General features: G+C 45.0%; 2 protein-coding genes, 1 long non-coding RNA gene and 1 other non-coding gene across 19 annotated transcripts; 1 reads left to right on the top strand and 3 right to left on the bottom strand.

The window, feature by feature from the left end:
- Nucleotides 1-489: 489 nt before the first annotated feature.
- Nucleotides 490-2,087, bottom strand: PCBP1 (poly(rC) binding protein 1). Its single transcript, XM_032352356.1, has one exon. It carries the CDS (start codon nucleotides 1,904-1,906, stop codon nucleotides 836-838), a length of 1,071 nt encoding a protein of 356 aa, XP_032208247.1. The 5' UTR covers nucleotides 1,907-2,087; the 3' UTR covers nucleotides 490-835.
- Nucleotides 2,088-2,171: 84 nt separating this feature from the next.
- LOC116595711 lies at nucleotides 2,172-114,643 on the top strand. Of its 16 annotated transcripts, none has more exons than XR_004287830.1 (11): nucleotides 2,172-2,779; nucleotides 3,116-3,236; nucleotides 4,069-4,184; nucleotides 16,566-16,766; nucleotides 18,959-19,080; nucleotides 24,323-24,504; nucleotides 39,015-39,151; nucleotides 76,948-77,087; nucleotides 105,934-106,091; nucleotides 107,786-107,857; nucleotides 112,869-113,369. It is a non-coding gene; the product is annotated as an uncharacterized LOC116595711 (long non-coding RNA). The 16 variants fall into 16 exon arrangements; XR_004287831.1 differs by lacking the exons at nucleotides 2,172-2,779; nucleotides 3,116-3,236 and adding exons at nucleotides 2,786-2,999; nucleotides 114,117-114,643 and having other exon boundaries at nucleotides 112,869-113,859; XR_004287829.1 differs by lacking the exons at nucleotides 2,172-2,779; nucleotides 3,116-3,236 and adding exons at nucleotides 2,786-2,999; nucleotides 114,335-114,643 and having other exon boundaries at nucleotides 112,869-114,242.
- Nucleotides 29,932-30,038, bottom strand: LOC116596636. Its single transcript, XR_004288224.1, has one exon. It is a non-coding gene; the product is annotated as a U6 spliceosomal RNA (small nuclear RNA).
- Nucleotides 110,459-110,898, bottom strand: LOC116595710 (60S ribosomal protein L35-like). The gene has a single exon (XM_032352358.1). The coding sequence runs from the start codon at nucleotides 110,858-110,860 to the stop codon at nucleotides 110,519-110,521; it is 342 nt and encodes a 113-aa protein (XP_032208249.1). The 5' UTR covers nucleotides 110,861-110,898; the 3' UTR covers nucleotides 110,459-110,518.
- Nucleotides 114,644-116,885: the final 2,242 nt, after the last annotated feature.

Here is a 116,885-nt window from a genome sequence, read left to right as displayed (position 1 = left end):
CCAGCCCTTTTCCCTCCCCCACCTCTCCTCTGGGTAACCCCCCCAGGCTCCTCCCACCTTAGAACATTTTTTTTGTTTCTAAGTTTCCCCAGTGAGATTGGGTTGGGGGGAGGGGCTGGCTGGTCGGCAGGACACACTGCCATTCATTAGGGCTCCTACGGAAAGGGCTACTTTTTCCATCTCAGAAAACCCTCGTTTTCTACCAGAGAAATGGGCAGAGGCCTCTCTCTGGAACTTAGCTGGAGGGATGTCACTCTCCGGGAGAGACCCTCCGTCTGCAAAATACCCCAAAGCAGGCCCAGCCTGCCGTGTTCCTTTGTTGGGACAGAAAGGGAATGGAATTTTACCAATAGGTGAAAAGGGCTAGAGAACACCAAGGATGGGCCCACCCTTCTTCCTACAAAGGCCTAATACTAAAAGGGAAGGGGAAAAAAAACCACCAACAAAGAGTTTAAGATAGTAGTCCCAGCTTTTTCAAATATGAAGCACTTTTTAACCAATCCATTTTTTAATTTTTAAATTCTTGACATTACAGAACTAAACTGAAATTTATTAACATTCCACTCTTACATTTCTTATCGACAAACAGAAATAAAATTCATGAGCCAAAAACCCAAACAAAACTAAAAACAGGGAAAAGCTTATAAAACTAAATATGGATCCCAGCATTAACAGCTGAACAGAGAATGTGATTTTTAAATTCTTAGCGGATGATAAAGTTGTGTAGAAACTGAACACTTACAAATTATTTAAAACCTGGAATCACTGACCAGAAATTACACAGTTGGATCATGGGAAAACAGCAGAAAGGGGTTTTAAGTGAACCTACACTGTTCTAGCTGCACCCCATGCCCTTCTCGGAGGAAAGCCTGGCATTGATTAGATACTGGGCCAGACTAATACTGGCAGCAGAACCAGTGATAGTAACCTGCCTACCAGAGGAGCCTTCCACGGGATTGGCAATTTTGATCTGGGCCCCGGACATCTGGCGGATCTCATTAATGTTGGCGCCTTGGCGCCCGATTATGCAGCCAATTAAGTTATTTGGAATGGTGAGTTCATGGGTGGTTTGAGTAGATGCATCCAAACTTGCCCAATAGCCTTTCACCTCTGGAGAGCTGGAGTCAATTCCGGCGAATCCGGTCCCGCCGTGCATCATGGCAAAGTGAGACTGTTGTCTTGCCACCTGGTTCAGCTTGGCCAGATCGAGCGGAGAAATGGTGTGTTGTCCTTGAATCGAGTAGGCATCTAGAGGTGGTCCCTCCAGGTCATGGGTGGCATGGGGGTAGCCCGCAGCGTCGCTGCACCGATCTTGGCCGCCCGCGCAGATGACTGGAGAGCTGGCCGGCATGGGCTGGTACGGAATGGTCATGACTCTCCCTTGCGGAGACTGGGAGAGCGTCTCCAGCATGACCAGGCAGATCTGCTTGACACACTCGGTGACAGACTGCGGCACGCCAGCAATGGTGATGGCCCGCTCAGTGGAGTTGGGCAGCATATCCCCCGCCACCTGGACCTGGGCCCCCGTACTCTCGCGGATCTCTTTGATCTTACACCCGCCTTTCCCAATCAGGGAGCCGCACTGGGTGGCCGGCACCACCAGCCTCAGGGTGACCGGGGGCCTGCTGGCCGCCGTGCTGTTGGTCATGGAGCTGTTGATATCTTCTTCCAGCTTATCGATGATCATAGCGAAGGCCTTAAAGATGGCATTGGTAGGGCCGGTCAGAGTGATGATTCTCTCCGGACAATTCCCCTCCGAGATGTTGATCCGCGCGCCACTCTCCTCGCGGATCCTCTTAACCGACTCCCCTTTCTTCCCAATGATGCTTCCTACTTCCTTTCCGTGCATAAGCAGCCGAATGGTGAGAGTCACATTTAGTCCACTTTCAGTCACACCGGCATCCATGGCGAGCGGCGGGCGGCGTTCGGGGGAGTTGGGCTCGTTACGTGGTCAAGTCTTTGGTGGCTGGCGGGGGGAGGGGAGGTGTAGGCCCAAAACTGCCGGCGCGAGGCGAGCGAGGGCCGCGGGAGCGAGCGGGCGCGGGCGGGAGGCCGCGGCGTCGTCGCAGGGGCAGGCGGCGGCGGCGGAGGGGGCGAGCGGGGCCGGGAGCGGCGGGCGGGCGGGTGGGCGAGGGCGCGGCGGTGGCGACTCCGGCGGCAGCCTCGGCGGTCTGGGCGGGGCGGGAAGCCCGCTTTCAACCCCGCGTACCCTCTGACCCCGGAAGTGCTTGCCGCGCAGGACCCCTTGAAAAAAAATGAGGACCCGTCTTTTTTAGGTCACAAGATTGCGCCAACCTCCACATGGTAGTTTTTAAAAACTCTTTTTAACAGCCTAGCGTTGAACATAAAGCCCCGATGGGCAGATGCTGTGAGCCCGGCAAGGTTTTAAAACAACGTGCATTTTATTAACTCAAGCGGCACTGGCAAATGTTTTGAAATGTTAGTGTTGTGAATGGGGCTGAAACGTTATTTTCCCGCCTTGCAAAAGGGGTTTGGAAGCGGAGCGACACGGGCAGCCCCGGCAGTAACTGCAGGCGGCAGCTGGGACGCCGCGGGTTTAAAACGTGCGCGTGAGGAGGCTAGAGCGCGTGCGCGAGGGTGTGGGGAGACGGGAGGGGCAGCGGCGGTCTTCCGGGGGGGAGGGGCGGCGAGGCGAGGCTTGTGGGGCGGGTGCGCGCGCGCGAGCGCGCGCGAGCAGGCACGTGGGGCCCCTTCGTCCCCGGTGCCCGGGCGCCCCGCGCCAGCCCCCACCCTTGCCCCGGTCCCCCAGCGGCGACCGGTGAGGAAAAAGACCGAAATCCCCCCTACCGCCGCCCAAGTTGCGGCTCTGCACTTGATTTCTGGGGAGTGTTGGAAAACATGGCCATAAAAAAAGAATGGCGTCCATTTACATAATGCTTTGTTTGCATTTTGCAAGTTTCTTTCGGTTGAATCTAGAGAAACCCCACCTCCTAGCGTCTTTTTAGTTGTGGCAGTCTTGTCAGACATTTAAGACAATGGTGTGCCTCTTGGGAACCGCATTTTTTTAGGGGTCCCGAGTAGTGCGGGGGGGTGGTTCTTGCGATTTTCCCCGTTCCGTTTAAGCTCCCGCTCTGCCTTTCTACTCTTGGTGCAGACGCCGCGCCCCGCTTTCTTCGGGGGCGGCCCCTGTCGGGCCCCGCCATCTTGGAAGGCCTTTCTTGCAGTTCGCCATCGCACGTTCTTCTCGCTAAAGAAAAGTCGTTTGGGTGGCTCGTGTACGTTTATTTGTCCGTTTCTCTTTACTTCGGCTAAGCCAGACACAGAAGGCACCCAGACAGACGTGTGCGCAGCGTGCTTTAGGATCCCGCAGGGAAAGAGGCTAACGTGGCTGTCCCTCCGCCCCCCCTTCCTTCCCCACGGGGTGGCCGCCATGTTTCCAGAACACAAAATGGCGACACGTGTCCTGGATTTGTCGCCAACGAGAAATTGGGGTCGACCCGAAAGCTCCAGAATGCCCCCATCCCCATCCCGTGCGTCTTGGCTGCAGCCTTCCCCTCGCAGCGAGTGCTCTGCCCCCCCGGGTCCAAACCTCGGCTGCCTAATTTTAATGCATTTCCTCCATTAATTTAAAATGGAAACGTTTATAACTAAAAAAATGAAGGCATAATACTGAGTTCTCGTTAGTTTTAAATTTAATAGTGAGTAACGAGGGGCAGTACCAGTGGTTAATTTGGGCCCCCCAGTACCGAAGCATTTAGGAATTGCTGCTTTAAGAAATGAGCTAGAAAGTTCCTGATTTCCTAGACTTTCATCTCAGGCCGGTGTGCTGGAGAGACCAAGAAATGGTCTCATAAAACAACTTAAAAAAAAAGATAATTTCCATAAAGCCATTCAGATACCAGTGACCTTTTTCAGAGGGCAGCTGGCTGGTGAACCTCAGTTTACCCACACCTGGCATTCACTTTTAGTGTGGAGGGACAGAGACGAATGTTACTGTGCATTTACCAGTGCCAGATGCTGTGCTACCATTTTACTGCATACTATCTTTAATTTTTACAATGATCTTCTGAGGTAGGTGTTACCTCTCTCTCTTTTTTTTTTTAACAGACGAATTCACTTAGGCCCAGAGAGATGAAGTGACTAATTCAAGGTCACACAGTGTGGAGGATGGAATCCTGACCTTCTGATTTCCTTATTGGTGAGCACATTTTCAAATTTTTTTGGTAAGTTATGGTTTTAGAATTCAAGTGCTATTTCGATGTTTAGGTGAGCTTGTCATTTAAAGGAACCCCTCAGGTAACCTTTTGGTGCATAGTTACCCCCAGTTTGTATTTGGGGATTCCCAGTTTTTCCTGGTATGAGCTATATCTGTAAGAGGCTCAAATGCTATTTTTTTAATGAGGTGTTTGGGTGACGGTAGGGAGGGGGAAATGATTCAGCCCTACCCAAAGGCTGAAGTATCTGTCAGTCCAGCCTTGTCTGTGGCACATTTAAATCTACCTGGCTCTGTGGGAGCAAGCAGTTTCTGTGTGTGACTCACTAGCTTCCTTCAGCTAAGCATGGGCATGACTTCCGCCTTCCTCACCCCAATATCCTAACCAAGTAAAAATAAATAATTTGACTTTGGCACCAAGCCTTCATTTCTCTGCAAATATTGAGAGGGCATGACACTATTAGGTAAATCGTTAAGTCTGTGAACTCTTGAGTTTAATGTAACAAATAAATTGTAGGCCAAACAAGGAATATGTATGTGCCTGAATAGGGCTCTACATGCGTGGATGTTAGAGATGGAGAGAAGGGTTTTTTGCTTCTTTTATGTTAGTGCCCTATGTCATAGTTTTTGAAGTGCTTTTGCATTACCGTATATAATTCTACAAACAACTTTGGTAGGTGGATATGTCATAGCAACAATGACAGTAATGGCACTAAGTGCTTACTATGCCAGGCACTGTTTGACGCTTTATTCTGTATGATAATTCAGTGGTTTTCATATTTTTTTATTTTAAATATTTTATTTCTAAGTAATCTCTACCCCCAGCTTGCGGCTTGGACTCACAATCCCACAATCAAGATTACATACTCTACCGACTATGCCAACCAGGTTTCTCAACAGTTTTAAAAGCAAACCACCATAAGAGCTAAATTTTACAAAATAACTCATATATGCACATATATATATGTATATATATATATATATATATATCATGTATAAAACAAAATCTTTGCAGAACAATACTTGTTCTTATGATGTGCAGTATACTTTGGTAGTTTCTGTTCTTTAACATGAAATAAAAAGGCACATCAAAACTAAAATAATGAGAAACCCATTATTAGGTTGTGACTAAAATGATTAATATACACATTTAATCCTCACAAAACCTGTGATGGGGGTGATGTTAATTTCCATTTTTCAGAGATACAGAGGGGTGAAGGATTTTGTCCAAGGCACAGTTATTAAATAGGAAAATAGGGGTTTGAATCTAGGCAATCTGAATCCAGAGTCTGTATATTTACCACTATGTAAGATGTGGTTTCTGCAAAGGACCTTGTCTTATAGGAGAGACAGAACTGTTTGGGGAATTAAAATTATTAGTAAATATTAAAAACTGAGGAGACAAAAAGAGAAATTATATATAATTAGGAATTATATCCTGATTCACACTATTCTGCTTCTCTAAATCTGCCACATATTTATTTTCCCTAAAGAAAATTGTATCCATTGAGTCTTTCTTCCCAAGGCTGCTTGTTTTAAACCTTTTTTGCCTGAAATTTTCCATTAGTTTTTTCTTATCTGAGTACCTCTAGGATTCTACCTTCTCCTGCCCCTCAATAAAGATATCCCCTTCCCAGCTCTCAGCCTCTTTGTTTCCCCTAGAGTCCTACAAACCCTCTCTGCCTGCATAGGCAACATGAGCTGTTGATTCAATTGTAATGTGTCTTGTTGTTGATAGTGTGTTTGTATAGGCTGCGTGCTGTGGATGACCCGGAAATCTGGTAAAGAGGGCACTGGACTTGGGAATCTGTGGCTCTGGCTGCCAGCTTCAGCTCTGCCACTGTCTAGCTTTGAGAAGTTTACAACCCAATTCAAAACTGGGCTTTGGTTTTCCCATCTGTAAAACAAGAGATTAAATGATGTCTTCTAATTCTGTCTAGGGAGCAATGATATTTGATGATTTTGGTTCTTTATCTCTGGAGGAGGGGAGGGTTATGTAAATATAACTTATGGTAAATTCTCCACTCCCTTCCCCAGACCTGCACTATCTTGTGGATATATAAGTGAATTCCACACCACCCATTTTACAGATGAAGCCACTAAGATATGGAACAATGGACTAAATAGTCACTGCCCCACCCCTGGAGCCTCATGCATGACTCTTCTCGCATTTGAATGACTGCAGGTTAGTGAAGGAGTTTAATGAGGTTGTGAAGGTGAGTCAGGCCTAGACTTTGGAAATTTAACCGCAGGATTTATATTCCATTCAGAGGAAGGATTTTTGCTTCTTTTTACTTCACATTGGCATGTTTCGTGAAATAATTTTGAAGTGATTTCATGTTAATCATCACAGACAACTTTGCCAGCAAAGTATTATTATGCCTATTTTTATGGACGAGCCATCTATGGATCAGAAGGGTGAAGTGACTTGCCCAAGGTGGCACAGCTTGTCAGAACCTGAGCTGGATCTCTTGAATGTTGGTTGTGTCTTGTTCCTCTTTTTGGCTTCTGATGCTTTGACACATGGAATAATTTTATCTTTAACTCAAAAAGCTTTCAATCTATTTTTTATTCTTCTGTCCTAGAGCAGCCAGTCCACTTACATTAGGTTCCTGATTTTTTTGGTATAAGAAAACCTCTATTCTCTTTTCCTCTAATGTTTACATTTATGGGTTTGGGGAGTGGTGGGAATTATTCCTCTGGAGACTCTGGAGGCAGGGACCACATTTTTTTCCCTTAATCTACCTGGTCCAGCAAGTATAGATAGGTTTTTAAATTTGCCCTACCAACATGCAACATTTTTTTTTTGTCTTTTTAAAAAAATGTATTTTTTTTTAATTCATTGTTTATGAACCACACCCAGTGCTCCATGCAATACGTGCCCTCCACAATACCCACCACCAGGCTGGCCCAACTTCCCACCCACCACCCCTTCAAAACCCTCAGATTGTTTTTCAAAGTCCATCGTCTCTCATGGTTCATCTCCCCTTCCAATTTCCCTCAACTCCCTTCTCCTCTCCATCTCCCCATGTCCTCCTTGTTATTTCTTAGGCTCCACAAATAAGTGAAACCATATGATAATTGACTCTGTGCTTGACTTATTTCACTCAGCATAATCTCCTCCAGTCCCATCCATGTTAATACAAAAGTTGGGTATTCATCCTATCAAATGGAGACATAATACTCCATAGTGTATAGGACCACATTTTCCTTATCCATTTGTCCCTTGAAGGGCATCTTGGTTCTTTCCACAGTTTGGCGACCGTGGCCATTGCTGCTATGAACATTGGGGTACAGATGGCTCTTCTTTTCACTACATCTGTATCTTTGGGGTAAATACCCAGTAGTGCAGTTGCAGGGTCATAGGGAAGCTAACATGCAGCATTTTATTAAAAAAACACAATTTCTTTTTTTCTTACTTCTTCAGAATTTGCTTCTCATTTTTCTTTTATTTCAAATTATAGTAAATTGGGGCTCGTGGGTGGCTCAGTTGTTAAGCTTCTGCCGTAGGCTCAGGTCATGATTCTAGGGTCCTGGGATTGAGCCCCGCATTGGGCTCCCTTCTCAGTGGGAAGCCTGCTTCTCTCTCTCCCACTACCCCTGCTTGCGTTCCCTCTCTCGCTGTGTCTTTCTCTGTCAAATAAATAAAATCTTTTTTTTTTTTTTAAAGATTTTTTATTTATTTATTTGACAGAGAGAAATCACAAGTAGATGGAGAGGCAGGCAGAGAGAGAGAGAGAGGGAAGCAGGCTCTCCGCTGAGCAGAGAGCCCGATGCGGGACTCGATCCCAGGACTCTGAGATCATGACCTGAGCCGAAGGCAGCGGCTTAACCCACTGAGCTACCCAGGCGCCCTCAAATAAATAAAATCTTAAAAAATAAAATGAAATTATAGTAAATTGAGAGGGCCTTGACCCTATCACTTTCTGGGATACTATAGAATATAGCTTAAGGAGTATTTGTATATATATGTATTTTTAATGACATTTACCCCTTTATTAATTTATTTAAAAGGTGTTACTTATTTTAGAGAGAGAAAGCAGGAGAACATAGAGACTGAGGGAGAAATGGACTCCCCACGGAGCCCCTAGTGTAGGGCTTAACCTCTGGACCCTGAGATCATGACCTGAGCTGAAGGCAGATCTTCCTTCCCCTTCCTTTTTCTTTTCTTTCTTTCTTTCTCTCTCTTTCTTTCAGATTTTATTTATTTGTTTGACAGAGGGAGAGAGAGGGCATGAGCAGGCAGAGTAGGAGATGGAGAACCAGGCTCTCTGCTGAGCAGGGAGCTTGATGGCAGGGTTCAATCCCAGGATCCTGGGATCATGACCTAAGCCGAAGGCAGACACTTAACGGACTGAGCCATCCAGGTGCCCCACTATCTTTTCTTTCTTTCTTTTTTTTTTTAAGATTTATTTATTTATTTTAGAGGAAGAGATAGAGGACACCCATGCACAAAGTGGGGGCGGAGTGGGCAGAGGGAGAAAGAGCCTTTTTTTTTTTTTTAATATATTTTTTAAAGACTTTATTTATTTATTTGACAGAGGCCACAAGTAGGCAGAGAAGCAGGCAGAGAGAGAGAGGAAGGGAAGCAGGCTCCCTGCTGAGCAGAGAGCCCGATGCGGGGCTCGATCCAAGGACCCTGACACCACGACCGGAGCCGAAGGCAGAGGCTCAACCCACTGAGCCACCCAGGCACCCCGGGAGAGAGAGTCTTAAGCAGACTCTGTGCTGAGTGCAGAGCCCAACTTGGGGCTCAATCTCATGACTCTGAGATCATGACCGGAGCTGAAATCAAGAGTCAGATATTTAAAAAAAATTTTTTTTTTAAGATTTTATTTATTTATTTGACAGACAGAGATCACAAGTAGGCAGAGAGGCAGGCAGAGAGAGAGAGGAAGGGAAGCAGGCTCCCTGCTCAGCAGAGAGCCCGATATGGGGCTCGATCCCAGACCATGACCTGAGCCGAAGGCAGAGGCTTAACCCACTGAGCCACCCAGGCGCCCAAGAGTCAGATACTTAGATGCCACCCAGGTGCCCCTAGCCTAAGAAATATATTTTTTTTTTTTACCCATTTTATGGATTGTAACAAGAGTAATAATATTAATCTCATATACTGATGATCTTGTGCTGCTGTTATGGGGTTATTACTGGATTTTCTCAGAAACATAAAAAATATATTGATGTGCTTTATACAAGTGCCCAGGAGGTACAGCAACATTCTTGTCATAAGTTCTCCTAGTTGGGGAAAGTAATGTCCATGGATTCCTCAGGGTTACTCTGACTGAAATAAGGCATGGAGAAGGGAGTGCAGAGAAAAGTTAAAAGGAAAATGAGAACAGAGTACAAATGCAAAGTATAGAAAGTAAGGAAGGGAAAAAGGTAAGAAAAGGAAAGAGAAAAGACTAGGGCAGACAGAAGAGAAATACACAGGATCGTTGGAAGAGATGTGAAGAAAACAATTCAGAAGTCCATTGGGTCCTCGTGTGGTGTGGAAAGCATAGGCTGCTGTCTTACACCAAGAAAGAGCAGTTGATACGACAACTCCTGAGCACCATGTCTCTTTTTTATCCTCTCTTCCCAATGAGAGGTTGGGAAAATTGCTTTGTTTTTGCTCTCAGCTGGGGATGTAATTAAGATGCTGGTAATTTTAATATTAGCCTCAGATCAGTTGGTATATCAAGGAAAATGTGCTATAAAGATCACTTCAGGTATTCTAGGTCAAAATTTATCTTATTCATTCAGTCAGCAAATATTTTTTTCTTTTCTTAATTTTCTTTTCTTTTCTTTTTCATGTTAGCTCAACTCCCAGCATGGGGCTTGAACTCACGACCCTGAGATCAAGAGTCTCATACTCAACCGACCTAGCCAGCCAGGCACCCCAGTCAGCAAATACTTACTGATTGCTTGATACGTCCCAAACACTGAGGATACAGAAATGAATGAGATCCTGTCCTTGTCTTCAAGATGTTTGTGACCAGGAGAGTGACACTGACAAATAAACAGATTCACAGTATAGTACATTACTATTTTAGAATATGAGTAAGCAGAGGATGCCATGCGCTTAGAAGAGGGTCCTTGATTCAGCCTTGGAGGGGATCCAGAAAGGCTACTTAGAGAAGTTGGCATTCAGGCCGAGTCCCAGGTTAGCAAATTGTAGGGTGGAGGGCAGGAAAGGAGAACTCTTGAGAAGGGAAACAGAGGCCTAAAGGCTGAGTGTGCACAGTCCGTTCAGATGTTGAAGACATTTCAGAAAGGATGCTTGCATGATCCAGTTTTTGGTGATGATTGTTCTGCTACTTCAGAAGTGTATGTTACTGAGACTTGATTGTGCTTACACACAGAAAGTTTAAGTCTTATTTTGTAGCAATAATTCTCATTTAAGATGTAGACATCAGAAATTGTATTTCTGGTCTAGAGATTCGAAGGAGAAAATGTAAGTAAAGCAGTTTTTGAATTAGCAAATGATTGTTCACCTTCTGTGAGTAAAGGAAAGAAGATACAGGGCTTAGTATTTCCCTTTCTTTTTTTTTTTTTTTTAATTTATTTATTTGATAGAGAGAGATCACAAGTAGGCAGAGAGACAGGCAGAGAGAGAGGAGGAAGCAGGCTCCCTGCTGAGCAGAGAGCCTGATGCGGGACTCGATCCCAGGACCCCAAGATCATGACCTGAGCCGAAGGCAGCGGCTTAACCCACTGAGCCACCCAGGCGCTCCAGTATATCCCTTTCTTATCCAAGTTTTGGACCTGGGTTGTGTTCTGCTTTGTTTTCAAAGGGGTGTGTGTGTGTGTGTGTGTGTGTGTGTGTGTAAATTTATGGTTTTTGTTCAGGTGGTTAGGATGTTTGAGTTTGGAAGGACGGAAAGGAGTTCAAGAATAACTGCTACTTTATGGCAGAACAAAAGAAATACATTTAAATAGCACATTTCTCTGATCCCACCTACTGAGCACAAGCAAGACTTAGTTGGGAACTTTGTTTCAGAGACACAATTAATTCAACCAGACAGAGCATTTGTTCAGCATTATTTGCTGTGTAAAATCTGTTGTGTCTGGATTAAGCACATTGATTTTTGGTTTTTTGTTTTTTTGAGACATGGTTATAGCTGCATTAAATAAAAACCTTTTGTGTATTCATTGGACAATACTGGGATTTTACCTGGATTAAAAGTAAAAAAGTACTGTGTGGAGTAGGAAGAACATGCTTAGAAAGTAGCACACAGATTCTGTGGTCATTTCTCAGTCATCTTGACCTCTCTGTGGCACCTGACACTCCCTCCTTGCACTTTAGTTTCATTTGGCTTCTACAATGCCACTCCCTTGGTTTTCCCCTGCCTCACTGGCCCCTCCTTCTCAACCCCATCCCCCTTTTTTGGCTTCTCATCCCCAGCCCCCTTTTGATTCCTCCTTATCTTCTTAGCCTCTAATGGTGGAGTGAGTACTCGGATCAGTCCGTGCATCCCTTCTCTGTTTACACTCATTCCCTAGGTGTTCTCTTTCAAGACTTTAAATGCCATTTGTACTCTGACAATTCTCAAGTGTATATATCATCAGCTTGGATGTCTTCCCCTGAACTCAAGACTCTCTTATCTGACTGCCTACAGGATATCATCTCCACTTGGTTATTTAATAGCTTCTTGAGCTTAACATATTCAGCAAATTAATTTTGAAACTTCTCTCAAATGTGTACCTCTGGGAGCTACCCATTGGCTCAGGCATTTGGGCATCTGGCTCTTGCTTTCAGCTCAGGTCATGATCCCCTGGGTCATAAGATGGAGCCGTGTGTCAGGCTTCATGCTCAGTGGGGAGTCTGTTTGAGGATTCTCTCTCTCTGTCCCTTCCTCTACTGGAGCTCGCGCGCGCTCTCTCTCTCTCTCTCAAATAAATAAATAAATCTTCAAATGTGTACCTCTGCCAGTTCCTCCCCATTTTAGTTTCAGGTGTATTGAATATATGGAGGACTCTCCCTTGAGTCCATTCTATTCTTTTTAAAGTTTTATTTTTTTTTTTAAAGATTTTATTTATTTATTTGACAGAGAGAGATCACAAGCAGACGGAGAGGCAGGCAGAGAGGGAGATAGAGGGAAGCAGGCTCCCTGCTGAGCAGAGAGCCCGATGCGGGACTCAATCCCAGGATCCTGAGATCATGACCTGAGCCGAAGGCAGCGGCTTAATCCACTGAGCCACCCAGGCGCTCCTCTTTTTAAAGTTTTAATTTATTTATTTGACATTGAGAGAGAGTGAGAGAGCACAACCCAGGGGGAGCAGTAGAGGGAGAGGGAGAAGCAGACTCCCTGCTCCCTGATGCAGGGCTCAATCCCAGGACCCTGGGATCATGATCTCAGTGAAGGCAGACGCTTAATTGACTGAGCCACTGAGGTACCCTGGCTCTCTTCTTTTTCTTACTTTCCTCATTATAGTCCACTAGAAGGTCCTGTAAGTTCTACCTTAAAAAACATCCAGGATTTGAACACTTCTTACTGCCTCACCTGCTACTTTTGGAATAGGCTTCCCTTGGCCTACCAGAGTAATCCGGTTAAGTGTCTATCAAATCGTGCCACTCCTCTACTGAGAAGCGTCGTCTGGGTCCCGCCCATGTTAAAAATTAAAGTCCTTACAGTGATCTAGGAGGCCACATAGGATCTTGAGCAGCACTCTTGAGGCTGCTCCTGACATCATCTACCGCATTCCCCTTGTGCTCTGGACACTTCTGGTTTCCTTGAAGTTGCTCCAACATGCCAAGCCTTGGACTTCTGTAGTTGTATTCTTTCCTGGAATACTTCTTCCAGTTACCAGTATGGCCTCCTCCCTTAACCTCCTTCAGGTTTCTGCTCTGTTGTCTAGTTTGTAAAGCATTCCTTGACTTCACTATTTAAAGTAAAACCGTCTCCTGCTCTCTGCCTTCACCGTTCCCTTTCCCCACTTAATTTTTTTTCCATAGACGTTATTACTGTTTGATGTACTATTCATTCATTATTCATATATTTATTGAGGGATGCCTACTATGTGCCACACACTGTTCTAGAGACTCTCTCTACATAGTTTGTTTATTATTGGTCACCTGCCACTGAAATGTAAATTTCATGATAGCTAGGACTTTGTTTTGCTTGTTGCTATATCACCATCTCCTAAAATAGTGCCTAGCACTTGGGAGTTGAATGAATATATTTTTAAATTAATGTATAGGGGTTATGTGCCAGATAATGAGGGAAAGATCTATATGAATAACATATTGTTTCTGCCCTCAAGTGACACAGTCTAAAAAAAATTTTTTTTTTAATTTTTTTTTTTAATTTAACAGAGATCACAAGTAGGCGGAGAGGCAGGCAGAGAGAGAGGGGGAAGCAGGCTCCCCATTGAGCAGAGAGCCCGACGCAGGGCTTGATCCCAGGATCCCAGGATCATGACCTGAGCTGAAGGCAGAGGCTTAACCCACTGAGCCACCCAGGCGCCCCTAAAAAATGTTTTGATCTGAATAGTGCTGTGCTCTCTAACAGGATAAATTGATACACCATTTTGGAATTGGGGAGGTAAGGACGGGTTTGCAAGGATATGGCTCTGCTTAGAGATGAAGTCCTACTTTGTCAGGCTTATTGATAATTTGTACTATTTCTGGGAGGGCAGGATTTCTGATAGCTCACGGGATTAGTGGCTTTTTGAGTTACAGTTTTTCTTTGGTCCTGTCTTACTAGAGCAGGAGTTTCTTTAAAATCCTGTTACCAGTCTTGGTTCATTCAGATACCTTCTAGGAACCCACTGTCATAGCCACTTCTTCTCAGCAAAAGTGAAGGAGTTTTCTATCTTTACCTTCCTTCATATCTGAAAATTCTTTTTTTTTTTTTTTAAAGATTTTATTTATTTATTTGACAGAGAGAAATCACATGTAGATGGAGAGGCAGGCAGAGAGAGAGAGAGAGGGAAGCAGGCTCCCCGCTGAGCAGAGAGCCCAATGCGGGACTCGATCCCAGGACCCTGAGATCATGACCTGAGCCGAAGGCAGCGGCTTAACCCACTGAGCCACCCAGGCGCCCCTATATCTGAAAATTCTTTTCCAGAAACCCTGGTCACCCACATACTAGCTGTTTGGTCTTGAACCTCTCAGAAACTCTCCATTGTCAAATGGAGATAATGATGAATGACACCTATCTTCTTGTGAGGATTAAATGACTAAAGACTGATATGAGAATGGGAAAGGGAAGAGATAGAGGACAATTTCTTTTCTTTTTTTGCGGGGAAGGGCAGAGTGAGAAGGAGAGAGAGAGAGAGAATCAAGCAGACTCCATACCTAGCACAGAGCCCAACATGGGCTTGATCTCAGGACCCTGAGATCATGACTGAGCCAAAATCAAGAGTTGGATACTTGGGGTGGGGTGCCTGGGTGGCTCAGTGGGTTAAAGCCTCTGCTTTCCACTCAGGTCATGGTCCCAGGTTCCTGGGATCGAGCCCCGCATCGGGCTCTCTGCTCAGCAGGGAGCCTGCTTTCTCCTCTTTCTCTGCCTGCCTCTCTGCCTACTTGTGATCTCTGTCTGTCAAATAAATAAATAAAATCTTAAAAAAAAAATTTTATTTATTTATTTGACAGATAGAGATCACAAGTAGGCAGAGAGGCAGGAGGGGCGGGGCGGGGTGGGGGGGAGCAGGCTCCCTGCTGAGCAGAGAGCCCGATGCGTGGCTCTATCCCAGGACCATGGGATTGTGACCTGAGCCAAAGGCAGAGGCTTTAACCCACTGAGCCACCCAGGCACCTGACAATTTCTTTTTTTTAGTGAATAGTGTATATTTCTATTTTGAAAAAATTTTAAAAAGCTGCTTTAGAGTAGGAGGTTTTTAGAAAATACATCCTTGTCTTTCCACATAGATACTTACTTCTGTAGTATGAGGGCAGTAAAATACTAGAACCCCACCCCAGGCTGCCCAGTGAGCTGGTGTACCATTTTCCTTCTTTCTTTTTTTAAAGATTTTATTTATTTATTTGACAGAGAGAGAGAGAGATCACAAGTAGGCAGAGCAGCAGGCAGAGAGAGAGAGGGGGAAGCAGGCTCCCCACTGATCACAGAGCCCAATGCGGGGCTCGATTCCAGGATCCTGAATCATGCCCTGAGCCGAAGGTAGAGGCTTAACCCACTGAGCCACCCAGATACCCCAACAACCATTTTCTTTTTTTTTCTTTTTTTTTTTTTTTTAAAGATTTTATTTATTTATTTGACAGACAGAGATCACAAGCAGGCAGAGAGGCAGGCAGAGAGAGAGGAGGAAGCAGGCTCCCCACTGAGCAGAGAGCCCGATGTGGGGCTCGATCCCAGGACCCCGAGACCATGACCCGAGCCAAAGGCAGAGGCTTTAACCCACTGAGCCACCCAGGCGCCCCCCAACAACCATTTTCTTTAAGTGAAATTGGAACTCAGGAAGTAGTATTTGAAGAGGCTCAAAGGGATTGATGATAATAATAATAGCAATAATAGTAATGGCTAACTGATGAACCAGATACTTTATGTAAATAGTCTTATTTTAATAGCATAGCAACCATGTGAAGGTTGGTTATATGAGAAATAGAGCAGTGTAGGAGTAAGGAGCATAGACTCTGGGGTCATACTTCCTGCCCCAACTTCTCAGTTTTGTCAGTAACTAGCTATGGCCTTGAATTAGAAAACTGCCTTTTTCCTTATCTATAAAATGAGGGTAATAATAGTACCTGCCTCATAAGGTTGTGATGATTAAATGATGTAAGCTATGTAAAGCTTAGCATAGTGCTTGGCAGATAGAAAGTGCTCACTATGGGCTGGAGGGGAGGTGGGTAGGGGGATGGGGTAACTGGGTGGTGGGCATTAAGGGGTCACTTGTTGGAATGAGCACTGGGTGTTAAATGCAACTGATGAATCATTGAACTCTACCTCTGAAACTAGTAATATACTATATGTTAATTAATTGAATTTAAATAAAAAAAGGGACCCCCCCCCAAAAAAAAGGGAGTGCTCACTGTCGGGTGCCTGGGTGGCTCATTCAGTTAAGTGGCTGCCTTCAGCTCAGGTCATGATCCCAGGGTCCTGGGATGGAGCCCCACATCAGGCTACTTGCTATCAGGGAGCCTGCTTCTCTCCTGTCTGACATTTCCCCTGCTTGTGCTTGCGCATGCGCGCTCACACTCACGCCTTCTCTGTCTCAGTCTCTCTTTCTTGCTGTGTTTCAAATTAATAAAGAAATACAATCTTTTTTTTTAAGAAAGTGCTAAGTGTCACTTAAAATAATTAAAGCAGATGGAGAAGTAGAGACTTAGAAAGAGGTAAGGTATGCCTAAGTGACATAGCAAATAAATAACAGAATAGTAATTTGCTCCTGGGCAGCCAAATTCCAAGGCTCTTGTTTTTTTTTCTTTTCTTTTTTTTTTTTTTCCAAATAGGTTCTGCACCCAACATGGGACTTGAACTCACTATCCTGAGATCAAGGGTTTCATGCTGTACCAACTGAGCCAACTCTTGTTTCTTACCATTATACTATACCATTATATCATGGATTGAAGGGAAGAGATTGGACATGAATTGCACTTTGTCCAACTTGAGATGAGCATAGATCTGGAGGTCACACCTGGGCTCAGACCTACGTAAGGTTTATTTGTGATCTTAAGTATCTTATCACCATAGCATGTACTGGTTATTTTCTGAAGTGATTTTTCCCTAGATCCAAAGAATTGAAAGAGTGATGGGTCATTTATAGTCTTCTGCTGAAGGGTTGAGTGTTCCCTGGCTGGGACCAGGAAATGAAGCTGAATAAACACCTGTATCTTACTGCTTTTGGACCTATGTAGGAGCTTGTCCTGTCTTTCTTGTACTTTGATTGTGTTTCCTAATACAACTGGTAATGACGAGAAGCAGAGCAATGTATACATTGAATACTTTATGTGCCATGCGTTTGACATCTATTCTCTCTTCTTTTTTTTTTTAATTTTTAATTTTTTATTTATTTTATTTTATTTTATTTTTTTTAAAGATTTTATTTATTTATTTGTCAGAGAGAGAGCGAGTGAGAGTGAGCACAGGCAGACAGAGTGGAAGGCAGAGTCAGAGGGAGAAGCAGGCTCCCTGCGGAGCAAGGAGCCCGATGTGGGACTCGATCCCAGGACGCTGGGATCATGACCTGAGCCGAAGGCAGCTGCTTAACCAACTGAGCCACCCAGGCGTCCCTCTCTCTTCTTTTTTTAAAAGATATTATTTATTAATTTATTTGACAGAGAGAGAAAGAGAGATAGCGAGAGAGAGAGAGAGAGAGAGAGAACAAAGACGGGGAGCAGCAGAGGGAGAGGGAGAAGCAGGCTCTCTGCTGAGCAGGAAGCCCATTGTGGGGCTCAGTCCCAGGACCCTGGGATCATGACCTGAACCAAAGGCAGACGCTTAACAACCGAGCCACCCAGGTGCCCACTCGCCCTTTTCTTAAGAATTTATTTATTTATTTATTAGAAGGAGCGAGAGCACAAGCAGGGGAGCATCATCTATTCCTTAATGTAACCCTATAAGGTAGTCACTCTTACTCTATTTTATAGAAACAAAGAGATTTGGAAACATGCTTAAACTCACATAGTCAGTGCTGGGATTTGAATATGCAATCTGGCTCTAGGGTCCACATTCTTTTTTTTTTTTTTTTAAAGATTTTATTTATTTATTTGACAGAGAGAGATCACAAGTAGGCAGAGAGGCAGGCAGAGAGAGAGAGAGGGAAGCAGGCTCTCTGCTGAGCAGGGAGCCCGATGCGGGACTCGATCCCAGGACCCTGAGATCATGACCTGAGCCGAAGGCAGCGGCTTAACCCACTGAGCCACCCAGGCGCCCTAGGGTCCACATTCTTAACCGCTATACTCTACCGTTTCTATTCTTTTTTTACCTGTCTAGAGCACATAGTATGAGGCAGATAGCTTAGTAGGGCCTGTCCTATTTTTCCCATTTGAGAAATGGGAGGCTTTTGACTACTGGTCTAGAAATAAGGAGACCTGTGATCTCATCAACCTTCTCACCAATTTGCCACATCCAGGACTTCAGTTTTCTCAGCCTTATTGTCCTCATTCATTAAACAAAAGGGTCACTCTAGATGGTCTGTGAGATCCCTTTTAACTCTGATGTTCTCACTGACGATTTAAAGTGAGGAGACTAATACTTGCTCAACAACTTGATTTTGGAGTGGTGGTATTTGTGAGCTTTTAGGGACCCTGCTTTGTGCAAGGGAGGATGCGAGGTTTCAGGACGGAGAATATTGCCTTCCTGAAGAGGGTAGGTCTGGGCTCTTTTTGAGGCTAGTTGCCTAGGGAACCTAGCCTCCAGCCAGCAACAGTCAGGAATGCTTTGGTTGAGAGTTGGGTACAGATAACTAAAACAAGCAGCACATTTAGGTTTCACTTTCCACACTCCCCTGCGTGGGTCTCTCCCCCCCACCCCAGCTACCTTTCCTTTACAAGCTTCCAGTTGTATACACTTTCTGTATATTAGTACTTTGTTAAGAAGTTTGCTATTTAATCTTCATAGTAACCTTATGAGATAAGTACTATTCTACATTTACAGATAATGAAAGTGAGGCAAATAGAGTTAAATAGTTTGTCTGTAGTTACTCAAGTGGAAAGTGGTATCCAACCCACTGTGTTGTACCACCTGGTTGGAACTTAAAAAAAAAAAAAAAGCAGAGGGAGGAACTCTATTAGTGATGTTTGTTTTGTTTTTGTTTTTGTTTTATTTAGAATGATAGACTTGGAGTTGGAAAGGCCCTTGAGGTAATAATAGTCAATCTCCTTGTCTCCTTTCTGTCATCTAGTTGCAGGAATGCTTTCCATTATCTCCCTGACAGATGATCACCCAAGTTCTTTTTGAATGCTTTCATTGTTGGAGAGCTCATTACTTCTTGAGGAATCCCATTATATGTTGAATAGCTCTCTGGTAAGATACTAGTTTTTGTTTTGAATTTATATCTAATTGGGATGATTTCTCATCAGTTTTAGATCTGTTCTTTGGAATCATACAGGATAAATACAATTCGTCTTTCAAATTCCAGTCTTATGAATGTTTGAACTCACTCTTCCTATTTATAAGGCATTTTGCAGTTTTCTCATAGCATCTAAACTTGCTTTCAATTTGGATTGGTCTGCACAAAAGCAATCTCTGTGTTTTACTGCTTTAAAGTACAGCCTTACAGGGTGCCTGGGTGGCTCAGTGGGTTAAGCTGCTGCCTTCAGCTCAGGTCATGATCTCAGGGTCCTGGGATCGAGTCCCGCATCGGGCTCTCTGCTCAGCAGGGAGCCTGCTTCCTTTTCTCCTGCCTGCCTCTCTGCCTACTTGTGATCGCTCTCTGTCAAATAAATAAATAAATAAAATCTTTAAAGTACAGCCTTTCAACAACAAATACATATTTCACTTCTTACGGTTAGGCACAAAATATGGGCCCTTCCCACATCTTTGGAGAATGAATGTGTAGTTAGCTGAGTCTCTACAAAAGTATATGAATCTGGAGGGTTTACAGTCTTCTACTTTTGTAATCTCTAGGACATTAGACTCAGAGCCACACGCTGTCAGAGCTCACAAAATGGCTGGAAGTTTATCCGGGCATTTGACAAAACTGCATTTACTTCATTGGGCCACTAGGTGATGAACAACTCACAAAGCCAGACTTCCAGGGATGGTTGTGTATAGGACAGTTTCTGTTTATACGTGAAAGGCCATCAGAAGTCATCTGGTTCAGCCTCATTAAAAGATCTTTTTTGCCTGTACCCCTGGGGATAAAAATATATGTTTATAATAAATAAAAAATTTTAAAAAAAGGTCTTTTTTGGGGGAGGGAAGACATATCTTGTGTACACTTTGTCTTTTCCAGCTTTGCTCAGGTTTTAAATATTAATTTGAATAGGATGTTTCTTTCTCTGAGTGATTTTCTTAGAAAAGGGGCATGGATGGTACTTTGAAGGTCCTTGTGTGTACAATGTGTGTATGTATATTTTGTAAGAGTTTATTTATTTATTTGGGAAGATTTTACTTATCCATTTTATAGAGAGAAAGGGGAAGAAATAGTGTGTGCATTCAAGTGGGGGAAGAGAGAGGGGAGGGACAAGCTGAGCACAGAGCCTGAAGTGGGGCTCAATCCCATGGTCCCAAAATCCTGACCCCTGCTAAAATCAAGAGTTGTACACTTAACTGACTGAGTCACCCAGGCGCCCCATGATTTTATTCACAGGTAATGTCTCCATGCAGTGTGGGGCTCAAACTTACAGCCCTGACATCAAGAGTCACATATTCTACCAGCTGAGCCAGCCAGGCACTCCTGAATTTTACCATAATGTAGAAATGATGTCTTGGCTGGGTTTAGGATTCTTAAATAGTAGTTCTATTCACTACAAAGTCTGTATGCCACTTTCTGCTGTATTCAGTTTCTAGTGATACAGATGGGAAGTCCAGTGCCAATAGAATTCTAAGTAATTACCTGTTCTTTCTCTTTGGAAGTTTGTAAATTTTTTCTGGCTTAGCATTTCCTCTTGATATGCTTTAGGTGTGTGTCCTTTTAAATTTTTTTTTTATTTTTAAGATTTTATCTATTTATTTGACAGAGTGCTCACTTCGGCAGCACATATGCTAAAATTGGAACGATATTTATTTGACAGAGAGACAGCAAGAGAGGGAACATAAGCAGGGGAGAGGGAGAAGGAGGCTCCCTCCTGAGCAAGGAGCCCGATGTAGGGCTTGATCCCATGACCCTGGGATTATGACCTGAGCTGAAGGCAGACGCTTAACGGCTGAGCTACCCAGGCACCCCAGGTTTGTGTCTTTTAAAAATAACTCTGCTTGGCACTTATTGAACTGTTTAGACTTAAAAATTTGTCTTGTCTTAGTTCAAGGAAGTTTTTATTGCTTTCCTTCCACCGGTTTCCAACCTGCTTCCTTTATAGATGAGGAAACCATGTCCAGAAAGGTTAAGCTACTTGCTCAAGGTCACTCAACTAGTTAATAGTGAACCTAAGCAAATAATTTGATTTCTTCTTTTTATTTAAGATTTCGTTTATTTGATAGTAAGAGACACAACGAGAAAGGGACTACAAGCAGGGGGAGTGGGAGAGGGAGAAGCAGGCCTCCCGTGGAGCAGGGAACCTGATTTGGGGCTCGATCCCAGGACCCTAGGATCATCACCTGAGCTGAAGGCAGACGGTTAATGACTGAGCCACTCAGGCGCCCCAATAACTTGATTTCTTTGATGAACTAGACTTTTATTGTATTGAGTATTGCTCTGTTGAGAGGCCCATCATGAAAAACCACATTTTTTAGTGAGACAGGAATTTTGCTGAGGGTTCATGGGGAGCTGAAGGAGGAGGAGATGATAAAGTTCATTATGATTAAAATGTGGCCCATTTGGGGTGCCGGGTAGCTCTGTCATTTGGGTATCTGAGTCTTGGTTTTTGCTCTGGTTGAGATCTAAAGGTCATGGGATGGAGCCCAGTGTTACAGAGTTTGCTTGGGATTCTCTCCATGTCTTTCTTCCCCTCTGCCCCACCCTCCCCCTAGGATGAAGAGATAAATAAAATCTTTAAAAAAAAATGTGGCCCATTTGAAGGGCTATAAAAAATTCACAAGGTATCCCAGTCACTGGAGTTACCCCAGAGCTCTAAAACTTAATAAAGCCAGGAAGTTAATTGAACACGTGGAGAATTAGATATCTAATTGTCAGGAGCTGGACAAGCATGGTCATGCCCTGTTGTAAATATTGGAAAACATATAAATATCTGAAGGCTTGGAGACAGACATCATAAACTGTCTTATCAGTGGTCTGGTTTCTGTTTTGAGTTCCAGCCTGGGACCCTTTTCTGCTGGGAACCACCTGTTCTGGCTGTGTTGATCTTTGGACTTCCCCAGCTCTCAGTCCCTTTCAGTTTTGAAATGAAACCTACCCCAGAGGGTGAGGTCAGGTACCGAGAGGACTTTGACAGCTCACACCAGGTTGTTTTTTTCTAGAGTCTGGTATGTACTGTGTGAAGTATAAGTCTCAGCGGGCTATGATATAGATTAACTGATGGTGAATCAGCTGTTGGGTAAGGCTCAGGTAGTGCTATTTCTTTGGGTAACCAGGAAAACATGTAGACCAAATATGGTGTCTTTTATCCTAGACAGTTGAACGTTAAAGAGTACAGTCATCAGAGATCTGCCATGATCTTGCTCTCTTTGGTTTACTGAAGAAGGAAAGGCATTGTTTCAGTGGCTTTTCTCCTCACTTTTAGAGCCTCCTTTCTTTTTAGGAAGGAGCCAAGTCCTTGGTTTCTTTATACTGCTCCAGCTTCTAAACGTTTATACTGTGCCTCCTGGAATTGCTGCTTTAATGTGAAGTGACTCCTCTAGGTACCCCTAGACACACATATCCCCCATTTGTTGTGAAACTCGTTTCCACTTATACTACAGCACTTTGCTTGGAATCTTTATAAGTGGTACTGGCTATTTATTTATTTACTTGACAGACAGAGATCACAAGTAGGCAGAGAGACAGGCAGAGAGAGAGAGGAGGAAGCAGGCTCCCCACTGAGCAGAGAGCCCGATGTGGGGCTCGATCCCAGGACCCTGAGATCATGACCTGAGCTGAAGGCAGAGGCTTAACCCACTGAGCCACCCATGCGCCTGGCTCTTTTTTTTTTTTTTTTTTTTTTTAAACTCAGCCATACCACTTCCCCCTGATTTTATCTGACTGTCCTGCAGCCACATCCCTCAGTTTTGCAGAGCTGCTTATAGACCTTCAAATATCTTTCTCCACTGAGACTTTTACTGGGCAGCAAGGCTGCTGGATCCCTGTCCTTAGATTGGTTGACATCTGTACTCATTCTCCCATGGTGGTTTATTGTTGTTTTTTTAAAGATTTTATTTTTTATTTTTTTAAGATTTTATTTATTTATTTGACACACAGGGAGAGACAGTGAGAGAGGGAATACAAGCAGGGGTAGTGGGAGAGAGAAAAGCAGGCTCCCCACTGAGCAGGGAGCCCAATGCAGGGCTCGATCCCAGGACACCAGGATCATGACCTCAGTGGAAGGCAGACGCTCAACGACTGAGCCACCCAGGCGCCCAAAGTTTTTATTTTTTAAAGTAATCTCTACACTCAATATGGGGCTCAAACTCAAAACCCCAAGATCAAGAGTTGCACGCTCTACTGACTGAACCAGCCAGGCGCCCCTCATTCTTCCATGTTTGTTTAAGACTTTGGTGTCTGACTTTTCCTCCTGGGACTCTGGCCCAGGCTAGGGGATTGGTGGTCAGGCTTGGCCTGGGTCTAGTGATTCAGGGTCTAGGGATTCAGTTCAGGCTTGGCCTCAGTCTAGTAGACCATAGAATTAGGGAGCTTCGTGTTAATATCTTAGATGTGGGGAGATGGGAAGCCTTAAGATCTGAACACTAAGACCATTGGAGGTGAAAGGGACAGAAAATTTGGCATCTGAAGCAGAGGATATCTTTTGTAGGCTCCCATTTAAAAAATTAAGAGTTTTTTTAAGAACAGTTTTAGGTTCACAGCTAAATTGAGGGAAAGATAAAAAGACTCCTATTATTATTATATTTAAGTAAGCTTTGTGCCCATGGTGGGGCTCAAACTCATGACCCTGAAGTCAAGAATCACATGCTTTAGCAATTGAGCCAGGCAGGTACCCTGAAAAATTGATCACTTTTTGAAAAATTGATCTTTATTTTATAGGGAATGTAGTAATATAATCTAAAAGAATTAAAATCTGTAGATATTTTGAATTCTCCTGCTCCCCCTGTTATTTTTATATTCCTTGGAGGTGGTAACCTGTTAGTGTTTGGAATTTGTACATACCGGACTTTTTTCTGTTTACATGTATATGTGTGACACCAGAAAAGTATTATTTTTGTGTCTTATTTATACAAATGGGGTCACATTTTATGGATCACTTTGGTATTTCTCTGATTCAGTAAGGTGCCTTGACAGTATTTCATGTTGGTACAAAAAGATACTTCTCATTGATTTTGGCTACTATATAATATTTTATAGTATAGGCAGATATGCTATATTCAGTTATTTTCCTATTGAGAGACATTAAGGTATTTCCATTTTTTTGTTGTTATGAACGATTCTTACTGTGTTTTAAGTATCAGTATTCTTTTCTTAGGCCTTTTGTCTTCTTTTTTCATGCTGCTCTTCTAGGTGATCTCAACCTTTCTGACAGCTCCACTTAACCGTCTACATATGGATGATGCCCAGCTCTGTCTGCAGACCGGTGTCCAGCTGCTCACGTGGCCGGCATCACAGGGATATTGTGCACACTCACCACCATGTGGCCTCCTGCTCCTCCTTACTTGCCGCCTCACCTGGTGTCCTGTCACATGGTAAACACCACGCAGTTATTAGGCCCAAAAGACTTCCCTTCCCCTCCCACAGCCAACAACCAGCGTGTCACTGGGACTTTTCCTCCCTAGTATTTCTTGGATCCAGTTGCTTTCTTTTCTTCTTCATTGCCACTATTTTGTACCTTAGTTTTATGGATTTACAAAACAAGAGTACTTGTGAGTATTAAATAAATTAGTAACATGTAAAATGCTTAGAAAAATAGATCAACTCCCCGTAAGTGCCATGTGAATGTTGTTACCATCATCACATTGTCGTTGTGGGGTTCTTCTCATCTTAGTGTACATAATACCTTTTCGTCTCTACCTCCAGTCTTGATTTTATCCTTCCCACCTCCATTCCACTCTGCACATTGCAGCCAGAGTGATCTTTATAATATATATGAATGTTCATGGTTTACATTTCTTGCTTAAAAAACTTCCATGATCTTACTTTTACATGATTTGTCACCCCCTCCTAGAATGCTTTTTCCCTTGATCTTTGACTGACAGTTTTTTAGGGGTTTGTTGTTGTTCTTGTTGTTTTATTTTTTTTTGAGATACATGTTTTAATTTACTTTTATTTTTTATTTTTATTTTTTCTAAAGATGCTGTTTATTTGACAGAGAGCACAAGCAGGGGGGAGCTGCAGTGGGAGAGGGAGAAGCAGACTCCCCACTGAACAGGGAGCCTGATGAGGGGCTTGATCCCAGGACTCTGGGATCATGAGTTGAGCCAAACTGATTGGCTTAACTGATTGAGCCACCCAGGCACCCTGAGATACTAGTTTTTATTTTTTTTATTTTTTATTTTTTTTAAGATTTTATTTATTTGTCAGAGAGAGAGAGCGAGAGCGAGCACAGGCAGACAGAGTGGAAGGCAGAGTCAGAGGGAGAAGCAGGCTCCCCGCGGAGCAAGGAGCCCGATGTGGGACTCGATCCCAGGACGCTGGGATCATGACCCGAGCCGAAGGCAGCCGCTTAACCAACTGAGCCACCCAGGCGTCCCGATACTAGTTTTTAAATGTCATGTCCTCAGAGAGGCCTTCCCCTGACCACTTAATTATTCCAAAGTAGCCACCCATATCTTTTCTGTTACATCACCTATTTTAATTCTTTCCATAGCACTTAATATGTGATTTTTTCTAGTTTATTCATGTATTTTTTTATATAGTCTCTTTCAATTAATATGTATGTATGTACGTATGTATGTGTGTGTTTTTTTTAATTTTTTATTTTTTATAAATATATATTTTTATCCCCAGGGGTACAGGTCTGTGAATCGCCAGGTTTACACACTTCACAGCACTCACCAAAGCACATACCCTCCCCAGTGTCCATAACCCCACCCCCCTTCTCCCAACCCCCCTCCCCCCAGCAACCCTCAGTTTGTTTTGTGAGATTAAGAGTCACTTATGGCTTGTCTCCCTCCCAATTCCATCTTGTTTCATTGATTCTTCTCCTACCCACTTAAGCCCCCATGTTGCATCACCACTTCCTCATATCAGGGAGATCATATGATAGTTGTCTTTCTCTGCTTGACTTATTTCGCTAAGCATGATACGCTCTAGTTCTATCCATGTTGTCGCAAATGGCAAGATTTCATTTCTTTTGATGGCTGCATAGTATTCCATTGTGTATATATACCACATCTTCTTGATCCATTCATCTGTTGATGGACATCTAGGTTCTTTCCATAGTTTGGCTATTGTGGACATTGCTGCTATAAAGATTCGGGTGCACGTGCCCCTTTGGATCACCACGTTTGTATCTTTAGGGTAAATACTCAGTAGCGCAATTGCTGGGTCATAGGGCAGTTCTATTTTCAACATTTTGAGGAACCTCCATGCTGTTTTCCAGAGTAGTTGCACCAGCTTGCATTCCCACCAACAATGTAGGAGGGTTCCCCTTTCTCTGCATCCTTGCCAGCATCTGTCATTTCCTGACTTGTTGATTTTAGCCATTCTGACTGGTGTGAGGTGATATCTCATTGTGGTTTTGATTTGTATTTCCCTGATGCCGAGTGATATGGAGCACTTTTTCATGTGTCTGTTGGCCATCTGGATGTCTTCTTTGCAGAAATGTCTGTTCATGTCGTCTGCCCATTTCTTGATTGGATTATTTGTTCTTTGGGTGTTGAGTTTGCTAAGTTCTTTATAGATTTTGGACACTAGTCCTTTATCTGATATGTCGTTTGCAAATATCTTCTCTCATTCTGTCAGTTGTCTTTTGATTTTGTTAACTGTTTCCTTTGCTGTGCAAAAGCTTTTGATCTTAATGAAATCCCAATAGTTCATTTTTGCCCTTGCTTCCCTTGCCTTTGGCGATGTTCCTAGGAAGATGTTGCTGCGGCTGAGGTCGAAGAGGTTGCTGCCTGTGTTCTCCTCAAGGATTTTGATGGATTCCTTTCTCACATTGAGGTCCTTCATCCATTTTGAGTCTATTTTCATGTGTGGTGTAAGGAAATGGTCCAATTTCATTTTTCTGCATGTGGCTGTCCAATTTTCCCAACACCATTTATTGAAGAGGCTGTCTTTTTTCCATTGGACATTCTTTCCTGCTTTGTCAAAAATTAGTTGACCATAGAGTTGAGGGTCTATTTCTGGGCTCTCTTGTATGTGTTTTTTTTTTTTTTAAAGACTTTATTTATTTATTTGACAAAGATCACAAGTAGATGGAGAGGCAGGCAGAGAGAGAGAGATAGAGGGAAGCAGGTTCCCTGCTGAACAGAGAGCCCAATGCGGGACTCGATCCCAGGACCCTGAGATCATGACCTGAGCCAAAGGCAGTGGCTTAATCCACTGAGCCACCCAGGCGCCCCTGTATTTGTTTTTTTTTTTAAGTAGGCTGCATGCCCAGCCTCAGATCAAGGGTTGCATGCTTTACTGACTGAGCCAGCCAGGCACCCTGGTCTCCTTCAGTTAGAATTAAATTCTCTGAGAACAGGAAGGAATGTTGTCTGTTTTATTCACTCTTACATTTCTTGTATGTATAACAATGTCTGGTACATTGTAGGCACTCAGTGAATACTTGTGAATTATAAAACGGTTTCATACATATTATGAAGCCCTTTTTGGTCTCTCCAGCATCTTCTGCTTCAGGACACCCTCTGCTTTGGCCTCTCCACTCCCCAGCTCATCCCATCTCTTCAGATGTGTTTTCTTGCTGCAGGACCTTTGCTTATGCTATTCCCTCTACTTAGAACACTTTTCCTCAAGTGCCCAGCCTCTGCCTGGGTATCTCCCTCCTATTTATCCTTCATGTTTCAGCTTAGGTCTAACTTCACTTGACTGCCCTTCTTAGTCTTACAGTTCTACATGCGTTACCTTTAATTATACATACCGTAGTTATTTGTCTGTCTCCCTCACTATATGGTAAGTTTTGTTGGGCAAAGACATACGTCTTATTCACCATGTATTCTTCCTCGTAACTGCTGTGGGCTAGAAGCATCTCTTGAGGTGGGGTGCTCTATAGGAGTACCCAGAGTACCAGTCGAGGGCTAAGAAGGTACGCCTTTGAATGTCAGGGTAAGGTCTGGTCATTTGGCCCTGGCTCATTGTCATTCTCCTAATTCCATCTTTGGTGATCCCAGTGTTTGCCTGGATGAACTATCTAACATGCTTGAGATGAATCATCTAAAACACTTGTCTTTCTCTGAGACATATTCATAAAAATCAGTATACCTGGCAGAAGACTTGCCCAGGAATGGGACATGAGTGCTAAGGATAAAAGTTGCGGATCTGGGTAGGCAGAATATTTACTCTGAATGGCTGATGGCAGTATAACTGAGAGTGAAGTGCACTTCTATGCAAGGAAGGAAGCAAAAGGCCTTAGGGATAAGGTGAGGCAAAGATGAAACAGAAAACTGAATCATTAATTCAGAAACCTAGAGAATCAGGATAATGGGTGGAGTGTAAGAATGGACAGGGCAAGCAGTTCACGATTAAGGCCATAAATAATCTTGGGGATTACTTAAATCATCTTTTGGCATTCTTACCTCTTTAGTGTGGAACCAGCTTTTGGATTAGAAGGAGGATCAGGTAGTTGACATACAAAGGTTTGAAATAGATTGCTTATTACTTTGTATTTTATGTGTTAGTTATCTGAAAGTCAGATCCTCAGAAATCCTACTGTACCTTTTCCCCATACTTCAGTTTCTGCTCATTTTTAAATATACTAGGTTTAACTAGCTAATCTTTGGAAAAGTTTCCTATAGCAATCCGTCCTGGTACTCCCTTAGGTAGGCTGAGGATACTCCATTCAGTTAGGGTGAGCACTCCTTCAGACTGTACCTCCTCCCATCAGACCATGCCTAGGAGCTGGCCTCAGCAGCCTCGGGAGTTCAGGACTCTGCCTAGCCTGAATCTGTGGATATCTGTCTGAATTTTGGGGAGGGGCATGAAAGTTTAAAATAGAGGATAGGATTCTGTTAGTGAGGCGTGGTAGAAGTAGTGGAAGATGGCTGGGTGTGCATAGATGTAGGATCTGAAGGGGTATAGGTGGTGGTTTTCGAAGTCACTGACCTGGAATGGTCGTTGAGTTTATGGCAGTGTTAGGTGCTCTAATGTGCCAAGTGGAGAGAATCTTGGTGAGTGGTGCCTGCCATTAGCCCTTTGGGGTGTTCTGTATGTTTTCTGTGTGGCCTGAAGGTCGGCTGCAGACTGGTAGCTGGCTTCATGGTGGTTGCTTGGTGAGGGGTAGTCATGGGGATAGGAACAGTACTTACTGAAGATGGGTATGTTTTCTTTGAAGATTGGATAGAGTGATTATGTGCACATCCTGGGCAGTCTAAGGCCACTCACCTTGCCTCTGTGAGGCAAGGCATCTATCTGCACTCTCCTCCTAGGGTTTTGCTGGGAAAAGCAGACTAAGAGAGCCAGAGTTCTTGGCCATAGTTAGTGATTCCCTCGAGAATGCTCCCTGTCTTTGACTCCTCTGTTCTCTAAGCCTTATGCTCTGATGTTCTGCCTTCTATTTGCTGCTTTGGTACCTTCAAATTTTTCTTTTTCTTTCTTTCTTTCTTAAAAGATTTTTATTTATTTGACAGACAGAGATCACAAGTATGCAGAGAGGCAGGCAGAGAGATTTCTCTTTTTTAAATAGAAACATCAGGGCGCGTGGGTGGCTCAGTGGGTTTAAGCCTCTGCCTTGGGCTCAGGTCATGATCTCAGGATCCTGGGATTGAGTCCCGCATCGGGCTCTCTGCTTGGCAGGGAGCCTGCTTCCTTCTCTCTCTCTCTCTCTCTCTCTCTGCCTGCCTCTCTGCCTAGTTGTGATCTCTCTCTGTCAAATAAATAAGTAAAATTCTAAAAAAATAAAAAAAAAATAGAAACATCACTTTTAATGACCAGTTAGGGCCACAGCAGACACCTTCCAGAATAGAAGTAAGACAGTCCCAAGACAACGGAGTGTAAAATTGTTTCAGATAGCTAAAAATATGGACCGCTTTGCGAATTTGTGTGTCATCCTTGTGCAAGGGCCATGCTAACCCTCTCTGTATTGTACCAGTTTTAGTATGTGTACTGCTGAAGCAAGCACAGGAATCTGTATTTTGATTGCCTCCCAGATGACTCTGACTACAGTCATCATCTGCAGACCATATTTGGAGAAACTGACAGAAGATTCCACTGACCTCCCATCTCTAAAGGGGAAGAAAGGGGATTTGAACACTTTACTTGGATCTAAAGGTTCTAGGAAACCCAGTCTGTCATCCAGTGGGAATAATGGATAACTGCATGTACTGGCACCTCATCTTCTCATTGCCACAGTAGATGGCAGAGCCAGATGAGGTGGACAAGGGCTTCATGACTAAGCCATGGCAGGTCAGTAGCTCTAGGATTTATAGGAAGCTTTGACTTTGGACTCAGAAAACAGGCTAGAACATGGACCCTGAAGGCTACTGGTCGCATGGCAGATTTTCTCAAGGGTGCCTCTCTTTTCCTGTGTATGTTGACCCTGTCCTAGTGCAGGTTTTCTTTATTTGGTTCCCAAGCTGTCTTCACTCCCTGTTGTTGCTATTGTATACACACAGCTGCTGCTATCCTTCTATAAGAACCTTGTCTTTCCTTTTCAAGTCCTCTGTTACATTCCTGTTACCTATAGGATCAAGTCCAAATGTCTTGGGTTATAATAAACGGCCTTACACAATTTGGCCCAAATTATGGCCTATAAGATCGAGGACGATCTGGTCCCTGCCTTTTTCTTAAGTCTTATCCCAAGCCCTTCTCTCATCTCCTGGGCACCCTTATATGTTCATAGTTCCTTGATCTCTTCTTCTGCTCTCTGGTTTCAGAGCCTTTGTAGTGCTATAGCCTCTGCCTAAGGCTATAGCCTTTACCCTACTCTTCACCTCATTAACTACCCTTTAATTTTAAGTGTCAGTTAAACATTATCTCCTCTTATTTTTTTTTTTAAAGATTATTTATTTATTTGACACAGAGAGAGAGAGAGAGGCACAAGGAGGCAGAGCAGCAGGCAAAGGGAGAAGCAGGCTCCCTGCTGAGCAGGGATCCCGATGTGGGGATCAGTTCCAGGACCCTGAGATCATAACCTGAGCTGAAGGCAGATGCTTAACCGACTGAGCCCCCCAGGCGTCCCCACATTATCTCCTCTTAGAAGTTTTTCTGGCCATTCTATACAAAGCAACTCAATGTTACTTTTTATTTTTATACCTCATTTACTTCCATTAGATCACTTACTGCTTTTTACTAGTTTGTCTTTCTCTCCTATTAGATTATAAGTTCCATGAAGGTAGGGACCTTCTTGCTCATGGTTGTATCTTCAGTGTGTAGAAGGTACTTGGGAAGTACTTGTTGACTATAAATTACTTTTCACCTTCTTGTCAGTAGCTGTGTGGGTGCTTTGTGGCACTGCACAACTCTCATCCTTTGCATGGATTGTTGCCTCTGCTGAAGGCACCGTTTCTCTCATTACCTGGTCAGAATTTTTTCTTGTCCTTTTCCACTTCTCTAAGCAAGTCTTTGACTTCCCCAGGCAGTGCCAGTTCAATAGAGACAGCTCTTTGGTTCTCTCAAGTGGATTTCCCTGTGTAGTGATTTCATCTGCATAAGAGATAGATGGTATTGCCCTGGGTTTGTAGATGATGAACCAGAAGCTCTGAGCAGTGGATTAACTTGGAAATGGCAGAACTGAGATTCCAGCCCCATTGTATGCATAGAGCCCTCACTCATTCTACCTTGCTGTGATCTAAAAGAAACCAAATAGTAGACTGAGAGACACTGAAGTGAAAGAGATGTTTTTTGTTTTTTAATTGAGTAATGAAACTGTGTGTGGGGGGAGTGGTGGTGGGGGGTTTATTTGTCTTACACTTTTTCAGAGTTAAATCCAGTAAAAGGTTTACTATTAAGAAGCAATTTATGGGGTGCCTGGGTGGCTCAGTGGGTTAAGCCGCTGCCTTCGGCTCAGGTCATGATCTCAGGGTCCTGGGATCGAGTCCCGCATCGGGCTCTCTGCTCAGCAAGGAGCCTGCTTCCCTCTCTCTCTTTCTCTCTCTGCCTGCCTCTCCATCTACTGTCAAATAAATAAATAAAATAAAAAAAATAAAAAAAAAAAAGAAGCAATTTATAAGGATGATGGAGTAAAGGGTGACCAGAATATTCAGAGGGCAATGTGTGTTCTTTTTCTTTTCTTTAAGATTTTATTTATATACTTGAGAGAGAGAGAGCATGAGAGGATAGAGAGGGTCGGGGGAGTAGCAGACTCCCTGCTGACCAGGGGGCCCGATGCAGGACTGGATCCTGGGACTCCAGATCATGACCTGAGCTAAAGGCAGTCACTCAACCAACTAAGCCACCCAGACGCCTCTCCTGTGTTTTCTTGATCATCTTTGGTGACAAACAGTCAACGTATACCCTAGTAGAAATAAATCAAGGTGAAACACTATTAAATTCAAACCAAAGCAAGTATCAGTGGCCATTAATAGTTGTTTGGAGGATATATAAAGAGTTAAATATGAATATTTTTGTTATGGGAGAAAGATATGCAAAATTGGTATGCATAGTCTTTAACACATTTTGCTTAAAAATACATCTTAGTATATATTGTTAAGATACTAGTTGAAGGGGCACCTGGGTGGCTCAGTGGGTTAAAGCCTCTGCCTTCGGCTCAGGTCATGATCTCAGGGTCCTGGGATCGAGCCCCGCATCGGGCTCTCTGCCAACAGAGAGCTTGCTTCCTCCTCTCTCTCTCTCTGCCTGCCTCTCTGCCTGCTTGTGATCTCTGTCTGTCAAAAAAAAAAAAAAAAAAAGATACTAGTTGAATAGGGTGCATGAGCAGCTCAGTGGGTTAAAGTGTCTGCCTTTGGTTCAGGTCATGATCTCAGGGTCCTGGGATCGAACCCTGCATTGGGCTCTCTGCTCAGGGGGGAGCCTGCTTTCCTCTCACTCTCTGCTTGCCTCTCGGCCTACTTGTGATCTTTGTCTGTCAAATAAATAAATAAACTTTTTGAAAAAAAGAAAAAGATACTAGATGAATAGGGATGCGTTGGTGCCTTAGTTGGTTAAGCGTCTGCCTTTGGTTTGAGTCATGATTCCAGGGTTCTGGGATTGAGTACCACATTGGGCTCCCTGCTCAGTGGGGAGCCTGCTTCTCCCTCTGCCTGCTGCTCCCCCTGCTTATTTTCTCTCTCTGACAAATAAATAAAATCTTTAAAACAAAAATACTAGTTGAATAAGTTGTAGTGGATATTGCCATATTATATAGTGTTAAAAAGAATGAGACATACAGGCACATACACACTCACACCCTGATATGGAACAATCTCTGAGATCCATTATTAAGGCAAAGTGCAGAATAATATTTGTGGCATGCTAGTATTAGTATTTGTGTGCAAAAGGGGAGGATTCTGTCTACCTATTATACTCAGATTACCTCTTCTTTGTTTTGTTTTGGTTTTTTGTTTTATTTTTAAAGATTTATTTGAGAGAGAGAATGTGTATGTGTGCGAGATAGAAAGTTGGGGGGAGAGGAGCAGAAGGAAAGGGAAAGGGAAAGAATCTCTAGCAGACTCCCCACTGAGCACACACAGCCCAATGTGGGGGGTTCAGTCTCACGACCCTGAGATTATGACCTGAACCGAAATCAAGAGTTGGATGCTCAACTGACAACCAGCCAAATATCCCAAGTTTTATAAACTTTTTAAGTACTTTGCTTTACCCTCTAAATGTGATCCTGAAAAGTTGAATGTTTGTGTGTGTGTGTGTGTGTGTGTGTGTGTGTACGTGTGTGTTAACAGGAATTGGCTGGAGAGGTATTAAGTTATATCTCTCTAAACTTCACAGAAAAGAGGAAAAAGGAAGATCCTTTCTGTCTAGTGAATGATCCCTAATTTAATGTATTTTGATTTTGGTAAATGACATTTTTCTTGAAGTGAAACACATTTCTACTGAGAATAGAACAAAAGGGAGATTGTGTTTGAAATTGAAGATACCCGTGTGTGTTAGGATACCCCATTATTTGTTTATCCAGAAATCTTGGAGCCCTCATATGTAACATTTTTCCTGTGTGGTGATTTTGTTTTTCCAAATGGAGTAAATTCTTTTTTTTTTTTTTAAGATTTTATTTATTTATTTGACAGAGAGAAAGAAATCACAAGTAGGCAGAGAAGCAGGCAGAGAGAGGGGGAAGGAAGCAGGCTCCCCGCTGAGTGGAGAGCCCGATGTAGGGCTCCATCCCAGGACCCTGGGATCATGACCTGAGTTGAAGGCAGAGGCTTTAACCCACTGAGCCACCCAGGCACTCCTGAAGTAAATTCTTGAAGGTGGGAGGCATATCTCATGATTATATCTTATAGCGACAAGCACAATAGAAGTTGCTCAGTAGCCCCTTGGGCACCTGGGTGGCTCAGTCGTTAAGTGTCTGCCTTCAGCTCAGGTCAGAGCCCTGGGATTGAGCCCCACATTGGGCTCCCTCCTCAGCGGGGAGCCTGCTTCTCCCTCTCCTGCTCCCTTGCCTGTGTTCCCTCTCTCTCTCTCTCTGTCTCTGTCAAAAAATAAATAAAATCTTAAAAAAAAAAAAGTTGCTCAGTAGCTACATATTCAAGGAAGAGAAGAGAGAGGTGGAGAGAGAAAGAGCCACTTCTGTCAAAGAGATGATTGCTTTTGGATTTTCTCTGACTCATCTTTTCTCTTTACTAGTAAAGAATTTCTTCCAGTTGTACTAAGTGTGTTGGAGGATTTTGGCGGTGTGTCTGTGTATGTATTGGAAAGATGTTCCTTGCTGAATGCCCAAGAAAGAGCAGAAGCTGGAATGGGGCATGAAGGCTGTTGACCTAATGGTGTGTAATGAGACTTCTGTGTTGCAGCCCTGAGGAGAATCTCAGATTGTCTTACCTGTTCTAAATTCAAGCTTGGGTATTCACCTGTCAGCAGGGCAACTGGACCTGTATGTGCCATAGACTTCCTAAATTTAGTAGCAACATGGTAAGAAAGTTTGGTTAAAGTGATTTGTTATTTTTGGTGAGAGTATATGAAAACTCTTAACACCAGGACTTGTGTATTATTGGTATCCAAGAGGTGACAGAGAGTATGTGAGATATATTTTGAAACTGTTAAGTCCTTCCTTAGATCCCCTGCTTCTCACGTGCCTCCTATTCTTAGCTAAACAGGGGATAGCAACATGGATTCCACATTTGGGAAGTTGCCAATTCCTCGTTGGTGGCTTTATGCTCAGGCAGAAGGTGTAATAGGCTTCTACATATCTGACAGCAAATATATCTGGACCCTGTCTGTCAGGTTACTCAAAACCTTACCCCAGACTGAAAATGTCACCTTGGGCAACATTCTTGGTAGGGACCTAGGTTTGAGAATCTTAGTGGGGAAGACTGTGAATCTCTAGGGTAGTCATGCAAGTGGTGAGTGTATGGGATTGGACAGGAGTTTAACTTAGCCAGGATAGCTTGATGGATGTAGCTATGGAGGAAGGGATAAAGTAAGGAGTAAAACAGGCTCAGCTCCTTGTAATTTTCTGCTCCTAGGAAGATAAAGGCACTGTGTGCCAGGGGCAGAGCTCCCGCTTTGAGAGTCAGTCTTACCCCTGGCTGCCCTACAAGGCATTTGGAGTTCAGTAGATGAAACAGGGAATCTGAATCAGATAGACCTTGCTTCAAATCTTTTTTTTTTTTTTTTAAGATTTTATTTTATTCATTTGGTTGGGGGGGAGCACAAGCAGAGGGAGAGGCAGAAAAAGAGGGAGAAGCAGACTCCCTGCCAAGCCAAGAGCCTGAAATGGGACTCAATCCCAGAACCTGGAGATCATGACCCGAGCCAAAGGCAGATGCCTGGGTGCCCTAACCTTATTTCAAATATTACAGATCTGCAGGAAGGAAGTGTGTGTCCCAGGACTTGTTTTCTGTGTGCTGAAATAAGGACTGCCATCCAGGTGTGTGGAGGTTTCCCTCCATCCTTCTTATGCCCCTTCAACTTGCTTCCATCTTAAGCTTTCATCCTTTTCACCCTATCATTGGCCTGGCATCTAGAAAGAGGAGGGGGAAGGGTGAGAAGGAAGGGGAGAGTTAGGGCTGAACAGAGAGCCCAATGCGGGCCTCGATCCCAGGACCCCAAGATTATGACCTGAGCTGAAGGCAGAGGATTAACCCACTGAGCCACCCAGGTACCCCTAAATTTTTTTTTTTTAAAGATTTTATTTATTTATTTGACAGACAGAGATCACAAGCAGGCAGAGAGGCAGACAGAGACAGAGGAAGGGAAGCAGGCTCCCCGCTGAGCAGAGAGCCCGATGTGGGGCTCGATCCCAGGACCCTGGGATCATGACCTGAGCCGAAGGCAGAGGCTTTAACCCACTGAGCCACCCAGGTGCCCCAGGTACCCCTAAATTATATTTCAATATGTGGATGTACCATAATGCTTTTTATTTTTCTTGTAGGGGTAGGTGGATTTGTGATTCTTAAATCCTTTCTGAACAAAGTGTAGGGGGTGCCTGCGTGGCTCACTTGGTTGGGCATCTGACTTTTGATTTCAGCTCAAGTCATGATCTTGGGGTGTGGAGCCTGCTTAGGATTTTCTCTCCCTCTCCCTCAGCCCCTCCCTCCCCCAATAAATAAATAAATGAAAGTATAGGTGTGGGGAGAAGAATGAGTAGAGTTGGAGAACAAATAAAGGCTGCCCGTACCACTTGTCTGGCAGTCAGCCTGGACCCTTGGTTGGTGTTATCAAGTTCTTTCTGTGCTGTTCCTCCATCCCAATTTAAAGCATAAGCATATATAAGGAAAGCATATGAAAGGAATCATACCTTAATACTGTTTTTCTTCTTTATACCATTTTGTAATCTTTTTTCACCTTTTTCCCCACTTTATTGAGATATAATTGGCATATAACATCGTGTAAGTTTAGGGTGTACAATATGATGATTTGAAACATATATATTTTTAAGTTATTATCATAATATGGTTAACACATCCATCACCTGACATAGTTCCCTGTTTTCTGTGTGTGTGGTGAGAATCTTTTCTCATTTTATAATTTGTTATAGACACCTTATTATGTAAATAAATGTAGAATAAATGGCTAAATTATATTTCTTTTCTTTTTTTTTTTTAAGATTTTATTTATTTATTTGATAGAGGTCACAGTAGGCGGAGAGGCAGGCAAAGAGAGAGAAGGGACAAGCAGGCTCCCGCTGAACGGAGAGCCCAATGCGGGGCTCGATCCCAGGACCCCAAGATTATGACCTGAGCTGAAGGCAGAGGCTTAACCCACTGAGCCACCCAGGTACCCCTAAATTATATTTCAATATGTGGATGTACCATAATGCTTTTTATTTTTCTTTTCTTTTTAAATTTTTTTAAAGATTTTATTTATTTATTTGACAGACAGAGATCACAAGCAGGCAGAGAGAGAGGAGGAAGCAGGCTCCCGAGCAGAGAGCCCGATGTAGGGCTCGATCCCAGGACCCTGGGATCATGACCTGAGCCGAAAGCAGAGGCTTTAACCCACTGAGCCACTTAGGTGCCCCTTCTTTTTATTTTTTAATATTTAATCTGTTTATTTTATCTGTTATCTATGGGACCTTCCCTGACTCCCTTACTTAAAATTGTAGCAAACCCCCTTTCTTTCCTATCTCCCTTCTTTCCTTTTTCTCTGTAGCGTTTAATACCGCTTGATACACTGTATACTTTTATTTGTTTATTGCCCAACACCTTCCATTAGAATGTAAGCTCCATGAAGACAGAGACTTTTTTCTTCTTCTTTTTTTTATTCACTGCTTTCTGTTACGTAGGACAGTTCTTGGCACACAGTTGGTATTCAGTAAATATTTGTTGAATGAATGAATTTGTTGGACTTCCGGTGTATTTGTTGTACTTTTTATTTGCAGTATTTTTTTTTTTTTTTAAGTAATCTCTGCACCTTTTGTGGGGCTCAGACTCAGGACCCTCAGATAAGAGTTGCACACTCTATTGACTGAGCTAGCCAGGTGCTCCTATTTGCTGTATTTTTGTTGTTATATACATGCTGTGATAAATGCCTGTATGTACACTTGTCTACTTATCTTAGGATAAATTCTTTTTTTTTTTTTTTTTAAAGATTTTATTTATTTATTTGATAGAGAGTGAGAGAGAGAATGAGAGGGGAGAAGGTCAGAGGGAGAAGCAGACTCCTCATGGAGCTGGGAGCCCAATGTGGGACTCGATTTCAGGATTCCGGAATCGTGACCTGAGCGGAAGGCAGTTGCTTAACCTGTAAGGGCCTGTGTAGCTGGAGTGGCCCCACCTCGATTGAATAGCCATTTTGTTGTTCATGCAGTAAAACTTAAACTGACCCGGCCCCCCCCCCCCAACCAGTCCCAGGTAACAAAGCCCAAATACAAGGGTGGGTCAGATCAGGTAGAGTTAACAGCCTAAGTGCAGGGATGAGCCGGGTCAGGTGGAGACATCCAATCAGTGGGGCGTGCATACTGTCTCCCTAGCTACCAAGGAGTGTGGGCTCCACCTTTTAAAGGGCTCCAGTTCTGACCAAGGTGATAGGCTAGTTCAAACAGCTACTATGGGGTGAATTGTAATTCAATTGGCCACGCGTGTGTGACCTAGCATGACTGTGCAGCTTTCTCTGTGTGTTGCAATCTCATTGGCCACCTGTGTGTGGCCAGGCCCAACCACATGGCCTTTGCTCTATAAAAGTTAGTCTGTAAGGCAGGGAGGAGTTGCCCTCTCTGTAAGACATGGCCCTGAACGGTCAGTTTGATTCTCGATGCTTGGCGCGAAATAAAACTTTGCTTGACCTTCGCTTTTTATCAGTCTCGCTCCTTTAATCACGGACCCATTATTGGGGGATCTTTCACACCAACTGAGCCACCCAGGCGCCCCACTTAGGATAAATTCTTAAGAAATAGAATGGCCCAGTTGAAGGATATGCACATTTAAAATGTTGATTTATGGAACCAACTACCCTTAAGAATGTTAACTCCTGCCAGTGGCACATGAGATTGCCTACATTTGCCAGTAATATTGTGTTGTATGTTTTTCATTTCCACATCTGACAGGTGAAAAGTGGTCTTGTCACTATAATATGGTAGTTGAGAATGTGACTCTGATAGATGTGATGTAATACGGCATATGACTCTGGAGCCCATCTTCTGGGGCCTGAATTCTGACTCAGCCACTCACTGTGTGACCTTGGGTAAGTCATTTAATTTCTCTCTTAGTTTCATCTTTGATAAGGTAAGCATAATGATAGCACCTGTTTCAGGAAGAATAAGTCAATTAATCTAAGTAAAATGCTTCAAATAGTAAAGGAGATCTGCAAATCAATAACTAGGACTTAGTATTTTTTTATATTAAAGATTGAACATCTTTTCAAATGTATTTTGGAAATTTATGAATTTTTTTAGTCACTTATTCATGTCTTTTTTTTGTTTTGTTTTTTGTTTTTTTAAGACCTTTATTTATTTGACAGAGACATAACCAGAGTGGGAACACCAGCAGGGTGAGGGAACACAAGCTGGGGGAGTGGGAGTGGGAGAGGGAGAAGCAGGCTTCCCGCTGGGCAGGAAGCCTGATAAGGGGTTCAATCCCAGAACTCTGGGATCTTGACCTGAAGACAGATGCTTAACAGGAGGCACCCAGGTGCCCCTGTTTTTTGCATGTGCTCCCAGTAATGTTTTCTTAATAACTTAAAAGAGGTAAGGTACTGACTATAATATATAACAGAATTGTTCCTAGTTTATCATTTGTCTTTTGACTGTGTTGATGCAATTTTTTTCTCTTGGGAAGTTTTATATTTTTAGCTAGTCAAAATAATCTTTTTTCTTACAGTTTTTCCTGCTGCTAGGCTAGTGTTTAGAAAAGGCATGTCTCCCTACCTCAAAAACATAAAAAATGGTTACTCATTCTCTTTGAGTACTTGTGTGTGTGCTCGTGCACCTTCTTTTAATTCTTTAAATTTAATCTTTAAGTCTTTGATCCTTCTGGAATTTATTTTGATATGAAGATAGCAGTTGAGATCTGGCTCTATTTCTTTTCAGTTGTGTACTGCCCTAGACTTGTTTATTAAAGAAGAAAGACCAGGAGCCTTTAATCTTTTTTCCCCTCCCCTAACCTGAAAGTAAGGTAATAGGAGATCTCCATTTTGGAGAATGAATTTCATGTTTGGACTCAAGTCATTCAGTTGCTTGGCTGTGGGATGCATATGCTGTGTAAAGCAATTTGGGACCGGAGCTCACAGCCTGACTAAGCGATGAAACTGCTACATTCCCTAGTGTAGCTTCCCTGCTGGCTCTTCTCTGGAGGCGCCTTCTAAGTGCATCTTAGTTTGAGGACTGCTCTGAAGGGCCATTGTTAGTTTGGAATGACAGGTTTTGTGTTCTTAAGAAACAAATGAAGTGATTGTGGTGGATATTTCCTTATTCCAGCCTGAGAGTATTGGTGGGGTGTTGATGGGGGGCATTGAATGGTAATGAACACATTGTGTTCTACCTGTGCCCTCATCAGCTCTTTTTGGAACTCTTTTGTCCCATTTAATTTCTTCCCTCTAATCAAGATGGAGGAAGAGGAATTCCTCTATAACCAAGCTCTCACATATCCCGTGGCAGCTGTCATTTGCCAAAGATGTTGAAGAAGGGTAGCTGACTTTTACAAGGCATGTGTTATGTGCCAGCAACTGTTCCAAGCACCTTACGTATATCAAGTCTTTATGAGATTGGTTCTGTGTACTGAGTTGCATAGTGTCCTCCCCAAAATTCACATCCACCCAGAACCTATGAATGTGATCTTATTTGGAAATAGGATCCTTGTAGATGTAAGCAGGTTAAGATGAAGTCATACTGGGTTAGGATGGGCCCTAATCCAGTGACTGGTGTTCTTTTATTTTTTTTTTTAAATATATATTTATTTGACAGAGAGAGAGAGAGATATCACAAGTAGGCAGAGAGGCAGGCAGAGGGGGAGGGGGAAGCAGGCTCCCTTTCTGAGCAGAGAGCCCGATGCGGGGCTCTATCCCAGGACCCCGAGATCATGACCTGAGCCGAAGGCAGAGGCTTAACCCACTGAGCCACCCAGGTGCCCTGTGACTGGTGTTCTTATATGAAGAGGGATACATAGAGGGAAGATGTCCGTGTGAAGATGGAAGCAGAGATTGGAGTTGTGCTGCCACAAACCAAAGAATGTCAAGGATTACTGGCAACCACCAAAAGCTGGAAGAGGCAAGGGAAGATTCTCCCCTGGAGCCTTCACAGGGAGCATGGTCCTGCTGAAACTTTGATTTTGGACTTCTAGCCTCCAGAACTTTGAGAGAATAAATGTCCTTTGTTGGAAGCCACCAACTTTGTAGTGTTTGTAGTGCTCAACTTCTTCTGGCAGTTATTATAATGCTTCCCATTTCTGGCCTGCTATACTTCCTAGAATTCCTGTCAGTAGACAACTCACGTCTTGATTGTTTTTGGAGCTTCAGGGTGTCTCATACAGCTCACGTGGCACATACCAGTTCATGGCTGTGAGCAGAGAAGCGGCAGCATCATGATTGCATTGACTCTGAGGGCCCTGGTCACCTGTTCTTGATTAACCCAACATACTACAGTGGCTCTCTTCTCTGCCAAAGTGAGCGGAGGGGATAAGGATGTTATCTGACCCAGCCCATCCCCCTAAACAGCAGCTCCTTGTTTGCCCATGGCCTCTTTTGCTGGCATCCCAGAAGGGATCTCCTCCCTCGGCATCCCATTGTTGGCTGCAGCATCTTACCTACTTTCCATTATGAACCTTTTGCTTTGGATCCTGCTCTTATTCTTTTTTGTTTGTTTGTTTTAATTTTATTTACTTATTTTGAGAGAGCGAGAGAAAGCACGAGCAGGGGTAGGAGAAGAGGGAGAAGGACAAGTGAGATAAAGTGTGAGCAGGGGGAAGAGAAGAGGAAGAGGGACAAGCAGACTCTGTCCTGAACACGGAGCTGGAGGTGGGGCTTGATCCCCCAACCGTGAGATCATGACCTGAGCCAAAACCAAGAGTCAGATGCTCAACCCACTAAGCCACCCAGATGCCCCAGTCCTGCTCCTATTCTTAACAACTCTCACTAGACTGAGCTCCAGGAACTCAGGAACCATATTTGTTTTGTTTGCTGCTGTATCCCAGGACTGAGCAAAGACCTGACACTTCTCTAGCCCCTCAAGAAATATTTATTGAGGGGCGCGGTGGCTCAGTGGGTTAAAGCCTCTGCCTTCGGCTCAGGTCATGATCCCAGGGTCCTGGGATCGAGCCCCACATCGGGCTCTCTGCTCAGCAGGGAGTCTGCTTCCTCCTCTCCCTCTGCCTGCTTCTCTGCCTACTTGTGATCTCTGTCTGTCAAATAAATAAATAAAATCTTAAAAAAAAAATAAATATTTTTTATTTTTATTTATTTATTTTTTATTTATTTTATTTTTTTTTTAAAGATTTTATTTATTTATTTGACAGAGAGAAATCACAAGTAGGCAGAGAGGCAGGCAGAGAGAGAGAGAGGAAGAAGCAGGCTCCCTGCTGAGCAGAGAGCCCGATGCGGGACTCGATCCCAGGACCCTGAGATCATGACCTGAGCCGAAGGCAGCGGCTTAACCACTGAGCCACCCAGGCGCCCCAAAAGAAATATTTATTGAATGAAGAACTGAATATTGACCTTGAAGCTTTGGAATCCTGATTTTCCTTGCTTCTTTTTTTTTTTTTTTTTTAAAGATTTTTATTTATTTATTTGACAGACAGAGATCGTAAGTAGGCAGAGAGGCAGGCAGAGAGAGAGAGGAGGAAGCAGGCTCCCTGCTGAGCAGAGAGCCCGATGCGGGGCTCGATCCCAGGACCCTGGGATCATGACCCGAGCCGAAGGCAGCGGCTTAACCACTGAGCCACCCAGGCCCCCTCCTTGCTTCTTGATAAAGCCAGGGACCAGATTAAGAACTTCAGAGACCTAAGCAATAGAAAGATTATGATGTCCCTCATATTTTCAGCCCTCAATATGTATTTGAAAAACAATATTTAACACAGAATCAGTATAAGGAAATTGAGCAAAGTAGGAAGATCTAGCAAAGTTCTGTTTTCATGGTGACTAATTACATAAATACAATTTAAAATATTTGCAATTACTGTTTCTGCTTTGCCAGTTTTCTAAGCACATGCTTTTGGATAATCCTGCCTGGACCAGTCCTTTCCTCCCTTTGGATTTCTTCATTTCGTCTTTATTCCATCTGCTAAAGTTGCCAGCCAGTCTCTTTCACCCCCGTAGGGGTGTCTGGCTCCTGAGACTCCCCAGCCTAGGCTAAATGCCCTGGGCTCACTGAGGGCTTGCCAAGAAAGTCAAGTAGAACATGCACACTGCTAAAGAGTACCTCAGGGAACTTGCATGCTGGGTTACGATTTATAGTCAACATAGCGCATTGTGCCGAGTGATTACACTTGGGCCATTTTTAGTTGTAATAATCTGCTTCTGTGATCCTGTATGTGGAAACCACAGAAGAACATCCCTGTGGTCCTCCTTCCTGCATCACTGAGAAGATGCAGTCCCATTCTGCCATTAATTAATCTCTGTTATTCTGGCTTTGTTGAAACCATTCAGAGGAGCAAGTACAATTCCGGAAGTGTAGAGCCTAGGCCTCCTACAGGCTATTCCAAGGCTGTGACCGTAATCAACTCTGTAGCTGTTCATTTCAAAGAGCTTAAAACAGTGTTGGAAACTTCCTAGGGAAAAAGCACCACTGTAACTTCTTGGCTAAGGAAGCAGTGTGTGTTGGCTAGAGCAGAAGCAATGGCCAAGGTCCCAAATTCTTTTCTGGACCTGTTGATTTAGGGTGTGATATTTGACAATCTGAGATGCTGTCCTATAGCTCTGATGGTTCATCTTCAGCACAGAGAATGATGTGGGCCATGCCTGTAGAGAGAGAGGCTGACATTGGTCCCCTGTGATCTAGGGGAGCCTCATCATTAGATGGCCTTTCTTTCATTTGAATTTCTAGTTCTTTTAAAAAATTTTTAAAATATTTTATTTATTTAGAGGTGTCTGGGTGGCTCAGTTGTTAAGTGTCTGCCTTTTCCTCAGGTCATAATCCTAAGGTCCTGGGATTGAGCCCCACATTGGGCTCCCTGTTCAGGGAGAAGCCTGTTTCTACCTCTCCCTGTGCCCCTGCTTGTGTTCTCTCTCTCACTGTCTCTCTCTCTGTCAAATAAAAAAATCTTAAAAAAGGAAAAAAAAAAAAAAAAAGCCAGGATTCCAGAATCAGCTGACCTTGGAAATCTACCTAGTGTTTAAAAAAAAAAAAAAAAGATTTTATTTATTTAGAGAGTGAGAACAAGTGAGGGGAGAGGCAGAGAGAGAGAGGGAGTGAGAAAATCTCAAGTAAATTCTACACTGAGCACAGAGCCTAATGCAGGGCTCCATCTCACCACCCTGAGATCATAACCTGAGCTGAAATCAAGAGTCTGATGCTTAGCCAACTGAGCCACTCCCAAAAAATTTTCAAAGGTTTTTATTAAGTAATTTCTGCATTCAGTGTGGGGCTCAAACTCACAACCCTGAGATCAAGAGTTGGTGTGCAGAGTCAGCCAGGCCCCCCTCTAGCTCTTCTTCTTTTTTAAAAAAAGATTTTATTCATTAATTTGACAGAGAGACAGTGAGAGAGGGAACACAAGCAGGGGGAGTGGGAGAGGGAGAAGCAGGCTTCTTGCCAAGCAGGGAGCCTGATCTTGACTTGATCCCAGGATACTGGGACCATGACCTGAGCCAAAGGCAGATGCTTAATGACTGAGCCTCCCAGGTGCCCTAACTCTAATGTAATGTAGAAATCCTCCCCCTCTTCTGCAGAATTAATACAGTATTTGTTTTTTTTAATGAAATATTTTAATTTAATTTAATTTGATTAATTTATTTATTTGACAGAGATCACAAATAGGCAGAGAGGCAGGCAGAGTGAGAGAGGAAGGGAAGCAGGCTCCCTGCTGAGCAGAGAGCCCAAATCGGGGCTCAATCTCAGGACCCTGGGATCATGACCTGAGCTGAAGGCAGAGGCTTTAACCCACTGAGCCACCCAGGCACCTCGAATTAATACAGTATTAATACCTACATTTTACTTGAATTCGTTTTATCAGAATTGCTTTGTGGTGTGATTAGATCAGTTCTTTTTTTTTTTTTTTTTTTTTATTAACTGAGATTTATTTTAGAGAGAGTGAATGAGCAGGGAGAGGGAGACAAGTAGACTCCCTGCCCAGCAGGGAGCCTGATATGGGGCTTGATCCCAGGTCTCAGAGATCATGACGAGCTGAAATCAAGGGTTGGACATGTAACTGACAAAGCCACCCAGGTGCCCCTAAATCAGTTCATCTAAGGGATGCGAACTTTAATAGGGTTTAGGAAAAGAAGGTTAGGTTTGTGTGGGGCACACACCTTGGCCTTGGATAGCCAGAGAGTAACATTTGGGCACCAGGTGCATGATGAGCCAGATGGGAGAGAACAAACTCTTACCCCTGGAGAGCCAGGCATGTATTAGATGCTTTTCATATATTTTCTTATTTAATTATCATAATGCAAACCAATAAAGTATCATCTTCACTTTTGCACATGGGCAAGCTGAAGGTCAAAGAAGTTATGTAACTTGTCCAAGGTCAGATAGCTAATAAAAGGCTGATCTAGGATTTATTTCTCCTCAGGTCTGTCCAGTTCTAAAGCCTATGCTGTTTTCACAGAGCTCTTCTGTCTCTGACAAGATTTGGGGAGAGGAGAGAAGTTGGAGAGATGACATCTTTCTCTACCTCACAGTTTTACTCGTTGAGACATGTTTAGCCAGAGCATCCTGTTTATAGATACTAGGTTCTATATATAGAGATGCTGCAACAACATATGTGGGAAGGATACCAGTTGGCCGTAGGGGAGGATTAAAAGAAAGCCTTTGTTCTTTACCTGTAAGTTTTCATTGCAGTATAATCTACAAGTGTCAGAACACTACTGATGACTCTGGTTCACTGTTTAAGAGGCCCTGTCCTATTCTCCAAATAAAATTTGTTGATATGTCCCAAGGAGTGAGCCATGATGGGGGCAGAGGTGAAGGTGTGGTGTGCCCTTACTGTATGCTCTGGAGCTGGTGACACCTGTTATGTGACTATTACAGTGAATTATTACTGAGTAAACAAGAGGTGTCTCTCTTTTGCCTTTCTAAGAGAGACCAGATGGCATTGGGTGCTGGCCCAGGTCCAGGGGAGCCTGTCCTCTGGGCTGACAGAGCAGACAGCTTGAGTGTGTCAGGTGATGAACTAAGAAGAGACAAGGCTGGACTGTCAAGTGGAATCATTTCAGGGGCACGAAGAATGTGTGTTGCCCCTCAAAGACTTGCTTTAGCTCTTTGCTAGTGTTCGGAATTCCACAAGTGAAATTTTTTCCCTTGATTTAAGTCTTTGAGACCCTATTAAAAATGAAGAGACTCCAGGAAGGGGTCTGACTGTGAAGCATTTTGTAAGTGGAAGTGTTAGTGAGTGTATGTGATTGATTTCTGAGAACTGAACTAAGGCAGGGACGGAGAGGAAAGGGCACTCTGCCCTCCTCATAGGGACAGGAAGGAGAAACTATTGAGTTTGAGATAAAGGCCCTGAAAAGAGAAGTTGGGTCCCTAAAGAAACACTTTGTTTTCTTTACAGTTTTGACTGAGAAGACAAGCGGCTGAGGGTGATGGGGTTGGAGGCTTATGATTCCAAGAGGGAGTGTTGCACGGAGAAACTTCCTGTGAGCATGCTGGGTATTCAGGCAGGATATTGCCTGGAGAAAAGCTGACAAGCAGAATGTAACAAGGAGTGTAGGACCTTGGATCTGTGGTTTGCTGTGATGTCCTCAGACAAGACCAGCACAGATCTTAGGAAGTGGGAGGCAGCTTCCCAGAAATGATGTAAAATGGTGGCGCAAAAGAGGCTGCTGATGACAACATGGGCAGGGCACTTCCTCAGAGGTTGCTGGTCACAGACAACTTCTGGTCTTAATTTCTCAATGTGCTGTGCTGAGAGAGTGCTTTACCAGAAAGCAAAATATGCCATGTCAAAAGCAGTGACAAAGCATTTGGGGTGTCCACACAAAGGTGCAGTTTCCCCTTGTCCTATAACTTTGTGGAGCCAAAATAGCTAATCCGGAGGCTGCCAGAATAGTACCTGTGATTCAGATCTACAACTTTTTTGACCTGAGAGCCTTTCTAGTTCACTGTTCATCATCTTTCATCTAGCACTGCTTTCAGATGGCCTTTGTGATCTGAATTCTCACATCTTTTCTCCCCCAGGGAGTCTTTGACAGAAACAACTCAAATTTCAGTGCCTTTACCAGCTCCTCACAGTTGGGTTCACGGATGCCCTCCACTTCCGGCTTGTACTTCTACAGTGTCCACATTCCTACCCCAAGTCTAGAGCATTTTGTTTTGGTTCAGTTCAGTCCTCTGGGGTCCTTCTAGCACATTTCCCTAGAAGGCTTTTCTAGGAATAGTCTCCACCTCTCACCTCCTGAAGTTTGACAGGGTCTGGACCTCCCTCCTTAGTGGAATTAGCACAGCTCTGTAGAGTTTCTGGATGTAATACACCCCTTCATCCCTCCCCGACCATCATGGCCCCATACAGAAGATCTAATGAGGTAGCTAGATCTGTTATCACCAGTATTTTGGAGCCAGTGCCCCCAGCAGGGTGGGACTCCTGGATAGGTGTACCATACTGTGAGTGACAGCTCTGTCTATTACTCTCTGCCTCTCCTTCATTTCACCTTTATTTTGGCTTTTTCCTAAGGGCATCAGGCTCCGTCCATTTGCCCTGCCTGGACCCCCTAGTCTTGTTTAGGGCTATAACTCTGCTCAGTCAACACCTTACCAGAGGCTGGGGCTTTTGCTTTCCAGCCTTTCTCAGGCCAGTTCCCTTCTCTGATACTAGAGACTTTTCTTTTTTCCCCTTCATCCCCCCACTAGAGACTTTCTTCCATCTAGGCTTCTGTGGGTAGGGTCTTGCCCATGCACAGATCTCCCAGTTTTTGACTATCCTGAACTCTGCCTGCTACTCTTTATTTTTGGGCTAATTGGATGTCATGCTAGTCTGCTCAGCTGTACTTTCAGAACAAGCTTCTTAGCTTAGTTGGGCTCTGTTCTGAATTTCATGTTAGTTCTCCAACTGCCTCTGCCTCCAAAACAGCTTTTAATATGCATTTATAAAGTTTCAGAAGGGAGATAGAGAATATAATATCTTTCAAAGTTATTTAACTAAAGAACCATTTTTTTTTGGAAGGGATATTAAACTCTCACAGAATATGGTGTCTGGTGGAGCACAGTTTAGGATAGTATGAGGCTTTATCCTAAAGGAATAGACATCAAATGGAGGAATTCCAGGTGGAGGTAACGGGACAGTCTGTGAAAAAACACTGTTTGCAGGTAGGAAGTCTCTCTTGGTGCCCTTCATTCAGCAAATGCCTACTGAGCACCTGGTGTTTACCAGTCTTTCTGGAGGAATCACTTCATGTGGTCGACTGCTTAACTCTGTGTTGTCTGCGTAAGGACAGCTCTGATCTGGAGTATAGCTCTAAGGTGGGGAAGATGTAGGGATTCTACATTCTTTCTCCCACATTCAAATCTTCTTCCTCTTTCCACCAAGTAAAACAGGAAGTAATGAGGTGATGCCATCATCAGCTTCTGGATCCAAAGAAGGAAGCTTCTCTGAGGCTGCTTTGCCCAGGTTTGACCTCTTCCAGGATTTCTCTAGCACTCCTGAGCCCCACTCCATCTCACTTTGGGAGTATTTGTCTCAGCATCAGTCTCAGGTCTTACAGCTAGTTCAGGATTTCAACTTCGCCTACAGAATCAGTGCCAAGTGGGAGATGGAGCTCATTCTTGTGGAATGATTATGGCATTGTAAATTTCTGTTCTGCCTATGAGATCCCTCCTTTATAGCTCATGGGTAGTCCAGACTATTATTTTTTTTCAACCCTTTAGTGGAGATAAACCCATGCCCTGTAGGCTGGCAGTCTTGCAGGTGGAGATCATTTAAATCTGGCCGGATGGGTGACCAAGAGCCAGGAGCTGCAGCTGGCAGAGCTGGTCCCCAAAGAGGAAACTAGTTGCTTCCTCTATATGCCATTCTCAACCAGTACAGCCAGGAAAAGACCACTTGAAGCAGACAGAAATCTCTAAGACTCCTTATTAAGAAATTTTATGTCCCTTTGAGAACCTTGATGTATGTATGTGTTTTTACTGTTATGAATGAGCTCTTTATTGGCCAATCTTAACTCAGTTGTATGAGCTAATCATGAAATAAACTATATGCAAAGGCTTAGCTTTGATCCTGCCTTTAGGTATGATGTTCATCCAGTTATTAGCATCCTCTACCCACAGGCCCCACCCCAGAGGCCTTGGTCCAGGGCCCTTTTCCATTCTTGTCACTTCCTCTGAAACGCTCAAGTTTTAACTGAAGATCAGGGAGTAAGCTCACTTACAGGAAGACTGAAAGAGGGCTTGAAATGGGCATTTGGAGGTCTTCAGTAGAGTCAGTTATTTGGTCCATCTGTTAAAAGTATTAGTTGGCACGTAACTATGTAGATGTGGTAACTATAACTTTGTATAACTGTGGAAGGCTTGTTTTACCCAACAGGCTTCCTACATGAAGACATTTCCTAAGATTCTATTCTTAGTCTCCTTCTCTCCTCATCTGTATATATACTATCCCTGGGTGATATCACCTGTGCTTATGGTTTTAGCCATCACTGATATGTCAGGAACTCTTAAATCTCCCTCTCCAACCTAAATCTCTCTTCTGCGTTCCAGACTCAGGATGGCCAAACACTGTTACCATACACTATTACCATCATAACGTGGGTGGCCCTCAGGTCTCAAGCCAAATTGTATTTTTCATTATGCCATCCTCTTCCCTTCATTCTTCTATTCCTTCCTATTCCTGTTCCTCCTCTTTTGTTCTCAGGAGCATTGCCATCCAGGGTCATTAGTAAACTTGCTTCTGCATCACTGTCTTCCATTTCCCTACCAGGAATTAAATAGGCTCTGAGTGTAATGTAAGATTTTTAGAATGTCCCTTCCTCCCACCCTCCCTCGCTTGTGCATGTGCACACACTCTGCCTCTCTCTCTTGTTGGGGTTCTTGTCTACAAGGCATCTATAGTTGAATTCTATAGATAATTTAACAAATAGGAAAAAAAAAAAGAACAATTAAAGGTTACACTGAGGTTCAGATTCTTGGTAAAATGGAAGTTTTGGAAAGGAATCATCTGACAGCTGAAACCTGGGGAGAAAGCTTCATGGAAGAGATGAGAGTAGACCATGCTAAGTAGGGTAGGGACCAGAACACCTCTGTGGGAGCATGTGGAATGGGAAGGTTTGAGGTATAATCGTCACCTTATCTTTTGTGCAAACAGAGTAATTGACATCTCCCCCACTGGCTTCTTCTGTAAATCACCACTGAACCTCATGTAGTTTGGTCCTTTTTGAAAGCTTTTGAGGACTGAGTATCCTAATATCACCCATTAGGTAGTTGGAACCATCTTTTCCCTTAAAAATTTGGCTCAAAGTGTCATTCTACAGCTTGTAGAGAGTCTCATTCCTTCACCCAGATTCTTCAAATTCCTGGGAGCTCATGTATTTATGGTCATTCTAATTTTGAGCTCTTGCTTCTACTAAATTAGTTCAGATTATAGATGGTCTTACCAACTCAAGCATGCTGTTCCTCTTTCTATCCACATTCACCCAGATGTAGAACTCAAATATCTCCCAGCTACAGCCTTTGTATGTAGCGGACTTTATATTAAAGATTTAGGGTAATGGAGATTGTTTTACATTACCACAAAGCAAGCAACTTAAATTCTAATACTGGCTGTTCCTGTCTCTTAAATATGTATATATATTTTTGTCTGCCTCTGCATTAGGGATTCATCATTATTCCTATCACCTATGTGTATGGCTTTGTCTCTTATAATCTCTTCTCTGTAAGCCTTCCTAACTCTATTGCCACTAAGCATTCTAGATCCTTCTTATTCTATTATGCAAAGCAGTTGAATTTTACTCTCTCTTCCAAACTTCCCTCTGTACATCCAAAGCCTACTGGAATGGGTTTGCTGAATTAAAAGTTCATCCACTTCTTCAGCCACACAAAGTATTTGTAGAAGCTCTGATGTGTTCTTTTACATTATTTCTCTCCTTTGAAAGCATTTCTTGTTTGGGGTTCCTGGGTAGTGCAGTCGGTTAAATATCTGATTCTTGGTTTTAGCTCAGGTCATGACCTCAGGATCATGAGCTCAGAGTTGTGAGGTTGAGTGCTGTGTCAGGCTACAAGCTCAATGTGGAGTCTGCTTGAAATTCTCTCTCCCTCTCCCTCTGTCCGTTCTCTCTCTCTCTTTAAAATAAATAAATATTTTTTAAAAAGGCATTTCTTGTTTTATTTTTATTTTTTAATTTTGAATTTTTAAGAATTTTATTTATATGGGGGGAGAGAGAGTGAGCGATTGTACAGGTAGGGAGAAGGGCCATAGGGAGAGGGAGAAGCAAACTCCCAGCTGAGCAGGGAGCCCAGTACAGGACCGGGATCATGACCTGAGTCAAAGGTAGATGTTTAATGAACTGAGCCACCCATGACCTGAGCCAAAAGAAGATGCCCAACCGATTGAGCCGCCCAGGCACCGTGAAAATATTTATTTTAGTATGACACCCAGGGCAGGAACTATAAAGGAAAAAGTACAGTGTATTAGCCAAAAAGAACAAAAACAAAAAACAAACAAAAAGTAGATGACAAACTGTTGTTAAGAACAGTTTTGGGGGCCTGTCGATTAAGCAGCTGCCTTCAGCTCAGGCCATGATCCTGGGGTCCTGGGCTCCCTGCTGAGTAGGGAGTTTGCGTTCCCCTCTCCCTCTGCCCCTCCACACTGTTCTTTTCTTGTACCCTTTCTCTCAAATAAATAAAATCTTAAAAAAAAAATTAGTTTTCAGCATATCTCAGCATGCACAAAGCTCTTATAAATCAATAGAAAAAAAGCAAAAACAAAAAATGGGCAAAAGTCATAGAAGAACAAATACTAATGACTTATAAAACCCATAGAAATGGGGCACCTGGGTGGCTCAGTGGGTTGGGCCTCTGCCTTTGGCTCGGGTCATGATCTCAGGGTCCTGGGATGGAGCCCCGCATCGGGCTCTCTGCTCAGCGGGGAGCCTGCTTCCTCCTCTCTCTCTCTCTCTGCCTGCCTCTCGGCCTACTTGTGATCTCTGTCTGTCAAATAAATAAATAAAATCTTTAAAAAAAAAACCATAGAAAAATGGTGTTTACCTTACAATCTAGAAGACACAAATAGAAATGAGACCTCCCCTCCTGACCCAGAAAGCATAGGAAATGTGAAGGGTTAAAAATGGTTGTTAGTTATTGTTGCTCCCCTGAGCCCCCTTGACTCAGCCTGTAGCCACCTGTTTTACCAGCAGACCACATTAACTAGCCAACCACAGACTCTACAGTGAGAGCATGGGGGAAATCTATGGCATGATGGGCAGTTACATACTACAATTTTAGAAGTATATGTTATTGAATAAAAGGTTTTAAAAGAAAAAAAAGAAATGAGACATCAGTTTTCTTTTCTTTCTTTTCTTTTTTTTTTTTTTTAAGATTTTATTTATTTATTTGATGGAGACACAGTGAGAGAGGGAACACAAGCAGAGGGGTAGTAGAAAAGGGAGAGGCAGGCTTCTGGCTGTGCAGGGAGCCCAATGTGGGGCTCGATCTCAGGACCTTGGGATCATGACTTGAGCGGAAGGCAGACGCCCTATGACTGAGCCATCCAGGTGCCCGAGACATCATTTTTCAACTGTTAGATTGACAGATATTTAAACTAATAGTATTTATTGCTCATGAGAGTTTGAAGAAAGGGGAACTCATACTCTGGGAATTTAAATTAATACAGTCTGTCTGAAGTTCTGTTTGGTAATATGTATCAAATTTTTTAAAAAGATTTTATTTATTTATTTGAGAGTATGAGTATGAGTTGGGGGAGAAGCAGAGACAAGCCGACTCCCCACTGAGCAGGGATTGTGACAGAGGGCTCAATCCCCACTGAGCGGGGAGCCTGACGCAGGGCTCAATCCCAGGACCCTTGAGATCAGGACCTGAGCCGAAGTCAGATGCTTAACTGACTGAGCCATCCAAGTGCCCCTGAAGTACACACATTCTCAGATCAGCAATCTGACTTCTAGGTATTTATCCCCAGGACAATGTACAGAGATATTTATGAGGATAAATGTCGCTACAGAATTTGTAAAGCCATCAAAATGGCCATCAGTAGGGAATTGGCCAGATAAACTGGTAAATCCATACAATGATAAATGAAGTAAATCTATAATTATTTACACATAAATTTGGCTATTATAGGTGCATGAGAAAATATATAGCATATGAACCTGTTTCAGATGAAATAAATACAGCCATGACTATATGTATATATTTTTAAAAAGTCATACAGTAGGGGTATCTGGGTGGCCTCGTCAGTTGAGTGTCCAACTCTTGTTTTCAGCTCAGGTCATGATCTCATAGATCATGGGATTGAGTGCTCTGTCAGGCTCTGTTCTCAGCGGGAAGTCTGCTTGAAGATTCTCTTCCTTCCTTACTTGTCAAATATATGAATTTTAAAAACAATATTAAAAAGAAAAAAACTTTTTTTTTTTTTAAGATTTTATTCATCTGCCAGAGAGAGAACGAGAGAGAGAGAGAGAGAGAAAGCACAAACAGGGAGTGGGAGGCAGAGGGAGAAGCAGGGTCCCCTCTTGAGCAAGGAGCCCGATGTGGGACTTGATCCCAGGATGCTGGGATTATGACCTGAGCCGAAGACAGCTGCTTAACTGACTGAGCCACCCAGGTGTCCCCCCAAAAAGAAAATCTTAAAAAAAAAAAAAAGTGGGAAATAGATTCTGACTTGAGGGTGGTGGGTGGGCCAAAACCACAGTTATATTATGCCAAGGTATGTTTCTATCCTGTGAAGTTGGAAAATTACTTGTCATGACAGAAAGGGGTAACTGGAAAGGAGAACCACTTTTTAAGGTTTTTAATTTATATTTCAAAAGATTTTATTTATTTATTTGACAGAGAGAGAGAGATCACAAGTAGGCAGAGCAGCAGGCAGAGAGAGAAAGGGGAAAGCAGGCTCCGCACGAGCAGAGAGCCTGATGCAGAGCTCAATCCCAGGACCCTGAGATCCTGACCTGAGCCGAAGGCAGAGGCTTAACCCACTGAGCCACCCAGGTGCCCCAGAACCACTCTTCTAGAAAGGGGAGACATATTTGCTTCTTGGAGTTGAATTTGAAGGGCCAGAGTTACATCCAAAAGAAAGTATTCTATAGACTGGGAATTCCCATTTAGAGGAAAAGGTACTTCTAAAGTAGAAGCAGTAAGTAAGAGTTGGGACTCTAGATTTGACACCCTTGAGATGTTTAGGGGAGGAGTGGTCTTATCTTAGTTCTCCCTTTCTTGTTGGGTAGTCTTGACAGATGGTGGAGAAGAGTGCATGGCAGTGGTCTTCACTGGTATCTGAGAGTAGAGCTTGAAGGGAGGTAGGAGTGGGCAGTAATCACTATAGTAAAACTTCGTAAAATTTACGAAGGCCATTGTATAGTGACATGGCTAACACGGTCCGGTATGCTCTGCATTATTTTTTTTCTTCTTTTATATGGACATCGAATCTCAGTCAGAGAGTAGAATTAGGACTCAGACTCAGGTATTGAGGCCTCAAATTCCATTTCTCATTTCTCCACTTTGCATTTCTTCGAGGTGAATCTTCCAAGGAGGGAAAGACTAGAGCAAAAACGGCATCCTGGAGCTAGGGATACCCACAGTGAAGAGGTGGAAGGAAGAAGAGGGCCAGGGAAGATACCATGCTATTCACAGTCACTGTCCTGTCCTCTGGCCCTTGTAGGTCCTGACATTTCTCTAAACCAGAGAATGTGGGATGTTCTTTTGATTTAAGGGGGAAAAAAGTCCTAATCTGTTCATAAATAGTTTGAGGTGTTTTGGAAGTAAGCTTGGCCAGTTTGGTTACAGCAGAGTTTATTGAATTCTGGCTTCATTTTTTGAAAGCAATACAGTAGAAGTATATTAACTTAGACCCATGACAGAAGAGCTTGTCTGATTTAATTACATAAAAAAAATTTTTTTTTGTGGATTCATTAAGTTTGTTTAGTTTTGGAATCACATGTTAATTCACTTATGCATGTATGCACTAACTAGTTGAGATCCTAAGAGGACCTGCTTTAATCAGTAGAAAATCAGAAGTCTCAAGTTACTTCAATTTTCTGACTGACAATCATATTTATGCAATTAAATATGTTAGCTAGCCGGTTCTGATAGCATAAACACAAAAAGCAGTTATCTCCTGTCAGAAATTCTGAACCAACAGGGTCCACTTTAGAGAGGTTCTTGGGCAGTTGCTAGAATGGTGTCTGCTAAGAATTCTGCAAGGCATTCTTGCTGCCCAGTGCTTGGAGCATGTGAGGAAGGAATGGGCGAGTAAGGAAAGGACTGAAGGAATCTTTATCTCTGAGGCATGTTGAGCTTTATGGAACAATCTTTGTACTATAGTTTGACTTGGGTGGTTTTGAGACTAGTCTTATCTCTTGGATCTTGTGGTAGGGAGAGAGGAAACAAGTACCATGGAAGTTTTTGCTCTGTGAACTGGTGACTCCACAGAGGAGGGATGTTTCCAAAATCAGTAAGCTGGTGTCACTTGAGTCCCAGTCACATGGTCTCTCCTTCTAAAAGGATCAGGCTGCTGAGAAAGCCTTTGGAACAAGTGAGGAGGCCCATGAAGGTAAGAGATTTCCTGTTGGCAACCTGGATCTTACCCAAAGAGGGCAGCTACTTTGTAAGTCTTCTGTGGGAGGCTCTCTACCACCCTTCTTCTGAATTGCTTAGCTTCTAAATCAGGAGCCTTTCTGGCTCATCACTGGTTTTTGCTTTACCCAGCCTGGCCCTGCCCTCTGGCTGTGTGCCATTGGTGATTTTTAGCCTTGCTGGAAATTACACCCTCTGCGAGGGTAAAGCAAACTGGGAGGTTCTGACTCTGGCTCCAGAGGGACTGGAGCCTGTCACCTACCTGGCCCTGCCCTGTGTTTCCTGGCATGTATTCCTGGCCACCTTTTTACCCTTTCCATGGTCCTCTACACCCATAATTCGGCCTCAGTAAGGATTTAAGGACTGGCTTCTTCAGAGGGACTGTGGGAAGCAAGAATGTCAGTGCTTTGGCGGAAGCTCCTGATAGCCATTTCTGTGTCCTGCCTAAGGAGAGTTACTGGTCTCATGTAGGTGATCTAACAGCTTATGTTGGGGATGGTTGGAATATGAAGATTCTTCAGTATCACGAAAGGACTTACCACTGGGTTCCTTTGACCTGCTTTTCAAAATAAAATTTGATTCTCACACTGTAAGTAGCGGCAGTTACTTACATCAAAAAACCTTTGAGGGGCACCTGGGTGACTCGGTTAAGCATCCCCCTCTTGATTTCAGCTCATGTCTTGATCTTAGGATCCATGCTGGATGTGGAGCCTACCTTAAAAAAAAACAACAACAACAAAAAAAAAAACCTCAAAAAACACTTTTTTAGATTTTCTAGGCGAACTTCCTTGTTTTAGATATGAGCAAACTTTGGGAGGTGCAACAAGGGCAAAGCTGTGCCTTTACTAAGGAGCTGACATTCACGTTATCTGAGAGGAATTGAAGCAGAGGGGAACAGACATTGTGTGAGAGGAGGTCTCAGTTCCCCTGGGAGGAGCATTTCTTGGTTTGTTTGTTTTTTTCCTTTAAAGATTTTATTTATTTATTTGACAGAGAGAGAGAGAGAACACAAGTAGGCAGAGAGACAGGCAGAGAGGAGGGGAAGCAGGCTCTCTGCTGAGCAGAGAGCCTGATTCGGGGCCCCATCCCAGGACCTTGAGATCATGACCTGAGCCAAAGGCAGAGGCTTAACCCACTGAGCTACCAAGGCGCCCCTCTTGGGGTATTTTTAGGTGAGGGAGAGGAAGAATGCATTCTTTCTCCTCAAATGCTCACAGCCCTTGGGTTGGGTAATTCTGCCTCACTGACTTTTACCTTAGTCCTTTTGGATTGAACCCCAAACGACGTGGTAATACCTCAGTTTGAAACTTTGCAAGGTACATTTAAGTAAGTGAAAACTTATAGGATGTAAGTGACTGAATGTAACTTTATTAAAATTCAGTGTGTGAGAAAGGCCTTATACTAAGTTCGCAAAATGTCAGTAGAGGTTCTTTAGATGGCCTGATTTAATTAGTGGATTAGATAGATTAGATTAGAATTATCCGGTCTATAATAGGTACTTGTAAATTTGGTTCATTTATCAAATATGGATTAACTGCAGAGAATTCCGTGATAACTCGAGATAAAATGGTAGGCTATGACAGATACAGACCAATGCTGTGGGAACTCAGATTGTTTCTAGTTTTTGGATCTAGAGAATCAAGATCGTTTTGGGAAAACAGATTTCTTTGTTTTAAAGAACACTTTATTTATTTTTTAAAAAAGATTTTATTTATTTATTTGACAGATCACAAGTAGGCAGAGAGGCAGGCAGAGAGAGAGAGGGAGAAGCAGGCTCCCGCTGAGCAGAGAGCCCGATGCAATGTGGAGCTCGATCCCAGGACCCTGAGATCATGACCTGAGCCAAAGGCAGAGGCTTAACCCACTGAGCCACTCCCTTAAAGAACACTTTAAATAATCTTGCTTATACTCTGGTCAGAGGTAGTATTGATACAAAGATAAATCTATTCTCATTTATATTATTAAAATTTATTTTCATTCATATTATTAAAACTGAATAAATAGCAACATAATGTATTTCCTTTCACTAAGCTTCTTTGCTAATCTCTAAAACAATTTTTCCAAAGAACAGACCTTTGGCAAATAAGAGCAGTTCACTCTTTTACGAGACAGTACCTCTGCAGCTAGTGAATGGAGGCCAGGCTGTGAACAGAGAGGCCACTCTTACAAGAAGCTTATTTATGAAGTAAGGACAGTTAGTGAAGGGGCAACACAGAGCCTAAGGAAGGTTATTTATTTTTTTGAGACTGGAGCATGTCCTTGTGCTGTGGGGGAAAGAGCTAGTTAAGAGGGAGAAGATAAGAGTAATGTTGGAGAGGATGACATGCTAGAGGAAGAGCGCCCTCATGACTTAACGGTTACTTTGGCAGTGTCCAGCAACTGAGGGTTAAAGCAGAGGACATTTGTATTCAAATAGGGGCTGTGTTTTGTGATCCAAGTGGAAGACTTGGAGTAAGAGGAGTCTAGAATATTGGTAGCAGAGTGGTAATTGTTAAGGTGGTTAGAGAAAAGAGTGACTCCAGAGGAGGGCTGATAGGCAGCAGAATGATGGCGGTGGGATGTCAAGGGGCTGGAAGTGTCAGTGAAGTTGAAGAATGAATCTGTAGAAGAAAAAGACAAGGTGAGGTGGAAATATGGAAGGATATAAGAGGTCATGACCAGGCAAAAGGTCTGACGTGGAGTGTAAAGCACGCTGTGATCAAGGATCCAAAGGTCTTGATGACCAAGAAGTCAGTAGTCAACAGTAGGGAGGAGGAGTGTAGTTGTTTGGTATAGATGTTGGCAAAGGAAGGATTTTTTTTGTAAGGTGGTAGGAATAATGGCTTTGAAGACACATTGAGACAGACCATCTGTTTTTCTTCTTGGTACCATGATTTTGTGGCAGCATCTTCATTGCTTAGAACCAAGTTCCTCAGGGAGTGCCAGGTTCCAGCTAGGGGGAGGGAAGCCAGAAGCACCTTTTAGGCCTACTTTTTTTTTGCACTGTGTACCTCAGTGCTGTGGACTGCAGGGAGGAGAGAGATTCTGGCCAAGTGGAACAACCTCTACAAAGTACTGGGCCTTTAGGTGGAGTTTGCAGGAGTAAGGACTAAGTACTCTTTGCAGGGAAAATCCCATTTGGCCATGAGGGTTTTTTGAACTGTTCAGGATCAGATTGAGTCAGTGCTAATCTGTGAGAGGCTGAAGGGAAACTGTGAAGGTTTCTTGCTTAAAATTCTACAAGTCCATAGACTCTTGAGGCTTTCTATTCCTGTGGGGTCTGGAATTTATTTTTTCTTTCCATAGTGACAGCAAATAATGCCCTAAAGTTCACACGGTTTGAAAGCGTCTGGAGATACTCAGATTACTGTTTATAAGGATGTTTTTGGGTTTTTAGTGGTTCAGAATTCTTTTGACATTGTTAGTACATGATTCCAACAGTTTAAGAAAGAGCTTCCAAACAGGTGGAAACAAACTAAGTCTTTACAATTCTTTTTGCTCCTTCTTTACTTGATTCATTTATACCACCACTCTGGCCAGATGTGAGTAGCTCAGAAAATGAGCCTAGGGACGCCTGGGTGGCTCAGCTGGTTAAGCTGCTGCCTTCAGCTTAGGTCATGATTCCAGGGTCCTGGGATTGAGTCCCGCATCAGGCTCCTTGCTCGGCAGGGATCCTGCTTCTCTCTCCGCCTCTGCCTGCTGTGTGCGTGGTTGCTCTCTCTCTCTGACAAATACATAAATAAAATCTTAAAAAAAAAAAAAATTGCCTAATCAGCCATTTCATCACAGGAACCCAAGCAAGATTGTGTGGCCCCCAACAGAAGAGGCTGTGTGGCTCAGAGCTTGGGTGTACTGCCCCTGAATAATTTTTAATTGCTTTTGCCACATAAAAATGAGATACTTCTGTCTGGCAACTTCTGTCTGTCTGTCTTAAACAAAGTTAAATGGTGCCTGGGTGACCTAATCACTGGGCATCTGCCTTGGGCTCAGGTCATGGTCCCAGGATCCTGGGCTTGAGCCCCACATCAGGCTCCCTGCTCGGCTGGAACCCTGCTTCTACCTCTCCCACTCTCCCTGCTTGTGTTCCTTCTCTCACTGTGTCTGTCTCTGTCAAATAAATAAAATCTTAAAAAAAAAGTTAGAAGACAGCCAACAGATGGGGAGAAAATTTTTGCAATATATGTAATAAGTGATGGGTTAATATCTATAATCTATAAAGGGTTTCTATAAATCAATAAGAAAACGACAGACCCAATAGAAAATGGGTAAGAATACAATAGGTGAGACACAACAGGGCAAACTGTAATTTCATCTTAGAAAATGCTTATTCATTTCATCCATTCCAGGTAAAACTAGAATTTCATTTAAGAAATGAGCACAGACTTCTCTGGATAGGAATGTTCACTCTTTGGTAATATCCATGAATAGGGTACTGTGAAATACTGTGTGGCTGCAAAAACTTTTTTTTCTTTAGAGAGAGTGCACATATCCATGAGTGGGGTGAGGGAGGCAGAGAGAGAGAATCTCAAGCAGGCTACGTGCCCAGCACAGGGCTGAATCTCACAACCCTGAGATCATGACCTGAGCTGAAATCAAAAGTTAGACACTTAACCAACTGAGCCATTCAGGCACCCCAGCTGTGAAAACTTTGAAGTTAACTTTCTGTATCAGTGAAAGGAGCAAGTACAGAGAAATATGAATAGAATGTTCCCATTTATTTTTAAAAAACATTGCTAATTTGATTTGGAATGTATTTATTCTGTTTTGAATTTTGTAAAGGATTCCTGTAGGTTAAAAAACATTTAAGACTAGGGATGCCTGGGTGGCTCAGTGGGTTAATTAAGCCTCTGCTTTCAGCTCAGGTCATGATCCCAGGGTCCTGGGACCGAGTTTCGTGTCGGCTCATTGCTCGGTAGGGAGCCTGCTTCTCTGCCTCTGCCTGCCACTCTGCCTGCTTGTGTGTTCTCTCTCTCTCTCTGACAAATAAATAAATAAATAAATAAATAAAATTTTTAAAAAGATATTAAGATTATATTCTTCTAATTACATTAATGAATGAAATGTCAACTCTTGTCTTCCCCTTATGTAAATATTGATCTTAGCCTCTGAGAATTTCAAGACTTCTCACTACCTTTCTCTTTCCAGAAACTAAAAAAATTCCTGAAGGAGGCTACTGGGCCATGGTGTCTGCAGTTACACTTGGTGTGAACAAAGGAATTCAAAGCTCAGAATTATTTTTTCTTAGGATTTGCTACATTTTGGTATTCACAGTCTTCTAGAGCTTCTCTGCTTCCTGCCTGTGACGTATTTGAAGGAGCTGAGACCTCCTCTGGTTGGAGGGCTTTGTTGCTCCTGCCCTTGCAAGAAAAAGGAAAATTACATGACCGGCCCAGGGAGGCAAGACCTAGAGCCAGCCTGAATCTTGGGAGGAAACCTGCTTCTAGCATTTGTCCTTGCCTCTTCTTTGGAGAAGCCTCTCAGCCAGTTTTAGTCTTGATCTCAGGCCCCCCATCAACCTAGGTGAAAGCAGACTTTGAAGCAGATAGCTTAGTTTTGTCTATCTCATTGGAATTTGAGGCTCTAGATCTCAAGCCTGAAAACAACAGAATTCCATCAGAGGCTGGCTCAAGGCCAAAAATCTCTTTGTCTTTCGAAGACAGGAAACAGTTATGGGACATAAGCACCACTTTCTTTAATTATAATACCAGTGTCAGTAGACCCCAGTATGGGTGTGTGAGGATTGTTTCAGACTTGTAACATAGGCTTTTCTGTGAACTGGAGAGTTTACAAAGAGCAATAGAATAAAAACCTATTTAAAAAACCAAAATCGACTCTAGCCAGTTGTGTTCGAAAGAGGGGTGGCCTAATTCATATTTCTAGGGGGAAAAATCATTCCATTCTCTTCACCAGTATAGAATGGTGGTGGTGAGAGAGTGAATTTCAAAACTTCCTTTTGTTCCTCAGTGCTGGTCAGGTGTGGAGCCTGGAGTGATAGTTCTCAGTGGGGCTGATTCCAGGTATGGGTCACTGGATGTCAGAGAAAGGGGGATGGAGCTAAGTTGCTCTGAATAATATAAGGGGAATTTAGTTTCCTGAGCAAAGGAGAGACCTTTTCCAAATATGAGCAGAGTCTGGGGAGGGAAAAGGAACCACGAAGCATGGTAACATTATAAAACCCCTCTGTCTCTTCATAACTTAGGAAAGTCTGATGAAGACATAGTGTTTCGAGTCAGTTTGTGTATGTGTATTTTTTTCTTTTTGGTAAAGCATGGAAAGAAAGGAGCTGAGTCCCACCTCTGGGACAGCTCAGATCAGAAGGAAGAGATTGGCCTCAGTGAGTGATTAAAAATCCAGCAGGAGCTGGAGTCAGAGCCAAAAGAGGCTGTTAAGAGCATTAGCTGGTGGGCATTTGCAGAAATTGTGGGAGGGTCATCGGATGGGAGGATCTACACCGTTTAACCAACTGAGCCACCCAGGTGTCCCTCAGATTGGATTCTGGTGTAGTCAGGTCCATCCCTTGGCTAGATGGAGGACACATGACTGCCAATCGGAACACCAGTTGATGTTGGTATGGTCTCAAATCCAGGCCAATTAGGACTCTGGACTTTTGTCAGAACTATTAAGAAGTGACTTCTCATTTTTTTTTCCAACTGAGTTGCCAAGCCTGTAGAATGTGCATAGTTCTGAGGCTGCTGGTGATCATTTTGCCATCCCAGGGGGAGTGCTGAAGTCAACACAGGTGCAAGTTGAGTTGTGAGGTGGAGATGGAGCCTAAGTGGCATCTTTGGACCACCTGGATCTTCTCTCTCTCTCTCTCTCTCTCTCTTTCTTCTTTTTTAAAGATTTTATTTATTTTTTGACAGAGAGAGACAGCAAGAGAGGGAACATAAGCAGGGGGAGTGAGAGAGGGGGAAGCAGGCTTCCCTCTGAGCCGGGAACCCGATGCAGGCCTCAATCCCAGAACCCTGGGATCATGACCTGGGCCCAAGGCAGATGCCCGAGGACTGAGCCAGCCAGGCACCCCCGAGCACCTGGATCTAACCAGCCATTTACATGAGTCCAGGCTTTTTTGTTTTATTTTTGAAAGTGTGCTTGGATATTTGTCACCTACAGCCAGTAGAGTCTTAATTCATGTTATGAATTGTATATAGTTCTCATTACAAAGTGTGGTTTGGCTTTTCTCATCAGACTCTTTTGTCTTAAAGTGCTGACTTGTAAGCTTGTTATATGAATCAAATGAGACCATACGTATAAAGAATTTAGCATTATCCTCTGTACATAGGAAGCAAGGAGGGAGGGATTGAGGGGGAAGGGAAGGAAGGTCACGTGCTGAATTAAAAGGACCCTGAACTCCCTAGGGTAATATTCCAGAAACCTCCAAGCCCTATCAGGTCCCCCTGATCTAAATGCCCTAGTGCCCTACACTTCATCTTCCGTAAGCCTTTATCATGGTTTGTAATGATATGTTTATGTAATATTTTGGTTACTGTCCACCTCTCTCACTGAACTGGTAGTTCTATGAGGGCAGTGATTTTTGCTCACTGTTTTGTCCATAGCAGGTAGTTAAATGTGTGGCATTCAGCAAACATTTTTTTTTAAGATTTTTTTTTTTAGAGAGAGAGAGAGAGAGAGAGTGTGTGTGTGTGTGTGTGTGTGTGTGTGTGTGTGTGTGTTGGGTGGGGGTGAGGGGGTGAGGAGCAGAGGGGAAGGGACAGGGAGGGGGAAAGAATCTCCAACAGACTTCCTGCTGGGTGCAGAGTCCTACCCAGGGCTCAGTCTGACCTTAACAGACTGAACCACCCAGGTGCCCCTCAGCAAACATTTTTTGAAGGAATTGTCACCTGTAGGTGCCTAAATTGGACTGGCTATCCTCGATTATTGGGGTTGGGACTGTGGCAGAATTGGCAAAATCAGGGAAAGCTATCTCTGTCCCCTCTGTATCTCCTACACTAGTGATATCCCCAACACACATAGAGACAATTTTGTCTTAATGGGATAATTTTGATTTGGTTGTGAAACCTGGAGAGGTGGGAAAATGTTCCCTTCTTACTTCCTAGAATGGTCTAATAACTAAATTGATATAAAACAGATTGCAGGAGAAAACCAGATTTTGTATATATGGGAGCTCCATAAAAACATAAGGCCCAAAGGGCAGTCAAGTAATTGAAGTTTTATATAACATCCTGAGCTAAGGAAAGGGCTTGAGGTCTGGGGATACAAAGGGAAGGAAGGCTATTTACAAGAGGAGATGTTTGGAAAACAAAGATTACCCTTTTGTGCAGATAAGTTGCTTAGGTAAAAAAGTATTTCTGGTAATAGTGTCCTGGTATCGGCACCCTTCCAATGTCAATTTAGGCAGTTGAGGCGGGGGAGGTAAAGAGCTTTTCCTAAATTTGCTGTGTTTTGACTGCTTTTAGCTCAGAAAAAATCCTTATGCCAAAGAGACATGTTTGGGGGTGGCAAAATCTCCCCTTCCAACCCTTTACCGAATCTCTAGTACTTATATTTATAATCTCTAGTTATAGTTTTATTGGCTCATTTTATTGAGGAGTCGAATATTATGGTGGTTGGAAATAAATAGAACGCAGAGGAGTAGGTCAGGTCTCCGTGATTAACAAGCAGTCTTCCTTGCTCCTGTGTCTTAATAAAATCATATATTTAACTGGGATAGTCTACTCTCACTTAGGCTTGCTCAGGAGTGTGTTGGAGGATGTATGAAGGTCCAGGAAATTGAAGAGGGATGTGGATGTTGGAGACTTCACTCTCCAGCAAGGAACAAAAGCAGTTAAGTGGCCTGGGGAGGGCAGGTGACCTGAAGCTCACTCCTGTGGGCCTGGTGTCTGGGCCCAGTGGAATCTCCAGGGGCATCCCAACCAAACCCCTGCCCGACACAAAAAGCAGCCTCCTTCCAGCTTAGTCTATGGTTCCTCCCTTCCCCCAGCCTGCTTTCCCTGAGGTGGGGAGTGTTTCCCAGGGCCCATGTGACTTCCACTGGCAAGTGACGATTACAGACGGTTTACCAGTCAGTAAAACTGCCAAAGGCTTTTGTGCTGTAATAATCCTTTTCCTGTTTAAAACTCTGGGGATTTTCTACTCTTGCCAATAGTTTTTCAAGTCAGCAATTACGTTGTGGATTATGTAATGGCTAGGTATTAAAAATAGAAAAGACCAGAGTTTGCGTCTATTTTAACCAAATCAAAACAGAGCAGAAGGGAAAGGAGGAGAGGGAGAGAGCAGAGGAGGAGGGAAAAAGAGTTTACGTGACAAGAAGCAGCCAGATCCCATCATGTGACTGGGCAATCCAGCCCACAATTTACTGTGCTCTTTTCCTGCCATTCTTGGCCCAAGGGGCTGTACTCTTCCTTGGCCTCCTCCAGGGAGAGGACCCTGAGGAGAATTCCTTTATTTCTCAGCTAAGCCTGGGGTGTTTGCCTGCCTCTGACAGGCGAAATGACTAAGGGCGGAGGGGATTGATTTTGATGTGATTAAAAACCATTTGCTATGAAAATCCACTTTTATTATAGCTACTGCCAACCCTCCAACTTCCCCACCGTCATCTCTTCCCACTGGATTGCCATCCCTAAACCCTCATCTGGCAGTTCCAAGGCTGCCATTCATTGTTCTAATGTGACTTCTCACCAATCCTCCACCCTCACCCCAAGTGAAGAGATCTCTGTTTTTTTCTGGGAACCTACTGAGTAACTTTAAGGGCCCTCTAATGAGATTTTAGGTGCCAGGTGGGTCTGGAGTAGGGGGGATATTTTTGGAAGGGAAACTTCATGTAAGGGCCTGATAGATCATACCAAAATATACCAGGCTTCTACTGTGTCACCTTCGAAGTCCCTCACTCCATTCCGGATACAGAGGCAGCTGCAGGGGCAAGTCTTGAGTTAATCACCTCTAGCCCTTGGGCCTACGTAGAGCACAGGCTGAGCAACCAGATTTAGTAGGTCTAGGGGGCGGGGGGTGGTGGGTGCTTTGAAGAAGCAGCTTACTGTTTCTGAATAGGGAACCCAGATAGCTTTGGCAGGGTTAGGGCGAGAGACCTGAGAGTCTAGACCAGCGATAGGATTGGTAACAGGCAATATTAGAAAGTTGTGTCCTCATTGTTACTTCCATCCCACTTCTTCCTCAGTCTTCGTCTGATTTGGGGTGGAGGAATGCCAGCAGCTCAAAGGAACACTGGTCCTAGCTTCACCCAGCACTGCCCCGATTAGTGGAAGTACGGTGAAAGAAGAGAACTCTAATTTGGGGATTATAGGCATAATTTCACGAGGTAGGTGGAGGGTATGGGCACTCTTCCTTAGGGCCTTTCAAATCCTAATGCCAACCTGGACTAGGAAGTGCCTGTGACTCAACCTTGGGTGTGGTCAGTGTCACTGCAGCATCAGTTTTCTGTTATCTGACAGGCTGGCTACTCCAGACCCAGATAGTTAGCAGAAGTTGTCCATCTTCTGAGTATCTGTCCCCTACATCCCTGAGGCTTTGAGCAAGATTAGGAGTCCACAGAAGCACCTGCCTTCGGGTCAGTCAGAGGCTAAATCATTGCAAGGTCCACAAGGAACCTTTTCTGTCTGAACTCAACTTTCTGTTGTGGCCTCCTTCCCACTCCTACCCGCCCATGACCTTACAGTTTGACCACAGCAATGTTACATACACCGGTCATCCCCCTCCTGAAGGAGAACACCTTTTCTATCATTATTATAATATTTAATGGATTTCCACTCCCAACACACACACACACACACACACACACACTCTCTGTAGTGGTGGTGCTTTCTGTTGCTTGTTGTGGTGTCTGTTGCTTGTGAGAATGCTCGTAGTCACAAACTGGTATAGGCAGAGTAACACATTTTAACAGATTTAACTTTTATTCATCCAGTTGGCAAAGACACAGTAGTGCTTCTATGTATTGGACATTCATTTGGGCCACAGAAGTGTAAGGTATAAAGGATAGATCTCTTGCATTAACTCCCACTAACAGGACTCAGAGCTAGGCAACTACTTCCCTTTACTACACACACCATCACACTCCTTGGACCCCCTTCTTTATCACATTCCAATATCAGACCGAGAAATGAGTTTGGGGACGGGGCGCCTGGTTGGCTCAGTAGGCTGGGCGTCTGCGTTTGGCTTGGGTCATGATCCCAGGGTCCCAGGATGGAGCCCCATGTCAGGCTCTCTGCTTTCTGCTTGGTGGGGAGCCTGCTTATCCCTCTCCCTCTGCCTGCTGCTCCCCCTGCTTGTGTACTCTTCCTCTCTCTGTGTCAAATAAATAATAAAGTCTTTAAAATAAATTAAAAAAAAAAAAAAGAAAGAAATGAGTTTGGGGCATGGACCAAGACAGGAGAGGGTTAGGCTTCAGGCTTCCACATTATTTGTTGCAATTCCTGTGGCCAGAAGTACTGGGTGGTGGGCATGGGAAGAGGGCTAGATGTGGGGAGAGGTGGTATAGCACCTGAAATGACTCTAGGAACTCCTGGAGCTCCTGCGTCTTCCAGCAGAAGGTCCGGGAGAGGACGTTGGGAGAGGGAGTAAGAGGAGAGTAAGAGGAGGAGTGAGGAAGGGAGGGAAGGAAGAATCAGGTAAGGGAAGAGGGGATTGTAGGCAGACCCTTTGGGCTGGGCAGAGCCAGATTAACAGGGACATCTCAGGGCTCACCTAGGACAGACAGGGCAGGTGAAATCTCTTATTTAAGGTGCCAAATCTTGTGGAAGCGAGCAGGGATGTCTTGGCAGCCTGGTATCTAGCCTGGTGATCTGACTTCAGGCCAACCAGGGCTGCCAAACAAGGGGCGGTACTAGCACCTGCTCTGTCTCTCAGCACCCTTGTCCATCCAGATAAACTGTTCCAAAGACCCATCTCTTGTGTCACAAAAGGCAACCAGTTCACTAGCACTTACTTCCCTGAGGGGTTTGCATTTGAGAGACCCCAGAATATTGCTTCTACTACTGTTGTATAAATTTTACTATAACTGTTACTTTTCCTCTAGGCAAGTAATTTGGTAATTTAAAATTTTCTCAAGGGGCTCCTGGGTGGCTCAGTCAGTTAAGCATCCGCCTTTGGCTCAGGTCATGATCCCAGAGTCCTGGGATGGAGCCGTGCATTGGGCTCTCTGCTCAGCTTGGAGCCTGCTTCTTCCTCTCTCTCTGCCCCTCCCTCTGCTCATGCTCTCTCTCTCTCAGATAGATTTTAAGATAAAATCTTAAAATTTTTTTTTCTCGGGGCACCTGGGTGGTTTAGTGGGTTAAAGCCTCTGCCTTCAGTTCAGGTCATGGTCCCAGGGCCCTGGGATAAAGCCCCGAGTCGGGCTCTCTGCTCAGTGGGGAGACTGCTTCCCCCTCTCTCTCTGCCTGCTTCTCTGCCTACTTGTGATCTCTGTCTGTAAAGGAAATAAATAAAATCTTAAAAAATTTTTTTCTCAAAATTTAAAAATTATTCACATAAAATTTCCATAGTCTTGTTTTTATATCTCTACTGTATCTTCCCTTTTTCATTCCCAAAGTTGCATACTTAATGCTTCATGCTTTTTTCATTAGTTTTGTTGGAGTTCTGTTTTGTAAGCACCAGCTTTTGTGTTATATCTATTGTTTGTTTATTTGCCTTTTATTTCATTAACTTTTCCTTCTTAATAATATTTTTTTAAGATTTATTTCTTGACAGACAGAGAGCACAAGTAGGCAGAGAGGCAGGCGGAGGGTAGGGGAAGCAGGCTCCCTGCTGAGCGGAGAGCCCAATGTGGGCCTCGATCCCAGGACCCTGAGATCATGACCTGAGCCAAAGGCAGAGGCTTTCACCCACTGAGCCACCCAGGCGCCCCTCTTAATCATTTCTTTTAAGGTTTATTTATTTGTTTGGGGGGGGGTACAAAATGGGGGGAGGGGCAAGGGAGAGAGAATGCCAACACAGGGCTTGAGTTGGACACTTAACTGACTGAGCCACCCAGGTACCCCTCTTCTTAACCATTTTAAAACCAGTTTTATAATTGAAAAGCAATACATGGGCACCTGGGTGGCTCAGTGGGTTAAGCGTCTGCATTCAGCTCAGGTCATGGTCCCAGGGTCCTGTGATAGAGTCCCATGTTGGGCTCTCTGCTCAGCAGAGACCCTGTTTCTCCCTCTTCCTCTGCCTGCCCTCCCCCTGCTTGTGCTCTCTCTCCCTTGCTCTGTCAAATAAATAAAATCTTAAAAAAAGAAAAAAACAATACAAAGGGTCACTTTTTCTTACAAACTATTATAAAAAGATCAGTTACCCAAAAGAAGAGAGGATTAAAAAAAGAACTATATATGGCTTATAAACACAGTAAGAGAAGACCTTACAAGTAAAATAATGCATCTGTAATAATGGGCCTCTAGGATTGAGTGGGAAAAAGAGGCATTTTAGAGCTACTGCTCAGTGGAGGGAACCCTGGAAAGTAACCCAGTGCTCCTGCCCACCTCCCCCCCCATCTTTTATTTAAGATTGGTATCAGGGAAGACACAGACCTCTGTTTCCTTCTCTGTAAATAGTGACTAATACAGAATGGCCCCACCTGCCTTACTTACTTCATTGGCTGTTGTATCTGATTAGATACTGAATGTGAAGGAGATGAGACCTGAACTCCCACTGAGCCCTCTGCTCCCGGTCTGTTCTCCCACAATTAGCAGAGTACGAAGGGTTTACAGAGGAACCCAGCCTTCCTTGGCAGGGTTAGTTACCAGGCCGTGGCTCTTAAGGGAACATTATTTTGAAGGGAAGGAAGGGTCTTATTCTCTGTTTAGCTCACTGTGCCTGTTGTCTCATCTCTTCTTCAGCTAAGTTTTATTTTTGATTTTGTATTATAATTCTGTATTTTACGGAGAAGTACGTGGAAGGGGTGGGTGTGCTAAAAATGAGCTCCAAGAACTGGGAGGCAGGAAGGGGGGGGGCTCAGTATTAGTGGTTCCCAAACGTTTTGGTCTCAGGACCCTTTTACACTCTTAAAAATTATTGAGAACTTCGAACATCTTTATTTATGTGGGCTGTGGCTGTAGATATTTACCATAATACAAATATGGAAAAGAATATTAGAAAAAGACTTTAAAATTATTTATTAATTATGTAAAAATAACAATAATAAATCCTTTACATGTAAGATACTTTTTATAAAAATATATTATCTAAAATGAAAAAATTCAGAGAGTTATTATTTTACAGTTTTGCAAATGTCTTTAATGACTGGCTAAACAGAAGGCATTCGGATTCTTGTATCTCCTTTACCAGTCTATCATATGTTGCTTTGGTTGAAGTAGGTGAATACAAACCCACTTCATACAGATTTGTAGTTGAAAAAAGTAGGAGTATTTTTAATAGGCTTTTCAGATAATTATGGATATCTTCTTTGATGTTTCACCAAAACTAGACAAATGGTATTTTCTGATAGGTAGTTGCAGTGTGAGATCTGAAACCATATCAGTGAATTTCTCATCCTCAGTTATATTCCAATCCATTGATCTGTCTTATACTTTGAATGGTTCTTTAGCTCATGGTTGAGACATCATGCATTGGTCATTTGTAAAATAATGGCTTAGTGATTGCAGATTTTCCCAATGTAGACACATTTCGATCCATAGTATTACATTCCTTAATATTACTGCTGATGTCATCAGCAAAGTCTTTAAGTACCAGGAAGCTGTGAAGCTCATGGTGTGGAGACAAGTTTTCTGAAATTCTAATTTTCACTTGCCAGATCGAATTTTATCTTTCGCAAAACATACTATCAGTTTTCCTTGATGTGACAAGCTCACTTCATTGATTTTTAAGAAAATGACTGTGAAATGCGCATGTCTGAGTAATCATAGTTTGTCTGTTGTTCTTTCCTTTTTTGGAGGGGGGTGGGGGTTAGTAATTTTTATAATAAAAATGTTTCATGGAAAAAGGAGGTGATTCATTTCTCAATGCAAACAATCACATAAATTTATCTAGTACTTTGGTATATAGCAGAAGTGCTTTATGTACAGACTATTAACAAGATGTACTAATGGATTATTTTTTAAGATTTATTTATTTATTTGACACAGAGAGAGATTGTAAGTAGTCAGAGAGGCAGACAGAGAGAGAGGGGGAAGCAGGCTCCCTGCAGGGAGCCTGATGTGGGGTTTGATCCCAGGACTTTGAGATCATGACTTGAGCCAAAGGCAGAGGCTTAACCCACTGAGCCACCCAGGCGCCCCTCGTTTTTTCTTTAAGATTTTATTTTTAAGTAATCTCTACACCCAACGTGGGGCTCAGTCTCATAACGCTGAGATCACAAGTCACAGGCTAGCCAGGAACCCCAAGAGTCATGTTAAAAAATCAGTAATTATTGTTCTATCATGGCATTCTTGTGTGAAGCTAGCCTTTTTGTTAAACCAAAGTGCCTGGGGTGAAGAATATGACTTTGTGTTAAGTCCCCAGAAGTTTTACACCACTGTTGCTTTTGTATTATCAGTTCAAATGTCAACTGAGTACTGCAAAAAAAGTCTTAGTATTATTATAAAAATGGTCTTTACCTCTTGGGCCGCACTGGAAGGGCCTTTGGGACTCCCAGGACTCCAGGGATCATAATTTGAGAGGCACCAAGGTGTGTGATCGTGGGCAATAATAGTTTGTGGCTTGGAGCACCTCGGTATCCCTAGACCTCAGTTTTCTAAGCTGTTAAGGGGAGCCAGGGTTCTACACACACAGACCGTGTTCACTAGTTCTTGAAGCCACTTCTCCCTTAGGATGCTGCTCTCTTCCTTCCTTTCTTATGTCTTCTTTCCCCTCCGTATCTCCCCACCCCAAGCCTACCTCTCAGAGGTGGGGATCTTCCTTGTTGTTTTCCCTCCTCTTTTCCTCCCTGGGCTATCTTATCCCCTCCTTGATCTTAAGCCATCACCTGTAGGCTGACAACTCCCAAATCTCTATTTTCAGTGCAGATGTCTGTCCTGGGATCCAGTGCTGTGATTCTAGCTGCCCTTGGGACCTCTTCACCTGTATGCCCTACAGGCATGTCAAAGTCAACAGGTCTAAACTGATTTCATCATCTTCCCCAACACATTGCCTCCTCGTCCAGAATAGCCAGTCTCGGTTAATCTGTCATCTACCCACTGCTAAAGCCAGAAGCCCAGGAGCCCTCCTCTCCTTATCTGATCCCCTCACTTCCCTCCTCTAATCACCCAAGCCTATCAGTACTGCCTCCTAAAGATTTTCTCAATCTTCTTCTGCTCTCCAGTTCTACCACCAGTGCCTCAGGTCAGGCCCTCATCACTCCTTAACCAAACTATAGCTTGAACCTTCTCCCTGGGCCCCCTCATCTCCCCTTTCCAATTTCCAATCTGCAACTCTGGCTGGAAACCACAAGTTCATCTTCTCACACTTATCTTCTTCTTCTTGTTTTATTTCCTATTAAATAAATTTCCTATTAAATTTCCTAAATAAATTTATTTCCTAATAAATTTCCTATTAAATAAATACATATTGAATACTTATCATGCCAGGCCCTGTGTGGGGTGCTGGGGATAGAACATAGAGCACAACAGGCATAGTCCTTGGCATTCAGCACTCGTAGTGTATGAGGGGACAGAAGAAAGTACAGGGCACAGGTAATCAAGACACAACGTGATGGGGAAGGAGGAGAGGGCAGTGCTTGCGAGCCTCTAGAAGCCTGAGCTGAGGGCTAGCTGAGCCCGAAAGGTGGTGAGGGAACACTTCCTGGAAGAAGCAACACTCTGAGACTACACACTCGGTGAGAGTTAGCTAGGAGTGGTGGGAGTGTGGTGGTGAAAAATTTGCCTGGTAATTTGTTCATCTCATTTCCCTGCATAAAAGCCCTTTTCTGAGCTTCACCATTGCCAGCAGAATAAAGTTCAAATTCCTTATCATGGAACCCAATCTGCGTGGCCTCACTGACCACTCCCCTGTATTGAGTCTGTGGTACTCTAAGTTAGTTCCCCCAGCCTCTGGCTACTCCTGCACAGCTCCAGGCCTTTGCACGTGCAGTTCCTCATGCCCTCCACCCTTCCCACCCACTCTGAATTACCAATGTCAGTTGACTCAGGAGACCTTCCATGACCCCTCCCATGTAGACTTTGTGGCTCCCTCTTCTGTGCTCCCCACCTGTGCACACACCTGCACACCTGTGCACTTGTCACATCATTAGAGCTCATCCACGTGTATCTCTGACTCTTGCTCCTACCTGCCAGTGCAGAATTCCAGGTCTTGCCTACCTCCCACACCCTCGCCCCGTGAGCATTTTGGGCGTCCCCAGGGTGTGTGTCTCCCCCGCGCTGTTGGATAAGGTTAGACAGCTACACCCTCCCACTCCCAGCTATCTTTTTCCCCCTCCTCCACTCGGCAACCTCCCTTTGCCCCTGTCACACCCCATGGAGCTATCAGTTCTGCTGGACATTGCCACACCCATTAGACGCCCCGCGCCTGCTGGGAGCCACTGACACTCCTGCTGGCACAAGGTCAGCTGGCTCCACTGCAGGAGTGGGGCTGGGAGGCTGCTGGCACCTCCAGTGCTTCACAGATCCTTGAGGTTTGGTCCCACGGATATGTGTACGTCACAACTACGACTTAAGCTCAGAATTACTTCCCCCTTTCCACTGAGCAAAGCTTTGGCCCTGGTTCAGTTCACTGTGCTTGTCTCCTTCCCTTAGGAATAGTTCTTTCCTAACAAGTCTTGCAACCCTTCATGCACATATACTCCGCAAGGTTCTGCCCTTGGGTGGGCTAAATAGGTGTGACCTGCATCACCCTTCAGCTCTAGCCTAGAGGGAAAAATATATGTGTATTTATATATTTAAAATAGTAGATGATACAAGTGATACTGAATAGAGCTTCATCATTAAAAAATAAAAGCAGGGCACCTGGGTGGCTCAGTGGGTTGACGCCTTAGGCTCTGGTCATGATCTCAGGGCCCTGTGATTGAACCCCTCATCGGGCTCTCCGCTTAGTGGGGAGCCTGTCCCCTCCCCCCCGCCTCTGCTTATTTGTGATCTCTGTCAAATAAATAAATAAAATCTTTTTTTAAAAAGCAGTTTAGAAATACATAAAGTAAAAAGGTAAAGCCCCCCTTCTAGCCCTTCCCCTAGCCTAAAAGCTTACCCTACTGGTAGACACTGTTAATTCTTTGGTGGGAATGTTCAGACTTTTTGCTCCATATTTATACATATGTTTGGCTGGCATAATATTGGAGAAATCTCTTTCTTCTTGGATTTTCCCCTTTCCCACTCTCACATTCCTGGAACTCATTTCCTCCTGAGCTAGCTCCCCAGATTAGAAAATAGAATCAAGTTTCAGGTGTCTCTGGCTTTTGTGTGCCAAAAACTTAGGCACTTATGAGAACTTTAGGGTTTGTGGAATAGCTCATTGAAGGAAAAGGATTCTCTTGCACAGACTGAATACCTTGACTAGAAACGAGAAAGAAGGATTTCACCGGGAGTGGAAAGAACCCCCAGTTCTTTGCAGACCTCTCTTCCCCAGACTGGCTCAGCACAGGAGAGACAGGGCAGAAAGATCTGTGGTCTCCAGAGTCCCACCTGCTTTCTAGCAGATCCACTTGGGCAGGCAGGAGTAAGATCCCAGAGAGGGGTGGCCACCAAGCTGTAGGGACACAGTCAGCCTGGTCCAAGATTCTTGGATGCCCATGGGTGGCAGAGAGCAGCAGAGGCTATTAGAGTGGCTTCAGTCAGCTTCACAGCCACCTCCTCTGCTCCATGCCTGGCATTTCTCAGTATTCAGTTCAGGAGAACTCAGATACACCTATAGTTGAGTTTCCTGTTGGCACGATAGGAGCTTACCATAAACATTTGAGTTGAGTTATAGAAACTAAAGTTTGGTGTCCTTCACACTTGAATTTGTGAACTGAGATTCATTCCTATGGCTTGTGCTATTAAAAAAAAATTGCAATGTATCTTAAAAATGTTTCTCCATCAGTAGATACAAATTTATCTTGTTCTTTTTAAAAAAACAATATCCGAGATGCCTGGGTGGCTCAGTCAGTTAGTGTCTGCCTTCAGCTCAGGTCATCATCCCAGGGTTCTGGGATTCCGGCATCCAGCCCAGCTTCAGGCTCCTTGCTCAGCAGGGAGCCTGCTTCTCTCCCTGCCTGCCGTTGCCCCTGCTTGTGCTTTCTCTGTCTGACAAATGAATACATAAAATCTTAAAAAACAGTAAAAAACTATTATTTTCAAAAACATACATGCTCATAGTAGAAAATTTTAACAGTACCAAAGGAGAAAGCAAAAGTTCTCCAGTCCTCTGTTCCTACTCTCTAGATAGAACTATTGCTAACGGTTTTTCCTTCTCCTCCTCCTCCTCCTCCTTCTTCTTCTTTTTTCAGATTCTATTTATTTATTTTTATTTTTATTTTTTTAAGATTTTTTATTTTATTTATTTGACAGAGAGACATCACAAGTAGGCAGAGAGGCAGGCAGAGAGAGAGAGAGGAGGAAGCAGGCTCCCCGCCGAGCAGAGAGCCCGATGTGGGACTCGATCCCAGGACCCCGAGATCATGACCTGAGCCGAAGGCAGCGGCTCAACCCACTGAGCCACCCAGGCGCCCTTCAGATTCTATTTATTTGACAGAGAGAGCACAAGCTAGGGGAGTGGCAGGCAGAAGGAGAAGGAGAAGCAGGTTCCCCACTAAGCAAGGAGCCTGATATGGTGCTCAATCCCAGGACCCTGGGATTATGACCTGAGCCGAAGGCAGGTCTGAATCCTCTATGGCCTTCTCCCTTCTGGGCTCTTCAGGGCTCTTGTGAGGCCTCTCAAGGCCACAGACACAAGCTGCCAGAGAAGTCAGCTCCTGGACTCCCTTTCTGTCTACACCCTCTTAGACTCTCAGGGGTGAGGGTAACTTCCAACTAGAGTAGGCCCCAGTTTCCCATTCCATCTGCCTGGAAAGAAAATGGCAGCCACCTACAGAAATAGAATTGGCTGCTCTGTACTTCCCCACCTGCAGCTCCTACATCAAGCCACAAGGGGCCCCATTGTGGGACCTTTAGTCCTGGATCCATACCAGACCGGCCGAGTGTGTGGCATAGCTTCTCCATAGCAGTGGCTTTTTTTTTTTTTTTTTTTTAAGATTTAATTAATTTATTTGAGAGAGCGACAGAGCACAGCAGGGGGAGGGCTGGACAGAGAGGGAGAAGCTGATTTCCTGCTGAGCAGGGAGGCCAGTGTGGGGCTCAATCCCAGGACTCCTGAGATCATGACCTGAGCCAAAGGCAGCCACCCAACCAACTGAGGCACCAGATGCCTACCCCCTACCTTTTTATTTTTTATTTTATTTTATTATTATTTTTAAAAAAATATTTTATTTATTTATTTGACAGAGATCACAGGTAGGCAGAGAGGCAAGCAGAGAGAGAGGAGGAAGCAGGCTCCCTGCTAAGCAGAGAGCCCGACACGGGGCTCGATCCCAGGACCCTGGGATCATGACCTGAGCCAAAGGCAGAGGCTTCAACCCACTGAGCCACCCAGGCGCCCCCCCACCACTACCTTTTTAAAAGTAAATTCTATACCTAACGTGGGGCTTGAACTCATGACCCCGAGATCAAGAGTCATGTGCTTTAGGGGCACCTGGGTGGCTCAGTAGGTTGAGCGTCTGACTCTTGATTTTGGCCCAGGTCATGATTTCAGAGTTGCAAGATTGAGCCCTGCATCAGACTCCGTCCATGCTGGGCATGGAGCCTGCTTAAGATTCTTTCTCTCCCTTTTCCTGTCCCCTCTAAAAAAGAAGAGTCGGTGCTCTATTGAGTCTGCTGGGTGCCCCTGTGACAGTGGCTTTTATAGGACTGTATCAGTGGTCTGAAAGGGGTCAATTTTGTCCCAATACCACTAGCAGGGGACATTTAGCAATGTTTGGAGCTATTTTTGGTTATCACAAATTGGTATGTGGGAGGGTTAGCGGGGTACTACTGGCATACAGTGGGTAGCGAGAGGCCAGGGCTACTGCTAAACATCCTTCAGTGTGCAGAACAGCTGCTCACAAGGAAGAGTTACCAGCCCAAAATGTTACTAGTGTTGAGGCTGAGAAACCATTGGCTACAGAGGGCTAGACAGTTCCCAACATGACTGTCACCATGTGGCTCCTCCTTCTGTTAACAGTGCCAAGCACGTTTATGTCTTGTTCTCTTGTAGTTTGCAACTGTTCTAAGTGCTTTATCTTCATTAACTCATTTAATCCTTATAGGTCTGTGAGGCAGGTTCCACTATTATCATCTCATCTTGCGGATGGGGAAGCCGAGGCATGGAGCTGTAAAGTACCTAGTCCAAGGTTCCCATGGTGGCAGTCTAGGCTCAGTCTCCAGATACCCTCTGCACATGCTCATGGTAAGCACAGCAGGACCTCCCTGCCTTCTTTGCTACTTCTAGAACCTTGGGAGCACCGGGGATTGTTCATAGCTATACAAGGAGGGAAAACAAGCAGGACTGGTCTTTACTCCCAGATTCTGACTCTCCCATTTCTGATGGCTTTTGTATTTTTTTTCCTTCACTCACCAAAGTGAGTACTGATTACAGAGATTATGGACAACCATGAAAATTAACTTAGTGAATTTGCATAAAAAATCCTACGTCCTTCCTACAGTGGTCTCCTAGGGCTCTTTCATTCTATAGGCTGAACTGCTTATGTGGCAGATTCGCTTAAATATGAGAGCAGACCTGATCACACAGGAGGACAAGGAGGAGCTGGTGAGTCAAGCTTGGGACACCAGGGACACAGGACTACTCTGATTAGGCCCATAGTTTTGATGAAGGGGCTGCTCTTCCAAAGGAGGCCTCCAGTAGCCAAGATGGGAAGCTGTAAATGGGGTGAGGGTGGCGGAAGAAGTGGGAGGGGATCTGTTGGATCAAAGCCAGAGGAAATACTTATTGGTTCATTAATTATAGGATGCCATAGGATTGGCTTTGCCTCTGGGTGTGGGGGCAGTAACCTGTGCTTTAAACAAACAGCCTTGTCACTCAACAATAATGAGCAGCAACAATAAGCATCTTCAATGGGACGAAATTGACAGGTGGCCCACAACATGCAGCCTCAAGCCTGGCCTGCAGCTGAGCTTGAATGCCACACCTGTGGAGCCAACCAGTCTGTGCTCAGGCAGCCCACAGGGTCACGGGCACAGAGGTGACATGGTCTTTCTTGGGCCATTTGCCAAGAACCTGTAGGCACTGTGAGACCCTTACCCATGGTCTAGAGAATTGAAGAGACAAGATTAAGTTTGAAAAGTTAAACAGAAGCATAAGAAATACCACATATATCATGTGTAAGGCATGTAGATGTTCAGAGTCAAATGGGAATTCTGGACAGGGACTCCCCCCAGGCAGATGGTAGGGAAGGAGGTCTATATCACACCACCATGGTTCTTTTAAAAGTGGGAAACACAGGGACGCCTGGGTGGCTCAGTTGGTTGGACAACTGCCTTCGGCTCAGGTCATGATCCTGGAGTCCCGGGATCGAGTCCCGCATCGGGCTCCCAGCTCCATGGGGAGTCTGCTTCTCTCTCTGACCTTCTCCTTGCTCATGCTCTCTCTCACTGTCTCTCTTTCAAGTAAATAAATAAAATCTTTAAAAAAAAAATAAATAAAATAAAAGTGGGAAACACAAAGAACAAAGAAGGAAGTAAGAAGTCATACTATTAATACTAGTCAGTGGTGTGTGTTGTTATTTTGATTACATGCCTAAAGACCTTTTATCTGTGCACATATGTGGATGTGTACACACATGTATTTTGTTACATAACTGGGTTTGTCTCATACATATGGTTCCATGACTTGCTTTTTGTATTTAGCAATACATTGTAAACAGTTTTCCTTGACAATAAACACACTTCTTACGGCTCTGTAGATTTCACTGTATATCTACCATGATTTAACTAATCCCTTATTATTGCTCCTTGGGTTACTAACAGTAAGGCTTCTATAAAATACTGACTTTGTGTACATCCTTATTTTTATTCTTAGAATACAGTCTTGAAGCACAATTGGTAGATCAAAAAATATGCACACTTTCAATGGATTCATTTTATATTGCCCAGTTGCCTTCCAGAGAGGACAGATCAACTTAGGCGCTTACCCCCAGTCTTATGAGAGCATCTCTTTGCCTGCAGCTTTCCCAATATTAGGGAATACTACCTTTTTTTTTTTTTTTTTAAGATTTTATTTATTTATTTGACAGAGAGAGAGAGACAGCGAGAGGGAACACAAGGAGTGGGAGTGGGAAAGGGAGAAGCAGACTCCCCACTGAGCAGGGAGCCTGACACCGGGCTTGATCCTAGGACTTTAGGATCATGGCCTGAGCCAAAGGCAGACGTTTAATGACTGAGCCACCCAGGCGCCCCTACTTTTTTTTTAATTGCAAATTTGATAAGTAAAAATAGTAATTTATTGTTGCTGCCTTATTTTGCTTTTCTTTTTAAAAAATTATTATTTTATTAGTGGGACTCTTTTTTTTTTTTTACAGGCCAATTAGTCATTGGTAATTCTCTTTTGAAGGATTGATTATGTGCTTTATTTAGTTTTCTATTGGTATATATTTTTTTCATTTCATTTGTGGGGTGTTTTATTATTATTCAGTGTGGCTTATTCTTTTTTTGTCTTTTTGATTTAAAGGAGAACTTGATATATATTCAAGATATTAACTCTTAGCCTTTCTTATATAACAACCGTTTATCCTAGATTGTTGTTTGCATATTTAAGAATTTATTAATCTAAAATGTCCATGCAGTCAAGGTGGTCTTTATAGACTTTCCAAGCCATTGGACTGGAGGTGGCTGTGACTAGAAGTAGAGAGGCCCATGATAGTCCTTGAGCTGGTAACAGGGTGGTAGGATGAGGCCTTCAGTTGGGGCCAGGCTGATGAGAATCAAGCTGCACAGGTTCAGGGCAGAATAAGAGGTGGCTAAGAAATGGTAACCTTGGGAGGGAAGAATGAGGAGGGAGCAGGAAGAGTCTGGGGTGATTCAAAGGTACTCATCTGGATGGCAGAGTAAGCAGGTAGAGGATGAGCCGGACTCAGAAATACATGAAAACGTCGGGGTGGGGAGCAGGGGTGGAGATTGTTATAATCTGTCTTGGGATTGTTGATGGAGGTTCCTGGTGGAGAGAACTCATTGGTATTTGGATCTCTAGGCAGAGCCTATGTTTCTGTCTTTGTGTCAGGCTTAGAAAATTTTTTTTTCTGCTGCAGAATTATATATTCATATCAATTCTCAATACTTAAATGGTTTCTTTTTTAACAAGTTACATTTATAAGTAAAAAAGGAAAAAAATTACATTTAATTCTTAACCTATATGGCATTTGTAACATTTTGGTAAATTCTGAAAGTTGAGAGTTTAACTTCTTTTTCCTAGTCAGCAATGATTAGCCTCCTGATCTGAAATACTGACTACTGACTACATCTTACAGTACATTTCCACACATACCTGGGTCTGCTCTAGGACTCTGGTCTGTTCCAGTGAATTGATCTGTTCATACACCAGTACCTTCTGTTTTGATCACCTTTTCTTTAATATAGCTTAATAGATGCTAGTGTGAGGTATATATCATCACACTGTTTTTCTCAGAATTTTCTTTGTTCTTTTAAGGTAGACTTCAAAGTCAGTGTGCTAAGTCCTCCTCCTTTGGACTACACAGTGGAGCTGGAAACTTGGGTCATCCCAGTGGAGCCCTTTATATTCATAAGCAGCAAACATTCGGATTTGGAGCTGGATTTGATAGGGCTGGACGTTCTTCAGGATGCAGAAATCACTGGGCTCTTTAAGGAAGAAGCCCCTCCCTCCCATTGACCTCCAAGTGGGACATTCCATAGTCTGACCCAAAGACAGCCCTATGGACCTTCAGAGCTCTTGTGTCTCTGCTGCTGTGGCTGCTGTATGCCTAGCCGTGTGCTCCCCGCTCTAGTCTCACCATCCTATACCGGGGTTTACCTGTCCATCTTGCGGGGGACCCTGCCTCCAGGCAGTGCCCTCTTCAATCCTGGTCTTCTCTAAGGGTTTCCTGTGAGTTAGCTCTGGGGATCTTTTCTTAATCTGTTTTTAAATGTGTTATTCCAGAAAGAATTCTTCATAATCAGCAGCATTGTAATGGCTTCTTCCTAATTTCTTCTGAGCGTGCATGTTTTTACTTACTTCACGTTTGCTTGGCCCTCGCTTTCCTCCTTCCTTCTCTCCCTCCCTCACTCCCCCTTTCCTTCCTCCCTTCCTTTCTTACTGTCCCTCCCTTCCTCTTTTCTTTCCCTCCCTCTCTCCCTCTTTCTTCCTTTCCTTTCCTGCTTTCTTTCTCTCTCCCTTTCTTTCTCTTTCCTTCCTTCCTTTCTTCTTTTTCTCTTTCTTTTTAAGTGACTATTTCCAGAATCCTTTTTACTGAGGAGGAATGAACATACAAGAAAGCTACAAATCCTAAGCATACATGTCAGCGAATATTTGTAATGTGTATACTCTGTAACTACCACCATGATCGAAATATTTCTTGTAGAGTTAAGAAGCTGCGGGGGGAGATTAGATGGAGAGGGAAATCACGAGTGTGTCCCTAAGCTCCTATCTTTAAAAAAAAATATTTTTTATTTTTAAAGATTTTATTTATTTATTTGAGAGTGAGAGAAAACAGGAGCAGGGGGAGAAACAGGCTCCCCCCTTAAGCAGGAAGCCTGATGTGGGGCTTGAACCCAGAACCCCAAGATCATGACCTGAGCTGAAGGCAGACACTTAAGGGACTGAGCCACCCAGGTGCCTCTCCCTTTTTTTTTTTTTTTTTAAAGATTTATTTATTTATTTTAGAGAGAGTGCAGGAGAAGGGGGGAGGGGAAGAGGGAGAGAGAGAATCTCAAGAAGACTCCCCACTGAGCGGGAGCTCAAGCCCTTTGATTACAACCCTGACATCATAACCTGAATAGAAATCAAGAGTCAGATGCTTAACTGACTCAGCTATCCAAGTACCCCTCCCCATCTTTTCCTAGAACTGTCTTTAAAGGGTATTAAGAAGGGAACCACACTTCAAGTCAGGTCTGTACAGTGGTGTAGAGAGCAGAATGGTAAGAAGTGGTGGGTTATGTTCTGGTCCTACTCTCACTAGCCATGGGACTTCTGTGCCTCAGTTTCAGCACCTGTAAAATCGGAGTAGATCATAGCTCCTACTTCACAAGATTGTCATGAAGATTACACGAGGCGGTACATGTAAGTGCACAAAAAATGTTAATTGTTGTTTTTGTTGTTACTAATAATGAGGAGGAGGAGGAGGTGGCAGTGATTCCTTTTTTTTTTTTTTTTTTTTTTTGGTGGCAGTGATTCTTAATGAAGGGTACACATCAGAATCACCTGGGGCACTTTTGCAAAATACACGTGCTCAACCTGGCTGGATCTATTGAGTCAGAATCTATATTTTAAACACCTCTCCAAGGTATTCTGTTGCTTATCTGTGATTAAGAAGCACTGGGCTGGAGGTGGCCTGACGGGAAGCAGAAAGACCAGTGGGTGGCTCCTGTGATTGTGAGGCCTGGAGGGGTCAGAGCTGGGCAGATTCATGGCAGAGTGGAGAGGTGGCCAAGATGTGGTGACCTTGGGTGGGGAGCAAGGAAGGAAGGGGAGGAGTCAGTGGTGACTCATAGGGTGCTGACCTGGATGATGGAGTGAGCAGGTGGAGGATGAGCCAGAAACCAGAATACAGGAAATAGGGGAGGGGGGCGGAGGGCCAGAGAGTGTTACAGTTCTCCTTGGGATTGCCGTTGGAGGCTCCTGGTAGAAATAACAAGTTAGTATTTGGGGCTCTAGGCCTGGGCTGATGGTATTTTTCAGGGAGTCATTGGGTTGAAGGAGATAGAGCCATGGACCTAGTCACAGAGCAAATGTTAAGAGCAGAAGATGTCCAGGTTCATAGGCATCCACCTCTGGGAAGGCCTGTGTCCATTCTTTCTTACTGCCTCCCTAGAAATAGAGAAGTGCTTGTTTCTTGTTTAATAACCCCCTTGCTGAGGACTTTTTGGGAATAAACTCTCACTTGAAGAGGAATAATAACTGTGGGTGACTTCCTCAGAGTTCTCAAAGTTTTCCACATCCCCTGATAGAGGAGCTTATCCTTATCTTCAGTACCCTCAGACCGCAGGTACGGCTAGGGCAGCGTCTTCTGACATCCCTTCATCCCACATGCTGTCACACATTCCCAGTCTACAGTGGATGGGTTCGAAGGCTCTGGCTTTCTTCAGGCCATTAATATCAACCAGTTACTCTTTGGTAAAAATTTAGGTCATTCCAGTACCCCTCCTAGAGACATGTGCATTTAGAACTACAGGGGTAAAAGAAATAATGGAAGTTGTCGGCTTTCCTGAGGGAAGGCAGTCCTGGAATGAATTAATCATTTGCTCATTCTAGAATACCCGTGTCCAGTAGACCTTGCTACACTGGTGGAAATGCTCTGTGCTATACAACATGATGGCCATGAGCCCTGTGTGGCTATTGAGAGTTTGAAAAGTGGCCAGTATAACTGAGGAACTGAATTTTTCATTTCAATTAATTAAAAGTTAAATTTAAATTGACAAAAGAAAAGCAGGCCCTCTCACTGAGAGATAGGGGCACTAGGCTGGGCACCACCCCACTTGACTCTCCCACCCTCTAGTGTCCCCCAAAGGTAATTTTGAAAATAGGTCTTTGGAATCAAATCAGGAACTCCCACTCCTCTAGCCTCAGCCCCTCAGTTTCCCTCCCCAGGAGTGCAGGTGTCTATAGCTATCCCCCACAGGCCTTTCTCAGCCCTGTGTTCACCCCACTCCTTCTTACCATAGTAGATTGCCCATGCCTTTCCTTCTGCCCTTGCTGCCCCCTCCCTGTTCCCGCTCTGGCCACAGCAAGCCCTACTTCCCCCAAGAAGGCTTCCCTTATGCCTGTGCCTTCAGGTGAGGCCAGTTTTAGGACCTTGAACAGATTCCTTTGGACTTCTCATTGAGGTGGGGAGGTGGCAGGGCTGGGTCTGAGGAAGGTGTAGCTGCGGGATGGATGTGTGTTAGAGGACTGCATTTCAGACTTCCTTGACCACCACTCCCTGTGAGAAATCCATCTTGTGTCCCAACCACCACACACCTACATGCAGATATATAAAACTGAAGCAAAAGTTTTATAAAAATAACATCCTCGCTGTATGTGATGCACTTGGATATTTTCTGTTCTACTTATTTTTTTAAAGAAATTTGCTGGTTGTGACCCACTGAACTGATTTCATAACCTAGTAATGGGTCATAGCCCATGGGGTGAAAAATGCAGTGTGAGCTCATTGCTCAGAACAGCTGAAAACATAGGCCCCGTGGCCTCATCTAGACCTCCCCCTCCGGGCTCCTGGCTGAGCTGCCCCACGATGGCACCGGCAATTGTGTGCCCCTGGTGGCAGTCTGCCTGGTGTGGCTCTGCGTCTCCTTTCAGGGGCCAGTTGGTCATACTGTCAAGTGGCCATGGTCACAGATGCCGTCGCGGTGCTGTGACAGGAGGCTGAAGTCTGTAAAGGGCTCCAGAAACCTGAAGGATGCCAGCTCAGTGTCAGTATCACAGGGCCGTACATTTCATCCTTCTTGCTGAAACTCCATGTGGAGGTGACGTTCCCAGGCTGAGTGGGGCCCCTCAAGGCCGCTCACCGGCAAGGCTCTGAATAACAAACAGAAGAAGGGCAAAACACAGAGCTCTGCGTGCAGCATCACAGTAATAGAAACGTCTCTTTGGACTTTAGCCCTGAACTGGAAGTTATTGAAAACAGGATCCGTGGCAATAACTACATCAGAATCTTTGCATCTCAACCCAGTGTTTTAGCTTTCTGAGGGCCTCAGATCTGGTAACGCTTAGCACACTGTTCTTTCTTCTTCTTTTTTTTAAAATTGTGTTTAGCTCACTGTTCTAACAAGAGTCGCTGTCTGATTTCCCAACCACTATGGAAGAAAAGAAACAACCTGGAAGGGTGGGGCTGGCAGGTTGCTTTTAGACACTGATGTGTCGATGACAGGAGAGGGAAGAACAGAGCAACAATAAGGAAACATAATCACATTATTGTCTAGTTCCATAGGCAAGGCTCATAATGATGACCACTTCAGTGAGAAAACGATAGTTTTTTGTTTGTTTTTTAAAGATTTTACTTATTAAAGAACATGAGCACAGGGCAGGGTTGGGAGGGAGAGGGAGAAGCCAACTCCCCGCTGAGCTCAGAGCCCATGGGGCCTGAAGCCGGGCCCTGAGATCATGACCTGAGCCAAAGTCAGACACTTAACTGACTGAGCCATGCAGGCACGCTGGAAAAGGATAGCTTTTTTTTTTTTTTTTTTTTTTAAAGATTTTATTCATTCACTCAACAGAGAGAGAGATAGAGAGAGAGTGAGCACAAGCAGAGGGAGGGGGAGAGATAGGCTCCCTGCCTGAACAGGGAGCCTGATGCAACAGGGGACTCAATCCCAGGACCCTGGGATCATTACTTGAGCTGAAGGCAGATGCATGATTGACTGAGCCACATGGGTGCTGCAAAAAGGATAGTTTTTAAGGCTTTAGGAAATTGTGGGCCAAATTTCAGCAAGATTTCCGTTTAAAGTGATTAAAGTACTCTTTGGCAATTTAGTAGGCTTCATTTATTTATTTATTTATCTGACTGAGAAAGCACAAGCAGGGGGAGCGGCGGGCAGGGGAAGAAGCCGGCTCCCCTCGGGGCTCAATCCCAGGGTCCTGTACTCAGCCGAAGGCCGACTGAGCCACCCAGGTGCCCGAAGCTCCCATTTTTAGAGAAGGTATTTTGTTGGAACCTCAGTGAATCTGGATAAATTTGAAGCCGTTGAGCTGATTCTGATTAGGGCTAACCATATTCCTCATGGGTTTGAGGCATGCTGTGATCTCAGGTTCACAAGGCAGGTCCTCCACACCCAGCCTCACAGCCTAAAATCCTTCCATTTCTGTTGGATTCTGTTGTTCGTCGCAGTGAATTTGTGCATAAATACTTTCTCACCTGAAAGCTTGCTGTTAGTGGCTCCCTGATGCCCTAAAGATAGATGCAGAGAGGAGACTCTGAGATGGACACTCCCTGGGGAGGGCAGGCCTGGGTGGGGTGATCTATGACCAGAAGGCAGGACAAAGCCACCAGGCTTTGGCCAGGAGTGAGTTTTTAGGGAGTAGCGGGGGGAGGTGGCGAGGACCAATTTCCCCCTCTTCACCCTGCATTGGCCAGTCACTGGGGCAGGGCCCGATATCTGTTTCTCTGGTGGCCTGTCCCCTCAAGGCTCTCTTGTCCCCTCAAGATCTCTCCCAGATCTGCTTCTGTGAATCATCCTGGAGGACTGCAGGGGTGTTCCTATCAGTGAGCAAAAAGAGAAGCCAAGTATTTCTGAGACAAAGATGATTTATTCCACACCTTCCACACCATCTGAGAAAGGGGTTAAGTGGAAGGCAGTGGGACTGGAGATGTGTTACACCACCAGGAGGATTCTGTCTTAACAATAGATGATTATATAGTATGCATGCATAATACATTACACATCCTCGTGTTGATATTTGCAAATGCTGTTTGATTACAAAACGATGAAACATTTTTTCTAATGGGGGAGAATAATAATAATAAACTAAGATAACAATCTCAAAAGTCTTTGGAAAGATTTCAGAGGTTTGCCGAGCCATTCACTGATATGTCCCCAAGGCCAGAAGTAGAGTAGGGTTTGGTCAAGTGGTGGCTCTAAGAAACTGTGTAATAAAATTCTTTATTTTTTTCAGTAGAAGTATAATGTGAGGGGTAGAGAAAAAGCACCCAATTCTTACTAGTTTGGAAATTAGATTCTGATGATGAAGTAAAAATGATTTTTAGAGGGAGAAGGGTGGGCAGCAGCAAAAGAAGACAGATGAGCTTAGATTTTTAATGAACCTACTGGTTTTTCACGTGTATGTCATACCTTGTGTGTATCCAGAAGTACCAAAGTCCAGAATTCACGGTGATTGTAGAGGAAGCCTGTCCAGCACAAAGGTTGCTTGTCCCCTTGCTTATTGACGTCTGTATGAGTAGGGGATGAACAAGGCAAAAACAGGCCCTCTGTTAGGGAGAGGCACAGAGTGTTAATGTAAGAGAGAAAAATTGCCCTATTTCCATTTGTTTCGAGTTCTGTCTCCTTTGAGAATAGTCCTCAAATGGCGGGAGGTGGGGGTGGGGTGGGGGGACCACAGGGAGTGAAATTAAGTACCCAGTAGTAGAGATGTTAGTGGACCTCCCTCAACCCCAGCCTGGGGCAAGGTCCACCTGTCCTCAAGAAATCACAGGCAAGGGGCGCCTGGGTGGCTCAGTGGATTAAGCCGCTGCCTTCGGCTCAGGTCATGATCTCAGTGTTCTGGGATCTAGCCCCGCATCGGGCTCTTTGCTCAGCGGGAGCCTGCTTCTCTCTCTCTCTCTCTGCCTGACTCTCCGCCGACTTGTGATCTCTCTGTCAAATAAATAAATAAAATCTTTAAAAAAAAAAAAAAAAAAAAGAAATCACAGGCAAGTGATTTGTGCCACGAATAGGGATGAGTTCAGGGCAGTGCAGGGTGTGGCCCCTCAGGGGAGGCTCCTGGGGGCGGCAGGCAGAGGCTTCCTTGCCTGGAAACCAGCTCCTGAAACCGTGACTTGGCTCTAAAGCATTTTTAAGCATCTGAAGGCTGCTGTCTTTGTCAGTCTAGTGCTCTCTCTGGCTATTTGTTCTGGGGGTGGCTGTGCAAGAAATGCACCCCGAACGAGTGCTAGGACTGGCCAGGCTGGCCTGGCAGGTTCAAGGGTGCAGGGCCCGCCCCACAACTGGGGCCCACGACACCATTCCTGAGCGTCAGGGCCCAAACACTAAAGTTCCCTGTGTGTGTCTCGTCTGTGCCTGGCCCTGTGCTGGGCGTTGTCTCGTGGTGTCCTGACACATCATATCCTGGGAGATGGGTGGTGTCAGGCCATCCCCATTTTACAGCTAAATAAACAGGGTGGGACCTTAAGTGTCTTATAAAGGGCAGAGCCTGGACTTGGAACCAAAGTTTCCAAGGCCAAAATTGGGGGGTAGGGGGGAGGATGCCATTTCTATACCCCACCCTGGTCTAGACCAGAAATGACTCAGCTGAGAAATGTGCCCTTGGGAAGAGATGGAGCCAGAGCTCCAATAACTGACCACCTCAGCCCAGGGGAAGGGCTAGAGAGGCTCTGAGAGTCCTACCTTTCCAGGGCTGGATCCCCGGATCTGCTCATGGGTCCCCCACCCCTCACAGAGCCAGAACCTGCCTGCAGTGTGTCTAGGGGATCCCTCCTGCAGACTGTTCCTTGCCGGCTCACTCTTCATGAAAGGTTCTCTCATCCAGTGGTCATTTTGGAGAAGGAAGGCAGTAGTTGAAAAACATGTTTTTAGGCAGTGGTGGCCTTTTCCTCCCCTAAAAACAATTAAAAGAAAAAAAAATTTTGTTTATTTATTTGACAGACAGAGAGAAATTACAAGCAGACAGAGAGGCAGGCAGAGAGGGGGCGGGGAAGGCAGGCTTCTTGCTGAACAGAGTCCCATGTGGGGCCCTGTTGAGCAGAGAGCCCCGTGCGGTGCTTGATCCCAGGACCCTGAGATCATGACCCGAGCCGAAGGCAGAGGCTTAACCCACTGAGCCACCCAGGCACCCCCTAAAAACAATTTTTTAGAAACAGTGTTAGGTTTACAGCAAATTAAGAAGGTGGTACACAGTTTCCTATATACTGCCTGTCCCCCACACATGCAGAGCTGTCCCCATCATCATTATCCCCCACCAGATCTATTTGTTCCAATTGATGAATCTATGCAATGGCTCTTTTTTCCCAACAGAATTTCCTCTGAACATGCTTAAAATTGAACCCAGATACAAAGGGAACTATTCTGTGTGAGGAGGTTGTGGGGAAACCTGTGCATGCCTCCTGTTTCCTGACCCGTTCCTACTATTCCACCCAGATTCTCCAGGACTCAGATATAATTTATGGCTCCTGTTCTGAGGTGGGGAGAAGTAATGCTACTCTATTAACGAGCTCTTCTCCACAGCTGTGCCTCTAGAGCATACGTTCCAAGCACCAGGTTTAAAAAAAATTAGGAATATATATATATATACATGTATATATATATATATATATATGACACAAAATTTACCATTTTAACCATTTTTGAGTGTATGGTTTATTGGCATTAAGTATATTCATATTATTTTGCAACCATCACCAGCCTCCATCTCCAAACCTTTTTCATCATCCCAAACTGAATCTCTGTACCCACCAAACAGTAGCACCTCACCCTTTCTCCCTCCAGATTCTGGCAACTATAATTCTACTCTGCCTCTGTAAATTTGCCTATTTTAGGTACATCATAAGTGGCATCAAACAATAATGGTCTTTTTTTGTGTGGCTTATATTACGTAGCATAATGTCTTCAAGGTTTATTCATGTGGTAACGTGTGTCCAAATTTCCTTCCTTTTTAAGGTGAAATAATATTCCATTGTATATATATCCCACGTTTGTTTATGCACTCATCCGCTAATGGACATTTGAGTTGCTTCCACTTAGTGGCTGTTTTGAATAATCCTGTTATGGACCTTGTTATGTGTTCTTGTCTCTGCTTATGATTCTTTGGGGTATATACCCAGAAGTGGAATTGCTGGATCATGGGATAATTCAATGTTTAACCTTATTTATTTGTTTAAGAGGGAGAGAGGGAGAGAGAGTGGAACTGGGGAGGAGGGGCAGAGGGAGGGGGAGAGTCTTCTTTTTTTAATTTTAGAGATTTTATATATTTGAGAGAAAGAGTGAGCAGGAGTGGTGGGGAGAGGCGGAGGGAGAAGTAGGCTTCCCACTGAGCAGGGAGCCTGATGAGGGGCTTGATTCCAGGACCCTGGGATCATGACCTGAGCTGAAGGCAGATGCTTAACTGACCGAATCACCCTGGCACCCCATGCAGGGAGAGAGAGTCTTAAGTAGACTCCATGCTGAACAAGGAGCCTGATGCAGGACTCCATCCCATGACCCTGAGATCACAACCTGAGCCAAAACCAAGAGTCAGATGCTCAACTGCTCAACCAACTGTGCCACCCAGGCACCTCATATGTTTAACCTTTTGAAGAACTATCAAACCATTTTCCATAAAGGATGCACCTATATTCCCACCAGCAATGGACGAGGGTTCTAATTTCTCCACATCCTTGCCATCAGGGCAGACATTTTTAATCTCTTGTTCATGGCTGTATCTCCTGAGACAGGGACAGTGCCTTACACATAGTAGGTACTCAATAAATATTTGTGGGGTTGGATGAGTGTGAGGCCTTGGTCTCTGGGCAGCTGTGTCCAGGAAACCTCCTACCTGTTAACCACTCAACAGAACCTTCCCCTCCAGTCCCTGCTCTGCTCTAGGAGAATCACCCTTTTGATCGGGTAGGTTACCTGGAAGTGCCCACTGATGTCAAAGAGGAAATGGTGGCACTGTGGAGATCTGAGACTCTTACCATGTGTGGGAGGCTTTCAGACTGTGGGTCTTGACTCATTTCTGGCTCCGGAAACCCCATTTTTAAGGGTTAAAACCAGGAATTTAAAAAAATGAAATACAAAAAAATACCACGGATACCCCATGGAAGAAAGAGCATATGTCATTTTGTGAAACTTTTGTTTTTAGTGTGATATTTATGGATGTTTTTAATGGATCACAAAGAATTTGAAAAACACTGTTGGATAGGGTATACAGCCTCTGCTTAAAGAATTCCCTATGCCGGGGAGGGTTTACTGCCTTACAAGGGAGCACATGCTGCTTGGGGGTCTGCTGGAATATTGGAATGTTTTTCCTTTATTGAGCAGAAACCATTCCACTGAAAGATCTTTCCTTTGAGGTCCTTCTGTGTGCTAGGACGTGTAGTAGGCACATGAGTTGAAGAGGAGAAGGTGCACTCAGGAGTTAATGGAGAAGAGAGGTAGGAGAACAATAAGGGGACAGAATAATGTGGGAAGGGAGGGGAGAGGAGAGCCTGGAGGAGTCCAAGAAGGAGCCAAAATGAGCCTTAAGGTTGAATAGGGATTTGCTACTCTCCACCAAGACAAAATCTACCAAGACAAAAACTTACAGGAAAGTATGAAGATGAGGAAGGGCAAATTGTGTTTAAAAAAAAATGGCAAGTAATCTGGTCTGGCTGGAGTCCAGGGTTCTTTTTTTTTTTTTTTTTTTTTTTTTTTTTGGTAAGAGTTTATTTATTTGTGAGAGAGAGAGCGTGCACAAGCAGGGGGAATGGCAGGCAGAGGAAAAAGCAGGCTCCATGCTGAGCAAGGAGCCCAATGTGGGACTCAATCCCAGGACCCCGTGCTTATGACCAGAACCGAAGGCAGACCCTTAACTGACTGAGCCACCCAGGCGTCCTGAGTCCAAGGTTCCTAAGGAGGTCAGGGGTAGGGATGGCCAACTTGAGCTTGGCCAAGCTCAGATGTGAAAAGGTCTTTGTGTCAAGAGCTTAGATTTTCATCCTACAGGCAAAGGGGGTGTCTTTTCAATATTTAGAAAGCAAATGCTTGTCAGGATGTATACTGGGCTCTGGAGAATTCGGGTCAATGAAACCTGAGAAACCATCATCCCTGTGTAGGGAGCTGGTATGAAGTAAAGAAAAATAGAAACAGAAACATAGAAACAGATGGTTATTGAAAGTGAGGTGAACAGTGTGATGGGAAATAACAGGGTCCTATGTCCTATGGAAAAGGGTGAAAGGGGTACTTGGTTTAGACTAGGGGGAGAAGGCTTCTGTGAGGAAGTAATGGTTCAGTTGCAGCCTGCAGGTGAAAAGCCTTCTCAAAAGAGGAGGCAGCATGGGCAAAGACCACGAGGTGCAGAAGGCCCAGAGCAAGAGGCAGTGAGAGAAGGGGTGGGAATGGCTGAGCCAGCCCAGGGAGGGCCCAGGGACCAGATGCGGCAGGCCTAGAGGAAGGATTTGGGATTTTATCCCAAGAGCAGTGAGAAGCCATTGGAGTTTAACCAGGGTGTGTGTGTGTGTGTGTGTGTGTGTACGTGTGTAGGTGTATGGGGAGGGGAGAGGGGGAAAGATTGAGAGATATTATTTTTATTTATTTCTACATGAAAGGAAAAGTACATCCAGGGCAAAAATCAAGAGTCGGGAGGTTCAGAGGAATAGAATATTTTTTATTTATTTGACAGAGAAAGAGAAAGAGAGAGTGTGCATGCGTGAGCAGCGAGAGGGGCCGCGGAGGGAGACGCAGACACCCCGCTGAGCAGGGAGCCCGACACAGGGCTTGGTGCAGGAACCCTGAGATCGGGACCTGAACTGAAGACAGACGCTTAACCGACCGAGCCACCCAGGTGCCTGGCATCATGTTTCTCATGTTTTCTCACTGAGGGTCCAGCTAACATAAGCCAAGAAAAGGTCATTTATTGGAAGACTTCTAGCTGGTAGCCTTGAAGAAAGGGTCAGCTCTGAGGCTTCAGGAAGACCAGAAAACTTGGACCTGGGTTTTCAAGAAAAAGAAGGCTGCCATTAGGTAGAAGCCATGCCAGCCTCTTTGTGTGATCGAGACAGAGTCTCACTGGCTGGTCTGGATCCTGTCCAGACAGTCCCACTGGGGATTGAGGGAGATGGAGTTCTCTCTCAGAAAAGTGAGGTGCTGTATCCAGAAGAATGGGGGGGGGAGATTGCTAGACAGGCAGAACTGTTGACCATCACACAGGAGACTCCCCTCTCCCCCACCCTGGTGCTCCTGTAGGCCTGCCAGGTGAACCCTCAAGTGCAAAACGATGTAACTACTGCTCACCTCCCCTGTTTTCTTTTAATTCCTCCATCAGTTTTCCATTTCAACACACTCTGCCCAGCTGGGGCCCGCTCTGCCTTGAGCAGGAGTGTGGCATCTTTACTCAAAGGGCTCCCCTGCTCCAGGGCCTCCGGCCTCCTCCCTCACCCTCTCCAAGGGTCCCAGACCCAAATCCTCACCTGCTCTTTACAAAGTTCCGTACGCCCTACAGAAAAGAACCTCAGGCCAGTTTTAAATTTTTCGTTAGCTTTTTCCTACTTATACTTTTTCAATACTGACTCTTCTTTTTACTTTACCCTTGACCCAGTCCTGCAGGAAATGTGTTCTTAGGAAGGCTGCTGGGAGACCTTGGGTTTCCAGTAGAATGAGAAGGCTCAACTGAGACTAATGGAAAACCCCGGTACTGACGGTTGCTGAGCGTCCTTCGGTATGGAACCCTCCATAGGGCCGGAGGAGGGATCAACTCCCCACTTTGCCAGTCCTTTCTAAATTCCTCCTCTCCCCTTTTTCCGTGCCCCATATTCTACTGCAACAATGTCATCCACTCGAGGTGTCTAAAAGGCCTCTAAGCCTGAGGGTGGCACTTGGGAGGTGGAAGATTTTGTGATGACCACCTCAGGCCCAATAAGGGAGAGAGGCCCACCTTCTCAGTACTGCCCAGTCAGAATATTTGCCTCCTAGAAGATTCCTAGCTCCAGTGCCCTCATACCCCGCCAAGTTTTGTCCATTCTAGGAACTTATTGCCTGCTGTGAGCCTGCCCCATCCTTCTGCCCCTATTAAAGCTTCTCTATCTCTTGTCTTATCAGCCTGCTGTATGTTAGATCAGTTATTCCCACAGAGGTGGTAAATTCAAAATCCCAGAAAACTTGTATTTTATAGGCGAGATTTAAAAGGACAGAGTGTCAGTTTCAAAGGGTAGCTCTAAGGATTAGCTCCTTATTGTGGGGGCCCCGTGGGTAGTATAGTTTTAGTGCTGGAGGGAGGGAGGGAAGAAAGGGTAGACAGATGAATGAGCTAATGAGGATGGAAGGAACCAATGGGGAGAGATTCATAGTCACAGTCACCTTCTCAGAAGTCTGTCCGTCACAGAAATGAACGGCCACCTAGGTGTCTGCCTACATGGGCCTGGCTTGGGGGGCAGCCTGATCATCACTTGAAAGTACGGAAAAGGATTTTGTGAAAGAAAACTGTGAGAAGCAGTGAAATGTGGCATCCAGACAGGGGAATTTTTTCCTTTTCCTTTTTTTGAGATATAATAATCCAGAAATCACAAAATTTAGCCTTTAAAGTATATAATTGAATAGTTTTTAGTGCATTTGCAAGGTTGTGTAACCATTGTCACTAATTGAAGAACATTTTCATTGCCCCAACAAGAAACCTTGGACCCATGAGCAGTTGATCCCCGTCCCCCAGCATCCAGCAACCACTAGTAGACTGTACTCTCTGTCTCTGTGGACCTGCTTATTCTGAACGTTTCATAGGAATGAAATCCTGTAATAAATGCCCTTTTGCGTCTGGTGTCTTTCACTTAACATAATGTTATCTACATTGTAGCTTGTGTCTATGCTCCATTCCTGTTTCCTGCTGAGTAATATTCCATTGTGTGGATATGCCACATTTTGTTTATCCTGCTGGATGTGTGAAGGGGTTCTAGTTTTTGGCTATTATAAATAATATTTCTATGGATATTCATGTACAAATGTTATTGTGGGCATATGTTCTCAGTTTTTTTTGTTTTGTTTCATTTTTAGTTTCCTTGAGTGTATCCTAGAAGTGGAATTGTTGGGTCATATGGTAATTCTGTTTAAGTTTTTGAGGAACTGCCATGGTTGGGAATTTTTGATGTCTTTTTTCCCTGATTATAAACAAAAGTTCATTGTAGAAAATTTACAATATATACAAATGTACAGAGAAGAAAGTAAGATTCTCTATATGACCCATTAAGAACGACCTTTAACATATCAGTGTATTTCTTGTCTTGTTTACATACATCACTTAAAAATTGTATTGAGTTTAAAATATATATAGTTTGTATCTTAATTCTTTCACTTTACCTTCTATTGTAAGCATTTGCCATGTCAACAAATATTATAATATTATTTCTGACCACATTCTGTCATCATCTGATGCATTATAACTTACTTAATTAACCGGCTATTCTTGGACATGTAGATAATTTCTACATTTTTGTGATTATCACAGGTGGTGTAGTATCTTTGTATGTAAATGTCCATCTACCTCTCTGATAAGTTTTTTTAATATGCTGGGGATTCGTTTTTTGTTTTGTTTTGTTTTAGTCTGCTAGGTGTTTTTGTTGTTTTTAAATATATATTTTTAGGTAAGATCTATGCCCAACATGAGGCTTGAACTTATGACCCAAGATTAAGGTGCCTGGGTGGCTCCGTAGGCTCAACGTCCGACTCTTGGTTCGAGCTCAGGTCATGATCTCTGAGTGTTGGGATCAGCCTCACATCAGTCTCTGTGCTCGAGCTGGGAGTTCCTTGAGATTCTCTCCTTCTCCCTCTGCCCCTCCTTCTCTCCTTAAATGAATAAATGTTTTTAAAAAAGGAGTTGCATGTTCTACTGATTGAGCCAGACAGGAGCTCCATATATCTCTGAAAAGTTTGAGATAAAATCTTAGAAATGAAATTTTTGGGTAAAAGAATGTGAACATCTAAAAAATAAACCTTTTGGGACGCCTGGGTGGCTCAGTTGGTTAAGCGGCTGCGTTCAGCTCAGGTCGTGATCCCAGCGTCCTGGGATTGAGTCCCACATCGGGATCCTTGCTCCGCAGGGAGCCTGCTTCTCCCTCTGCCTCTGCCTGCCATTCTGTCTGCCTGTGCTCGCTCTCTCTCCCTCTCTCTCTCTCTGATGGATAAATAAATAAAATCTTAAAAAAAAAAAACCTTTTGCTTTGAAATAATTTTAGATTTATAAAAAGTTGCGAAGATAGTGCAGAGAGTTCCCATGTAGCCTTCACACAGCTCCCTCTAACATGAATATCTTACCTAACCAGAGTATATTCATCAAAATTAATAAATTAACTTTGGTACATTACTATTAACTAAGCCCCAGACTATATTTGGCTTTTATTAGTGCTCTTACTAATGTCCTTTATCCATTCCAGGATTCAGTCCAAGACAGCATGTTGTATTTAAGTGTGTGAATATTTTTAAATCTTTGGGGTTGTGTGTGTGTTTGTGTGTGTGTGTGTGTATGTGTTTAGGAAAGTTGTGTCAATTTATATTCCCGTCAATAGTATAGGGGAGGGCACCTGGGTGGCTCAGTTGGTTGGGTGATTGCCTTTGGCTCAGGTCATGATCCCAGAGTCCCAGGAGTAAGTCCCACATTGGGCTCCCAGCTCCATGGGGAGTCTCTTTCTCCCTCTGACCATCTCCCTTCTCGTGCTCTCTATCACTCTTTCAAATAAACAAATAAAATCTTTTAAAGAAATAGTATAGGGGAAAGACTTTGTCAACCTAATAGGTATTATAGCAACAGCAATAACATCAGTTTATTGGACATTTATTTTTCCTTTTTTTAAAGTATATGGATATGTTATTAGAGAATATATGCAGGAGAGTTTTGTGTTTTGTTTTTTTTTTTTAATTTTATTTATTTGACAGACAGGGATCACAAGTAGGCAGAGAGGCAGGCAGAGAGAGAGGAGGAAGCAGGCTCTCTGCTGAGCAGAGAGCCCGATGCAGGGCTCTGTCCAAGGACCCTGGCTGGGATCATGACCTGAGCTGAAGGCAGAGGCTTTAACCCACTAAGCCACCCAGGCGCCCCTATGCAGGAGACTTTTAAAACCACTTTGTAAATGAGGACCTTTAAGTGTATGATGCCAGTTATAGAAATAAACATACAGTTTTGGAAACAGTGTTTGTCAGTCTTTTAAAATATTATTCTTTCTGGATTTTTTTCTCTTTTTAATTAAAAAAATTTAAAAATGTGAATTCTGGTATAGTTAACATACAGTGTTATATTAGTTTCGGGTGTGCAGTACGGTGATTCCACAATTCTGCACATCCCCCGGTGCCTGTCACAAGTGCGCTCTCTGCCCCTGTCACCTAGTTCACCCATCCCCCACCCGTCTTTCCTCAGTTTGTTCTCCAGCTGTTGGTTTGTCTCTTTTTTCATTTGTTTTCTTTCTTAAATTCCGCATGAGTGACATCATATGATATTTGTCTTTCTCTGACTGACTCCATGTAGCGTGATATTCTCCAGCGCCAGCCATGTTGCTGCATGCGGCAAGATCTCGTTCTTTGGGGCAGCTCAGTAGGGTTCCGTTGCATAGGCGGCCCCTGCCATATATCCATTTCTCCATCCGCGGATGCCCGAGCTGCTTCCATACTTTGGCCGTTGCAGAGATGCTGCTTATAAACGTAGGGGTTTGTAGGCACGTATCCATGTATCCTTTTGAATTAGTGTTTCTGTATTTTTGAGGTAAATACCCAAGCAGGCCGACTGCGGGATCACAGGGTACTTTTATGTTTAGCTTCTTAAGGAACATCCATACTATTTTCTACAGTTGTTGTACTGATTTGCATTCCCACTGACAGTGCACGAGGGCTCCTTTTTTCCCCACATCCTGACCAGCAGTTGTTATTAAGAAATTTTTTATTTTAGCCATTCTGAGGTAATATCTCATTGTAGTTTTGAGGTGCATTCTCCCAGTGATGCGTGATGGTGAGCGTCTTTTCATGCGTCTGTTGGCTGTCTGTTTGTTTTCTTTGGAGAAACGTCTGTTCGTGTCTCCTGACCATTTTTTAAGTTAGTGAGCATTTCTGAATGGCAAGTGGCTTTACAGACTTTTTTCATCTGTTTGGTAACTACTTGTACTTGTTTTTTATTTCCCAATCATCGGTAGGGGCTTTTGTCAACATCTAAGCCTTTAGCTTCCATTCAAGCTGACATAGAGCCAATGTCAGATGAACATCCAGAAAGCCATCACGGGATCCTGCAGAGTCACCGAGGCAGTGTCACCCAGGAAGGGAGGCCTGCCAGATGTTTCCTGACGGCCTTGTTTTTCCTGCAGGGGCCTGCCCAGGGCTGTGGAACCTGGGTGCTCTCTGAGGGAGCAAGCTCTGCTGGTGACCCAAGGCCAGCTGTGTCCAGAGTGGTCCAGGGCAGGCAGTGACACGTCCTAAACAGCACTGTCCAGGAGTCCGCAGAATGGCGGTTTCATCCTGGTTCTCTTGCTACCTGTGCGAACTTAAGCAGATCTGGCCCATTTTCTGGGCTCTCTTTTTCTCATCTGGTTAGTGGTCAGGATCTCAGGGACTAAACGGACTATTGCAAAGCACTTTGAAAAGCACTGGACAGGTGGGTACAGTACAGTCCTAGGAGATGCTATCCTGAAGCGTACGGAGGAGTGCCTTATGTGGATAGTGCAAGCCTCAATCCACCATCCCAAGGGGGCAAAAAATGCTCCTGAGATCAATTCAGTTCCAACCCTGGACTCACATCTTACCTGATGGGGAGGAAATTTATTGCTGTCATTATATGCCCCCTCTTAATAAGAGTCACCCCACAAACCAGGAGGCTTTTGGTGCTTCCCAGAAAAGGGGCACTTCTGTAGGCTGTGCTCTCTCTCATGGGCCCTGGTACCCTGTGAGACTCAGACTCTGCTTGCTTGCTCAGGCCTTACTTGAGGCCTTCGTCCCCAGGGCCATGCCTCCCCACCGCTGAGGCCCACTGCTCTCTGAAGGTGCAGAGCCCTAGTCTGGCTCCTCTTCCCACTTCCCAAGACCCCTCTTCCTCTCCCCTTTCACTTTTTCCCTCCCAGCGTGGCCTTTAGAACACTCCTCTGAGTCTGCAAGTAGCTCAGGCTCAGGAAAACAGATGCAAAGGGGAGAAGGGCCCAGGGGTGGCTTCTGTCTAGTCCTGAGACTCCAAGAGGACAGATCCCAGGCTTTCTTGGAATGAGAAGGCAAAGGAAAACCACAACCATCTAAATACAAATTAATATCTGAGAAAATAATCTGGCCACACAAAGAAGAAATTGGAAAATATGTCCTCTTGCCCAAATATTGTCACAAACCTGTGTCCTCTGGCATGTCATGCATGGTCTCCGAGGCTGTTTTCTCCACCGTGCAGTGAGGGGCTGGTTTCATACCCTCTAGAGCAACCCTGGACACTCACCGTCCTACAGTCAGTACTTCCTGAGAAAGGCTGAGCTTTTCTTTTATTTTGACCTTGTTGGTCTTTTGTAGGTCATGTTCACGTGACCTGAACATGACCCCTGTAGCAGCATTGCCAACAGATTTTTCCTGAGGCCTGTGGTTGGTCTGATCTATGATCGTTTCTTTTGTTGCTCTGTGTAATCATCATGGTAAATGGGAGCTAGCTCTGGGCTTGGCCTCAGCGCTCTCTCTGCATTATCTCATTTAATCCATGTAACTGTTTGTTGGGTTGATCCTACTGTTGTCGTTGTATGAAAGAGGAAACAGAGGCCAAGTAGCTTTCCCACAGCAAGATGGTAGGTATGGGACAGAGCTGGCTTGATTCTGAAGCTGAGTTTTCTAGCCCACTGGGTTGTGTCTCCTCAGGGAGGCAGAGGGAACTGGAAGACAAATGTTCTGGGAAGATTGTGTGATCTTCCTCAGAACCAGTCTAGGAAACCTTCCCTGAAGCAACTCCCAGGTACTCATGTCTCCCCGGGGCCTGCAGAGATGGAGACAGTGTTGGGGGGAGCATGGGAGCCCCCTCTCTAGAGTTCTCTGGGGCTGGGTTGCTACCTGGCCGTATGCTCCGGGACCCTGGCTGCATGCTGACCCTGCAGAGGGCTGTCCTCCTTCCTGCCTTCCTTTTTTTTTTTTTTTTTCCTTTTAAAGATTTTATTTATTCATTCATGAGAGACAGAGGGGTTGGGGGAGAGGCAGAGGGAGAAGCAGACTCCCCACTGAGCAGGGAGCCCAACGTGGGGCTCAATCCCAGGACGCTGACCCTAGGATCATGACCTGAGCCGAAGGCAGATGCTTAACGGACTGAGCCACCCAGGTGCCCCTGTGCTCCCCTCTCCAGTGGCTGAGGACAGGCGCCTGGCTAGTTGTGTTCATGCAAAGGCGGTCTGAGAGTGCGCCAGTGTGCTTCCTTCTTGGGCTGGGGTGGGAGCGATGATGTCGGGTTTACATCCATTCACTGGGCAGATACTCGCCGCTGTCATCACCACCCAAGGGCAGGGATGCACATGCAGGCTCATTACGTAGAGGCAGGTCCAAGGCAGCCTGGAATGGGGTAGCTCACACTGACACAAGCAAGTCTCCCCCTCAGTGGTTCTGGCCCATCAGTCCCTCCACTATCCCCTCAGAGTTACTCCTACTTCTCTCCTTTTCACCCCATGGACTAAACATTGGCTATGGAAAAAGAGAAAACCGCAACATCTTGTCACCTTCCTAAGATGCATTCTATCCAACTTCCCTGATGAACTTGTTGGGAAGTGGTATCTTAAGCCAGGTTTTGGGGTTATAGCTCTCAAAAATCATGTTGGACAGGGCTCCTTGGTGCCTTAGTTGGTTAAGTCTCTGATTCTTGCTTTCAGCTAAGGTCATGATCTCATGGCTGTGAGATCAAGCCCCGCATCCGGCTCCATACCCAACGTGGAGTCTGCTTCTCTCTCTCTCTCAGCCTCTCCCCCTGCTCATGCTCTTTCTCTCTTTCAAATAAATAAGTAAATCTTTTTTTTCTGTAAAAATTTTATTTATTTGTTTGAGAGAGAGAGATCACAAGCAGGCAGAGGCAGGCAGGGGGGCGGGAAGCAGGCTCCCCGCTGAGCAGAGAGCCCGACGTGGGGCTCGATCCCAGGACCCTGAGATCATGACCTGAGCCGAAGGCAGAGGCTTAACCCACTGAGCCACCCAGGTGCCCCTAAATAAGTAAATCTTTTTAAAAAAATCACATTGGACCATTTCTTATCATTTGTACATATTAAGCCCTTCCTAGGTTGTGCTGGGCCAGGCACTATGAATATAGTGGCAATCCAAGACAGAAGATCTAAAGCCCATCTTCCATTTAACAGGTGGAAACAGGACATCCCAGAGATGCAAAGGAGCTCATTTAAGGTCACACAGCTACTTAGAGCAGTTGTGGGTTTGGAACGTGAGGTTCCTGACTTTCAGCCCTGTGCTCTTTCAACAGCATCTTACACAACTTACAGTACAGTTGGTTGCAGGAGCAGGAACACTGGCTCTGGAACAATTCTAGAACTCAGAGGGGAGCAGAGTTCCCCTTGCTGGTGATTTCCCACCCACAGTGGGCTTGCTGCCAGTATCTTTATGTTTTTTACTTATAGATGCTTGTCTGGGAGTTGTAATTTTCTTTTGAGACACTGGGAAATCCCATAATTTAAAAAATGATTTGGTGAAATTAAATTCCTACATTTTTGCCCAGTTTGTGCTTCTTCAGAGTGAGTGAGTGAGTGTGTGTGTGTGTGTGTGTGTGTGTGTGTGTGGTTATGGGGGCATTCTAGCAGTTCCTGTCCTCAGGCAATTTCACATAGGTTGATCTGGGTTAGGGCGCTCCATATGTGCTTTGCACAGGGCACAGTGACAAAGAGGAAAGTGGCAATGAAGTGTGGGGAAGACCTAACTCAGGCCCAAATGGAAAAAAGTCATGCCATCTTAATGATTGGGACACTCTGAACGGGGAGGGAGAGAAGGTCTGCATGGCTTCCCCTGGTGGGGTGAGGTGAGGTCTCAGGGCAAGAAGAAAGAGGCTGATGAGGGGTTTTCTTAACCCAGAAGTGCCCAGTTTTGAAGGCTCCTGACTCATTGTCAGTATTAGTCATTCATTCACTCAGGTAATTCTGGAAAACATTCAACAAATCCCCTCTGGGCAAAGGCTCTGTGTCAGGTCCCAGGAAGGATGTGTTCTGTATCCAGGGAAATGTCTAGGCTGGTCTCTGTGGTCCAGGAGAGAATCAGTCTCCTGCAGGTCCTGTGGCCTGTGGGCTGGGGTTCTGAGGGCTCCCAACTCAATCTCATTGGCTCTGGAGCTGATTCCTGGCTCCCAGGGTTGGGATGGGGTTGAAGACTGCACATCCATCTGCTGCCTCACCAAGCCCAGCCTGGAGGGAGCGACTGTGGCGCTGGGCCTGGCTTCTCAGGGAAAGTACTACAGCAGCAAGCCAGGGGGTCAAGCAGCCAGGGTTGGAGGGTCATGGGTTTCCTTCGCTCCCTGACTTACAGTGGACTTTTTGTTAGAGAATATGAAAGCCAGGCCCACTACCTGGAAATGAACCCAGATTTGGATCTCATGAGAGATCAGTATAGAGTCTCAAGACAGAAGGCTGGGGAACGTGGTGCAGGGATGCAGGCCTGAGTGGCCAGTCCTGGGTCAGAGCCTCCCTGGGCCACACAGTGGGGAGAGACAGGGTTGGGTGGGGCAGGACTGCGCTTGGGTCACATTTCTAACTCCTGGTGGTTTTTTTTTTTTTGGTTTTTTTTTTTTGAGCTATGAGTCGGACAGATTTTATCTTGCTTCTTTTGACCCTCCATGAGGCAACAGCTGGGGGCCAGGGGAGAGACAGAGAGCAGCAAGCATGCTGGTTCTTCTTTTGGTCCATTTAGCAATTTCCTGTAATTTTTGAGCAAGAACAGGTATAACCCTTTACACCCTGAGGTGTGCAGTCTCCAACACATATGCCTGTGGCCCTGAGGCTATCTGGAAATTGACCCTGGCTCAGTGCAGTCAAAAACAAATTCATTGGGGCGCCTGGGTGGCTCAGTGGGTTAAAGCCTCTCTTCTGTTCAGGTCATGATCCTAGGGTCCTGGGATCAAGCCCTCCATCGGGCTCTCTGCTTAGCAGGGAGCCTGCTTCCCTTCCTCTCTCTCTGCCTGCCTCTCTGCCTGCTTGTGGTCTCTGTCTGTCAAATAAATAAATAAAATCTTTTTTTTTTTTTAAGATTTTATTTATTTCTTTGACAAGAGACAGATCACAAGCAGGTAGAGAGGCAGGCAAAGAGAGAGGGGGAAGCAGGCTCCCTGCCGAGCAGAGAGCCCGATGCGGGGCTTGATCCCAGGACGCTGAGATCATGACCTGAGCCGAAGGCAGAGGCTTTAACCCACTGAGCCACCCAGGCGCCCCAATAAATAAAATCTTAAAAACAAAAACAAAAACACCCCCCCCCCAAAATTCATTGACCACGGGGAAAGGTCAGGCACACACTACATACAGATGCAACCTTGGCCAGGAGCTTGCATTCATCTGGCTGTTCATTCGGCAGAGAGTTTGGGGGCACTTATTTTGTGCAATGCACAGTGAAAGTCAAGGCCCACATCTTACCCATGAAGACATGGGACCACAGGGAGAAAACCACGACCTGGCTTCTGTTTCTAAGTGAGGGAAGCTGGTGGCAGTTTCTTGGCAAATTCAAATGTGTCTGCTGCAAACAGATCCTTTTTCCTCAAGTAATTCTGGGTGCTTTCCAAACTTACCAATTCCCTCAAGAATAGGGGAGGAGGCCAGGAAGCTCTCCAGGGAGAGGAACAGAATGGTCAAAGGCCCTCTGTTAAAGGGAGCGAGGCCCTTTTAAAAACCTGAGGGAAGGCAGTGTGACAAGAAAGGAAAGGTGAATTTGCAGGGCAGGTTGGGCTCTTGGTGGGTAAGTGGGGACTCTCTAAGGGTCACTCACGATCCCACTTCTCCTCTTCTCCACACCTAGGACACCCTTTTCCTTCCCCAGATCTCAGTTCAGGCATCTTAGCTTCCAAGGAAAACTGCCACCACAGCTACTCTGAGAAGCCAGTGGTCCAGTTCCATTACCCGGCATCTTGATTCTTAACCTGTATCTCTCATTATATTTCTCAAACTGATCTTTCTGAACGACCTGTAATTTTTTTTTTTTTTAAGTAGCTGGGGCTTGAACTCACCACCCTGAGATCAGGACCTGAGCTGAGATTAAGAGTCGAACACTTAACTGACTGAGCCACCCAGGCGCCCCAAGGCCTGTAATTCTAGACTGGGAAGGCTTCCATTGCTTCCCATTGCCTTCATTACTATCAGAATCACTGTTTTTTTGTTTTTGTTTTTTAAAGATTTTATTTATTTATTTGACAGAGAGAGATCACAAATAGGCAAAGAGGCAGGCAGAGAGAGAGGGGGAAGCAGGCTCCCTGCTGAGCAGAGAGCCCGATGCAGGACTCGATCCCAGGACCCCGAGATCATGACCTGAGCTGAAGGCAGCAGCTTAACCCACTGAGCCACCCAGGTGCCCCAGAATCACTGTTTTTTAAGCTTTCTCCAAGGACCAGTTAAAACCCCTCTCCATCTGGTCTTGCCTTCCTTCATGGTCTTCTCTTGAGCCCCAAGGGCTAGCTAAAGTGAATCACTTGTAGTGGCCTGCATTCTCGTGCCTCAGGGCCTTTGAACCATCTTCCTGGAGCACTCTCCCACGTTCCTCACCTAGCCAACTCCATCCCATCCTTCAAAGCTCAGATCAAGGGCTACAGCCTCCAGGAGCCTTTGTAAAGGCATCCCCCTTCTGCTCTTCCCCAGCACCCTCCACAGAACTATGTCTGTCAGGGGGCTGGTTGCCCTAGTTCTGCTTCCCCTATAGAGTTTTCTGAGAGCCTAGTTCATTTCTGCTTCCTCAGTACCTAGCGTAGAATGTAGCACATAGTTAGCAATAAGTAAAGATCAGTACTGAAGGAATGCATCAGTGAACAAACAAATGAATTCTGCTTGGAGGTGGGGTGCTCACTAGGGAGATAATATTTGAGGTTGAGTCCAAAAGAATGACTAAGAATTTGTGAAGCAGGAATTTTAATTTCTGGGACAAGGAATGGCAGGTGCGAAGCATGGAGGTTTGGGAGAATGGGATGTGTTAAGGAAGCTATGGCTAGTTCTGTAGCTGAAGCAGAAGGTGAGTGTGTGGGATATGCCAGAGATGGATCTGGAGGGACAGGACAAGGGACAGTGACTGTCGGGATCTGCGAAGCCTGACTCCACCCAGTATAGGACAGAGCAGGACACAGAGAGTGCTTTTGATGCCACTAGGAACATGGGCCGGAACGGGCAGTGGCAGGCCATGGGGGACTGGAAGAAGGCAATGGGGGGTGTGAGCCAAAGCAGATCAGGGGACAAAGAGCAGGGACAGACTTGAGTGGGGTTTAGATGACTGTGATCTACAGCCATAGGAAGTGTGGGGCTTGTGGGATGGTGACATTGTGGTTTCTGGCATGGGCTCCTGCGTGGCTGGCGAAGCCACTCACCAAGATGTCAGCCCAGAGAGGAGCCGATTTGAGAGCAAGAATATGAGTTTGGATTTGCTTATAAGACCTTAAAATTGTAGGGCGCCTGGTTGGCTCAGTGGGTTAAGCCTCTGCCTTTGGCTCAGGTCATGATCTCAGGGTCCTGGGATCGAGTTCCCATCAGGCTTTCTGCTTGGCAGGGAGCCTGCTTCCTCCTCTCTCTCTCTCTCTGTCTGCCTCTCTGCCTACTTGTGATCTCTCTCTGTCAAATAAATAAATAAAATCTTAAAAAAAAAAAAAAAGAGACCTGAAAACTGTACATTGGAAGGAGCCATCAGGTTTGGAGAGCTTTTTGAGGTCCCTGTTCAAGGCAGATCTGTGGGGATGGGTTCAGATCCAGGTGTGCCCAGAAGATACTAGCTCCCAAGAGCTGATGTTAAATATTCAGGGATTTGCAAGAACGTAGTTAAACCTGCCTATTATTGAAACATTTAAGTTCATAAAATTACAATTAAGTAAATTGTATTAAAAACAAAGGTACTCAACTCATCACTTCTAAGAATTTCAGAATATTATTGTTTATGGCTTTAATTATTTACATCTGTTAGGTCTCTGGAAATACTATATGACATTGTGTTACTCTGCTATTCTTCCTAATGCCTTTAGTGGCATCACATTGGTAGCCTGAAATTGGCCATGGTGGGAATAATTGTACCATGGAAATTGATAAACACTACACATCGGGGCCTGATATATTGCTTTGTTGACTGCCTAGACTTAGGAAAATTATGGAGAAAATGTTAATAATGCACTTTGAACTCATATATATATTGTGCCTATAGCTATTATGTTGTGAATGGCCCAAAGAAATTGACCAGAAGTTCTTCCAATATTCAAAAAGTATTACCTGATTCAGTAAAGAAGTTGCTTATTGACAAAGGAGTGAAGTTGCAACATGTATCTTCATTGTTTCACTTTTTTTTATTAGTCAACACAAGCAAAAATATCAACCAATATTCATATAAGAACTACACTCATTTGTCAATTATAATTATAGGTTAGTTATGGATTTAGCAGGTTGGTAAAAATCAATGAAAGTTTTCTGTAAGACTCAGTTTGCTATATGCAATTTATAGTATAGACTATTGAATATTTTATTACTACTTATAAATTGCTAAACATCTTTAAATGTCAGTTAAGTTTGTAATGAACTCATATATGAGTTTTTTCTTTTTTTCTCCAGAGGGCCTGTTGTTATGTATTTACCAGCACACCACTGGACAGATTGCCTTAGGCTAAGGAGTGACCAGAGACCAGATTGGACTCCTTGGAAAGATTCCCAGAAGAGGGAGGGAATCATGGATGGAAAGAAGCTTCCATCCATGTGGAGACTGGGGGCAGGTAAGTGAGGCTCAGGTGGAGGGACTGGGCTGGAGGGAGAGTTCTGAGAAAGGCTGTAGGAGTGAAGGGAGCCTGGGGTGGGAAGCAACTGGGCCCCACTCTTTCCTCTGCCAAGGAGGGTGCAAACTATGTCCTGAGAGTGAGAGGCAGATGGGTGAGGAGGTGAGGTGGGGTGAAGGTTTGGCCCAAGTAGGCAGTGAGGAACACCAAGGGGGCTCTGGGAGGATGAGGCTGACTCAGGAAGACAGCAGAGACCACAGCATGGACATGTAACCGTGAGGGCCAGAAGATGGGGTGTGTACCAGATTCCTGCCATGGGCCAAGCCCTGCTGTGAGGACTGCTGTAGTATCTCCCAGGACAATCCTAGAGGAAACCAAGTCTGGGAGAGGTTAAGTCCTTTATCCCTAGCCCCCTGCCGGTTAGTGGCTGAGTCAGGATGGGAACTCAGGCACCAGGCTCTGTTGACAAGGCAGGAGCCTGCATGGTGGCACTTCTCTCCTTGGCAGAACCCCTCACACTATGCAAATAGAAATTCCTTCAGGGCAGAGATGAGCAGGTAGGTGTGGCCACATGCCAAGGGCTTACAGGCATCAGAGTTCCCACAAAGCCTCCTCAGCCTGCGGCCCAGGCCCATGTCTGCCTCCCAGCACATCCTTGCTGTGCCATTCCACGGTGTCTACTGGAAGCTAATAATAATGAAAGGGACTTGCATTTTTTTTAAACACCTTTGTTACTTTATTTTCTAATAATTCATTTTATTATATTTTTAAAAAACAAAGTACATGACAGATTGGGAACTTACAAAATTGGTCCTTGCCTTTAGAATATTTGAGAAGCACTGTTCTAACCCAGGCCATGGCAGACTTAGGAAAATTATGGAGAAAATGTTAATAATGCACTTTGAACTTATATATATATTGTGCCTATAGCTATTATGTTGTGAATGGCCCAAAGAAATTGACCAGAAGTTCTTCCAATATTCAAAAAGTATTACCTGATTCAGTAAAGAAGTTGCTTATTTTATTTATTTATTTTTTAAAAGATTATTTATTTATTTGAGAGACAGAGATCACAAGTAGGCAGAGAGGCTGGCAGACAGAGAGAGAGAGAGGAGGAAGCAGGCTCCTGGCTAAGCAGAGAGCCCAATGTGGGGCTCGATCCCAGGACCCTGGGATCATGACCCGAGCCGAAGGCAGAGGCTTTAACCCACTGAGCCACCCAGGCACCCCTTATTTTATTTTTAAAAAAAATTTTAAATTTAATTTAAATTAAATTTATTTTTTATTTTATTTTTAAACCTTATTTATTTATTTAACTTATTTTTGAGTAATCTCTGTGCCTGATGTGGAGCTCAAACTCACAACCCCGAGATGAAGAGTCCATGCTCCACCAACAGAGCCAGCCAGGCGCCCCTCTACCCGCCTCTTCTAACCCCATTTCTCCCCTGCTAGAAACCCTTAGTGATTCCCACTGGCTGTAGCAGAGGTTTCAAATGGTGGATGGGGACCAGTTTGTGGAACTTAATTGAATGTGTTATTATCAGCATTAAAAAAAAAAGAAAAAAGAAAAGGCACTTTTGTTTCAGTTACTTATCTATTTCATGTCATATACTGCATATGTGTACTAGCATATGGTGAAAAGGTCTTTCCACGCTCCCAGTAAATACAGATGTTTGAATGTCACTGCCCTGCAGATACGGACTGCAGCACCAGACCTGACACCCCAAGTCCGGAGGAGAGCATGGCTTCTTGGGAAAAAGGTGAAGGTGAGCAGCGATTGGAGGATGCCCCTGTTATGGATGAACAGAGGGAACAGGATGAGTCAAGTCAGAAAGACCATGACTTTCATGCTGAGATTGTGTCTCCAACTTTAAGAGGGCCTGGGTCATGCCACTGGTACCTCGCAGGTGGCATAAGGGTTCCAGGCCCTGTGATGAGAGCTCAATGGGGAGCCCGTAAGTCTGCCAAGGAAATCGAGAGAGACTTCCCAGAGGGGGCAGTGCCTCAGATGGGAAGAGTTGGGTGTTCTCCAGAAGAACAGGCCTGCGGGGAAGGCTAGCCTGGTCAGGTGAATGGCTTATGAGAAGGCACAAGCAAGCCCATCGTGTTTGGGGAACCACGAGGCACTTGGGGTATGTGGAGCGTGAATTAGGGAGGCGGCCTTCACGTGCTATGTTGTGAGCTGAGATTTTATTTTGGCATGAGCAGCCGAAGGATGACATGAGTGGGCTTCATCTCCGGACTCGGGTGGGTGTGAGGAGAGTGGATTAAGGTGAGGAGATATGCAGCTCCGTCACTGCAGTGGTGGGGTCTGAGGGAGGCAGTGAGGGGACAGGGGCAGGGAGACCCAGGAGGGGATCCGGCCGACTGTGGCTGGATTGGGCCATGAGAAGAGGAGGCGGTGAGGGTGCCCCTGCTGTGGCTGACTCGGGAAACTGGCGGGGTGGTGGCACCTTCTGCCCAGGAAAGGAACACAGGGGGCCAAGAGGGTCTGAGGAGGAGATCTAATGAGTTCGCTGTTGAAAAGAGCGCCTGCCTGGCTGAGATCATCGACGTGTGACTCTTGATCTCAGGGTCATGAGTGTGAGCCCCATGTTGCGTGTAGAGATTACTAAAAAAACCCAGAAAACAAACTTAAAACCAAATGGAAGAGGCAGCTGTAGGAGAATGTGGCAGTGGGCAGCTGGAGCAGAGCAGAGAGCTTAGGCCTGGGGTACAGCCCAAGGAGAGCGCAGAGTGAGAGAGACATAGCGTGCTATCAAGGGTGCCACAGGAAACTGGGGACAGTGGTCTTGGAGGCACAAGATCCAGAAGCTTGGGTCCCATGAGCCAATGGGACAGAAAAGACTTAGGAGGAAAAGCAGTGATGCAAATGCCGGAGGCCACAGGCTGTCCTCAGCCCTTCTAGGCAGTGGAAAGGAAGGAGAGAAGGAGTCATTGACCAAGGGAAGTGCTGGACCATGTGAGGGAGTTATTTTTTTTAAATGTGAGATACTGGTACATGTTGACTCAGCTGAGAGAGGGGAACCCTCCACCAAAAAAAAAAAAAAAAAAAAAGTAAGTCTAGGACAGGGACACTTGGAAAAAGCAGTGGAGTGGGTAGCCAGGCAGGAAGGTGCAGGCCTCTGGTGTGCCAGGGGCAAGGCTGGTGTTGCTGTCATGGGGATGGGGCAGGGACTGAGGAAGAGCATGGCTGTGTGCCAAGCCCAGAGCCTGGGGCCCAGTGTGCAGGTCAGTCCCACCGGCAAGAGGTAGCTGAGAATCTCTGCACCAGGGTCCGGGAGAAGATGCTGAGCAGGGACTCAGTGACACAGCTGAGACTGCCTGTCCAGGGTGACCCACGTTTCCAGCCCAAGACTGGCTGACATCTAGACTTCACAGGCTTTGGGCCTAGAACTGGGCAGACCAGGCTGGAGAGGGTCTTGGCACAGAGCTTTAGTCTGCTTATCTTACTTAGATTATGGAAAATTTTCAAACACACCCGAAAATTGTGGGAAACTCAAATGAACCCTCGTATACCTATCCTTAACCTTCAGTGATTATTATGATTTTCAATGCTATTGTATGACCTACCCCTGTAAGTACCTTTTTGAAAACATTACAAAAAATCATTTATTTATTTATTTATTTATTTAAAGATTTTATTTATTTATTTGACAGAGAACACAAGTAGGCAGAGAGGCAGGCAGAGAGAGAGGAGGAAGCAGGCTCCCTGCTGAGCAGAGAGCCCGATGCGGGACTCGATCCCAGGACCCTGAGATCATGACCTGAGCTGAAGGCAGCGGCTTAACCCACTGAGCCACCCAGGCGCCCACAAAAAATCATTTAATAGATTTTATTTTTTTAGAGAAGTTGTAGGTTTACAGTAGAATTGAATGAATGGTATGAAGAGATTTCCCACATAATCCCTGGTTGAAAACTTTATTTGGAATAACTTTAAGCTTTCAGAAATTGCAAGAACAAGTTTCTGTATTTTTACATGTTTCTCTTATTAGAGAATATGTTCTCAGACTGTATATAGAAGAATATTAAGATCACTCATGATCCTACCACCCTGAAATAAGTACTATCACTATTTTGGTATATTTCCTCCTAGTCCTTTTTCTGTGCTTTTATGTACATATTTTTAACTGGATTTTTTTTTAAAGATATTTATTTATTTATGTGTCTCAGAGAGAGCGAGCACAAGGAGGGGGAGTGGCAGGCAGAGGGAGAAGCAGGCTCCCCACTGAGCAGGGAGCCTGATGCAGGACTCAATCCCAGGACCCTGGGATCATGATCTGAGCTGAAGGCAGCTGCCTGACCGACTGAGCCACCCAAGTGTCCCTAACTGGACTTTTTTTTTTTTTTTTTTTTTTTTTTTTTTTCCAGTTTGTCTGTTTTATTGGCGTCAGTGCTCAGGCTTTGACCGCGTATTTCCGCAGCGGCTATAGCCGCTCCTTCCGCTGTTGCTTCTTGGTCTTCAGGTTCTCCTTGTGCTTGTTCAGCCACCGGCGCATGGCACGCGTCTTCTTGGGCCGCAGATCCTGGGGCTTGTACTTCTTACCCTTGTAAAATTTCCTGAGGTTCTCTTTCTGCGTCTGGTTGATGACTGTGAGAACACGGGCGATGGATTTGCGAACAACTCGGATCTTGGAGAGCTTGGAAGCGGCGCCGCCTGTCACTTTGGCGACGCGCAGCTGGGACAGCTCCACCTTCAGGTCTTCCAGCTGTTTAAGCAGCTCCTCCTTCTTCTTGCCGCGAAGGTCTCGAGCCTTAATCTTGGCCATTTCTGCACGATCTGCCGCAGCCGCCGCCGCCGGACCCTAACTGGACTTTTTAATCCAGAAAATAACCCCATCCCCTAAAACCTTCCTGTCTGGTGTGTCCATATGATCTGGCTCAGTTTAGATCACCCCTGAAGCCCTCTACAGAGACTGCAGAGAGCAACCACCATTGATCCAAGTCTATGGTTTGTGGCCACTCTCATTCCTTGATTTCAGTGCCAATGCAGGTTTCCCCTTAACATTCCTTTCATTTTTGTTTTTTTCTTCGGTAGTATAGGTTGATTTCTGTGGGATGAGTTGCCCAGTGCTCCTTGGATCACCATCTTGCCCACCTTCCACACTCATCTCTGGATTTGGGGCATCTGTGTCTGAGCCTGTCTCCCCAGCTCACCTGAGCACTCCGTGAGGGTAGGGCCCCGCTGATTCATCTAAACAGTGAGGCACAGTTGGCCTCCAGAAATATGTATGGAATTGAATCAGCCCACTTATTTGGCATTGCCCATACCCATCTACGTTGCAGACTCTTGCCTTACACTAATTTACAGCCAGCAGCATGGTGTCTGGCATACAGTAGGTGCTCAATAAATGTTTGTTACTCCTACTACCAATAACTTGGGGATTTCTATACATGTTAGGGCTCTGCTGTTTTTTCTCCTTCCCTTTCCCACCTTCCCCCACTTCTCCCAGATGGTAAAGAAAAGACCCCACTTTGACATGCCAGAGGGAAGGTGTCCCCCCTCTGTCCCCCTGTCTTCTGGAAGTAAGGAGCAAATCTAAGTTGGCAGTGGATTCACAAGAAGCCGTTCCCTGCTCTGAGGCTATTTTATATGTTTGCATTGCTCACAATACCAGTTATCATTAGCAGCAATTAAAACTATTTCAGGATCAGTTCAAAGCTGCCTTTGAGGTATTTTAAGTTGGACCAAAGTGTCTAATCTAGCTCTAAGCCAAGTTTCCTGGTGTCATATCAAAGCCCACTTGTATTTGGAGAATACCCAAGCTGTACATTTTGACTGCCTGAATCTTTCATAAATTTCAGGGGTGTTTTCCACAAGTGGGTCAGTGTCCCCAGAGCTGTTGAGACTGTGTTACAAGTCTCACTCCCACCCTTCATTAAGTGAAGGGGACCATGGAGATGGGAGAGGAGAAGGGGTTCTGCTAGGCCCCTCTGGCCAGGCAAACCCCTGGGCCCAGGGGGAGGGTGGCAGAAATCAGAGCAGAAAGAGATGAGGGTTTGGTCTAGGGTAAGGGCATCAGGGCTTGGGAAGAAGGTGGGAACCCAATTTGGAGGGCAGGCTATGGGAAGGGGAAAAGGGAAGCCTTCAGAACACCTTAAGTGATATTCATATTTGACTGAAAGATAAATATAGGGAAAAAAACCCCTTTTGGCCTATTGGACTTGTAGGGAGTTAGTCAGTAATGTGTTCTGACTCTTGCTTGGCTGTGGCCCTGACCCCGGGCCTGGAGGACTGGCACTGAGGCCTGAGATCACTGTTCTGGAAACACCTCTAGGGCCCTTTGGGACCCTGCAGGGCCACAGTGGGCACCCAGGCATCTTACTGCCTGCTGACAGAGTGGGTTCAGCTGGTGGGCTGTGCTCGGCGGTTTTCTGATAGAAGGGTTCTGAACTGATGATAAAGGAAGGTGGAGGGCAATCCAGATGGCCAAAGAGAGGTTCGGGAACAGTAGAGAAATGGGGAAGGGCCCCACGGGCAGAAGTGCTTGTTCCGTCAGGGCAGTGGCAGGGATCAAGGAGGGGGACCAGTTAAGGAAAAGCTACCTCTGCTAATGCCTTTGGCCATGACTGATGTGAGTACTGGGTACTTCCTGCTTGGGAACGGCGGTGCTGGTAGTCGGAGGCTTTGTGGTTTGGGAATAGGGAACCTGCTGGTGCCTTGGTTTTCCCCACAAGCATTGCTTTGGTCAGAGCCCACCAGCCCCACCTTGGTCTCTGATCTGAATCCCTAATTGGATTTTTGTGTAGAATTCACCTCTTTGCCCTTCTTTTCAGCTGGAAGACCTGATGCCTTGCCCCACTGAAGCAGAACGCCAGAAGCACCCGTGGGCCCTGCTCCTAGGAGTCATGCCATAGACCCTGCACACCCACCCACGCACCCCAGCCCCAGGACTGGGGCCTCTGCACGGTCGGGGGGAGTTGTATGGGACAGGGGACCAGCACTTAGGGCCTTACTTGTGGTGGTGAGTGCCCAGAAAGGGGAGGAAGGGAGACCATGGTGTCCTTGGCCCCACACAGTCGGGGAGGGGGAGGCAGAGGGCAGGATGACCCACTTTCAGAGCGGCGGGCCTGTGACCGGGATTGCTTCACATGGTCAGTCTGCATGTGCATGTCTGTCTGCATCTCTTCAAAAGGCTTAAACATCTGCGTCCTGTTTTCATTAGCTTGTCCGCCATGGTGATGGGACCTGCCTAGTTCTCTGAGCCAACAAGTGTGCCCAGAGGCTGATAAACAGCAGGTGCCTCCAATAAATCAGATTTTAATAGTCCGTGTAAATGTGCGTGTAAATGTGCGTGCAAACACACCTGGGAAATGAAAGGTGGGAGCTGAAGTCTATGCAAGTTACACAATTTCAGAGCCGTTTCGAACTGAGGACTGCAGGGTAACCGTGTTTGCATGGATGGCATAGGTTTTACACGTACAGGAGGTGTGTGCAGTTGTGCAGGGAGCGCAGCCGATCTGAGTGCGGTGTGAAGGGTAGGTGCATGTGCGTGTAGATGGGCATGTGGCCGAGAAGCCCCCATCGGATCAGGTGGGGACAAAATCAGTGGTGTACTCCCTAGGGCCTGGGTCAGAATGAAAGCGTGGGACCCCTTGTTCAAAATTATTGGGAATTTCAGGACGGCCGTAGCGGCCGGCCAAAGCCAGCTTGGCCTTTCTGAGCGCAGAGCCCCGAGTGACGTCAGGTGATAACTGCCCACGGAGCCTCCTGGGCTGGACCACATGTACCTCCCGTCCCCCGGCCCAGCCTTCCTGTGCTGCCCCGGTAAGTCCCTCTGCTCTCTCCCCCTCCCTGATTTGGGGGCTGGGGTGCTAGCCAGAGGCAGCCCCAGATTCTCAGTGAGGGGGTGTGGAGGGTGGGGACTCCCTCGGTCCTTCCTGTTTATTGTCCTGGTTTGCCTGCTTTCCGGTTGAGTATGGTGTACCTGCTTCAGAGCACACTCAGGAGATGCTGATGGGTAATAAAGAGGGTGTTCCCGCCCTGATACCTGTACTTGTCAATAATTAACCATGATTTCCTAGGTTCTGGGAGGAGGCAGTGGCCCCTGGCCTGCCCCAGCTGGTTTAGCTCATCACTGTGGATTAACATACCAATTCCAAGGTCCCTGAATGGTTCTAGCGTGTTCCCTTTATGGCTTCTCCCAAAGGGTAAGGGACCTTGAGAAGTTACTTCACTGTGTTCCTGATCCAAGCCTGAGACCAGTTCCTAAACTCAAGGCCTTCCTGCTCTCTCCATAAAGATGAGAGTGCTGTGTGCTTTTGTCTGGGGATCCAGAGGGGAACGTTCTAGCAGAACGCCTGCCGGTCCACTCTGAGGAGGGCCACCCACCTCAAGCCAAAGGACCCAGGAGTGTAAAGGTTATTTTGGCAAATGTAAAGGGCAAGGTGGGCAAGAAAGGTGGTCAGGAGTAGAGATTTTGATAAATTTGTTAATCACTGGAAATGGGGCTTGGCCTGCCCCAGAGAGAGGGAGTGACCAAGGGCCCCCACCCCTGCAGGGGTATGATGTCCAGTTGGCTTTCCAGGGGAAAAAAAAGTCCTGGTTAAGAATTTGCTAATATCTAAATTTAAAAAAAAAAAAAGAATTTGCTAATATCTGTGGTGTCCGTACTCCCACTCCCACCAGGTCCAATTTCAAGCTACCAGCTGGTTTAGGAACTGACCTACAGAACTCTCAAAAATTTAACAACCAGCCCTCACGGCCCATTAGATCGCTGTCCCCACCAGAGGCCATCAACCACGCAAGCCCCCAGGGCCCACCCGCATGCCTCCTTGAGCCCCGACTCCCACTTCCCTGCCTGTATTTGCAAATACATTCACTGAACAGTGTGTAAGCCTGGGCCTGAGGCCCGCGTGGCCCTTCACACTGCTTGTGCTGCAGTCCTGGGGGAAGGCTGGCGGGTGGGCCTCGCGGGTCACGGCGGAACAGCGGAGGGAACAGGTGTGAAATGGCTTTGCCAAAGTGAACCCCAAACCCAGTCCAGTGCCCAAGTCCCAGTGACTACTATCTCTAGTCCGAAGCGATGGGGAGGTCTGACTCAATGTGTGCCCTGTGGGTTGACAAGCCCCTGTCGGGAGCAGCCAGCCGTCTGCCCGCTGAGGAGCCGCCCGGCCTCTCACCTCCCTCTGTCACATGCAGCCTCCTCACACCCTCCCACTTCCAGGGACCAGGTGAGCCCGGTGACGAATACCAGGTAACCAGGAAGCCACTGCTAGGTCAGTTCCTGGACCACAGAATGACACAACGCCCATCTCAGGGGCTCAGAGTCTGTCCACGAAGTTCCCTTGCGGAAGAGGCTTCCTGGTCTTGTGGGTGGCCAGAGCGTTTCTCTGGGTGCAGGTTTTCCTGGTGCAATCTTCTTGGAGACCCACCTGCCCTGCCCTTGACACCTTCCCGGTGACTCCATTTCCCCCTCCTCTGGGCTTCTGGAAGGGCACACGGGCCCCACCTTAGCCAGGCAGCAGTGATGGGAGTTGTTGACCCAGCTGTGTCTCTGCTAGCCCACTGTGTCAGCTGACACAGCAGCAGGGACTGGGGATTTTTCGGTATAGCCAGGGACCCTGGGAATGTCCAGAGGCAGGACCCGGGCCAGGATCGTCAGGGACTCAGCCAGGCACTGGGGGAATGAGTGGTACAGGGAATGGATGAGAGACAGGCTCTGGGCCAGGAACAATAGCTGAGAGCCGCAGGTGTGCTGCTGTTCCAGCTCCTCTCCTGTCTTAATCCCTCTTGTTTGGTGACAGCACTCCACTGGGTCTGGAGCCCGGCAGAGAACACCTGCTAACCTGAGAGTAAGTTTCTGTGGGGGCTGGAGACAGTCACACGTGTCTGGTTTATGTGAACCTCGCGTTCCGGTTCATTGCTGGAGACAGAGTTATGAATGAACCAGTACACCATCCTGCAACACACGCTCCACTGGGAGTGGGCAGGCGTGTGAGAGCCGCAGAAGGCTCCATGGAGGGGGTGACATTTGAAGCAGATCATGAAAGTGGGTCCCCCCAAAAGCCCCAGTCTCTCTGCACAGGCCCAAGTCAGGCTCCAACCCTGGGACTCACAGATCTGCCTTCTGGGAACCCACGGGGTGGCCCAAGGCAGGCTGCACTCCCCAGCAGGAGGTCACACAGCCAACTTCCTCCATCCAAATCCTCCCAGAACCTCACCACTGGCTTCGCCAACATGGCGGGCATGTCCCCTTCTCAGAACATAAGGGAGTGAGATTCCCTCACTGCTCTTTCCATGAATGAGGACGGAACTGGGAGAAAGAGGGCTGCGGAGCTTGGGGAAGGGGCTCTTGGAAGTTTCCTGGAAGGTGAGAGGGAACAGGAGGGGAGGAGACAACATCAGTGGCTCAGAGGTCGGGCCCGCCCAGCTCTGGAGCTGGAGCCCATCCGGATCTTGGCGTACACTCCCAGAAGTTCAGGGTTGGCACCAGCCCACTTCAGGGCCTTAATGAGGGTGCTCTGGCCGAGGCCTGCCCCCCTCCCCCAAGTGCTGACTCTGTACTAGATGTGATCAGTGAGGGAAAAACAACTGTAGCAATCGAGTTCATGGCAAATGCTTGTGTGTATGTGTGTCCCCTCACTTAAAAAACATTTTCTGTGCATTCTTGATTTTGGGACTGTCCTCTATCTTCCCCTCTAGAGAATCTCATGGGATTCCACACTTGGTTTAGAATGAGAAACACCCACGCCAGGCTCACATATGGTAAGAGCGTGGTGAATGAATGCTCCTTTAGCCCCTCAAAGCGGCCACTTGGGGGTGGGGCAAAGGGGCTTCCCCAGGCTAGAAGC

Source organism: Mustela erminea, chromosome 7 (genome assembly GCF_009829155.1).
Source record: "Mustela erminea isolate mMusErm1 chromosome 7, mMusErm1.Pri, whole genome shotgun sequence".
NCBI lineage: Eukaryota > Metazoa > Chordata > Mammalia > Carnivora > Mustelidae > Mustela > Mustela erminea.
The sequence above is the reverse complement of the archived record's forward strand: the minus strand, read 5'-3'. Positions and strand labels throughout refer to the sequence as shown.

Bases quoted from the DNA above. Each gene is read 5' to 3' on its own strand.
- PCBP1 (XM_032352356.1), bottom strand. From the start codon at position 1,906: ATGGATGCCGGTGTGACTGAAAGTGGACTAAATGTGACTCTCACCATT.
- LOC116595710 (XM_032352358.1), bottom strand. From the start codon at position 110,860: ATGGCCAAGATTAAGGCTCGAGACCTTCGCGGCAAGAAGAAGGAGGAG.